Source organism: Pelmatolapia mariae, linkage group LG3_W (assembly GCF_036321145.2).
Source record: "Pelmatolapia mariae isolate MD_Pm_ZW linkage group LG3_W, Pm_UMD_F_2, whole genome shotgun sequence".
NCBI classification, from domain to species: domain Eukaryota; kingdom Metazoa; phylum Chordata; class Actinopteri; order Cichliformes; family Cichlidae; genus Pelmatolapia; species Pelmatolapia mariae.
The window spans coordinates 93710610-93826604 of NC_086229.1; the positions used below are offsets into that span (position 1 = coordinate 93710610).

A 115995-nucleotide genomic window follows, 5' to 3' on the forward strand; every position below is an offset into this window, starting at 1 on the left:
TGGGGCTCGCTCGGGCCACTTCGGGGGTGGGGTGCCCTCGGCCTCTCGGCCTGGGGCTCGGTCACTCAGGCACAGCTGGCTGCCGGCGGAGCTCACGGGCACGTCACTGCAACCCCCCCTGGCTTCTGCTCCGCGGCTGCTGAGTGATCCCTCATCTGGGACTCTCCTCAGCTCTTTCTGGGACAGTGGCGCGGCTGCCCCTCTGTTGGTCTTCCTTGGTCTCTTGTGTTCTGGGGGCCTCTGGATGTCTGGAGTTTTGATCTCCTCCATACCTGCTTCATGCCCTGGAGGATGGGACTGTGGCCCCCCACACCCTCTAGCAGATCATTACATTAAGGAACCTTTTAAATACAAGCGCGCTCATGCTCACAGGTGTACACACAGGTGATCACACACACAAACTACACCCTTTTTGGCTCCTACCTCAAAGCACACTGTGCGCTGTCGATCTTACGTGCTGCACAATAATGTTTAATATTAAGTATGTAGTGTTATATTCCCATATATCATTGTGATGTTGTTTATTCTATTACTCTCGTTTTCTTCTGCTTGTTTTCTTTTTTCTTTCTCAACAGGTGATCCAGGTGATCGATATATGTATTTTTTGTCTGCTTATTTTGTTGGTTTTTGTTTTTTGCCCTTTATCCCCGTCCCTCTTCTCCGCTGTTTTTTTTTTTTGTTTTGTTTTGTTTTTCCCCCCCTCTTTCTTTCTCCCTTTTCTTTTCTCCTGTCCCGTATCTAGCAAGTAAAAAAAATAAAATAAAATAAAATAAAATAAACAATAAAAGGTAAATCAAATGGACCATTACGGCAAGGCTGGGATGGTCCATTTGGTAAAGTAAATCCGTTGGGCATCTTTCTTCGCCTTTAGACAATAATTCTGATGGCAAAAGAACCAAACGGGACAGGTTTAAAAAAAAAAAAAAAAAAAAAACATTCACCCTCTGTCTTCTTAGTCCCTGTTATTACATGACAAACAAATCGATTTACTCTGCCTTACAGAAACCTGGTTACAGCAGGATGATTGTGTTAGTTTAAATGAATCAACACCCCCGAGTCACTCTAACTACCAGAATCCTCGAAGCGCAGGACGAGGAGGGGGTGTGGCAGCTCCCACTTCAGCTTATCAATCAACCAGAGACTCAGAAACACTAATCCTCGTCCACCCCAGCTGTGAAACTCAGAAACCAGTCTTACTTGTTATCATCTATTGTCCACCTGGGCCTTACACACAGTTTCTCAGACTTTTTATCTGATTTAGTGCTCAGCTCAGATAAAATAATTATTGTGGGTGATTTTAACATCCATGTAGATGCTAAAAATGACAGCCTCAACATGGCATTTAATCTGTTATTAGACTCAATTGGCTTCTCTCAAAATGTAAAAGAACCCACCCACCACTTTAATCACACTCTAGATCTTGTTTTAACATAGCAAAACCTGTTAGGAGAGGCGGCATCCACCCCACTTTGAATGGAGCAGCTCTCATTTCTAGAAATTTGGACACGTTTATGAACTGTATGCATCTTTCAGGTGGAAACAAATAATTTGTTTTGTCACTGTTACTGTCATCCAGCGAAGGACCGACTTTATTTTGAAGTTGTTTTGCTTTGCATGTTTGCTGTGTTTTACTGTGTTTTAACGTGGAGTGTTTTATTCTTATGGTTTTATTGCATGTTTTATTGTATATATTAACTTGTCCCGGAGAGAACCGCCCACTTCTAATCACAAATCAGATACACCTGGAAGGGCACAGAGGTGAATAAGAGGGCCTGGCAGACCAGAGAACAGGCAGGAGAGACAGAGATGGCGGAGTGAATGGGGTCAGGCGGCGGCGCCTGCAAGCCCGCAGACGGGCTGGTGTAGGTTGGCGTGCAGGACGTGGGAGAGCATACGACGCCAGCGAGCAGAGAAGCGGAGGGAGCTGTTCTGCTGCTGGAATCACAACGAGGCCAGATCACGCTACGGTGGGGAATCAGTGGCAGCGGGACAGCGCCCTACCTCCCACGGCGAGACGGGCTGGTGCCGATTGGCGTGCTACAGGAAAGCGGCGGGCAGAGTTAAGAGCTCTGCCCATCCGGGAACGCCGGAGCGGAAACACTGATAGGACGGCGAGGACGCCGCCGGGGTTCCCCTTCTGCTCCGATTGGCTGGATTTTTAACTTTTAGGGACTTTTATACCGTGACAGACGCCACTGAACTTTTAATGTTTATGTTTTATTGATTTTTTTATTGTGTTTTTCCCTGGCCAGGGCTGTTTTAATTCCCTTTGATATTTTTAACTGTTTTTGTATAATAAATTATATTTTATGAAACAGTTCTTAACTCAGTCTATCCCCTTGGCTGCTCCACTGCTCCGTCCGTTTTTGAGGAGGGTTTCCCTTCTAGAATAACACCTGTGTTAAATCACAATCACATCACACCCGTTACATTACCAGCAAAGAGGCTAATGATGCAACTGAAACTTAGTTTGACTTTACAAAGCTCTGTTATGCAGCGGTGCAATAACTGGTTCATCCCTGGAGTAAGGAGCTTTTTGAGGCTTGAATGAATTCTTAGTCAATGTTATGCGGCCAAGTAAACAAACCAGATTCCTCAGGAAATTGTCGGGTAGAAGGTCTAAACTGAAAAGTGGGAGAAAAGCAGCCAAAGGAAAAAGATTTTTAAAAGAAAAGTTTGACTCCTTGGAAAATGGAAAGAAACGAGGGGAGGCCACTACCTTTACACGGTATTTGAACTTTTCATCAAATTGCATTAAAAAAAAGAAACAATTATTGTAGTCATCAAGGGTCACTACTGGTTCGCCTTCTACAGGCTAATATTTACATCAAGCTTTCTCTTTATTCCTATTGGACATCTGTCACGTCCTCTTTAGTTTTTAGTTCTTTATTTTTTCCTTTAAATGTTACATCGACTAATTCCTTGGATTCAATTATTTTATCTTATATATGGAGAGGTAAACGCCCTCGACTGAACAAGGTTCAACTCCAAAAACCCAAGAGTCGTGGAGGCCTGGCACCGCCTAACTTTCGATATTACTATTGGGCAGCAAATATGCACTAGATTATATCTTGAATCTATTTCCAAAACAAAGGTAACTGCCCGTCCTGGGTGCTGATGGAGTTGAACCACAGGCTCTTCTGTCCTGGCCCTGATTGGATCTTCACTCCCCCTTCCCCCGAACAAGACAATCCAGTTGTCTGGCACATGGTGAGAGTGTGGGCTCAGACGATGAAGCATTTTGGCTCAACAGGCTTCTCCCTTCTGAGTCCAATTTTCCCTCTTTTCAGCCATCACTAGCCGATCCTATACTTCGAGATTGGCATGACAGGGGCATTACATGTTTCAAGGATCTGATTTTTGACAATAACTTTGCATCTTTTGCTCATCTTTCTGAAAAGTTTAATCTCCCACATACACATCTTTTCAGATATGTGCAGATCAGACATTTCCTTCAATCTCAGATACCAAACCTCCCGGTAGCTCCAGCTGCAAGCCCAGGGGATATGCTCCTTACTCTAGTTCCAACACGTAAATGGTTATCTCTCTTATCTATGACAGGCTGGTGAGCATGAATGGTTCTTCGATGGATCGAATTAAAACAGCCTGGGAACAAGATTTAAATGAGTCATTGTCTATGGATACATGAGACTTAATACTCAAGTTAGTTAACTCCACTGTCTTCTACAGTTTAAGGTTGTGCATAGGTTCCATCTCTCCAAAGTCAACCTATCTTGTATGTATCCGAATGTGGACCCCACTTGTGATAAGTGTGGGAGTGGGAGGCTTCCCTTATCCATATGTTCTGCCCTAGCCTTGATGGATTCTGGAGAGATATATTAAACCTTGTCCCTAATTCTTGGACACCATATGGATACTAATCCATTAGTTGCGCTTTTTGGCTCCACTGGAGAGGCTGATGCACGGCTGACCTCGTCACAGCGTTGCACGCTCTCCTTTGCCTCCCTTGTAGCTAGACGTAATACTTACATAATACTTTTCCATCAGTAAATCCTCCCCCTTTTTTTCTTTTTTTAGTTATTTGTGTGTTTTTTAAAGTTTGTTCTGCTTTGTCCTGTTTGTATTTGCGATGGGTTTTTTTTTCTACCTGGGCTGAGGGATGGGGCTAAGTGGGTTGGGTAGGGGGTAAGCTGATAAAAGCAATTACAAGATATGCGAGTGTGTCATTAATCTGCATTCTGTTATTTCAGTTCAAACAATCATTGTGAAACTTACTTGTCTGTTGTGTAACAATTCTGTATCTGTTTTTCGTTTTTGCTTCAATAAAAATATCTTTGAGAAAAAATGTTACATCGACTAATAATCACTCTCCTTTGATTGTTTCTGCCATTTTACTGCATTTGATATATTTGACACAAACTGTTCTGTGGGGTGTCTTAAATGTTCACTAGACTGCACTGAGCCACAATGAACCAGAAACAGTGAACATCCATTTATAGTAATCCTCTTTATGTTTGGGACCATCTACATATGTAGTATGTTATATTACCAGGTTTCCACTGAGGTACGTACATCTGAGATTGTTTCTTTGAAGTCAAGAGTTTTTATTAACCCTCTCAGGCTCAAATTAAGTTTTTGTTTGCTAATGCACAACCGAGTCCTGCAGTGGTACTTCTGAGTAAAAAAACTCATAAAATATGTATGTGGGGTAATCAGGTTGTTAGCTTTTAACTGTTGCAAATCTGCAACGCCTGCCTGGAGAGGGTTAAAAAAGGAGGGGGCGTTCCCCCGTGACCGTGGGTACTCACTCTTGTGCACTTGCTTAGGTTCAGTTTGAAATTTGTTTTTCAGTTGCGTGAGAACATGCATGTAGGCAGTGTGGGAAGTATGACTCAGTGTGCGCTGGCAGCTCTAACAACAATATATGAATCAGTGAGAGTTTTATCATCACACTGCGGCCGAGCCCATCCCCACTTTGGTCATCGACCCTGCAGCAGCTGCGTCTCCGCCTCGTGTCTTCCTCATTTAAACAACTTGCTCACTGTTGAAGTGCTCCACGGAATATTTCCACGGAGCGGCCTTTAAGGTGTCGCGGATAAATACAACAAAATAAAATGATACGACCAAGAGAACAACAATACAATAATAAAAACGCGAATTGACTGTGTAACTAACTTTATTAGCAGCGTCCTCCGGAAATGCGCAAACATTGAGAGTAGCATCCTAATGCTCCCTGGTCGCTATGGTAACGCGTAAATAGTTCTTTCAAAATAAGACACCAAACGGGAAAAGACCCCGGGAAACCATAAATTTCACATCCGAGCCTGAACTCTCGCGGTCCGGTACCAAACGGCTCTGGCCCGGGGGGACCGCTGCTGTAGCAGATCAACCTGCAACGTGCTGGAGTCCTGCGGGTTGCTGAATGCAGTTGATTGGCTCAGTCAGCTCTTAAAATGACAGCAGATGGGTCAGACGGGGATCCCTTAGCCTTGCGGACCTCCAAGGCAGGCAGAGATGCCCACACCTCGCTCTCCTTCACCCCAGATGGATCCCTTCAACGTGGAGGAGCAGCACCTCTTACATGTACAGCAAATCAGTCCCATAGCAATGATTAATGCAAGTAGACGTCACACAAAAAACCCAAAAAGAACCCAAACAAAAGAAAAACATGTAATGGAAGTACATTATTTTATTTTTTTAACAAAGCATGACATTGATGCCAAACCATGAGAGCAAAAAAGATGCATACAAACAGAAGTAAAACTGCAAACTAGCTGGAAGATACTTGTGCTGTAAAGAACAACAAAGTCATCAGGTTAACACATTTCACGGAGCTTTGCCTCCTTGCTGGGAGGACACCGGGTGGACCATAGAAAAGAGTTCTCTTACACCTGACAGCCAATTATAACCCGGGGATGTAACGGTCAAGTCGGACCAGCCAGAAATGGTCCCGATGGTTAAAAGACTGAACGCCATATTAAACTGCTGTGACACGTGATGTAAAGCATGATGTTTGAGGTAACTAAACTTTGGGAATGTGACTAACGATACATGTTTTGCCAGATTCTGCTCACAGAAGCCGGAGATCAGTGTTAATGTCAGTTCAGGTTGGCAAATATTTATGAGGCTTTTGATCCAGAAGCACCGTCTTCATCATCAGGTGGACACGCCACAAAATCGGCCAACATTGACGCCATGGCTTCATCGTCCATCTGAAAGAGAGCGACGCCACACAGTTTAAAGCACACACATTCATACAGTCAGGTCATCACCCTGACAAACAGTAGCTACATCTGCATCTTAACGAGGGATTAAAAGCAATACCTTTTTCTTCTCCGGGCTTTGCCCCACCTCTTCTTTTCCATGTCCTTCCTCCCTCTTCCTCTTCACTCCTTTTCCCTCCTCTCCGTTACTCTCCTCCCCTCCTCCTGCTCCCGTCTCCGGCTGCTCTGCTTCCTTTTCAGAGCTCTTCTCAGTGTCTGCTTCCTGTTTCTCTGTCACATTTTGTTCTGTTGCGTTTTCAGAGTCTGCCACTGCTGTCGAGTCTCCTGCTTGAACAGCGTCGAGCTGTTCGTCCTCACAGCTGGGTAGCTGGTTGTCGCTCACGCTGGCTTCCTCTGCAGGCTCAGCTGCTGATTCCTGCTGATACAGACAGAAAGCTTTAGGTGGTTAACTTCAGTTTCCTTGTAATACTCTCTTTATTTATCAAATATTGGAGTAAAACACATTTCTAACAGAGCACTGTGTAGTAATACTTCATGTGCATTTGTACAAATATATGACTGAGCTGCTGAGATAATCTGGAGCTCAGACTGTGACAATCACATTAGAAAATAAGGCTTTTTGTGTATATTGCATATAAGGCCACTGCAGCATAATCAGGGTCACCTGATCCAGCCCCAGCTGTATACTTTATGAAGGGAAAGTTTGAAGCCTAATCTTCCCAGCAGAGTCTGTCTTTCTACTCTGGCCTACTTTCTCAACAGGACGCTGCTGAAAGCAACAACTTTGTTCCCATGAAGCGTGTCATGGATATCAGTGGCCTTGATTACACTGATAAACCTTTTTATTCTTCATGCTGCACCACCTGCTGTTGTTCTTCATGACATCATTTCCTGTTTCCATTTTTTCCCTCTTTCCTTAAATCTGCTGGTCCTGTGAAAGGCCCACTTACACTCTGAGTTACTTGTACTGTAAAGCCTCATTACATTGTCTAATGTATTCAGCACGCTGAGCTGTGTAATGCTGTCATTCAACAGTGTGATTCACAAAGCTGCAGGATCTACCTGTTGACTCTGACTGGCCGGTTGTTCGGACTCAGCTGCTTGCGGCTCGTCCTCCTTGGCTCCCTGCTCCCACGAACACTCCTCCTCTTTCTGCAGCTCTGCTCCGGCTTGCTCCCTCTCCTCCTCGACCTCCTCCCGCTCCTCCAACGCTCCTCCGGTGACGCACAGGATCTGTGGCATGGTGGGGTCATCCATCCTTTCGTTGTCCTCCTCTTCTACTTCGCCCTCCCGAGCCGCTTCGAGGACTCCGATGCTCTCCACCTCCTGCACCTTCATCTTGTCCTCTCCGAACAGCGCCCTGTTAGTTTGGATCTCCTCTATCCCTCCTTCTGTGCGTTCCTCCACATTAAATGCAGAAATCCGCCCCTCATCCAGCTTCCCCTCCTGTATCCCCGACCCTCCGTCTTTGTCTTCGACTCCCTCCAGAGGCGGTATGTCGCCATCCTCTTCCTCTTCTTCCTCCTCTTCTTCCTCCTCCAATTCTTCACCGTCTTCTTCATCCAGCTCCTCATATTCCTCCCCATCAAAAAACTCATCAGCTAACTCACTTACATCCTCCTCTTCATCCTCCTCATCTATCCCCTCCTCCTCTTCATCCTCCTCCAGCTCTTCATCTTCATCTATGTCCTCATCATCTTCCTCTTCATCATCAGTACTGTTAATATTGATGACAGCAGAATCTTCACTGCCTGCAGGAGCAGCTGCTTGCTGGTGGAGGTGCCGTCCCTGCTGACTTAATTGATTCTGCAGGTGCATCTGGAGCGGTAACCCCATGGGACCAGCCTGGCTTGGCGTGGAGGGCTGCATAAGCATCTGCTGGAGCTGCGGTCTCCCAGGCAATGACTCCCCTAGACCAACAGGTGGAGCTGTAAAGGTGCTGGAGTTCAAAGGTGGAACCAGGGAGACCACCGAGGCACTGGAAGGAGGAAAGGAGTTGATGGAGGTGGTGGAAGCAGTGAGGAGGGGGGAAGAGGCAGCCAGGTCATTGGGCAGAGAGACCCCGTCTATTGTGGCTGCGGCTGCAGTAGTTGGGACCATGGTGACAGATTCTGCACCTGGGAGTGTCACACCAGTGCCACCTGGTGCAGAGGAGGGCATGCTCTGTGAGTTTGCCGCTGTGTCGTCCTGCTGAGTCTCCATGTTTAGCATACCCGGAGGAACAATGACCACGCTGTCGTCAGAGTCACTTGCCAGAGAGATCTCGACGTCTTCGGCTTCCTCTTTGTCAAAACGCACAAACACAGGTCTCTGTCCCTCCGGAGGGCCCAGGCCTGCAGGATCAGGCTGGTGGTGCGTATGTGGGGACAGAATCATGTCTCCTGCAGCCGGGCCCTGGCCTGGAAGTCCCGGAACCAGAGACAGATGGTTTTCAAAAGAGCTCAGAAGGGAAGCAGGGCCCAGGTTGAGAGAGTGACGGGTGGGAAAAGGAGGACCAGGGGCAGGACCTCCAAGCAGGGTTGGCAAGGTTAATCCAGGGGCAGGTCCCTGGGAAGAGGAGAGGACCGGAGTGGTGGAGGAAGGTTTCATGGTGAGAGGTGGCAAAGGAAGGGCGATGGAGGGAAAGCGTGGATGAAGGATCAAGTTACAGATGGTCAGGGCCTCCGCGCAAAATGAAGACACCTGAGAAAGTGGACGGGGGGGGGGGTCAAGAGAAATGTTGATCCATCCACCCACTACACGTTGCTACATTTTTAAAAAACTTTTTGCAGTGTTTCAGGTCCTTAGGGCTTACCTTAACATTCCTGTCGGTGCGCCCGTTACTGAGGATTGACACAGCACAGGTCAGAGGTGGAGGCCAACAGGGTGAGGGGACCAGGACCAGGGCCAGCAATAACCTTCAAATTCATACAAGTGAAACAGCTCCTTCAGTCCATCATGAAGCTAAAGTGAACTTTTGCATCTACAGAACAGACAGACCAGTTAGGGGCCCACAGTGGTGCTGGTGCTAGGGTGGTGTCAGACTGGGTCCAGTCTGAATAAAGCACTGTGTGGATATTCCTTCAGTCAACAGTGGTCGGAAAATTTAAACAACCTGAACAAAAAGCAGGAGGAGCACCGTAACACTATTGAAACACTAATGTGTGGCTCATCGTTAACATGAACATATTTCTAGAAATATGGACCAATTTATTAAACCCCCCAAAATATGACTATCCAGAGTTGGGACCAGAAAGCAGAGTTGCAGTCTTACACACCTCTCTGCAGCTTCTCTCCTCCTGCTACACCCCCAAAAACCCATCTCCATTGAGACTGTGTCAGCTCCCAAAAAGACAAAAACAAACTAAAAACCAGCAATAAACAATTTAAACGTAAACAATCACAAAGAAACAGTATCCACATCTGAACCAAAGAGTAAAACAGTGAAATGTGGATTATTAAATATTAGGTCTCTCTCCTCCAAGTCTCTGTTAGTACATGACTTAATAATTGATCAAATCGATTTACTCTGCCTTACAGAAACCTGGTTACAGCAGGATGATTATGTTAGTTTAAATGAATCAACACCCCCGAGTCATTCTAACTACCAGAAACCTCGAAGCACAGGCCGAGGGGGCGGTGTGGCAGCAATTTTTCACACCAGCCTATTAATTAACGAAAGACCCAGACAGAGTTTTAATTCATTTGAAAGCCTGATGCTTAGCCTCGTCCAACCCAGCTGTAAAACTCAGAAACCAGTCTTACTTGTTATCATCTATCGTCCACCTGGGCCTTACACAGAGTTTCTCTCTGATTTCTCAGACTTTTTATCTGATTTAGTGCTCAGCTCAGATAAAATAATTATTGTGGGTGATTTTAACATCCATGTAGATGCTAAAAATGACAGCCTCAACATTGCATTTAATCTGTTATTAGACTCAATTGGCTTCTCTCAAAATGTAAAAGAACCCACCCACCACTTTAATCACACTCTAGATCTTGTTTTAACATATGGCATAGAAACTGAACATTTAACAGTGTTCCCTGAAAACCCTCTGCTGTCTGATCATTTCCTGATAACATTTACATTTACAATAATTGATTACACAGCAGTGGAGAGTAGACTTTATCAAAGTAGATGTCTTTCTGAAAGTGCTGTAACTAAGTTTAAGAATATAATCCACCCACTGTTATCATCTTCAATGCCCTGTACCAACATAGAGCAGAGCAGCTATCTGAACGCTACTCCAACAGAGGTCGATCATCTTGTTAATAATTTTACCTCCTCACTACGTACGACTCTGGATACTGTAGCTCCTGTGAAAACTAAGGCCTCAAATCCGAAGTACCTGACTCCGTGGTATAATTCTCAAACACGTAGCCTAAAGCAGATAACTCGTAAGCTGGAGAGGAAATGGCGTGTCACAAATTTAGAGGATCATCATTTAGCCTGGAGAAATAGTTTGCTGCTTTATAAGAAAGCCCTCCGCAAAGCCAGAACATCTTACTATTCGTCACTGATTGAAGAAAATAAGAACAACCCCAGGTTTCTCTTCAGCACTGTAGCCAGGCTGACAAAAAGTCAGAGCTCTACTGAGCCAACCATCCCTTTAACGTTAACTAGTAATGACTTCATGAACTTCTTCACAAATAAAATTTTTATCATTAGAGAAAAAAATACCAATAATCTCACAGATGTAATATTATCTACAGCTACTTTTAGTACCACTGATGTTAAGTTAGACTCTTTTTCTCCAATTGATCTTTCTGAGTTAACTTCAATAATTAATTCCTCCAAACCATCAACGTGTCTTTTAGACCCCATTCCTACAAAACTGCTCAAAGAAGTCCTGCCATTAATTAATTCTTCAATCTTAAATATGATCAACCTATCTCTAATAATCAGCTATGTACCACAGGCCTTCAAGCTGGCTGTAGTTAAACCTTTACTTAAAAAGCATCTCTAGACCCAGCTGTCTTAGCTAATTATAGGCCAATCTCCAACCTTCCTTTCATATCAAACATCCTTGAAAGAGTAGTTGTCAAACAGCTAACAGATCATCTGCAGAGGAATGGCTTATTTGAAGAGTTTCAGTCAGGTTTCAGAGCTCATCACAGCACAGAAACAGCTTTAGTGAAGGTTACAAATGATCTTCTTATGGCCTCTGACAGTGGACTCATCTCTGTGCTTGTCCTGCTAGACCTTAGTGCAGCGTTCGATACTGTCGACCATAATATCCTATTAGAGCGATTAGAACATGCTGTAGGTATTACAGGTACTGCACTGCAGTGGTTTGTATCATATCTATCTAATAGACTCCAGTTTGTTCATGTAAATGGAGAGTCCTCTTCACCCACTAAGGTCAATTATGGTGTTCCACAGGGTTCGGTGCTAGGACCAATTCTATTGACATTATACATGCTTCCCCTAGGCAGCATCATTAGAAGACATAGCATAAATTTTCACTGCTATGCAGATGACACACAGCTCTATCTATCCATGAAGCCAGGTAACACACACCAATGAGTTAAACTGCAGGAATGTCTTAAAGACATAAAGACCTGGATGGCCGCTAACTTTCTGCTTCTGAATTCAGACCAAACTGAGGTTATTGTACTCGGCCCTGAAAATCTTAGAAATATGGTATCTAACCAGATTCTTACTCTGGATGGCATTACCTTGGCCTCCAGTAATGCTGTGAGGAACCTTGGAGTCATTTTTGACCAGGACATGTCCTTCAGTGCACATATTAAACAAATATGTAAGACTGCTTTCTTCCATTTGTGCAACATCTCTAAAATTAGAAATATCCTGTCTCAGAGTGACGCTGAAAAACTAGTTCATGCATTTATTACTTAAAGGCTGGACGACTGTAATTCACTATTATCAGGATGTCCTAAAAACTCGCTGAAAAGTCTTCAGCTAATCCAAAATGCTGCAGCAAGAGTCCTGACAGGGACTAGAAAGAGAGCATATTTCTCCTGTATTGGCTTCCCTTCATTGGCTTCCTGTTAAATCCAGAATTGAATTCAAAATCCTGCTCCTCACATACAAGGTCTTAAATAATCAGGCCCCATCTTACCTTAATGACCTTGTAGTACCATATCACCCTATTAGAGCACTTCGCTCTCGCACTGCAGGCTTACTTGTTGTTCCTAGAGTATTTAAAAGTAGAATGGGAGGCAGAGCCTTCAGTTTTCAGGCCCCTCTTCTGTGGAACCAGCTTCCAGTTTGGATTCGGGAGACAGACACTATCTCTACTTTCAAGATTAGGCTTAAAACTGTCCTTTTTGCTAAAGCATATAGTTAGGGCTGGACCAGGTGACCCTGAATCCTCCCTTAGTTATGCTGCAATAGACGTAGGCTGCCGGGGATTCCCATGATGCATTGAGTTTTTCCTTTCCAGTCACCTTTCTCACTCACTATGTGTTAATAGACCTCTCTGCATCGAATCATATCTGTTATTAATCTCTGTCTCTCTTCCACAGCATGTCTTTATCCTGTTTTCCTTCTCTCACCCCAACCGGTCGCAGCAGATGGCCCCGCCCCTCCCTGAGCCTGGTTCTGCCGGAGGTTTCTTTCTGTTAAAAGGGAGTTTTTCCTTCCCACTGTCGCCAAAGTGCTTGCTCATAGGGGGTCATATGATTGTTGGGTTTTTCTCTGTATTTATTATTGTGCGATCTACTGTACAATATAAAGCGCCTTGAGGCGACTTTTGTTGTGATTTGGTGCTATATAAATAAAATTGAATTGAATTGAATTGAAGATCGTACCTGTACAGTTCTCGTCGAGTAAGAGCACTGCTGTACTGCCCACTCGCACTCCCTGCAGATTCACATGCATTGCTGCTGCAAGACTGCTGCTGCTGCAGGCGCACACACAGTGGCAGAACCACCTCATGGAGCCGCTTGAAGGAATCGACAGGACACAACAGTGTAATCGTTCGTTATTAAAAACAATAAAATGAAGTGTCTCTCCTGCAGTACACCAAAAATGCTAAATGATGGAAAAAACAAACAAAAGCTTTTTACTTTACAATACAGCTGCAGATCATCACAAGATGGGAAACGTGTCTTACTACATCATAACTTATAATCAGTATCCCATTTTAACCCTACGCCACAACTCTAACCTGACGTGGACCTGCTGAGACATGTAACTACACGTCCACGCTAACCACACCACTTACAGTTACAGTCGAGTAATATTACACTGAAATTGATGTAATTGGATAATAATGGTCCAAAAACCAGAGTTAATGATGTGCTAACTGCAGGGTAACAAGCCAGAAACAAGAATGCAATAATGTGCTAATTTCTATGTTATTACTACTCTATTACCTGTGGTAGGTTCTGTATAATAAGCAGGAAAACTGCCTGTTTCTATTTAATAACATTAATAACCATGTTAATAACCTTTTAAAACAAACTGCTAGTCAAGTAAAATGAGCAACAGGAAACACTCATGCATAATCTTTATAATTAAGTTTAAAACAATAACACACATCAATCCATTAGACTGTACACTGAAAAATTCAGTTTTAAAAGAAGAACAAGGTTTAAACAGATGATGTTTGGCAGCTCTTTAAGCAACAGTTTCATAGATATGGGTGTTCTCTATTTAAAAAAAGTAAAAATGCACCACTATAACTTGTGTATGAAGTTAAATAATTTCTTTTCTGGCTAAAAGAACATATTAGAACACGTTGGGATATTTCATGTTGATCATTAGAAATGCACTGTGGGTGGAGGAAATCGTTAAAGAACTGCCAAACATCACGTCTGCTTAAACACGGATCTTCTTCCAAAGCGAGCGGCTCGGTGCCACTCGCTGCAGCAGAGGCTGATCTGTGGATGCTTGGAGACGCCTGTGGAAAGTGTCTCCCTCTGCTGGGTACTCTTTTGTAGTGCTTATGTTATTTTAAATCACATTTACCTTGTGAATGTCGTCCTTCAGTAGCGTCCCACTGCTCTGTATGATCTGTCTCAGTGCTACATGGATGACAAAGATCAGTCTGGTATCAGAATATCATACGTAGTATACCAGTAAACTCCCAATAACATTAAACTTGGCTTGCATCTCACCCCTGACAGCTGCAAGGCAGGTATCTTGATTGGCTAGATGGTCTCCTTTCCTCTGCAGCGAAGGCCCGACTGTATCTGCCATCACCAAATGCTTCGTCCTACGAGGACCGGGCTTTCCTCCAGGAACAACATCAGCTGAAAGTCCTGCCCGGAGCTGGAAACAGGACACCCCACGCACAGGAGCAGGAACAGAAGAGAGCTCAGCACAGACTTCCCAACAAACCACTGGTTCCCTTTAGTTTCATAAAGGTCAGAGCTTAAATTACATTTTTAAGATTTGGTGCTCATGACTAATCTCTTAGTCGACTAACTGTGGGAAAAAACTGACTAATTGATATCTGAGTTGTTGTTGATATCTTGTTGAATTGCCAAATTGAAAACCAAACTCAGGGTGACTCGTGTGATGTAAGTAAAGTTAAATTACCCCTGTAGCTTCTCGGGCCATAGCGGGATGTTGTGGGAACATTTGGGTTTTTTTTGATGGATGGAAAAGCTGAGGCGAATGAAGCTGTCATCATGTTACCGATTTGATCCTATCATGTCAGCTGTCCTTTATATTATAATTTTTCTTTTAAATAGCACCCACCTGTTCATGTTAGGAAGTTTTCACCAGGATCTGGCTCTATCGGTCCTATCACGCACTTGAAAAATGTCTGTGTTACTAAAAAGTGGTACTCTTTTAAACGTCACTGCTCTCAACACTTTAATCTTGTTCAGATTTTGTATAAAAATGTTTTGTATGTTTCCCAGCAAACGGTCTGTTATACCCACTGTCAGTAAACGTGCTGATATCTTGATCTCTGATATCAAGTTAGATTTGATAACCCTTTTGTGGAAAACCTCCAAAACTAATAGCAAAGCATTTTAGACAATTAACTACATTCTTAGGTTCTCTGTTTGAAACTTCATGACCACGACTTCAAACTAAAACAACAGAACAGTGAATCATCCAGCGTTTTTCTTCTGCTTATCTGAAGTCAGGCTTTGGGGCAGCAGCCTCCCTCTTACCACCTCCTCCAGCTCATCTGTTGAAACGCCGAACATTTCCAAGGCCAGCTGATAGATCTGTCGACAGCCTTAGCAGTCTCCTTTAGATGTGGAGGAGTAGCGGCTCTACTCTGAGCCCCTCCCGAATGACTCGACTCCTCACCTTATCAGTAAAGGCAAAGCCTCTCTGCGATGTTTTTCTAACAGTGTTAACAAAACTATGAGGCCTAGATGATCAGATTTATGGCGTTTCTCAACACTGATGCGCCATCTGGTGGCAGTGCGTCTGATACCGACTAGTGACAGCGACTAGTCCAAATGCATCTTTCCCCTACCTTGACAGACTCTGCTCCTGGTGTGATGTCCCCGAGTAGGTGGTTAAAGAGGAGCTCTGAGTGCCCCGGGCTTCCCTGAAGGATGTTAGAAGACGCTCCGGCAACCTGGACCCACAGCTCCAAGGTTCTGTACACTGACACCCGCACTGCACTGTGGGAAGGAGGAGAAACAAGAGATGAATATACTTGATAACGCATTATTAAATCTTCCCCAGTGCAACAGCTCAGACTGTCCCCAGTTTCCCAAAATGTTACTAAAATACGCTCCTCGATCCCCACACGGTGTTTTCATTTCATCTTCTTTGTGTTGCAACAGATCAGTTAAGACTTTCTTTTCTCGGTACTAAAAACCTCTAAATGCTCATCATTCACTCATTTACACGCTGGTCTGTGAGCAGACACAGCGTGCTGTCTAAGGACACTTCAGGCAGCGATGAGAACAGTGATCTTACATTATGCATCAGCCTCTCTGAGGAAACCTTTCTAAAGATTTTGTTACTATACTTCCAGTTGTTACAGTACTTGGTGGTTGTCTTGGTAACCACTGGCTCTGCTCCACAAGCATACTTCATATTTTCTTTGTTTATTAACAGGAACACACAGCGAACAGTTAATGCATGTACTGTAGGTTGTAGCTACACACACACTGCACACACATAATGAAATATAATGCACTAGCTGATATTAGGTGTGTAAGAGGTTTCCAACTGCAGGCTGAACTCGCGGCTTCAGTCAGGAATAATCCAAACAGGAGCTGTGAGTCACCTGTAGGCCCTCTGCTGTCCCACACTGGTCTCAGGTAGGGGGGTCCAAGCAGAGAGTGTTTGAGAAAACAGCCTCTGTATTACTGCAGCGTACTGAACCATGCCGACCCGTACTCTGTAACACAGCACAAATCCAAGAGTCAGGCTTGTAGGAAATCAAAATGTGGCCTCCTGTGTGTGTGTAAGTACTCACGCAGTGATCAGACTTGACAGGACTTCCAGGGTGTTGCTGTGTATGATGGGGAGGACCAGCAGCCTCACACTTCCATCTCCTGTTAAATTCTGACACACAAAGTCAAACATGCATTAAGATCAGTGCTGGTTTTGACACAGTGTCTGTTCATTAAATCTTATTGTGTGTGTGCTCACTATGCTCTTGGAGCTGACAGCAAGGGCTCGGCACACCAAGTTGAGTATCGGCCTGACGGGCAAACGCACAGCTGAGGCGGGATCTACTCTGATGGAAGGAAACAACAAAGGAATGCAACGAGTACCAGAAACAATGAAGCCCTTTACCGCTCGTACAGGTTTTTAACACAGTTTTTATTAAACAAAGGGGCCTTTGAGTGTATTTGTGTAAATGTTACAACTATGCTAAAAAGCTGGGGTTAAGAAATAAGAGGTGCGACTGATTCAATTTGGTGTTTTCCAGATAGTGTATAATTTGTTTTTGTTTTCTGTATCCCAGTTATCCCAATACCAGTACTTTATTTTTATCTAGCTTGGTCAATGTTTGTTTCTATGTGCTCAATAATGCTGCATTCCAGTTTCTTCAGAAGTCTGGTGTCAGAGCTCTGACACGACTTCACTCCTAAACTGAGCACGTCGCAGTAGTAAAGTCTAAAAAACTGCTTTGCTTCTTAGTAAGGCAAAGCAATCTGTGCATCACTATCGATACAGAAAATACTCCAACCACAGCTGCAGCATGTTCATGGAGACAGCCTGAGCACAGACTGGTTTAATAGGGTCACAAATACACGACAGTGGCAGCAGATTAAAGGTTGTGCAGGAGGGTCAAACCCAAGTTGAGGGGCATTCCAGATGAAACTTCCGAGTGGGAAACAAGAAATTCAGACTGACTTCACCTGGAACGCTCTAGAAGTACCGCTTTTATTAAAACTATAGCGCACAATGGTACTACCGTTCCAAATACGAACACAGAACATGGCAACCAGTGATATGACTGGTACTGAAAACTCCATCTCAGGCTGTCCTAATATGCAAATTCCTGAGAAGTCAGTGAATGAAAACGATCCAAATGGCTCGAGAGCCAACCTATGCAGAACACAAACCTTTGCTTTTGCAATTCAAGTGAACTTGAAAGGTGTGTGTGCTTGTCTGCATGTGTTGTACCTCAGTGTGTGTTTGAGTGCGAGGCACACAGCAGTGTATCTGTGCTGGAGCTGCAAAAGCAGCAGGGGATCGGTTTGGTCGAGGCGAGGAAAGGCCAGCTCCACCCCGGGACCTTGATACTGCATCGCTCCATCTGTGACCGCAAGAAGCAATCGAGTGTGAGTAACCTCAGTAACAGTAAACAGATACAGTCACACCATCATGTCACAGCACCTCCAACACTGACAGCTGTTCACTGCACGGTTCACTGACTGATTTACTTGGTAAAGATGCATTTTATCTATAAAAGTGAGGAGTGAATACACAGTGACGCGTTGTAAGACAAAACAACATAACTGCACCATTTTAAACAAAATGTGTGGCCAGCAGGAGAAGTTTGCTTTGACATTATCGAGTTAATCGAGGTGCATCGACACCGACAACGACGTCGAGGACTGTGGACGACGAAAACAGGACTTTAACCCAAGATTCAATCAAAACTTCTGTTTTTATTACGTTTTAGTTTTAGGCTTTCATCTCACATGTAGGGCTGCAGCTCGAATAAGAAATACTTTTGTCCTATTAATGAGCAATGATAAAGAATTCAAAGAGAAACAAAGTTCTTTCAGAATAAACTGCTCATTGTTTTAATCTGTCAAGCTTATGAAAAAGCTTTTATTTTTACAGTTTTAAAAAGTGATTCATTTTAATTAACACAATGTTTCATATTAGTTGGATGGAAGGAGACAGATTTGAAGCTTATGAAAGTTAACATATGAAGAATTTCTTGTTTTCATTGTTTGTTAACTGACGTGTTTTTGTTTCTTTTCACTAAAAACGTAATTTGTAAAAACTCCAACCGTACATAACGGAGACAAACACACACCGAAGCCAAATGTCACCACTGCTCACAAAGAAAACAACACACCTGTTTCTGAACCTTGGTAGAGCTGAGCCAGCAGGCCATTGGCAGAGGCCAGTAGGCAGTGAATCTGATTGGTCCAGCCCTCAGCTCTGCCAGCCCCGACCCCTCTGTCCAGCACGCCGCCCAGGCAGGGCAGACGACCGAAGCACTGACAGGCCACCTGACAGAGTAACAGCGAAACAAAAGTTCAAACAAATCTTCAAATAATGATAATAATTTAAAAAAAAAAAGACTTGGTACTTGTTCTGTCAAACCTCTTGTGTTTTCCTGTTTGTGCTGTCCATCTTGGAAAGGAAATACGCTGCCAGCTTGTCCTTAAAAACAACAAGAAACAGGTGCAGGTTTGACACAGCTGGGTTCTAAACAGAGGCAGCAAGTAACAAAGTACAGCTTTACTTAAGTAGAATACATGAGTACAGCACAGAATACTGCTAAAGTAATACTGTAGTAACATTAACCTATATACTGGTTTAAAATATTCCAAGTATAAACTGAATGTTTTTATTTATTTTGCTGACAGATCTGTCAGAAGCGTGCAACAGCAAGGACTAATAAATAATATACAATAGATACTATATAATAATAATAATAATAATAATAATAATAAGAGGAAGAAGAAGAACAAGAGATATTTAATAGCACCACGATAACAATCCAAACAGTCTCAGGAAGGAGTGTCTCACCCTCAAGGATCCACAAGCTCTTGGATAGTAGGTCATACAGGCCGTCATTCCCTCCATGGCTGCCAGCTCACACTAACATCAAACGGGAATATAAACTGTTATAAGGCTAGTTAGAAGATCGATATCTGAGCTGAAGTTAACTGAATAATAACAGATGTAACAGAACAGATACATAAAGTGTTACATTGTAACTAAATAGAATTTAGGGCATTTAATTCACCCATCCTTATCAGGGTTGTGGGGCGGTGTCAGAGGCAGGGTCGCCAGCCTGTGGCAGGGCTAACACTCACATTCTGTGGGCACTAACTGCGTGTCAAAGTACCTGGATACACACTCCACCAGAGGGGCTCCGGGGCCCTCCTGGTGGGTCCTTCCACTCACTGCCTCGTCACCTCACCTCTGACTTGAGACCCAGCAGGGATGTCAGGATGCCCAGGATGGAGTTGAGGCCAACCTCTCGGGCCAGCTCTGCTAGCTGAGATGAGTATTGCAGCAAGTCCTTCAAAATGTTCACTGCTAGCTGCACAGTCTCAACTGGAGCCTGAGACTAGTAAAGAACAAAAACACAAAGTATTTTTTTTTTAATTTTAAAATGAAACAGAACGCGGGCATGCCATCCTTTAATTTTTAAACCTAAAGATAAAATGGAGAAAAATAGCAATATTGTAATGATAACAGCCGACATGTGACTTTATCTTACCTGTATGACCTGCTGCAGGGAGCGCAGCCAGGACAGGCAGTGTTGCTGGAATAGATCGCTGGAACTGTCTTTAACCAGCATGGAGAGCAGGCAGAGCCCCTCGAACCTGCTCACACACAGAAACATGTTCCCACCACTTTAGTCTCGCCTCAATCATATGTTAAAAACATACAGTATCAAAGTGAATCTGTTTAAACTGTGTGAAATTAAATTCACATTCATAACATGGTATCAACAGGAGATGTTGATCTAAAGGTGAGTAGATGAGGGTTTAAAAACAAAATGCTTCTGAAACTGGACATTCGCATGGAGACTCATCAATGTGTTAGAATGAACCGAGGTTAATAAAACACACATCATATCCTGTAGTATAGCTGATCATTTTGTAAAAGCACAAAGTGGATGTTGTTTTCATGTGTTAAAAATAGGAAAAACCAAAAGAGTATTGTCATTAATGCCAAATTAGCACCAAATTACAACAACAGTTGCCTCAAGGTGCTTTATACTGGAAGGTAAAGACCCAACAATCATATGTCATTAAGATAAGATGGGGCCTGATTATTTAAGACCTTGTATGTGAGGAGCAGGATTTTGAATTCTGGATTTAACAGGGAGACAATGAAGGGAAGCCAATACAGGAGAAATCTGCTCTCTCTTTCTAGTCCCTGTCAGGACTCTTGCTGCAGCATTTTGGATTAACTGAAGGCTTTTCAGAGGCCATAAGAAGATAATTTGTAACCTTCACTAAAGCTGTTTCTGTGCTGTGATGAAGGAAAACCTGGGGTTGTTCTTACTCCATTAATAAGTGATCAACAGTAAGAAGTTCTAGCTTTCTGGATGTTTTTTGTTTGGGAGAGCAGCAAACTGGCTTTTCAGGCTAAATGCAGATCTTCTAAATTGGCTAAATCTGGCTTATGAATTATCTCCTTTAAGGCGCGCATTTGAGAGTTATAGCAGAGAGTCAGGAATACGCAGTGAAGAAGTAAAAATATTAACAAGATAATCAACCTCTATGGGAGTACAGAACTGTGTTGGGCATTGAAGATGATAACAGTGGGTGGATTATATTCTTATACTTAGTTACAGCACTTTCAGAAAGACATCTACTGTGATGAAATCAACTCCCCACTGCTGTGTAATCAATTATTGTAAATGTAAATGTTATCAGGAAATGATCAGACAGCAGAGGGTTTTCAGGAAACACTGTTAAATGTTCAGTTTCTATGCCATATGTTAAAACAAGATCTAGAGTGTGATTAAAGTGGTGGGTGGGTTCTTTTACATTTTGACAGAAGCCAGTTGAGTCTAATAACAGATTAAATGCGATGTTGAGGCTGTCATTTTTAGCATCTACATGGATGTTAAAATCACCCACAATAATTATTTTATCTGAGCTGAGCACTAAATCAGATAAAAAGTCTGAGAAATCAGACAGAAACTGTGTGTAAGGCCCAGGTGGACGATAGATGATAACAAGTAAGACTGGTTTCTGAGTTTCACAGCTGGGGTGGACGAGGATTAGTGTTTCTGAGTCTCTGGTTGATTGATAAGCTGAAGTGGGAGCTGCCACACCCCCTCCTCGTCCTGCGCTTCGAGGATTCTGGTAGTTAGAGTGACTCGGGGATGTTGATTCATTTAAACTAACACAATCATCCTGCTGTAACCAGGTTTCTGTAAGGCAGAGTAAATCGATTTGTTTGTCATGTAATAACAGGGACTAAGAAGACAGAGGGTGAATGTTTGATAATCCACACTTCACTGTTTCACTTTACGGCACAGTTGTGGATACTTTTGGTTCTTTTTTTTTTCTTTAAATCATTTTTTGCTGATTGTTTGTTGCTTTAGGAGACACAGGGGACGGGGATGGGGTTTGGGGGATAACAGGAGGAGAGGAGCTGCAGAGAGGCTTGGAAGACTGCAAGCCTTCTTCCTGGTCCCAACTCTGGATAGTCAGGTTTTGGGGGGTTTAATAAATTTGGAAGATTTCTAGAAATGAGAGCTGCGGGGTGGACACAGTGTTCTCCTAACAAGTCCAGGTTTTCCCCTTATCCATAAAGCCCACATCACTTTTGGACACCACTCAGACAGCAAATTTAAGGACAAGATGCGGCTAAACACCTCCCCCTGGTCCCGGCAGTGCTCAGGTGCTGGTATACATCGTAAAAATAAAGACTTAACATTAAAACCTGTAGTATGATCAGTCTATGACAACAGCTGATTGAGGTACTCCTTTCTCACCTGGTCTTGCTCGAGCCCAGTTTGGCATTGCTAAAACCCACGAGACCCCCAACGGCGCACGCGCTCTGCAAAGACAAGGACGGTTTTAAAGAACAGTGAAATCAAAACGTTTAAGAAACACGGAACCAGCTCGGCTCCTGCTACACATGGTCCTGCCATACTTCCAGATGTCAGCCTACTGAACAACAAAGCCTGTCGCGGCTGCCGCACAGCGAGAGCAGGCTAACGCTGAAGCAGCTTCCAGCCGCGCTGCTCGCTCGGGCCGGGCCCTACCTGTGTCTGGAACACGCCGTGCTCCCTGTAGCCTGCTAGCAGCGCGGGTAGATGCTCCGGACGCTGCTCTTTCAGAACAGACACCAAGCCCTCAGTTAGTCGCATAGCAGATGGGCCATGCAGCCAAGCCGAAGTAGCCATCTTTCCTCTCCGCCAAGCGAACGTCACTACTGTGCGACTCTGATGACATCATATTTCGTTGACGTCAGTTTTTAGCTCTTTGTTGTTACCCTGCCCTCAACCATAATGCGTTAGTGTCGTAAAGTTGCAGGGACTGCAGTAGTTGTAAGTTTTCTTCCGTTTAAACTCGATTAAGTGGGTTTGAGTCACACTGTGGATCACTGTGCAGTGGAGCTGGTGCTCGGAGAGCGGCTGCTTCCCGCCTGCTGATGGCTAATGACAGGCTCAGAGCGCTGGAGGATGTGGAGAAGGAGATAGCGATGGTGCTGCAGTGTGCCGGTGAGAGAGTGTCTTCTTGCGGCTGTTACATCAAAACGTGCATCGCTGATTATTTTTGATTGATTTTCTGATGCTCTTCATCCGACAATAGGACAAGTACCCGAGGGATCCTGTAAATCCCACTTAGCTGTTTCCAACAGATCGTTGCCTGATCATTATTCTCTGTACACATTAGCCGCTGTAAAGATTTGGTTTATCGCAGAGGGGGAAAATGTATTCCTGTGCAAAAGTCTCGACTCAGCCCCTCGTTTCTCTCGCAGTTTCCAGGCTTTCTGAAAGTTTTTCTTTCGACATTTGAGGATTTTTCACTCAGTTTCAAATCAGTCCTCAGACCTGTTACATTTAAAAATGGTTTTGGCTTAATAAGCCATACACATAACAGGAAACTTAGCAAAGAACCAATTTTCAGTATCCAAACAACACAATTTGTTTCCATTTGTTTGGCTGACTCTACAACAACAAACAATCCTCAGCATAGCACAGTCCTTTACTAAAACAAAGAATCAAGTTTTAAATTAACTCTCTGTCTTTGTGTCTAATCAAGTCTTTTTAAGTCATGTTTCTATGTTTACTCTTGACCTTGCAGGTAATATTGTTCTTGAACTCTCCAAAGATAAACACAATGCCAGCTTCCTGGACAGACAGCTCATCCAGTTCCAGAACTCAGTCAGCCGAGTGGAGAACGAACTAAGTGCCCAGATCCGCTACCTTACACAGGTTAAATCCACAGCTAGAGACCACAGCTGCACATCTATCTATCTACAGTGGCTTGCAAAAGTATTCGGCCCCCTTGAACTTTTCCACATTTTGTCACATTACAGCCACAAACATGAATCGATTTTATTGGAATTCCACATGAAAGACCAATACAAAGTGGTGTACACGTGAGAAGTGGAATGAAAATCATACATGATTCCAAACATTTTTTACAAATAAATAACTGAAAAGTGGGGTGTGCGTAATTATTCAGCCCCCTGAGTCAATACTTTGTAGAACCACCTTTTGCTGCAATTACAGCTGTCAGTCTTTTAGGGTATGTCTCTACCAGCTTTGCACATCTACAGACTGAAATCCTTGCCCATTCTTCTTTGCAAAACAGCTCCAGCTCAGTCAGATTAGATGGACAGCGTTTGTGAACAGCAGTTTTCAGATCTTGCCACAGATTCTGGATTGGATTTAGATCTGGACTTTGACTGGGCCATTCTAACACATGGATATGTTTTGTTTTAAACCATTCCATTGTTGCCCTGGCTTTATTTTTAGGGTCGTTGTCCTGCTGGAAGGTGAACCTCCACCCCAGTCTCAAGTCTTTTGCAGACTCCAAGAGGTTTTCTTCCAAGATTGCCCTGTATTTGACTCCATCCATCTTCCCATCAACTCTGACCAGCTTCCCTGTCCCTGCTGAAGAGAAGCACCCCCAGAGCATGATGCTGCCACCACCATATTTGACAGTGGGGATGGTGTGTTCAGAGTGATGTGCAGTGTTAGTTTTCCGCCACACATAGCGTTTTGTATTTTGGCCAAAAAGTTCCATTTTGGTCTCATCTGACCAGAGCACCTTCTTCCACATGTTTGCTGTGTCCCCCACATGGCTTGTGGCAAACTGCAAACGGGACTTCTTATGGTTTTCTGTTAACAATGGCTTTCTTCTTGCCACTCTTCCATAAAGGCCAACTTTGTGCAGTGCACGACTAATAGTTGTCCTATGGACAGATTCCCCCACCTGAGCTGTAGATCTCTGCAGCTCGTCCAGAGTCACCATGGACCTCTTGGCTGCATTTCTGATCAGCACTCTCCTTGTTCGGCCTGTGAGTTTAGGTGGACGGCCTTGTCTTGGTAGGTTTACAGTTGTGCCATACTCCTTCCATTTCTGAATGATCACTTGAACAGTGCTCCGTGGGATGTTCAAGGCTTGGGAAATCTTTTTGTAGCCTAAGCCTGCTTTAAATTTCTCAATAACTTTATCCCTGACCTGTCTGGTGTCTAAATCCAATCGAGAATCTGTGGCAGATCTGAAAACTGCTGTTCACAAACGCTGTCCATCTAATCTGACTGAGCTGGAGCTGTTTTGCAAAGAAGAATGGGCAAGGATTTCAGTCTGTAGATGTGCAAAGCTGGTAGAGACATACCCTAAAAGACTGACAGCTGTAATTGCAGCAAAAGGTGGTTCTACAAAGTATTGACTCAGGGGGCTGAATAATTACGCACACCCCACTTTTCAGTTATTTATTTGTAAAAAATGTTTGGAATCATGTATGATTTTCGTTCCACTTCTCACGTGTACACCACTTTGTGTTGGTCTTTCACGTGGAATTCCAATAAAATTGATTCATGTTTGTGGCTGTAATGTGACAAAATGTGGAAAAGTTCAAGGGGGCCAAATACTTTTGCAAGCCTCTGTCTGTCTGTCTGTCTGTCTGTCTGTCTAGGTTGATGATGATAGATAGAGCTATAGTATCTATTTAGCTTTATAGCTTATGAAACATCTGCTTACATTTTGCAGATCTCATATTTATCACACTGATTTCTAATTCTTTTCTCCATGGCAAATTTCTCCCACCTACTAAATCTCTGTTAAATCCAGAAATTAATTTAAAGTCTTCATTTACAAGGTCTCAAAATATCAGGCTTCATCATATCTTCAAGATGTTATAGTACCATATTATCCTAACAGAGTATTACTCGCTGAGACTGCAGGCTTACTTGTGGTTCCTGGAGCTCCTAATAGTAGAATGGGAGACAGAGCCCTTAGCTGTCTGCTCCAGCTCCCAGTTTGGGTTCAGAGGACAGAGGCCCACTCTACTTTTAAGACTGGGCTTAATACTTTCCTTTTTAATAAGTTTCAGTTTATAGATAGGGCTGCATCATGTGACCCTGAATTCAGTTCAATTCAATTTATTTATATAGCACCAAATCACAACAACAGTCGTGTGCTTTCTATTGTAAGGTAAAAACTCTACAGTATGTTAAGGTCAAAGTGCTTGGGGTCGTCTGATTGTTGGGGTTTTTCTCTGTACTACTGTAAAACTGAAGAGAAAATGTTTTTAATTAAGAGTTATGTAGGAAATCTTTAAAATCATAAATCTAATAGATAGATGAGGTTCACAAATACAAACTGATGCAGTTTTTCTTTAAATTATTATTATTTATTTTTATAAATGAAGAACTTACCTCCATGATAGAAATATTGTGAGCAATAGATTCAAGTTTTTTTTCTCCTTTTTCTCTCTCCAGGTAGCGACTGGTCAGCCACATGAAGGTTCTACCTATTCAGCCAGGAAGGACTGTCAGATGGCACTGAACCGAGCTGAGTATGCCAAGGTCAAACTGGGAGAACTGGGACGCACCTGTGAAGTCATGCTGGAGCAGCAGCAGCAGCAGACATGAGAGTCAGCTGGTTGCTGGGATTGAGATCATTGTGCTTGGACTGGCACAGCACTTTCAGATACCTAATGCAACAGCACTTCTCCGTATTCCCCACGTGTGTCACCACCGCTCGAGTTTTCACAGCCCTTCTCACTTTTATTAAAATGCTGACGTGTCTCAACAAATATAAACAAAAACTCAAGGAAAGAAAAAAGTGTTTTTTACTGGGGTCTGTGTATGTTGTGTTTCTGATTTTGTTATCAGTTTAAGGAGCAGGTCATATGTAGAAACTGTCGATACTTCTAATAAAACAACGAATCATCTTTTGGGGAAAAACCTTTGTTGTGGTTGTGATAGAGAACCTCATACATTAATCTGAAGGTCCACGGTTCAGTCTGTGGCTCCTCCAGTCTTTGAGAAAGATGCCAAACAGTGTCCTCATGAGTGTGGTCAGTAATGTGCTCTGTGCATAGGATTAAATGCCATATTTTATAAAAGTGAACTAAAGACAGGTATAGGCATATAAAGTGTTACCAATGACAAATATAGTTTAGTATCTTTTTGTAAATTCTGATGGAGCACAGCAGGAAGCAACTCATCACATGTAACAGATGTTTTTTCAGCTTTACTACAGTAAATGACAAATGCACAGGTATTTATATTGTGCTTTTCTAGTCTTACTGCCCACCTTAAAGTACTTATAATATGAGGCCCGTCTACTAACATTTATACAAGTATTAAGCAAGTATTCTATAAATGTCAGTTTCATGTATAGAAGCTTAATATAGCAAATATTTATTCATAGTAGTAATATAATATGGCCAGAAAAACATGGAAGATCCCAAGTACTCAGCTGAGACACTGTAGAGTGCTCTCATTGTAACCACCATGTGGATAGTTTTGTTCATTGGTTATTGGTTGGGACACTTATTATCGGATGAATAACAACAAGAAATTAATAGACTAATATATTTAACCTAATTTTGTAACAATGTTTCCATTACATAGTTTAGCAACCAGGTTATATATAAAATGTATCATTTTAAAAATTTCACTTAAAAAAACAAAGCGTCAGTTTCAAGATATTTGACTTAGACTGACATCAGAGAGATACACTGCTTTTCAAAAGATCAGCATGGAGGAGAGGAAGGCACTCACATCACTTAGTAATGACAACAACATTATCATCCTTCTGGCAGACAAACGTAGGTGCACAGCTCTGCTAAACCAGAAAGACTATCATGGGAAAATATTGTCACTGCTCAGTGATGAAAATACTTATGAGCCCCTGAAACGAGACCCAGGAAGTGGCTACAGGAAGAGGGTGATAGACTGTCTGAACCAGTTAGAACAGGACAATGCTATTGACCGGACCTCATACCACAGGCTATACCCAGGGGAGTCTACACCAAGTCTGTATGGTTTACCAAAGATACATAAACAGGGTGCACCTTTAAGACCGACTGTGTCAGGGCTCTGTGTGTGGGCAGGCGGAGGTGAGGATCCAAATGCAGGACTCGGAGACTGAATGCAACTCAAAAACCACAGCTTTATTGCTGGCAGAAAACAAAACAGAAACCAAACCGGGAAAAACACAAACTGAAACACACAGGTAAAATCTGATGGTACGACACAACGCTGAACACACACTATAAATACACAGGCAGGAACATGAGGGAAGGAGGAACAGGTGGGCACACAGCCGGGAGAAATTAGACTTAATGAGACAGAGGAAGCGAAGCTAGAAACACTGACATGAAACATAAATCTTCGAAATAAAACAGGAAGCAATTCACAAAGATGCAGACTTAACACAGGGCAAAAGCTATACTAAACACAAGGGTCCAAGAACAAAACCCTTAACTGAAACAGACTAAGAACAATAATAATAATAAACAACAAGACACAACCAGAGATTAAGAATAACCCAGAATACAACAACAAACCAACACATAAGAAACTCAAAATGCTGGGTCGAAACGACCCAGGACCATGACAGATTGTCTGTGTGATCAACTCGGTCAGCCCGAGTTTCTGGCTTCGATCCTCAACCCGCTGGTGGGCAGCTCTGAACACCACATCCAGAACACCCTGGATTTTGTTGAGAAGGTGAGAGATGTCGTTATGGAGGCAGATGAAACCATGGTCTCGTACGACGTTACATCTCTCTTCACTTGCATCCCAGTCACGGAAGCGTTGGAGGTGGTCCGTAAGAGATCACAGGATGACCCCAACCTCAGCAACAGGACCACTCTCAGCATCGACCAAGTGTGTTTGAACTAGGGCTGCTCAATTAATCGAATTTTAATCTCGATTACGATCTGGGTTTTCAACGATCATTAAAAATGACTGAACCGATTATTAGCACCTCCCTCGTGCTTTACTCTCGCGCTGCTCCGTGTGGCAAATCGAGCGCGCACCTCTGCGTTTCGAACACGCGTCACAACAATTAAGAGGACCCGAGGGAAGCTCGGAAAGCTAAGCAGAAGTTATTTGGAGAGGAGAGGATAATGGCTGCTGAAGAAAGAATGCTGTTGGTTGAAAAGAGAGGTAAAACGACTTCAGTGGTGTGGAAACCAATATTCCCTCTAAGCTGTGCGCGTGCGCAATTGCGCACTGCTGGCACGGTCTCTGCGCACAGAAAATCTGCGTTGCGCACAAAAAAAATCTAACCTGAATTGAAATTAAAATTAAAACTTTAACAATTCTGTTTTGCAGTGTTAGTCAGTAAGTGACTGGCTGCTCCCGTATGGGATTAGAACGATGCCACCTTATCCCATAGTCCAGCCAATAATGCGATTCACATTCGTATATACGCAGCTAATCAACGTCGTCGACAGGCTATGGCAGCGTCCTTATGTGCCGACACCGGAGTTTTAGCTAGCAAAGCGGCGTGGCTGATGTGGAGTGAAGCCACATTAATGACATCGTGTACAACCATTGGAGATGTGAGCAGGACAGACGGAACAACTGAAAAAGGGAAACGTGTGGACTTTATACCAGTTTTTAAATTGTGTTGATAGGCCACGTAAAACCAGAGTTATGATAAAAATATCTGCAATGTTTGTTTTTCTTCCTGAATACTATCGTTGTTTATATTTACTGCGGGAAGAAACGGTAAAAACGGCGTTTTATAAGGAAAACGCTCGAAAGCCTGTGAGCAAAACCAAACCCCCTCCCCTTTCCTATTGGGCGAAAAAAGTACCGTGTCGACCAATCAAAAAATGATATGTCAACGTGGCATCTAGTTGTTAAGAAACGGGGGGAAGTTTTAGGAGTGACGGCGGTTGTTTTGAGATGTGAGAGATTTGAGACGTTTAGCGCAAATCTTGTGTAGTTAGTGTGTAGTTAGTGTGTAGTTAGTGTGTAGTTAGTGTGTAGTGTAGTCAATAGTTTTGTTGTGTGTGTCAGAACAATGAGGCGACTGCTGAATGTTACAGGTGTTACAGGAGTGATACATCTCCTGCTGTCAGGCCTGCAGGTATCAGGCTGTTGTTCTCCTTTATCTCATAGTGGACAGAAATTATTTTTTGGAGTGGCACAAATAATTTGTGTGGCATCAAATTTGATGCAGAACAGCTGATTGTTCTGTAAATAGTTTGAAATGTTTATTTAAAAATGCATTGGCTGCATTAAAAAAAATAAATAGCTGCAAAAAACTTTGTTGTTTGCCAAACTGAGTTACTTTTTTGAAGTAGTAACTATATAATTCAGGGGTGTCCAAACTTTTTTCGCTGAGGGCCACATACATAAAAATATAGGAGGGGCTGGGCCACTTACTAGAAATTAGGTATATAACCTTAACTTTACTGTATTAAAAATCACTTAAAAGTGGTCAAATGTGTTATATTGTTGAATATAATTAAAGACAAAACTGCCTTCATCACAGCTTTCCATAAATGGATCTTTATTGATTTATTCAGAAAAAGCTTTGGTAGCTCATTCTCAGAACAGCAGCCTCAGATTTCTTCTTAGACAGAAGATTTACAGTACAGAGAAAAAACAAAGGGGAAAATGGGACAGGTACATTTCAAGTTTGTTATTTAAGTTATTAGGCTTAGCAACACACCTATTAACGTTCGTTTGAAACGATTATCACCATTAACAGACTGAACTGGACTTAATAACAGGAGTGCATATAATTTTAGTGAATTATTCTGGTGAGTATCAGCTGCGCTGGGTATGTAAATCGGGCCATCCAGCTGCGGTGCTGATCGCCACTCGTGCCAAAAATCCGGACAAATGCCACTTGATCAAGGAGCAAATCTGCATCAGTTGAGATCAGCTGACTTTGCGTGTGCGTGCGCTGTGCACAGCGGTGTGTACTCTGTGTGTTAACAAGAAAAACGCATATAAGAAAGCGGTGCGCAAAAGCAGGGTAGTGACAGAATTGATGCGCATTATTGATATTTGAAGCACGTGTACCTGCACATTAACACACGGGTACTGTGGAATACATTTTTTTACTCACCTAAAGCGCTCGTGCTCTCGTCCACTCCCCGCAAAGAAATTAGCAGCTGTGCGGTGTCTGTGGCATCGGTGCTCTCATCGCATGCGATGGAGTAAAAATCAAAAGCACAGCTTTATCAGACAGCTGCAGTTTAATGTTGGCTGATGAGTCTTCAATGCGTCGCACAACTGGATTTCTGGACATGCTGACGTTGTTGAAGTCCTGCACTTTTTCCGGGCACATTATTTCGGTGACTTTAACGAGGCCGTGTTTTATGAGGTCTCCATCTGAAAAAGGCTCGCCATGTCTTGCGATGAGTTGGGCGACCTCATAGCTGCTATTGGAGCCTTTTCCTGGACAATTTGAGCACGAAAAAAATACTGTTGCTGACCCTGCAGGACAGCTAGCATTTGCTTTACTTTCTGCTCTCGCTCAGCACCAGTGTAGGATGCATAGGCCTGATGTTTGGTTTCATAATAACTCTTTCATAACTGCCACAGTTTCAGTGCAAATCAAACAGACACACTTACCCTTGAATTCTTTGAAGAAATATTCACTCTCCCACCTTGTCTGAAATTTTCTGCATTCACTTTCTACCTTTCGCTTCTTTGGTTCTGCCATGTTTAGTAACTTGCGGGTACACTTCTTCTGTGATTGTCCTTTTTGGTGGAGCAACTGCCTTGATCAACAGCAGCTCCCCCTGGTGTTAAAACCAAGAAGTGCAATACACTCAAGCAAAAGTTGAAGTGCGGGCCATATTCTATTCAATTTATAAAATTACTTGCGGGCCAATTAAAACTGGCCGGACTTTGGACATGCCTGATATAATTAATTGCCCAACATTGGTCATTATATACTGTATTTGGCAGACAGAGAGTTACAGGACTCTCTCCCAGACCACAGACTCACACTCATAATACAAGTTAGAGCTTTATGAAAAAAAAAGAAGAAGAAAGAAAGTTGTGTTTTCAAAATTGGAGTTCAAGTTATTTTTACTTCCAATAGTGTTAACATACTGCACAGGTCATGAACAAAATTTTTTAAATTTTCATTGTAAGTGGGCTAAAGCAGTTAATTAAAAGTAGTCTAACATAAATGTAAATGCTGTAATTTGATTATTTTAATAAACCATGTAACTTGGATGGATTAGATGCTGGCGTGACCACAGTGCACACGTCTGCTGTTGCTCACAGTGGTCCAAGGGACCGCTCAGGGAGTTTGTGTGTTCGCTCAGACACATGAAAAATTAGAGGGAACATTGGTGGAAACATTATGGGTTCGCGGAGTCAGACGTGGATCAAATATTGTGCAGTATTTTGAAGTTCACTAAACATAGATGTTTACATTTTTCATTTATTTTTTATATTGCAAACATTTGCACTGTAATCAGTATTTGCACACTATTTTATATTATTTTTTGACAATCTTTAAAGCCATTATTCAATACATTGTTATTGTTAAATGAATATCGTCAAATAATCGAGATCTCAATTTCAGTGAAAATAATCGTGATTATCATTTTTGCCATAATCGAGCAGCCCTAGTTTGAACTGTGTCTCAATTCCACCTACTTCACATACAAGGGTCAGTTCTACAGGCAGAAACATGGGTGTGCCATGGGCTCCCCAGTTTCACCCATCGTGGCCAATTTGTACATGGAAGAAGTGGAAAAGAGGGCTTTGCTATCCTACCCTGGAACACCACCAAGCCATTGGTTCAGATATGTCCAGGTATCAAATCTCAGGACGTTCCACATTTCACGGATCACATTAACTCAGTGGACCAACACATCAAACTCACCAGGGAGGATATGAAAAGTGGCAGGTTAGCCTTCTTAGACTGTGAGATTTCCATCAGTAATGGGGGACATCTAAAAGCTGATGTGTACCGTAAACCTACACATACGGATCAGTATTTAAGGTTTGACTCTCATCATCCACTGGAGCACAAACTGGGTGTCATCAGGACGCTACAACACAGAGCGAACACCATCCCCAAAGACACAGCGGCCAGGGAAGCAGAAGAACAGCACATCAAGAAGGCTCTGAGTAATAATAATAATGGATTGCATTTATATAGCGCTTTTTGAGACCCTCAAAGCGCTTTACAATTCCACTATTCATTCACTCTCACATTCACAAGGCAAGCTACAGTTGTAGCCACAGCTGCCCTGGGGCAGACTGACAGAAGCAATACTGACATATCGCGCCATCGGCCCCTCTGGCCATCACCAGTAGGTGAAGTGTCTTGCCCAAGGACACAACGACCAAGACAGACAAAGCTGGGGATCAAACTGGCAACCTTCTGGTTACAAGATGAGCTTCCCAACCCCCTGAACCATGGTCGCCCCAAATGTGGTAAATGTGGTTATCCCAGCTGGACTTTTGTCAAAGCTGGGAAGGCACCTAAAGAAAACTCCAGCCGATGGGCCCCTAGACTGAGGCTCTCTTTATTGCAGCAGTTTACCTCTAATGGAGGTCTTTCCCTACCAAAGTTTTTAATGTACTACTGGTCTTCACATATTCATAAGCTGAGCTACTGGCTAAATTCACCTAACCTGATTTGGTGTAAACTTGAAATTCAATCAATTTCTCCATATTTTTCACCTGCCTCCCTTATCTACTCATCACTGCCTATTAAAACATCTTCTGTTGCTTCAAATCCCGTGGTGCTCTCTACAGTTTTCCCTCACTCTCTCGTCATCGTGTGACGGATTGTTTTCATCTTCGTCTAAACTAAGTGCTGGTAGACTATTTTCATCCTCTCTCTCGGTTTGCTCTGGTTCAAACTGGAAAGGTTGAACAGAAGCCATTTCCAGTGCGCTGCTAACTGTGAACTGGATGCGGTGCGACCGTGTGACGTCACTACCCAGAGTGCATTGAGAAGTAAATAACAATGGCGGCCTACTGGTAAATCGGTTTTATATAAAATGTGCTTAAAAGGAAAACATTTGGCGTATTTTAATACCACATACATGTTATTGAAAGCACAGTATTTTAGCACAAACAAGTCTCAATGGCCGGGGTTCCCTTTAAGCACAGACAGCAAAGAAGCCCCGATGGCACCTCTGGCCCATCTTCTGGTTCTGCTGGAGGTTTCTTCCTGTTAAAAGGGAGTTTTTCCTTCCTACTGTCACCACCCACTGTGCTGCTCATAGGGGGTCATATGATTGTTGGGTTTCTCTCTGTATGTATTATTGTAGGGTCTACTTAACAATATAAAGCAGCTTGAGGCGACTGTTGTGATTTGGTGCTGTATAAATAAAATTGAATTGAATTGAGTCTTTTATAGGGACCAGTCACCCCTCCTGTCATGGTCTGGGTGAGTCACAGTAATTTTTCCACAGTGCCTGCTCTCCTCCTCAGGGTGAAGCCTTCGCTGCTCCTCCCAGGATCACCACCTGAGACTGAGCCAGCAGTATTTAAAACCAGCGTTGTCAACCAGCCTTCGCCAGAACGTCTGCTACCCCACATGATTGTTCGTCGCTTTGAAACTTACCTCTGAACTCCTGTCTTCACAGTTGCCTCCTAAACCAACCATCAACCTTGCAATAGCCACACTCCCTGGAAACGTTGATCTCTCTGGTAACCATTCAGTCTGTCTCCTCTGTCACGCCTGCGTGCCTCCCTGCCCTTTTTTTTGGAACCTCACTCACTCCTCACTCACTTGACTCCACCTGCAAGACACTAACACTGTTTCTGATCACCGTTCTGGATGTTTCCCTGCCACAATCTCAGACCGCCCTGACTCTGTTCTCCCTGTGTTGCAGTCCATCTCCACCACCGACTCTCACACCACTGCTCCCCTCGCCAAGCCTCGCCACTCATAGCGCACGTTCCTGGACATTCTAGTTTGATAATTTCCCCACAGTTCATGTTTCACAGTCAGCTCACAGTGCTTCATAGGCTACCTTCATAGTGTTTCATTGTCCATGTTCATAGTGCCTTTTTATAAATAAACTTTGTCCACGTCCTTCAGTGCCTCTGTCTTGAATCTGCTTTTGGGTCCACATCATGCTTGACTTCATCCGTGACACCTCCTCCTGCTGCTGGGTACATTTCCATTTGTCCTCCAGCCAAAAACAGCAGCTGCAGGGTCAGGTACAGGCCAAGGACTGGCCAGAGTAATGGAGTTACATACAATTTAAATATATATATATACACACATATATATATATATATATATTCACTATTTAATTTGCAGTGTTACTGTTTTTTAAGCCTTGTTTTGCTGCATGAAAACCATTGAGTGTGTACTGTTATTGTACTCAATAAACCATGGTGCCTAAGAGTCTACGTTACAGTATATATGTTCAGTGCAGATAGATATATAGTGTATAGAATCATACATGTCATCCAAAAATCCACAACAACAGAATCAAATAATAACAATTACAAAATAATAATCAGATCATATGAAATAAATCTTATCTAATTAACTTACTCTGAGCTAGAATAGAATAGCCCTTCATTGTCATTGTACATGAACAATGAAATCATGGGTGCTCCACGCCAACTCTGCAGGGGTAAAAACATGATAAATAATAAACAGAAGAGATATATACAATCTAGAGGAATATGTGTGTATGTATGTACAAAAACAATAGAAAGGCACATAATGGAAAGTGCTTGGAGGTGGTGCAAACAAAATACTTGGTCTGAATCGAGTCCTTATGTAAGTGGCCTCAGATTGGTGAGGTGAGTGGGTAGATGTGGGGTCTGGGGTCTGGGGGGGATAGTGTTTGTTAACAGTCCGAATGGCCCAGAGGAAGAGGGTGTTTGTGAGTCTGGAGGTGTGAGATCTGATTGACCTGAGGCGCTGACCAGAGGTCTCGGGTCAAACAGGTGGTGGGCAAGGGGTCGCCTGTGATGTCAGATTTGAGGAATAATGAGGATGGTGAAGAATTCGCTTCTATGTATCTTTTGTCTTTGTTCTCTTTCTTTGTGGGCATAGTTTACATTTGTTGATTTGTTGTCAGTCAGTCACTTAGTTCTTATTTTACTGTTTAGCTTTTGTTTTCATTGCCTGTTTGTCCAGCAAACTCTGTGATTTTGAGTTTTTTGAGATTACATAATTTAATTTAATTTAATTTAATTTAGCTCCACAACAACAGTTGCCTCAAGGTGCTTTATATCGCAAGGTAAAGACTTACGTAGAGGAGTTGAGTTGCTGCCCCAAGTGGAGGAGTTTATGTATCTCTGGGCTTCAAGTGAAGGGAGCGGGGAGCAAGCGTTTGATAGATGAATTGGCTGCAGTGATGTAGACGCTGTCATAATGAAGAGAGAACTGAACGTAAAAGCGAAGTTCTGAATTTACCAGTCAGTCTATGTCCTTACTCTCACCTACGATCACTACCCAGAGCTTGTGACCAAAAGAACAACACTGTAGGTACAATCAGCAGAAATGGGCCTTCTTCAAAAGGTGGCTGGCCTCTCCCTCAGAAATAGGGTGAGGAGTTCACCCATCCGGGAGGGGCTCAGAGTAGAGGCTCTACTGTGGAGTGGAGGAGTAGTGGAGAGCCAGTGGAGTTAGTTCAGGCATTACGCAAGGATACCTCCTAGGTGTCTCCTGAGCATGTCCCACCAGAAAGAGACTGCAGAGCAGATCCAGGACACACTGGAGAGATTATCTTGGCTGGAAATCTTTACGGGTTCCCCCAGATAAGATGAAGGCTTCTCTTCTGGTTAGGCTGAATGAATGGATGGATGGATGCATGGATGGATGGATGAATGATGGATGGATGGATGGATAGTTAGGGACAGTCAGCACTATTTAACACATCCAGTGTAAACATTGTAAAACAGGTTCAGCAAAATGAATTTAATAGCACACCAGGTGATAGATAACAACTTTTTTTTTTACAAAGCAATTAAAGCCACTGGACAAGGCCAAAAGATTCACGTGCAGCTCGACAGATTAAGGATAGAAACTCCTAGAACAAATGATGTCTATATCTAATAATATCACTTTATCTCAGTGCATTCAGGAAATACTGACTTTAAAAGGATAAAACTGTGGACCATATAAACAGATAACCTGAAGATACAGTGCCACTAACCTCAGCTGTCACCAATATGAAGGTGCATTTGTACCAAGTGGTAAAGTTCTGTAAGTTGTTGGTTTGAATTGATAATAACTGAAATAATGTAAGACTAACTGTTACTAGTCTTACTAGATACCTGATATCTTTACTTTCTTGACAGTATTGATGGAGTTGTTGGTGACGTGGACACTGACACTGACTAATGTCTGTCACCCACTCAAACCTGTTACCTCTTTATCCTGGGATACCTCTAGGGCACAGGTGTTGAACTCCAGGCCTTGAAAGCTGCTGTTTTCACAGCAATAAACAGGAAACATACTCAACCACAGAGAGAGAACACAGAGACGACTCAAACACATGGGCATGACCAGGGTGATAGAGGGGTAAACAACAGGGAGATGGGACTGACTTCACAAGGAAACAAAAAGGATGAAGCAAAGGGAAGCAACAAATGTAATAGCAAGGAAAATAACTAAATGGAGAAAATATTCATGACCCTTGTCCAGTGTACTTGCGCTAATGACGAGATAAACAATGCAACATCTCTCTAACGAAGAGAGGACTTTTGTTTTAAAAGGAACCGGAAGTGGCGCAGAGTGGGCGTGTCTCAGCTAGCCGTGGGGAACGCCCTGGATGCGGCTTTCGGACACGCTGAGTGCCAACAGGCCCGCTGATCGCTCGTTGTTTCTTCACCTCGTCACGGCTCGTGTGGACTTGTAGCCATGGCTCACCGCTCTCTGTGCGCTCTGTGTGTGCTGCTGCCGCTGCTGCTGCCGCTCCAAGGTAAGGCTTTGTCCCGCACACCTCACCCCGTCGGCTCTCCTTTTGTGCCGCACTTTGGTTTAAGGCCGAATAACGGTCCATCGGCCTGGAAACGTATCGTACGGTTACTGCAAACCTACTGCAAACCTTTACTGCTTATAGTTCAGCAGCTGGAGTGACTTGTTTTGGTCCCTGTAGTTCTGGGTGCAGATACACGGAAAAGATCAAAGGGAAAACACCCCGTCACCTCTGCGCGTGTGGGTCGCAGCTGCACGTGCACTGCTGGAAATGGTTCTCGTGCTCGGTGATGGAGGATGATGTGACCGGTTTTCAGATGAAGGCAAATCACTGAAAACACGACGATTTAATTTAGTCCTGAGTTGATTTGTTTTATGAAAACCGGAAGATTTAAATGAGCAAAATGTGACTGAATGGTAGAGTGACAAGTACTGCATGGCACACGCTTTAATCATGATGCTGTTTAACAATGGGTAACTTAAGGTCAATATAGTTGGCTGTGGTTGGTAAAAGTTGTAGTGTAAGTGAGGTTTGGATAATGGAAATGTTGTATACCCCCAATACATTTTAAGTCCATGCACACCACTGTTTGTATGCGGAGCTTACTGGAACCAGCTGAAATTTGAGTTACTGTATTTAGGATTAGTTGCATGAAGCTGAACAAGGTCAATAATGGCCTTTAGACTAATGTCACATGTTAGCTTCTCTTATAGGACATGTAGGAAAGATGAAGTTTTAGAGCAGATTTTTGGAGCTTCTTATCTGCAGCTGCAGCTTCCATCATCATCAACTAATATACCCTATATATATGTGTGTGTGTGTGTGTGTGTGTATATATATATATATATATATATATATGTATATATATGTATGTGTATGTATGTATGTATGTATGTGTATATATATATATATATATATATATATATATATATATATATATATATATATATATATATATATATATATATATATTGCACAGTAGAGAAATATAAAAGTTTCTCTACTCATGTTAATTTATTTGGAATACCAGACAAAGCAGACAAAGATTACCACAGCACAGTGAGCTCACAGATGACCTGGCAATACCTGTGAAAAAATTCTTGTCATTCTTCAGTATTTGTTGTCGGGCTCTTTTTTGTGGCAGGAATTTCACAGCGTGTACAGTGGGGCACAAAGCAAAATGGCAGACAATGGGAGAGAATGGAGGGATGACACTATCCTGAAAACTACCAGGGCTTGGATGGATGATGGGCACAGGAAGCCTTAACCGCGGCCCAGTTTCCTTTAATGTTTTTGATCAATGCATTTACGCTAATAAACTTTAAACCAGTGCATCAACTGGTGCTTATAGGAGGCAGACAGCCTGGTGCAGTGAAAACAACGTGCAGCTTATTGCTGCCAAATACGGGTGCTGATCATAGAATTAGAATATCATCAGAAAGTTGATTTTTGTCACCAATTCCATTCAAAAAGGGAAAGTTGTATAATGTTTACATTCATTCCACACAGACTGTTTATGTCTTTTAATTCTGATGATTGTAACTGACAACTAATGAAAACCCCAAATTAGATGTCAGGGTTATAGCTTTGGATTGTCATTTATGCTTAGAAACATATAATCATATAATGCTTAGAGGTATATAATCATGATAGGATGTCTGATCCTTAGTAGTCTGCAAAGACTCCAGAGTGTTCTGGCACACCACACATGTCCTTAGGTCATGAGAGAGGTCGTATAGTAGTATGGGAGGACACCTACTCTGTATCTGTTTAGGTATAAGTGCCTTTTGTTTAGGTGAACTGCTGGACTTCCAGGCATCATCTTTGGGAGTTGTTCACAGGGTCATATTTTGACCCACACACACACACACACCTACACTACACACAGACTGGTACTCTTTGTTCACATACATGCCTGTTAAAGATGGTGCATGAAAACGTGCAGCTCTCGATACTTAGTTGGGCTCCTTTGGCCTGAATTACTGCAGCAATGTGGCGTGGCATGGATTCGATCAATCTGTGGCACTGCTCCGGTGTGATGAGAGCCCAGGCTGCTCTGATAGTGGCCTTCAGCTCTTCTTCATTGTTAGATCTGGCATATTACATCTTCCTCTTCACTATGGGCTTAAGGTCAGGCGAGTTTAGTGGCCAGTTAAGATCAAGGTCCTTAACCTCCTAGGACCTGGCGTCCACATATGTGGACATCACATTTTGGGTTAATGTGGAAATAAAGAAATAATTTTACTGCTACAATATATTCTTTATCATTAACATTGCATTAAACTGTTTATTACATCTACGGGTATCAGATTAACATTTTTATTACAGGTGCAGCCATAATCATTGTATACACACATTGCATGTTGTGCTCATAAGAGTTGATGCTCAGTCTATTGAAGGTTTCAAGCTTTGTGAAGCGTGATGTCTTCACAATCTATTGTAGGTGACTTGGAGCAACAGGAGGTTAAAACAACATACACGCTTACAAACATATGATTTAAACATTTAAACAATTCATTTAGCTTCTAACTGCAGTTGAGCTTGCCTAGTAACAAGTGACAGAAGAAGTGTCAAGAAAGTGTAAAGTGCCCAGGGGCTATTCGGAGAATGAGTTTAATTATCATGTATGGAAGAAAGTACTGGAAAGAGGAACATCTCTGTCTATCTTAGCTATTTTTAAGTGATTATTTACTGTAACTGATGCATATTATGTTCATTTGTGAAGCAGAAGGGGTTGAACCCTGACATGAATAAAACCATTCTGAATTGAGTTGTTCGGAGAAGATCTATGCTGATGTGTTGCAGTATACATCTTCCCACGCCTGTACTCAATAAATCATCGTTTGACTGAACTCTTCTGGGCCAGTGTTGGTTTGTTCCTTTCCTCAGTATCTTAGAATCGGGACATTATTTAGACCAAAATACTCAATTTTGCTCTACAAGGGCCTGACATCCACTGACGAGGACATTATACTGCTACTGTTCTATCAAAATTTGTTTAAAATATCCTCATATGTACCTCTTATTTTTCTTAAAAACAAAAATAAAGTAAAAAAAATCTGGTAACGCTTTGTTTTTACATTCATTGGGCCCCAATCAGCCCAAATATCAAAGAGAAATTGAAAATGCATGCTGTGGAAGAGTTTGGGTCTTAGGAGGTTAAACCAGGTGCTGGTAGCTTTGGCACTGTGTGCAGGTGCCAAGTCCTGTTGGAGAATGAAATCTGCAGTTCCATAAAGTAGGTCAGCAGCAGGAAGCAAGTGCTTCCTGCTGCTAACTTCCTGGTTTATGGCTGTGTTAACCTCTGACCTCAGAAAACACAGTGGATTAACACCAGCAGATGACTTGGCACCCCAAACCATCACTGACTGTGGAAACTTTACACTCCTGTCTTTCTGCTGACTCTGGGAAACACATTTCCCAAGGAAATGCAGAATTTACTTTGATCACAGAACATCACTTTGGACCGCTCAGCAGCCGTCCAGTCCTTTTTGTCTTTAGCTCAGGCGAGACGCTTCTGATGCTGTCTGTTGTCCGAGAGTGGCCTGACACAAGCAGTGCAACAGTTGTGTGTAGTGGTTCTCGAAGCACTGACTCCAGCTGCAGTCCACTCTTTGTGGATCTCCCCCACATTTCTGAATGGATTATGTTTCACAATCCTCTCCAGTGTGGTTATTCCTATTATCACTTTTTTCAACCACATCTTTTGCTTCCCTTCGCCTCTATTAACATGCTCAGCCTCTTTTGCAACGACCTTTTGTGTCTTGCCCTCCTTGTGCAGGTGTCAGTGGTCGTCTTTCGGACAGCTGTCAGGTCAGTAGTCTTCCCCATGATTGTGTAGCCTCCAGAACTACACTGAGAGACCATTTAAAGGCATTTGCAGGTGTTGTGAATTAATTAGCTGATTCAATATTGAACCTTTTCACAATATTCAAATTTTCTGAGATATCTAATTTGGGGTTTTCATAGTTGTCAGTTACAATCACCAAAAGTAAAAGAAATAAACAGTCTGTGTGGACTGAGTGTATACATTATACATCTTTTTCTTTTTGAATGGAATTAGTGACATAAATCATCTTTTTGATGATATTCTAATTCTATGATTTCTATGATGAGTGGGAGTGGGAGCAACACATCGGCTTCAAGGAGCTTTATGTGTCATTCGCATCACATGTTAACATGAGGTGGAACGAAATCATGTTCACACGGTCCGGAGTGAAAAGAAACAAAAATAATGAAGAAACAGAATTTTTTTAATTTTTTTAAGTAATAAATAAATAGTTGTTTTTTTTTGTTTTTTAACAAACAGAAATGAGACAATACAATAAATAATACTATAAGTAGAGTGCAACAACCTGAGTACCAGTGTGGGTATAAATATAGGTGTAAATAAATACTTCAGCAGCAAAGGGCATGATGACCAGCACTGATAAAGTGACGGTGTCAGTAAGTGTCAGCAGTGATTAAGGTGCTACAATATCAGTTCTTGTCCATTATGCACTGAGAAGTCTCACAGCTTCTGGAGTGAAGCTGTTTCTCAGTCTGCTGGTTTTGCATTTAATGCTCCTCAGCCTCCTCACAAAGAGTGAGTGTGCTGGGTGAGTGGGGTCCTGCATGATACAGGTGTCCCTCTTCCTGCATCTGGAGGTGTATATGTCTGTGACGGTTGGGAGGCTGCCTCCGACCACTCTCTGAGCAGCCTTCACCACCCTCTGTAGAGCTGTCCTCTCTGCCACAGTGCAGTTTCTGTGGCACACGTTGATGCCAGAGCACAGAACACTCTCCACCGCACATCTGTAGAAGGAGATGAGGACTGAGCTCTCCGTTCCTGCACGCTTCAACCTCCTCAGGGAGTAGAGCCTCTGGTGAGCCTTCCTGATCAGGCTGGAAGTGTTGTTTTTCCAGGTGAGGTTGCCATCCAGGTACGTACCCAGGTACTTGTAGCTGGGTACTACTTCGACTGCAGATCCTCCAACGTGCAGGGGTGTGTGTGTGTCTTCCCCTCAGGAACACAGCAGTGTTGTGATTCTGGGTCTTTGACCCCGGTGTCTTTGTGTTTCTACACAGAGACACCAATCTCTGTGTTTTAGACTGTTTACTTGTTGTTGTGGTGATCTATGGCTCCTAGCCTCAGTTTGGTGTGCTTATGAGTTTTCTGTTTATGTCTCTGGGGGATGTAGATGACTCTAGGTCATGTAGTTTCCTTTAGGCGTTCCCCTCTGATAGCTCTGTTTAGGCACAAACCTATTGCTGGAACAGTCGAGACAGTTCTACTGCAGCTGGCAAAGCGTGGGACAGCAGGCAGAACTCTTTGTGTGATCTTGTGCACGAGGGACATGACTGAGACGAACGCCGTTCCTGCTGCTCGAACCCCAGTCACACTCAGTCAGCTCCCCCGTAGCACTGCTCTTTATTGAGGTACATGAATATTCATAGGTTCATTAACATATGACATCTCAAACAGGCATGTATGTGAACAAAGAGTACCGTGTGTGTGTGAAGATGTGACCCTGTGAATGACCCCCAGATCTGCTGGCACCTGTTGGAGTCCAACAGTTCACCTAAACAAAGGCACTTTTACCTAAACAGATACAGATGTGTTTACCATTTATCAGAAAGAGAAGGTACGACCTCTCTCGTGACCTCTCTCTCTCTCTTTGTGAGTGTCTCTCTCTCTTTGTGAGTGTCAGACTGAGTGGTTTTCTGTTTTCGAGTCCTTTTTTCACTCTTTACTATCAAGTGTAATAGTTTTGTCCACACACGGTTGTTGTTTGTTTGTTTGTTTGTTTGTTTGTTTGTTTGTTTGTTTGTTGCTGGCTGCTTTGGCTCTGTGCCTGCTGTTGAGGGGCTGCAGAGTCTGAGAGGCTGACGCTGTCGTACCCACTGTGAACCGTTCGCTGTAGGAGAGGTGGTGGGTTTTGACAGCCTGAAATCTACCTCTCATATGGTGTGATTGTTCTTTCTTGATAAGGTAACTAAAGTTGATGATTTGGTGGAGGGAGGTGTCATTTTCACCCCCATTCTCCTGTCGGTTAGCCCTGCTAAAGAGGTTACCATCTCAAATGCACCTCCTTCTATTAAAAATAAACTTTAGCCAAGGAGCTGTCACGGTGTGGCCAACCAGTCTGGCCCATAAAGATGGTCTCTGTGGGGTGCAAGTCTGTGCTCCTTGTTGTGGCAGGTTTTTATGATCCTCAAAGACACCGCCGGTGAGCTAAGAACTAAGCACAGACCTTCTGTGGATGTCGGCTTCTTCACATGCTCCTGTCTGTAATCCCAGACACACTTGATGATGTTGACATCAGGGACCATCACTTCAGTACTTCTTGTTCTTCTTTACGCTGAAGATAGTTCTTCATGACTTTGGCTGTTTGGGGTCCTGCTGCAGAATTCATTGTTCTTGCACCATGACATCAAGAGAAATTCCTTGTTTGTGTACAAACTTACTAACAAAGTGATTGTGAAACACGTAAATGCACTGATGCATTCCTCTCTCTCTCACCTGCCCTGCAGTTCTGCCTCAGGACTTCAACCTGGAGGATGCTCTGGGTGATGAAGACAATAAACCACGTAAGCACAGTGAAACACCACTCACCTGTTTCTGCTTTAAAATCCTCACCATAACATAACGAGGTGCACGTTTGACACAAGTCCGGGTGACCAGCTGTTCATCTGTGTGTGGGCGTTTCCCTCGTTCAACATGGCCCCCAGTTTAAAGGCATCAGTGGATGCAAGATTAGCAGCCAGAGCTGCACCTGAACCAACAGCTACTGTGATGGAGAAACTGAGTACACAAGGATACAGAGACTATCACATGATGTAATAAAAGCACATTTTCCTTTCTGGTTATTGTATGAACTTAGCAATGGATTTTAGAAAGTTTCATTTGAATGAAATTTGCTGTATTTGTCATAAGATTTGTGTCAAACCTGCAGCCTACAGAGTTTGTTTTTTTTAGTTATATAGATACAAATTTGAGGCTGCCTCTCAGTGTTAGTGATATTACTGTATATATGATCCACAAGCATAAAGTAAGATATGTGTGTAGCCTTTAAGAGCTCCAATCCAAACACAAACCAATGCCAACACAGCTGAAAGGGAATCTGAATAAAAACAGATCATATATGCACAAGTTTAAAGTTCAGCTTCACAGATCGTATCATTTCCTCTTTCAGAAAGCTTCCCGTGTGGACAAATGCCACCGTTACATTTGCCAGTGTGCTCTTTTCTCTTGGGATCACAAACAAATGACTAAAATCTTACCATACAAATGTTTTAAATGTCTACAGTTTTGATTGAGATGTTGAGATGTAGTCTGCAAAGCTGGGTTTATCCAGCAGCAGAGCGCATTCAGTGCCTTTGTTTTCCTCAATATGGAGCTTGTTTCACCATTTTGGACGCCAGACATAGAGGAGCACTCTGTGAGCACCCAGCAGCACCAGTGAACCTGCTGGTAATGGATGAGATGCACCCAGAATGATCCCCAAGAGGCCCCACAAGGAACTGGTCCCATCCACCCACAGGCCAGTAACCTGGACTGGCTCCATACTGAGCAGAGTCGGTGTCAGTCCTGTACTGCTGGATGAAACCCAGCTTCAGACTACATCAGCTCCATCACTTATAGATGTTTAAACATTTTCACAAATGAGTACTGTAAGATTTTACTAACTTGTTTGTGATTTTAAGAAAGAAACACGCAGCCAGTTAGAACGCTATCTAGTGTGACTGAATAAACTGTGATTATCTGCTATCATCTCATGAGTGATGGCAGTAAACATATTGACCATTATATATTATTCTGACTTGTATAACAGTGACACCAGCACCTACAAAAAAGCAAACAGCACCATCAGGAGGAGGAGGCGGAGGTGAGAACTTTACAGCATCTTTGCACAGAGTCTGAATAAATGTGGGACAAGAAAATCTGTGTGCTACAACAAATCTGATTGTAACTCTGTGTTGTTGTTTTTTTCTCTTCAGACCTGAATCTGGAGGATTTCTTTAATGATGTCACCACCACCACCACCAAAGCCCCACCCAAGGTTTTCCCCAGGGTCCCTGCAGGCACCAAGGCCCCAGCGAAGCCCAAACCCAAGCCAGGTGAAAGAAAGCAGGGGCCTGTGGGTTAGCTGCAGAGAGAACGAGCTTTGTTACCTGAAATCTTAAGAGCTAGAGCCAGTTCAGTGTTTACATCTCTGAATAAATCAGTGAACAGCAGCCAAGCCCACTTCTGATTAATCAGACCTTTTAAACCATTCGGCACGTCGAGGTTTTCCCCAGGGTCCCTGCAGGCAGAAAACATGAGAATTTTGTCACTCTCAAATATTGACTTATTTTGAATTTGCAACACATATTAGGAGATAAAAGAAGAATATTTTTATCTAGATAGTCTCGGCACATGTATCCAGTCATCCTTCCTTCCATTGTATAAAGCGTGCCAGCACGTTCCCAACTCCAGAGTTTCAAAGGTTTGTCTGAATGATGTTCAGCAAACTTTAAACACGCTTCTTTTTCCAGTGGAGTCGTTGATGGGACGGGTGCATACAGGTCATGGCAGCTGAGGCTGTTACTTCTTTGAAAACATTCCTAGACTGACCATGATACCTGGTTTCCTTAATTAGGAACGCCTGGTGGAGTCTGTGTACGGACTGTCAGCTTGTTTCCTCTTGGTAGTAGCTGGTTGTAAAATGCAGACTGATTTATTTACCAGAGAACGTACTGCTGTTAGTACGTTCATTTAGTTTTTAGTTTCTATTAGTTCATCACTGCTTTAATTATTATAATGGGGAGGGTGCCAGGAGCAATATTTAGGAAATAAAAGTATCAATTCTAGAAATCATAACACTGTGTGATGGCAGAGCGAATTCAGTTCAATTCAGTTTTATTTATGTAGCTCTGAGGCTCCCCTCACTGCGCTTTATATTGTAAGGTAAAACAGATCAGAGTGTCAGTCATGGAAACATCAGAGCCTTTTTACACTGGCTGTCTCCACCAAACTCACAAAAATGACTCATGTCTCTCTGCGTCAGCTCTGCGACACTGGTGACCTGTCCGGGGTTACAACAGCTCCCCCTGAGGCAGCTGGGAAAGAATCCAGGCTGCCTGTCTAAGAGAAGCTTTCAGTTTAATGCTGAATATTTCACTTATTATTTATTTTATTTAACCAGGAAGATCCAATTGAGATTAAAAACCTGTTTTTCAAAGGAGACCCGACCAAGAAGCAGAAAGTGTCTCACAGTTAAAGAAATTACTCAAACACAGGCAGCGACAACACACATGCAAAAATAAAATAAAAATAAAATAAAGATGAAATTCAATAAAATGCAAATAGAAATGTCAAAAATTCAGTTCAAATGACAATCACTGAATAGAAACAGTTGCATGTTATGGACTTGGCCTCAAGGATTCGTAGTTTAGATTTCAAAGCACTTAATGAAATGAAGTCGTTTTCCAGTCGTTCTGCAGTTCGTTCCAAGCTGAGGGGCCTAAATGGACAAAAGCTCTTTTGGAAAGGTTCATTTTGGGCTGACGAAGAGAATAATGACCAGCATGTTTCACTGCAACATATACAGGAAGGCAGCAATCCAGCTATTGCTTTACATATAAAACTGTATAAATGAGCGTTCTTCCGAGTGGCCAAGCAGCCCATCCTACCTGAGAGTATAACTCACAGTGGTGAGTGTGAGATTTACAGTGAGTGATGAACCTCAGAGAAGCACGATACACAGCACGAAGCATTCACATATAGAATATCTCCATAATCGCCTTTTACCTGCTGCAACAGGTAAAAATGTTGCAGCACTTTCCTGTTCAACATCCAGCCATACTCGTGCTCAGCTGTTGATGCACCGTGATGGTAGATGGGCTGATTCTTAGACTGCTCTACTTGAGCATTCAGATCGCTTTATACAACATAAAGATCCATGATGTGGACACACGCATCCACAGTCCAGTGCAGTAAACAGGCCAATGACACACAGTAACCAAAGCATAAGGGAAATGTAGTTACTTGGTTTAATTAGAGTGTAATTAGTTGTTTTTTTTTCTTTCTTTTAACAGTATTGTTTATTTGATCCCTGCTTCCTTTATTTTGCTCTAACACTGATGATTGATCTTTTTACCCCTGCAGCCAGTGATGACTTTAACCTGGCTGATGCCTTAGACCCCAGCAATGACATTAATGGCAAGGATAAGAACGTGGGGAAGGGAGGTGGGTGATGGTGTCCTGCATAAGATCAACATGACTCCTAAATCATCCGATTTCACTAAATGAAGAGATTTCTCATTTCAAATGAGAACATGTCATTTATCTGTGATGTCCTGTTTGTCTGTGTTTCTGCAGTTTTGTGTTAGCCTAAGCTTCCTTAGCTTCCTTTTGACTGTCGAAAGTCAGTTTGGTGCATGGTGTGAAAACTGCTGTTCTTAAAGTTGGAGCCATGAGTGGCACCAAAACGTGGCCTGATTCTTAAAATGCACGAGGCCTCAGTGCTCGTCCTTGGCACCGTGTCAGTCTAAAGGAGTTATCTGTCCGTCCACTCATCTCCATCTCACTTCTCTTTTTCTTTCTGCCATCTCATTTCTTAATTTTTACTGCTTAGCTGTGTCTCCACTGCATCTGTTCCAAACGTAGACTAAGAGGGCCAACTTTGAATTTGTTGCATGTAATTATTTAATGCTAATCAGCCTCTTGTTTGGTGTTTTTGTCACTGGATTGAAAACTCTTTAGTTACACCCTGCCTAATGTCCCAGCTGAGGTGCATAATGACACTGGATCAATGGTCAAATGAAATGATTTTGTTTTTGAATGAGAGAACAGAGGAAACGGGTCAAAAGTGCAGTTCAAGAATTTGTTAGTGTCTGTAAAGTTTCTATAGAAACTTTCAAAGCCATCATTAAAACCTGACAATCTCATCACTCTGTGTTTGTGATTCATTCAGTTCTTTTGTGTTTGAACTGAATTAATGGACTCTTCCAAGCCACTGATAGCCTCTCTCTGACACAGAGCGCTCATTGTTGTCCTCCTCTGCTCCCACGTCTCCTCCTCCCACTGACACACTGCTCTCTGCTTCAGTGTTTAAATGCTGAACACCAAAATAGAGTTTGACAGATCAAATGCACTCATGTTTCATGTTTCAGTTCACATCCAGCTGCGTCTTCACTGTGTTTCCTCCCAGGTCTGTTCTCTGACGACGATTTGTTCGGTTTGAGCACAGATGACACCTACAAGCCTGACAACAGCAACGGCAAAAGCAAAGGTAAGACTTCATGTTACATATTCAACATTTCACTACACCAAAGATGTAAACACTCTTTCCACACGAGGGAATGCGGTGGCAGGTTCCTGTGTCTGCTGTGCTCCTATAACTGAGCTCTGTGTGTGTGTGTGTGTGTGTGTGTGTGTGTGTGTGTGTGTGTGTGTGTGTGTGTGTGTGTGTGTGTGTGTGTGTGTGTGTGTGTGTGTGTGTGTGTGTGTGTGTGTGTGTGTGTGTGTTTCCAGAGAACACAGCAGAAGTGGGCACCATCGCAGGGTTTGCAAGTGTAGTTGCCATGGCGCTGGTGGGTGCAGTCAGCAGCTACATTTCCTACCAGAAGAAGAAGCTGTGCTTCAGTATTCAGCGTAAGCTCTTTACACTGCACAGGTGGTTCAGCGGGGGCGGGCCCTCACTGCTACACTGCTATAAAATGAAAAGCGAGCCGCTGTTAGCTTCAAGTATTTGATCCTTGTTGAATTTGTGGGTTTGCTAACTTATACACAAATAAACAGTTTGTAATTCTTATGGTAGATTAATCTAAATGTGCTTTTTCGGGATTATTGCAGGACTTAAGAGATACAAGCAGCCACTCCTTATGTCTCTAACTATGAATATATTTTATTATCATTACGTCTGGATTAATATACTCACTATTTTTAATTCACTGATGACTTGGTTGGAAATGTTAAAAATTCCCATTTAAACTTCATAGAGCTGTCGTTACTTTTAGGCAAGGCAAGTTTATTTATATAGCACAATTCAACAACAAGGTGATTCAAAGTGCTTTACAGAGACATTAAAAACAAAAACAAATAAAAAGCATGATTTAAAAAACAAAAACAAAACAAACAAACAAAAACAGTATATAAAATCAGAACAGTCGATAAAATAAGTAGTTAAAATGTAAGTTTTGAAATTTAAGCTTAAAAGTGTGGATTTGGTGTTTTTATTCAAATGCGACTGAGAACAGGTGAGTCTTCAACTTGGATTTAAATAAACTGAGTGTTTCAGCTGATCTGAGGCTTTCTGGGAGTTTGTTCCAGATATAACGAGCATTTACAATATTTCAAGAGTTTTCAGCAAAAACAGGACATACGATGGTGTCATCATTTCCATTTCCTTTGAAAAATCAATAATTGATTATCAAAACAGTCACTGTTTATTTATTTATTTTTCTTGATGGAATAATCAATTATTCAGCTCCATCACACCAAGTATGAAATGCAAATGCTAATATTGAAGCTCTACTGATGATGCTTTTCTACCACATGTTGTGAACACAGAGTTGACTGAATTAACTGTGAGCAGTGGTCGAATCATGTTAAACGCTTTTGAGAAATCAAGTAGCAAAAATGTCTTTGTTAATAGGAAAATGTGGTGCAACATGTCAGTTTGGTAAAGACAACTTTGGATGATGTGGTGGAAATTCTTTTATTTATTTACTTCTGCAATGTAAAATAGAAATTTAAGACCAGATCCTGATGGATCAAGTAAAAAAGCCTCTACAAGAAGCAGCTGGTCCATCAGGTTACTTCAGTCTCCAGGAGATAACAGATCACCTCTAACAGGATCACCTCTAACAGGATCATCTCTAACAGATCCTCTCTAACAGATCCTCTCTAACAGGATCCTCTCTAACAGATCATCTCTAACAGATCACCTCTAACAGGATAATCTCTAACAGATCATCTCTAACAGATCACCTCTAACAGGATCATCTCTAACAGATACTCTCTAACAGATCCTCTCTAACAGGATCCTCTCTAACAGATCATCTCTAACAGATCACCTCTAACAGGATAATCTCTAACAGATCATCTCTAACAGATCACCTCTAACAGGATAATCTCTAACAGATCGTCTCTAACAGATCACCTCTAACAGGATAATCTCTAACAGATCACCTCTAACAGGATAATCTCTAACAGATCACCTCTAACAGGATAATCTCTAACAGATCACCTCTAACAGGATAATCTCTAACAGATCGTCTCTAACAGGATACTCTCTAACAGATCACCTCTAACAGGATAATCTCTAACAGATCACCTCTAACAGGATAATCTCTAACAGATCGTCTCTAACAGGATACTCTCTAACAGATCACCTCTAACAGGATAATCTCTAACAGATCGTCTCTAACAGATCACCTCTAACAGGATAATCTCTAACAGATCACCTCTAACAGGATAATCTCTAACAGATCGTCTCTAACAGGATACTCTCTAACAGATCGTCTCTAACAGGATAATCTCTAACAGATCACCTCTAACAGGATAATCTCTAACAGATCGTCTCTAACAGGATAATCTCTAACAGATCGTCTCTAACAGGATACTCTCTAACAGATCGTCTCTAACAGGATACTCTCTAACAGATCACCTCTAACAGATCACCTCTAACAGATCGTCTCTAACATATCACCTCTAACAGATCGTCTCTAACATATCACCTCTAACAGATCGTCTCTAACATATCACCTCTAACATATCATCTCTAACATATCATCTCTAACATATCATCTCTAACAGATCGTCTCTAACAGATCACCTCTAACAGATCACCTCTAACAGATCGTCTCTAACAGATCACCTCTAACAGATCACCTCTAACAGATCGTCTCTAACATATCACCTCTAACATATCACCTCTAACATATCACCTCTAACATATCACCTCTAACAGATCGTCTCTAACATATCACCTCTAACATATCATCTCTAACATATCATCTCTAACATATCATCTCTAACAGATCATCTCTAACAGATCACCTCTAACATATCATCTCTAACATATCATCTCTAACATATCATCTCTAACAGATCACCTCTAACAGATCGTTCTCCTTGTAGTTACATTTCTAGTCTAATTGGCTGGTCATGAATAGAGGTGGCAAAAGTACAGACTTTCTGTACTTAAGTAAAAGTAAAAATACTGGTGTTTAAAAATACTCTTTCTTTAGCTCTGTGTCGTCTCTCCCTGTGAAATCCAGCAACACACTGTGTGACAAACAGTTTGTGTGTTTGCTGATGTTTGTTGAGCTGATTGAAACCTTGTAGAAACATTTTTCTCTTAATGCTGGTTGGGCTGGCTACATGTTGACTAAACAGACGGACACTTCAACCCCCGAGTATAAACGCTGTAGATGATACAGCTGATGCTTTAATAACAAGCCTGTTTAGAAACTGTAAAGAGTAGAAAGGACAGATATTTGTTTAAAAATGTAGGAAGTAAAAATCAAAAAGTGGTTCGAAAGATACAAATACCTGAAAATTGTACTGAAGTACAGTAACGAAGTATTTATAGTGAACTGTTTGTTATGTGTTGGCAGAGAGTCTGAACACTGACATGCTTAAAGCCGAGAACCCTGAAGCGGTGGTGGCCACAGAACCACAAGGTAACCCCCCCCCCCCCCCCCGTTATATAAATGCATATAAACGTACAGTGGTCCCTCGCTATAACGCGGTTCACCTTTCACGGCTTTGCTGTTTCACTGATTTTTTTTTTTTTTTTTTGTGTGGCAATTTTGCTTTTTTACAGCGCATTGTGTTCTGTGTCCTGATTGGCTGTAGACCATTGTCAATCAATCTCGTGCCGTGTCTCCTGTCCAGTACAGAACTTTGAGCCTGTATGAGAAAAGTGTATAAAATGTGTAGTGAGGGTTTTTACTTTAAAACATCTATAATAACTTTAAAAAATAAAGTTGGCTACTTCGCAGATTTCACCTATCACGGGTTATTTTTAGAACGTAACTCCCGCGATAAACGAGGGACCGCTGAAGTTGTTTCATTGTTTTCAGAACGTGTTGTCACAGATCTGTTAGAATAATGTCTGACAGGAGTGTTTTTGTATCTCTGCAGTGCAGCAGACTCTGCTGGAGCCGCCCAATGCTGAACCTCAGACTGAAGAGAACGCTGTGTAAAAAAGAGCCAATCACCGGACTCCCCAACAAACCCTTCACATAACCCCCCCTACACACACACACACACACACACACACACACACACACACACACACACACACACGCTGAACAGGCAGAGGTCACAGGTTGTCTCTGTGTAGCATTATTGCTGCAGAACCTGGATCTGTAATCCTGGTTTGTCAAATCTCATGTTTTTAATTCTCTGTAACGCACACAGCTCACACCGTGTGGGTTTTACCCCACTAACCACTCACAATGTTTTTTACTGTTATTTATTTGCCAGCATGTACTCTGTGGTGCTTTGCTGGCACAGATTGAAGAATACCTGAAATGAGAAGCTAGCTCACAGACTCAGTCAGTATCCACTGAGCTGGTTTTGGGCACATTTCACTTTATTGATGACATTTTGGTAAACTGATGAGTCAGTAACCTGCTGCATGTTTTTAAAGCAGCATAAAAGAGCATTTGAGGAAGCTGAACTCCAAAGTTAACCAGATTGCTGTGAATCTCAACCAGTGACTTTTATATTGTTTATATTTTGTTTTTATTCTTTGTATTGTGAGTCGTATTTAGGGATAACAGATCATGAAATTCAGTGTCCCTCGCTGAAGCCTAACTAATCTTGTCTTGTAAATCAAAGCTATTGTTTTTGTTGATGCACAAATCTGACCTGAAATATTTATTTGGTCTCTGCTCTCCACACGCCTGTGGAGGACATTCAGCTCGTTGCACTGTTACTACTCTAACCATGTTACTATTAACGCAGCTTTGGCTTTAATCTTTCTTAACCAAGTACATTAGTGAGTGACTAAAAAATGAAATCCCAACACCTGTAAGTATTACAGTGTAAATAGCCTTATAGAAAAACTCGTTTCTAGTTTGTTTCAACCATTAATGTAAATGATGCTGAAACATCTGAGCGGTTAATAAAACACCTTATAGTCAATGACAAGTTCAAGCCTAGAATGGGAACTCCTCAGATGGGAAACAGCGCCCACTCTGTGCGCCCACTCTGTGCGCCCACTCTGCACGCCCACTCTGCCATATTGTCTTCTTTAAGGGGGAATAGGGATTATTGATTGGAGGGTCTTTACCTTACACTATGAAGAACTGGAAGTTGTTTCCCACGTGTAAAGCTTGTGAGAGTAAGAGGACGAGTATTGTGCCAAATATGAAAAGTCAGATAAGCAGTAAATGCACTTGATGTGAGTGAGGATGGTGAAGTCTGTTCCACATCAGTTTCAGCTTAAAACTGCGTCCCGTGAGCTGCTGCTTCTCTCTGAATCCTAAACTCCAGCATTTTGTTCCCGGGGAAAAAAAGCTGACAAGTCTAACATGAGTAGTTAGTAATACTGGTGACTGAGTTCTTGTGTTGGGTTTGTGGAGCTCTGAGGTGACTTTGACTTTACGTTTGTGAATTTTTCTAGAAGAAACAACGTCACATGAAAACAGGTGAATTCATTCAAAACAACTGTAAAGTGAGTAGTTATATTAGTTAAGATTGTTGTCAAACAGTTATCCCATAACAAACATAAATATTTAAACAGGGCTGTTTAGCCATTAGCTTGGAGGCTAATCCATGTCAGGTCCAGCTTATGGTTCCTTCTTGTGTCTCGTGGTATAGCTCTCCTCTCGTACTCGGAAAGATTCAGTGTAATATTTATTTGCATTTAGTTCCACAGCCCAGCTGTATGCTACACAAGGGGTTTGCCTACTTTTCAGATTTTTCAACAGAACAGTGGAACTTTTAGTAGATGTGTAACCTTCATTCATGGTATCCTAATAAAACACATTAGTTTTTCTGAATTGTTAAAACACATTTCCTAAAATCTCATCTCTTTGTGTCAAAACACAAACTGCAAAATTCAAGCTACACTCACAAAACCTTCAACTTGCCTTGCAAAACCAAACATTTGACCCAAAACTATTTTAACTTTACTCAAAATCAAGCTCTACTGTCAAAAACCACTCAAAACCAGCCAATGTGCAAACACAACTTAGCAACGATTACACCCTACAGACAAAAATTCAAATTTTGCCTCAGCATCAAGGCTCTGTGCTGGGTCAGGCCACAGGACTTCATCCACATCACATGTTATGGTCTCCCTTGCAAGGCAACCAGGAAAGAATCCTTTAGGATGCCAAATCAGCCCTGGCAAGATTCCAGTCCTATCTCACCACATGCTCCATTCATTGCTTGAAGTAGATTTTCCCGTGTAAGGGTTTTGGTCGTATACTTTCCATCTCCATGCTTAGAAAAACTCCTCAGTAGTGTTCAAAAAGGGAGAGTATGGTGGAAGAAACACATTCATAAAATGCTGCTCATTGTGAAACCAGTTGCATGTTCTTGGACCACAGTGAAAGCTCACATTGTCCTAAATGATATGGGATGCTCTGCCTACTCGCGATCTCTCTGCTCAAGCAAAGCATCCTGTAGACCATCCAGGAATGTTGCTAGAAGTTCGTTTTTGTACAGCCCAACAGTAACGTGACTGTGGAGAACCCCATAGCTGCTGATGGCAGCGCAGATAGTTACGTTTCCACCACGCTGACCAGGCAGTTCAATAGTGGCACTTTGACCTATGATGCGACCTCCTCTTCTCCTTTTTGCTAGATTGAATCCAGCTTCATCCACAAAGACGTGTCCATGAGGCCTAACCATTGAGTCAAGCTCAAAGATTCTCTGTACACAGTGACAACAAAGTATATTTAGTTCTGTAAATGACACAGTATGATGTCTGCATGTGCTGCATCACAGACAGCACATTATACTTTCTAGTATTGAGTTTACTGTAAAAGTTTACTTACTTGCACACATTGACATCGTTGCTCTTTCACTCTCTCACAGTTTCTCTCAAATGGTCCCGATAAACTTGTTTCATTCTTGTCTTGTTGCGTTGCAGGACACGGTCAATTGTTGACAGACTCACACGATTTATTCCCCCAAAAAGTGTGCTGTCTTCTATAATCTGCTGCTGCATTTCACGCAGTCGAATTGCTTTATTCTGACGGACCATATCCACAATAAGTGTCTCCTGGTGTTTTGAGAACATGCGTGTTCTTCCACCCTCATGTGGCCGTCTTTCAATTCTAAACAAAACACCATTTGGATATAAGTACACACACACTCATGTTTTCAGGTTTTCACACGGTAACATGGAGAAATTATTTTTCATTGTCTTCTTACTGAGACAGTAAACTTTTTACCTGTTTTCTTCTCTGAAAGTCCGGGTTATAGTAGCCACTGAGGACCTGCTGAGGTTTGGTTGCACACGTTGCCCTGCCTCCCTCACTGCCATGCACCAGAACATGATCTGTGACAGTTGCTCGAATGTCGTTTGAAATTACAGCTCTTCTTCTTGGTCTTCGTCCTTGCCCAACACCTCTGACACGGACTCCTCTTCCTCTTCTATTGTATTGCTCCATTGTTGGATCCACTCATGCCATTTGCATTTCATAAGACTTATATACTGTTTAGTAATTGGGTTCACTGATTGGACACGTGTGTTTTCAATTTTAAGTGGCATGGTGTAAATGATGACAACAGTGTGTTAGTTGTGTTTAACTTCTGTAGCCTGTTTGCACCATTCTGGGTACAAGTGCACCACACTGCTAAATGTGTCTTGTGTTTGAGAATGTGTTTAGAGTTTTGATAAATAGGAGATTCAGATTTGCAAATGGTGTCCTAACCAGATGAATAGTGTTTAAGATTTTGACAACTGTGAGATTGATTTGATGAAAGTGTTTTGGTAGTTGACAGTTTACAATGGGCTTTAGTGTTTTAGCAATTCAGAAAAACTCTATGAAACCTATTTCTCTGCAGAGTTACTGAGCAAAGATCATATCAATCTGATGGATGTGGAAATGAAATTCAGCATCCCTCTTTGAAGAATAACTAATTATCTGTTGCACATCTAAGCAACCAGTGAAACCAGTAAATGTTTACCTTATATCAGTAACAGAACTTAGACGTAAAGACAAGAAGATTGTGTATAAATAAATAACCTTCAGCATCCGCGCAGACAGATTCCCGAGGCCATAATCAGTCCAGGTGACATCGTCTCTGACAGCATCTGTCTCGGACCTGGCCGCTGCCATTTGGGCTGATTTGGGGTTTTACTGATATTCCAAATCTCACTACGTCCCAAACAAACTAGTTTAACTGTTGATCCAGGAATAACGAAGACAAACCACTGGCCGACTCCCTCATTACTCTATTAAAAAAGACATTTCAGTTTCTGCTGGACTAAAATGGGTGCGATAGGAACATTAGGGACCGAGTGGAAGGAGTTTGGAGCTGGCACCGCTGCACAGAACCTTCGGGTTGAGTTGGTCTGTGTTTGAAAAGGTTCAGCCGTGTCGACGATGTTAGCAGCCGTAGTTAGTTTAAGGGTTTAGATAGTGCCCTGAGGAATGCTTTCTGAAACTGAGCAGTTCTGTTTGTACTAGTGTGGTAGCATATATTCCTGCTCCATTTAGACTATAGACTTGTGTGTGTTTGCACTGTTAGCTTGCTTTTTTATACTTTGTACTTGGACTTTTCCTAATAACTTAACTTTTGAGGATAGTTGATGCTTCCTGGTGAGTGAAAGTTTTTCCAGCTTTCCATTGAGTCTTGGATGTTCCAAAGCAAGAAAGCTCTCATTAACGTTCCTGCGCTGTGTCTGAAACGGTTTCCTTTAATGTCTGATATATTAACCTTTTTGTAGCACAAACCTGGAATGAGGGGATTTGATTTATTCCACACACAGCATAGATCTAGTAAATAAGCTCATGTTCATTCATGTGTGGAACAAAGTGTTGTAATAAGAAAGTCAATTAGTTACATTGTATATATCGTATGATTGTTTTACTGTCTTCAGTTTGTCACTTTGGTGATTGCCATCTTTTGTTGTTGTTGTTGTTGGGAGGTTAGAATGTGTGAGCGAAGGATCAAGTACAGAAAATGCACAAGTAACCATATCGAACATGAACATGCAGTAAGAACCACCACTGTGCGTGTGTCCTGTGAGCTGTAATAGAGTGACAGTACAGTCATCCAGCTGTGCTCGCAGCCTAAAGAAAGGAAGTGTTACAGTCAGGATGCAGCACCCTGGTCCTGTCTGTGCTGCCTTCAGACAGCAGCCTGTTCCCTGGTGTTACTCTGGTAATAACACACATCTATCAGCAGCTTCTCACAGCTTTACTGTGCTCACTGCGTTTCACTTTGAAAACAGTTCGACTGGAAAGGCAGGAAGGAAAAGTGCTGCAACTGGAAGGTGGGATCAGATTAACAGGTTCATGTCTGGAAAGGGTCTTTTTTTGTATATTTGAGAGTTTCGTGATGATTTCACTTCATGTACATGTCTTTGAGGTTGGTCATTAAAGTAGGATGTATGTGAACATGTATAACCAATATTCTATGGCTAGATAAATCTTTGTGCGTGTGTGAGAGATGAACGGTTAATGCTAAAAAGAGAAAAATAACCCAGTTTGTGGCCACAGTAGCCATTAGCATCCTTAGCTTTGTCTTATTTTCTTAAACTGATCCGACTGATTCCTGCGCTGGGTTGTGTTTTTTAGGCCGTGTGTTGTGTTTGCAGGTGTGGTCTCTGTGTAGTTGGCGGTGCTGTTTAAGACTCTGCATACCTGTAAGCTGTAATCCAAATGACGCTTCTCTTTTAGCCTTATACCCTGCAAAGTCCCACAGGAGCGCACCGCAATATTCATGTAACACAGCACAGCTGCACCCGAGCGACACCGCAGTCGCCCCCTGTTGGCGACAGGTGGGGGCTGTTTCATCAGGCTCGGGCTGCTGTAAGCTTCACTCAAATCAAACAAAATAACAAACCTTTCAGTTGGCTGAATGTATTTAAATCTTCATGTTTGAATGCACAAATATTTGGTCTGTAGCAAAAATATGTATTTACCAAAGACAAAGTGCTGATTGAGCCTGCCATGGCCTCTGTGCAGAGTTACTGGATAATCTGTTGTTAGAAAATAATAATAAAAAACTGTTGATTATATGCTTGAATCTGAATGTAACAGAGATGTCCTCGCCTAATGTGAAGCATTTGAATTAGTCTGAGTGTGTATGAGAACATGACTGTTTTATATCAATGAAAAGAAAAAGATACGTCTGATGTCTTAAAATAATGTGTGCTACCCTGTGCAATGCTTGCATTCAGCCACAGTGCATTATTATTGGCACTGTTCTGCTTTGGGGTTTAGTGTGGAATATATGGCACGCTGCAGTTTGGATCTGGGCCCCATGTGATGACCACCGGTACCAGTAGACCTGCTACAGCCCAGCAGCAAACAGTACAATGTTTGATTAAATGTGACTGTGTAACGATTCCAGCTTAGATGGAATGAAACCAGTAGAATGTTTGTCATCAATAAACAGAAGATGTGGCGATCAGCCTTCGTGGCCTGTTGAACAGCAGTGATGTTGGTTGGTAGTAGACTCGTTTCCGCTGTATAAGATCTGCACTGTCTAGAAAAGAGCTTCATCTTTAGCCAGCACCTGTGATGCTGTCACTCAGCCTGGCGTCTGTCCTTGCAGCTGATGATTGCGTCACGCAATGCCAACCAAAATCCTGCAGCCTTACATTTTTATTCAGGAGAACAAGGCGAGATATCTGGTTTCTGTTACAGAAGCCAGCAGCTGATCTGCTGCGTGAGGGTTTTTAACCCTGACTGCCACACACAGGACGCACTTCGTCATCGTACCACACTAACACACATACAAACTTTGATGCATGCTTTTCTCTACACACTGTTTTACTTGTGACTTCCGAGTGTTGCGCTGTCTTTTGACAGTTGAATGTTGCACACAGCTTGAAGTGTAATAGTAAACTGCTTTCTCACTTATTCTTCTGTAGCTTTCTTGCAGTTTGTTACAGCTATTGTTACAATTATTAACCAATAAAGCTTTTTCAAAAGAACAAGGAAAAGACTGGACATCTGAATTGTTTCTTTATTTTTAAACGGCATGTGAGAAGTGAGTATGGCTCCTTGAGGATCTTGTTTCATTTAAAATATAACAAAACTCACTTTTACCATCCATGTTTGTCTCCTTCCTGATTCTATTTTTTTGTATGTTTGTCACTGAAATGTTTAAGATCAACTAATTTAAATGTTAGACAAAGATTTATTGCTGAATTGTTGTAATTCAGCCACATTGGAGGGTTTCAGCACCTTTTTAAGGTCACGCCGCAGCATCTCAATCGGATTCAGGTCAGGAATCCGACTGACTAGCACACACTACACCACTAAAAACTAGTTTGTTTATTGTTCCTTTTGGCTGTGTGTCAGCTTCTTTTTTTTCTGTTGAGTTTGTTCTGAACCTTTGATTCACTTCTTTGGATTTAACGTTTAATGTTTTTCTTCAAACTCTATTAAAATTCAGTTCAGTATTTCACTAGTGTTTCTGAGTTTGTTGTATATAGTTCTTTGTTAATTATGTTATTTCATTTTTTTTTTTGTGTCCAGTTTACTCTAGTCTTGTCTCCGTATTTCTTTACCTTCTAACTCCCCAGCCTGCCTGGTATCTCCATGTCCTGTCCATGGTTGTCTGGTTTCCCTGGCTTGTAAAGTTTTTCATCTTTATTTTTGGGGTGAACTAAAGATGAAAGCTTCCGGGGTGGCTGGAGCTCAGGAGGTAGAGCAGGTCAGCTACTAACTGGAAGGTTAGTGGTTCGATCCCTGGCTCCACCGGTCTGCATGCCAAATATCCTTGGGCAAGATGCTAACCCCAACTTGCTCTCTGATGCATCCATCAGAATATGAATGACAGTTAGAAAGTACAGATAATGGTATGGGTGAGTCCCTTGTAGTTTTTCAGTCTTTGTCTTATTCTTCAGAGGACAAATGTGTCTGTCTTATAGATTTCTTCATAACATAGTCTTAGACTTGTGTGTCTTTAATGCCAAAGAGTGTCTTATCTGTGATTGTCATCTTGACAATCGAGTGCGGGCAGGTTACAGAAACTTCAGCAGGTCCAAGTTCAATTATCACTCCTTCCAAGAAATACATGACACCAGGATTTTCCAGTTACTGATTAATTTAATTGCTACCTGGCACTTTAACATCACTGTCATCAGATTCACCATCAAACTGTGCAAAATGCACCATATTGTACAAACAAGCATGCATCACATCATACAGACGGCACAAATTAAACTATAAATGTGTGCCATGCAGAATAAACAAATAAACAAACATATCTTGCTGCACACAACAAAGAGGGAATGAGTCAATTTGCATAGCAAAGCTCTTCTTGACAAAAGATCTGCGATCCATGTTCCCTTAAGCATAATTCATTTTTTTGTGGACTGTAAACTCCTCCCGCACTTAATGTTGATTCCTGGCAGGAATGGCAGTGCGACACTAAAACGTGCCCCCAGGCAACACAAAATGTAAACATATTTACACTTTCTCATGTAGTGTTAACACAAATAAATTATTATTTATAAAAATAGGCTTACTTAAAATTGTATTTAAACAAAACACACATGCAATAATGACGTAATAATTATGGCAGTTAAAAATGATGGAGTGGACTCAAGAGCAGACCTTGTGACAAAGTTCAGTGCATTTCCCCCAGTGCTTCAACAGGATATCTACAAAACCGCTGGGGGAAATGGGGCGAGGTAAAAGGAGGCAATCCAGGAAAGGTCTGAACACAGGAAGCAACAAAGAAAGTTCCTTTAAGGCAAAAATACAAGCTAAGGTGCCAAATAATGTCTACCTGGAATGAGTGTCACTCAGGAGTTAGTGCTGGATGATGAACCTTGGTAAAACTGCCCCTCATCATTTGCTGTTGACTCACCTCTACAAATTAATTCATTTTTATACTACCAAATTAACAACAGCAGCAGCAACAGAATCACCATCATTTGTTGATGAACAGAATATAGATATATAACAATATAGATAACAGACTCCGATGGCCCGTCTCAGCAGAACGGAGCTCCAGCTGTGAAAGGGATTAGAGCAGTTTCCCCCCGAGCCTAGATGCTGGTGGTGGAGATGAATGTGGCTTGAATGGAGCTTGAGTGATGAGAGGTGGAGATGAGGTGGGTTGGACAAAATGCGTCTGCAAAAGACAGATGCACAGTACGATCTCAAGAACACAGCATGAATGCTGATTGGCCTGGAGAAGGTGATTAGCCTAGACACACAAACAGCTTGACACTGTGGGAAAGTCAATGCAAGAAACCTTAGATTTATCCAGCAGCACCTGAGAGCGGACAGATGTAGGCCATAGATCTTCCTAATTGAATTTACACATAAGCTTCATATATATTTGTCATACTTTTGGGGACAAGCCATCCAAAAGGCACTTAGAGCAGCCTTCACGTCACCAGCGGCCTGGATGTCAGTCTTCCAGTGGCATCAGTTTCCTCACGTGACAGTGCATGGGGTGATGAACAGCTTGACAGCCTCACAAATATGGATAAAATATCACAATTGCCCTCTAGTGGCTTGCTGCAGTACAGGTATGATCTTTTTAACACTGACAAAGGCTGAGACATAACTTAAATTTGGAAGGATGCAATCAAGAACGGGAGCAAAGCACCTTCATGCTTAACAAGAAGGAAACCAACATCAGTGTGATGAAATGAGTGAATGGAGTCCTAAAACATAAAAGTATAATCATGATATTGATTGATTGAAGCCCATTTATAAGTTAAACAATATAGCCCAGCCAGAGGAGGAGCACACAAAGGCACAAGAAGAAAGCTGTACATTAGTTAGAAATGCTTAAGGAATGTAAACAGACAAACTTTTTTTATCCATGTAGTGGCTTCTGGTTCTTTAGTGTAGTGGCTATCACATCCGCTTTAATCCCCAGCAGTATCACAGCTATTACCTTAACAAATGAGAGGCCAGCCACCCTTTGTAGCAGGGGTCTCTAACTCTTTTAAAAGTACTTTTATTGCACCATGTTCATTCACTCATGAGCTGCTGTAACATGAATCAAAGGGCTGAACTGCCACTTCAGCATGCAGTCAAGTTTTATACTCTTGCTAATGACCTACGGCAATAATTTTATTCAGGTGTGTTGCAACAGGGACACATGGAAAAGTTGCAGGACAGCGGCCCCGAGGCCCTCGAGTTTGAGACCCCTGCTTTAGAGGAAGCCCATTTCCGCTGCTTGTATCTGTGATCTGATTGTTTCGGTCACTACCCACAGTTCGTGACCATAAGTGACTGTAGGGACGTAAATCGAGAGCGTCGCTTTTACACTCAGCTCTCTCTTCACCACGACAGACCAGTACAGCATTTGCATCACTGCTGCTGTAGCCCCCCTCCGACTGTCGATCTCCCACTCCCCTCTCCCGTCACTTGTGAAGAAGACCCCGAGATACTTAAACTCCTCCACTTGGGGCAGGAACTCGTCCCTGACTTAGTGGGCACTCCACCCTTTTCAGGCTGAGGACCATGGCCTCAGATTTGGCTTTATTCCTACCGCTTCACACTCAGCTGCGAACCGTTCCAAAGTGAGCAGGAGGCCATCACGCGATGAAGCCAACAGAACCACATCATCCATGAAAGCAGAGAAGAGATTCTGAGACCTGGACGTTGACATTTGTTTCTCCTTTTTAATTACACCATAATCATTACATCTCACGACATATCACTATAAACACAGGACCTAAGGGGCAGAGGCACTACCCAAAGGTAAGTGGGCAGGGCTGCTAAGGCAGTCCCAATCCAACACATGCACCCAACAGCCCATTTTTGACATGGAAAAGGGGAGGGGAGCAGACTGGTCTTCTTACACCCTACGTCCTGGGATCGCTGCCTGCTATGTCTGTCCGTCCACACTTCAGAGGGTGGGGTAGACTCAGTGAGATTATGGAGGTCCTCACAGTATTCCTTCCACCTCCTGACTATATTCTCAGTTGAAGTCAGCAGCGCTCCACCCGCACTATGCACTGTGTGAGCAGAGCACCACTTTCCATCCCTGAGTTGCCTGACGTTAAGGCAGTCTGAACTTTTTCCTTGGCCTCACCAAACTCCTCCCACACCTGGTTTTTGCTTCAGCCGCTGCCTGAACCGCATTCTGCTAAGCTGCCAGTACCCATCAGCTACCACCTGTAGGCTAACCGAGCCTGATTCAACGCTCTCCTCAGCTTGATGGCTCCCTTCTCTGGTGTCCACCACCTGGTTCAGGGGTTACCACTGTGACAGGAGCTGAGTGTAGCAGTCTCAGCAATGGAGGTGCTGAATATAGTCCGTTCAGTGTCCCCAGCCTCCATAAAAATACCACCAAAGCTCTTCAGGCCTCTGCCAGGCGTTCCCAGCAGAGGCCTGCAATAAGTTTGGACGTGCCACGTCTGTCCAGCGTCCTCCCTGCCACCCGATCCAACTCACCACCAGGTGGTGATCAGTTGACAGCTCCGCCCCTCTCTTCACCCAAATGTCCACGACATATGACAGCAGATCTGATCATATGATGCCACCCTTATTTTCAAACATGGTGTTCATTATGGACAAACTATAGTTTCCACAATAACTGAGTGTGAAAGACGCACGACAGACACGACCACTTGCTCATGCTTTTCAGCATACTTTTATAAACCACGGTTGCTGTTACACACTACTACACACGGCTATATCTCTGCAGCTCACCGGACACGTACCAACAACAACCACAACAGTCAGTCAGCACAGACTTTAAGCCGGCGAGGTGTGATTGCAGATGCCGTTTCTACTGTAAAGCACTTTGTTGTACCGCCGGGTTTTTAAATGTGCTATATAAATAAAGTTGTATTGTATTGTATTGTATGCCGTGCAGGTGAGTCTGCCTCCCCTGCAGTGGCACCGCAGACCATGCCCTGCACACAGAGCACTGCTCCAGTTCAGATCAGGTCAGCCATTCCTCCCAGTCACGCCCCTCCAGGTCTGATCCGATGCTGAGAGGAGAGAGGTTGGGGAGAGAATGGGCTTTGGCCACGACACAGTTATCTCTGTTCCTTGTAGATACACTGAAATAGGAAAGGAGGCAAATCCTTGGAAGTTGTAATCCAGTAGAAAACTCCTTTGAGGTTATACGCCAACATGGCAACAATGAGCAGAGACAGATATAAAACTACTGTGTGAGTCTCCCTCCTCCCCTCTTTCTCTCTGAAAGTCACATCTCCTGAGATGACAATCACCCAATGTTCAGACACACCCTATTATCCTCTCTCTCTGACTTTTCACCACTTTAACTACAGCAGAGGTTACTTCATTAAAATCATCTTATTAAACTGGTTCCTTTTATTCATTTTAACATGATTTCTTTTTAACTCAGTTACATAGGAATGCTTTTCCTCACCATCACTCTGTTTGTCAGTCATAGTATACTCAACTTATTTTTTAAAATCATGTTAAAAGTCAGAGATTCTTACATCTTTCTGTCTTTTACAATCGCTGTCTCTAACACACACACACACACACACACACACACACACACACACACACACACACACACACACACACCATATCTACCATGCTCCCAAACACACACAGAGACAGGGACACATCGTTGCCATAACAATGCCAATTTTCTTTCTCATCATATTTATTCGTTTATTTTTTCTTGATAATACTTTGATCAGATTTGAGCATGATTAACTGTTAGCAAGATCACATGCAGATAGATGTTATAGCGCTCTATCACCTGGATGTTAAGTCCTGTTGTCTCTCTCTCAGATGTAATGAGAGATTAGCCGGGAGGACTCACTCAGCATACCCCATGGTCATTGCCCGGACACTTTTTTGACTTACCTTTTGTTCTTTGCATATATTTAGCGCCCCTTCCACTCTTCTAGGTTACTCCACTCTTGCTTGTTGTGTCCTGTATAAATAGCATTGTTGTAGATAGCTCTGGGTTAGTGTATCTACTCAGATCCACCCTCTGTGTGTTGGTATACCCACTACATGCCAGCATACTTTAATAAACACATCACCAGTTAGGTTCTAAGACTTCTGATATGCAAAGTTTTTGTCCAAAGCTGTAGAAATCCCTTTGCAGATATAAAAATACAATGTTATATCCATCAAACCTTTTTATCTTTGGTATTTTCTGTAGATTTGACTAAAGAAGGGGGAAAATATGTGTTTTTGTAACAAGCTGCTTATAAGAAAGTGCCTAAAGGCACAATTTAATATGAGTACTTTGCTAAGTATGAGCTGTTGATATTGACAGGTGTTTTGGATTGATAGGTCAACAAAACCCTTCTGGAAATAGTCCGGACTGAAAATTAGAAAACACAAACAAAAAGCAGCAAATGACCATCAGAAAGCTTTTCCGTTTATAGATGTACTTGATGTTTGTAGCCTTAAAATAAAGCCAGCTAAGTTGTGTTTTAATTTAAACTCCACTCTCAAACGAGTGCTGTCACCTCACTCTCTAAAGACAGGAAATAACGCGACTCCTTCAAATGTGGAACTATTTCTTAACAGATATCAGCTATTAGCTAATCCTCAGAGTACTTAAAAACATGTTAGACAGAAAGAGAAAAATAATGTCAAAGAAAACACAGACTCGTTACTTGCCTTTACTTAAAATACAACAAATGAGAAAGGTTTGTTCATGTCATTCTAGAGGTCCCAGGCCTTATCATTCAAGACATGTTTAAGCAAGCAATATAAATGAAGCACAGGGAAGGCTGAAAAGTACACATAGTCAAGATTTGCATCACTGAACACATGAAAAGAAAAGGATTTTTGAAGACTACACATTGTTGCATCACAATTGCTAATCTAACTTCTTAAAAATGTATCTTATTTCTATTTTGCATGTAACATTATTAGTTTTCAAGGTTTCTAATGACAACACAGCTGTTAATGTACGGGAGTAAAAAGAATAATATTTTCCTCTGAAATGAAAACTTATTGGGTTTCACAAAATGGAATCACACACACATAAAGTAGCTACAACACTAAATGTACGGGTATATTTTGTTATCTCCTGGTTTTATAATAAACCCAAACCTGCATCATAGTTTCAGCACACGTTAAACAATGTTTGTTCTGTTAATCTGTTAGTCTGTTTAGAGAATAAAATATATGATTTCATTTTTATGTGTAACTGCTCTAAATGTCTTCTGTGACGTGGTTCACGTTCGAAGGAACAGACTGACAGAGTTTTGACGTTTTACATTATGACGCTGTATCATTGTTTTTGCACATGTGTGACAAGAACGTGAGGTTGAGACTGCTTTACATATGATGGGAGCTTAGCTATTATTGCCAAAGACAATTAAAGTGCATGTTGCTTACCCACTAACTTAATGGCATATACAGTAATTCATAAAACATACATTAATATAATACTTTGCCCTATAATGCCTTTGTCTTTGTTTATTTACTTGTATACTAAGTAAACAATCCTCACATCTTTAAGACAAAGTGATATAACTAACCTCAAATTAAATAGGTTATTATAGGTTATTTAACAAAACAGGCAAAGTTTAAATGAATTTTCAAACAAGTCTTGCATTGAAAACAACAACAACAACAACAAAAATTGCTGCTCTTTCATAAATTCATTCAGATAACCAGTTCAGCATGAAATTTGGCACTTCTTCCAGCTTTCCTGTCATGAGCACGAAATCGAACATATTCTATGTTTTTGGGTGGTATTTACTGCGTAAATGAGTCTAAGCAAAGGAAAGGCATGAAAACTATGAAAACCTGTCTGATCTATGACTTTAATATACTGTCCCTAATTAATATCTTCAGGCTTGAAAGCAGCACAGGTGCTGAAGCCAATCTTAAGCTGATTGAATTGATATTAAAATATTTTGTTCCTATTGTCCGAACAATTAAATATGTCATTTGATTTGTGCTTCCTGGTGATTTGTGCCAGTGTCAGCTGTAAAGTGTCGTAATTCTTAAACTGACAAACGGCTTTTTAAATATCTAATTGTCCAAAAGTAGCAATGAACCACTGGAACATGGACAATAAAAATCCCTTAGGTTGGTGTGTATGTTTCTGTATTTTTCTAACCTCCAAGCACAGGATCCTTGTGCAAATAACTAAACACAAAATCGTATGTATTGACTGTGCAACCACTGTCTTTTACAGGCCAAAGTAACAGAAGCCAGCATACGGAAGAATCATGGTTGTTTTCTCAACAGCAACCAAATTGCTGTGATTATGTCAATTTATTCTAAGGAAATAAGTTTTAGGTGGAGATCTGCAATCTTTGCCTAACACTACGCAGCTTTTTGTGTAAGTTTAAATTAACTATAAAGCATTGATAAAACTGCTTCATTTGCATTTCCTATATGTGCAGTTTGAAGTTATGTGTGAGGACCACAAAATGGAAATGGAAAACATGTTAATGTTATGCCCAAATCTGTACAAGTATCAATGAATTAACACCCCAAAACTTTTGCATTTAAACAAATTGTGAGTTTGAGTGTATAACAAATTTATTAGACCACCACCAAATGTCACGTTTATACCAAAGTCCACCAGTATGCACAAGCTGTGTAATCAAAATTATATTTAAGTGTTAAAATATAATTAATGTTGTTACCCATGGGTTTTCAAATTTACTGGTTAACACAAAAACAAAATAATAATAATGATGGTAATAATTGTTATGCACTTTTTTTATTTAGTTGCCAAATTACATTTTTTTCTTGCATTTCTGAACAGAAGTTTTACTGGTTGAATATTATGATTCATTCATTTTAGACTTTTTAGAAAAGTCCAATGTGCCGGATTAATTTTGGGTAAAAAAAAAAGTTAATTTAGTTTATTATTATAAATAACAATATGATTTTATTTGTAAACAGGTTTCGACAGATTTGTAAAATATTTGTGTTTTGTTCTTATTCTGACAGGAGGTCTAATAAACTTGTTAACCAACGTAGAGAGGAACATGTTGCACAGTTTGCTAATGAATGTGGTCCCATTCTCTACAGTCGCTTTCCAATAAATACACGATCAAGTTTTTTTCAGAGCCAAACACCTTGTTTTTATATGTATATATATTATATTTTTATGACAAAAAAGTAACTAAGCATGATCCATTTATTTGCCTAAGCTAGCCCTAGTTGCTGTTAAAAGATACATTTAAGCTTATCAAAATGTTTATTTGATTGTGATTAAAATACGTAGCAACTTATTTAATATATTCTTCAAAGGTTTGAATGTCTCAGTGTGTATTTAGGACTATAAAATGAACTTATTGTTGTTTTTTTCAGTTGTTCCCTGCAATGACTTCTTGTGATTACAAAAATCAACCTAACAAACTGACTTCTCATTACACAACAGCAGTAGAAAGTTATGGTACATTATGAAAACTAGTGGTTGGTTGAGTCACAGCTGGGAGACAAATTTCAGTTATTTTGATTGAAAAGTGGAGGAAATATGGAATACGGGATTAACCGGCAGTCAGCAGTCACATCGTAACAAAGTATTTTGTTCGCCAGTAAACAACAAAGTGTTTTGTTTATGAGTAAGAATGAGAAGCAGCGGAAGAGGCAGAAGTTTATAGGGTTGGCCAGGCTGACAGCATTGCTTACAGCAGTGTGGGACAGAGGGATACTGTCAGGGTTTGTTCTAGGATGAAAATAGTCAACGTTGCTCTCTTCTGGCACACTGGCTTAGCTGAGGATATACTTTCTTTGGTTACAACCTATAGAGTGAAAAGCTGACTGCCTATATTGTTAGAAATGTGCTGAGGATGTGACGACTCAAAAAGCAGGATGAATTCTACTGTGTAAAACTAAAGATTTATCTTTCTTAAAAAACAGACACAGTCATCCTTTCACGTATATTTGCATACCAGAAGAAGAAGGTAGTCAGAGTCAAGATTAAAGCTTGCCAAGGCAAGGAAACTAGTTTTTACAAATGAAAGTGTATTTCTAAAAAGATACACACTATTTAACTTGTCTCACTCTCTCTCTGTATTTGGTCATTTAAATAGAGAAATAGAGATATAATACGTGGAGATGCAGATGTAATTTCAATTCTATTCAGTGAAGAATTATAAAGAACAGTTAGGCCATAAAGCTTCCTAGTAACAATTAAATATGCTGTAGATAAAGCACTAATGCACTACAGACAGGTGAGACTGTACCAAATGTAACACATTTGTGCTGGAATTTGGTGGTAAAGTAACGTTTTAGACAAAATAGACCAAAAAAGCTTTATATGATGATGGCGCTGATTTCAAAAGCCAAAGATTTTTCCTTGGAACACTTTTCAGGACAATCATGCAAACACATCCAGCAGAGCACACTTAAATAGCCTATAAAAGTAACACTAAAGCTGTTTCTCATTGCGGATCGAAACATTTTGCATTAAAAAGCAGTCGGGTTTGTGTTTGAAGTGTTGTGATTTTATTGGGCGAGGTCTAGTTGTACACAAACTAATATTATCTTTGAAAAAAATCCTTGAAGGCTACTTGACATTAAAAATGTAACAATATACTAAATAATTTGTTAACGCAAACTTTCATAACGTTCCTCTCTGTTTTATACAAAGCCAGTAAGCTGCACAGTCATCAGCGAAGTATTTTTGAAACATTAGCATTTTTGTTTGGCATTGTTGTAAGAAAGTACTCAAGTAAGCCTAAATTTCTCTTACCTTTTAAGAAGTTAATAATGGTATTGCAGCAATTACATATGAACTCAGTAACATGTGTTTAAAAGAAAAAGCATAAACCTGCCCATATTTGACCTGTCCATTCCTGCTGTTGACATTCCTAAGGTAATGCTGGTTAAAGATGATGTTACCCAAAATTAGTAAATTACTAAAGCGCCCTTCATAATGTTTGGGACAAAGTTTTGCTTTTGTGCATCTCCACAGTGGATTGTAAATTTAAAAAAAACTATCTGTGACTGACAGTCAGCTCTAATTTAAAGGGTTTAACAAATAAATTCAATGAGTTGTTTTGCAAAGCCCCATTTTCGGAGGTTCAAAATTTCTGGGATACTTTAATTTACGTCTTAACATCAATTTTAAGACACTTTAAAAAACGCAGGACAGCATTTTTCAACCAATGTCTGCTTGAAGTCTAGAAACAATGGACATCACCAAATGTTGTTTCCTTTGAGTTGCTCGGCTCAATCTTTACTCAAGACAAAAATAGATTTCCCTCTATGTGCTGATATACCACTTTGGATGTAATCCTTAGTTATTATGAAACTGTGGCCCTCTTCCACAGTGTGTCCTTAGCTCTCTCTCTCTCCTCACCCCCTGCTGGTTGCGACAGATGGCTGTCAGTCCCTGAGCCTTGTTCTCCTCGTCGGCTGACTGTTGGGGCTTTCTCTCTATATTTTAGGGTCTTTACCTTAACACTTAAAGCTCCTTAAGGTGGCTGTTGTGATTTGGTGCTTGCTGGGTTGAGATCATGTGACAGACTTGGGCATGGAAGAATGTCCCGTTTCTTTACCTTGAGAAACTGTTGGGTTGCTTTTTCAGTATGATCTGGGTCATAATCTGTTTGCACTGTTAGTGCTGTCTGATCATTTTCCGTCTGAGCATCATTTGGTTAGGTCTGAGCAGAGAATAAAGCGCTGCGCACTTCATAATGAATTCTGCTGCTTCTATCAGCAGTCACATTGTCCGTGACCCAGTTTCACTGGCATGATGCTGGCTCCACCATGTTAGGCAGATGCTGTGTGTAACAGTCACAATTGTGTGGTGTCTCTTTAAGACAACTTAAGTTAATGTTAATGATGTCACAAGTGTGCGCCACTGCTCTCTGTAGAGTGTGGGAGGAGTGTGCTTGCACGTGGACGTATGGACGGCGATGGACCTCATATCTTTATCTCCTAACTTAAAGTACAAAGTTACAGGTTGTATGAACACAACTCGCCTTGTAAGGTTGGTGAAGAGTGTGTTTATTAAAGGATGAGCACTGTGGAAATCCCAGTACCAGTGTGGTCGTGAGTTTTTGAGTGTCCTGCTGAGTGTTTCTACCTTCTCCTCTCAACTACTGAATACAACCCATGTTACATGTGGCATCATCAGCTGTTTCTCTCCTTATCTATACTTTTCTTTCCTCGTCTTTATGGTTCAATCTTGGTTTTTCTTCATTTGTTTTTACACCGTGTCTTTTGTCCTGTCTTATTCCCCTAACCCCAACCAAGGCAGATGGCCTCCTGAGCCTGCTTCTGCTGGAGGTTTCTTCCTGTTAAAAGGGAGTTTTTCCTTCCCACTGTTGCCAAAGTGCTTGCTCATAGGGGGTCATATGATTGTTTCTCTGTATGTATTATTATAGGGTCTATATTACAATATAAAGCACCTTGAGGTGACTGTACGCTGTGCAAATCAAACTGAATTGAATTGAACTGTCTGAATAGACTGCAGAGTCCTGGCCTGACAATTTAGCTCTTCTGTGTTGTGCCATCCGCTTAGCCAGAGGTTGTTTGGTTTCCCCGATGTATAAATCCTGGCAATCCTCCTGGCATTTAACAGCGTACACTATGTTACTCTGTTTGTGTCGGGGGACCCGATCCTTGGGGTGGACCAATTTTTGGCGCAGCGTGTTTTGGGGTTTAAAAGCCACAGAGACCCGGTGTTTAGAAAAAATGTGTCTCAACTGCTCCGATACTCCTGACACATATGGGATCACTACAGGTTTTCTCTTAGGCAGCGGTTGTCCTTCTCTCCTGGATTGGCTGGAGCTTTCCAGCCAATTTCCTGCTGTTTATAAGACTGGGGAAACCTGCAGTCAGCTGAGACTGAAGAAGTCACCTGGATGAGTGACGAAACTTTTCTCCCACTGAAAACGTCCAGATGAACAGAATCAACCTTTGGTAATGTCGACCTTCCTCACTTGCAAAATTTCGTTTTAAAATTACATTAAATTTACAGTGAAACACTTTGAATTATGATTAACCTTCAAATATTATGTCTGCTTTCTTTTTCACTAAATAACAATGAAGCAGGCCTCACCTGGCCACAAAAGCATTTGTTCCATTCATTTTTGAACATCTGAAGGTAGGGGGACTACGCCTTTTTATACTATACAGCTCAGGCATAATTTTTGTAAAACCCCTTAAATTAAACCTGAAAGCTTGCACTTCAGTAACATATTGATTTATAGATTGATTTCCACCGTGGTGCTGTTCAAAGGCAAAACTGCAAATATGTGCTGTCTTTGCCCCAAACATTCTGAATGGCGCTATATTTGATCCCAAACGATTGATTCTCGTTATAATGTAGACACAACCTTCAAGGGTAGTTTTAATAAAGTGCCTTTAGAAATGTGCAGATTTGACAACCCAATTCAGCATTACACATATTTAGAATTTCCATATTTACACAGAGAACAGAATTGAAAATGAGCTCTTGCATGTTGTTTGCACATTTTACTTTACGACAGTGTGTGGGAAAAGTATCCTCACATTCATCACTTTTTAAATTTTTTTTACATCTTTGTAGCTCAACTGCAATAGGGTCCGCTCAAGACTTATAGCAATGACAAAAACAGTTTGTTTTTTCAGTGAAATTAAAGAACTTTTCTAACTTCTGATTGACTTCACGACCTCTCGTCAGGACCAATAATCCTCACATCCTATGTGACTCTATTGGACTCTATCAGATTTGATCATTCTTTGAAAATCATTTAAAAAACAACAGGGTGTTTTAGTGCTTTTCCACAAGTCCATTTTAGATCCATGGAAAGAGGTATTTGTGTTATTTTGTTCCTTCTCTTGTTTTTTGAGGAAACAACATGTTAAATACACCTCAGTAGCAAAATCAACGCGTCCAGTGTACCAGTTAATTATTATAAACTTTATAAATTCGGCATTAATCATAGACCTATTGTAGTTGATTACATGATGTAGATGATTTTAAGTTCCCATCATGTGCCTGCGTATTGTTAATTCTTCAAGGTTTTGTTTTGTATCTAAAACTACATTTTGTTTACTTGATTTTCCTCCTCAGTACAGAGTGTTGTGTTTATTTGTATTTGTAACTGATTTGTGTTACTTCCTTGTTGTTTAAACCCTTGTCTTCCTTCCTGTCATGCCTCGACAACTTCTCCTTATTTCCATCCACCTTCTGCAACTAGATGACATCACACTCCACCACGCATTGCTCAGTATACTCTTTCACCAGCTCCACACTCAGGGTGTTGTGGCAGAATTCAGCCATGGCCTTCCAAAGCGGTGGGTCTAGGAACATCTGGCACATCACATGACCCTTCAAGGTGGCGGTATGGCGCTGCAAGTGGTACAAGAACTGCTGTCGAGCCAGGGCGAGGTCTTTACCAAACACGTCAATGTTCAGGTAATACCTGGTTAAAGAAAACATCATGGCTGTGTGAAAACAGTTTCCCATTCTTAGTAGTAAGGATGATTGTAAATGTAATGACCATATTATAGAAACAACACGATCTCATCCCAAAACGTAACATTCCACGCCATGTGACAAATCGTCGGTATGTTACGCGGTCGGAAACATGAGAACCATTTGGAATGAAACATGTAAATTTATTTTGCTTTCTCATCATTAATCGCTTTGGAAACACTATCTAATACAATTAAGACTGTGGTTAAGGTTAGGGTTAGGGCTGGAATACACGGCCGGAATGTGTGTTATTGCCGGGAGTGTCATTCCATCCACAATCCAGTGCATATCATAGGTTACCTTTTGTGTTGCTATGGGACGCCTCAGGATGTGACAAATCGTCAGTATGTTACGCGTTGGGAATAAGAGCGGTCTCCATAGAAACTATCTGTACCATGTAGAAAAAAGTGAATTTCTTGTGCTCCCTAGTGATACTATTAAAAGTTGCTGTTATAGACAATGGTTCGTGTTACTGTGCAGTACACTTGCTTCAGCAACATCCATTTAGTCTTATCAATAAATGAAGAAGGAACATTTACCAGTCATCTCCAATTGGGACCCTGAAAGGGAAGGTACAGAGGCTGGCCACAGTAGGATTGGACATATCATCCACCATCCAGTCAATCTCCTTCTTTAGTAGGATTGCCATGTTACTGGGCAAAAGCTTGAATGGCTGCCAGTCTTGAATGATGGTTGCGTTAGGGAGGACCCCGTGCATCAGGTCACTGTTTAAGTAGAGCTGCTGGATTGCTGTGTGGTCCAGACGCACTGGAGGAGGACTGGAGCAAAAGGCGGACAAAGTGGATTCATTGTCTCCTTCTAGACCAAATTCAGAGAGATGCAGTTTGAGGTCTTCAGCTCTAAAGCGCATCAGCAGGATTCCCTGCAGAGAGAAAAGGCAGCATTGAAAGCATGCAAACAGCCCAAAAAGGCTCATGATGACTAACAAGCCATTTAACATCGGGACAGATCAAAACATTTATTTACTCTACCTGCTTAGTTATGATGCGGTACTTTTCAAAGTCCTTTGGTCCAAGCTGATCATCACGGGTCAAGCGGCATACTTTGACCTCTGGATACCTAGATTTAACCAGCTCAGAACAAAAGCGTAGCAGAACACCTGCCACGCCCTTGCCCCTTTCCTGGGGGGCAACACGGAGACCTTCCACCAGCATGGTCTCCCCATCATCGATGACACAGACAGACTCCAGAGCAATCTACCAAGCAATCAAACAAAGGAAGATAACAGACAAAAAAGCCATCACGCTGACATGGATACTTTTAATTATTTATTTATCTAAGGGGCTAACTCTGCTAGTTTGTGAGGAAGTCATATCTAGTTGCAGGGTGTTTTACTCAAGCTCATAGTAGTAAGTTTGGCAGTCTGTTAATAGGAGAGATAATTTACTGAATTATGTGCTCAAATCAACAAACAGCATTCAGATATATGTTTTGTTATGTTTTATATGTATAGTAGATCTGCTGAGGTTTCAGGCTGGCTGGGTCATTTATCAGGGTGATGCTTTACAGCCATTAATCCTATGAACTGAACTTTTACTACTGAGTGAACTTACCACTTTTCCATGTTTGCGTGCCAGAATAACTGTGCGGTTGGTATCCTGCAGCCAGCTAGTGTATCTAGTAGGTAGATAGTCAAGGCCTCCATAGATGTCCTGGCTCATAGCCATGATTTCATCAAAGTCCTCCTCAGTTGCCACAGTAAACTGAAGGCCTGCCTGGGACAGGGCCTCTGGGAGCTGGGGCATATTCAGGCTGGTATCAATCTTCATCTTGGAACAACTGATAAGATAAAAATGGAAGAGATGTTATTGTGGACTATATTAAATCGTATTTTGTGCTTCAGAGCGGGATGTCATTCTCGCGTAATCAAAAATAATTAGCCACAGATAAATAAATCATTTTACCATTTTCTGAAAGCAGAATATAACAGACCTCAAGGTGTATGGCTGGTGAACCAAGTTCACTGATTCCATCCTTAGCAAAGGGGACAAAACATTAACCACTTTAGTATTAACCACACCAAGAGGCACACATTCATTATGCAAAGGCACTAACCAACAGGGAATCAAACATACATGAGAAGAAGAATTAAGAGCTGATTGCTTCTGCAAATTGGATTGCAGATTTTTGCATTAGTGGAGAGGCCGTGCATCTAAAATAAGAGGTTGTATCTGGGACAGCAGCCAGAAGAGTCCTTGTTCATTAACCAAATTATTTAACAGCACATGTTTTCTTTCTCACAACACTGTGGGAAAGCCCCCAGTTTGGACTGGGTCTATCTTTGGTTCCATTCAAATACATCAGTGCTCAAATGCTTTATGGATCATGTCTCTGATGTAAAGTAACACATTTTTCAATTCAATCCAGTTTTACTTATATTGCAATCGTTCACAAAAACAGCCACTATAGGTACTTTATATTAGAGAGAGAACCCCAGAAATCAGCTGAGCAAGATTTTGGTATCGATCGGGAGAAAGAACTCCATTCGAAGAAAAGTTCAAGGAAGAGCCTGCATAGCATCAAATTATTATAAAGAAACCTAAAAAGTGCAGATTTGGGAATGAAAGGTTTTGGCCATTGCAGCACAAAATCCAAGATGAACATGTCCTACTACGCATAGTAGAAAAAATTCACCTTAAAGACAATAAAGCCTTTCTCTTCAAATTACAGCCCCACTTCAAAGACTGAAATATCTCTCTTTACCTTACATCAACCTAACATCAACCACCTCGGTAGACATACCATTGCATGTCAATTTGTGTAGCAGTGGGTGGCAAATACAAGACTGTGGCAACAGCAAACCACAAGGCCTCAAACACCGAACCACAAAGGGAAAAAGAGGGATTTTGCCGTATGTTCAGAAGACATAGATTGTGCAACCTCTGAAAGAACATGATTGGAGCAACTTGGTTATCATTTGCCAGCGGTTGCCATGAAAAAAGTGTTAACGGGGTTTTAGAGTTTACTTTTAGCTGGAAAAAATTATTCACAGTAAAAAATTACAATAACATACTAGATGCAGAGTAAAGCCCAAGGCATAGACTGCACATCAAACCACTAGCAACTACACTGAAGAAAATGAAAACATCGTTGCCACAGAGTTATGACCCCAACTACAGACACAGAAGTAGTGAAATCCTGTGGTTCTGAAAACTCAACTCAGAAGAGTCCAATTCAACCACAGTTGTAGCTTTGTGGCTGAATTGCAGAAGGGCAAGCAGAGAAGATGGCTCATTTTTAATACTGTTTAATGTCCAGCATCATATTCTAAACATCATAAGTTTGTAGTGGCTGTCCTGTGCGGACCACATTACTACAAAGCTTCATCTTATCTGCATCACACATGTTGGCTAAGGACACTCATCTGTTATGATTCTAAATTAGTGAAGATCATTTACTGGCTAATGCTCTCTGTGTTTCCATCTGAAGCATAGATCCTAACTGACCTCAGAGCAGTGAAAGCAGATTCAGCGGCAGCTTGCCAGGCATGCCATCATGTGCAAGCCACCAGGAAAAAAGCTGCTGGCCTCTCAGCTTGCACAGCTCCAGTCACTGTTAACAGGAGATGGACAAAACCGTCAAAACACAGAGAGCTGCAGTTTTCTATGAGATTGAAAGAAGCACAGTTTTCAGTGGCAACAACCAACTGTGGCCACAACATGGCAGTAATGTTAACTGACAGGTTAATATTACTGCCAGCGCTGTCTGAGATGAAAGGAGATAGATCGCTTTACTTTGGTATGTTTTAATTTATGTCTATTTTTAAACATTAGACTTTTGTATGACAGAGAATTAGGGTCACGTTAAGAAAAAAATATTATTGATCATTCTGAGAATAAAGTCAAAATGTGGAGATTATACAGTTTTTTCGACAGTTGCTATACGCTCTGAGTTTGTGAAATTGTACTTCAGAATCGGTTTTAGTAACAAAGAAGGACGTCATTTCTCTTTTAGCACATAAACACAGGGAGCTGAAAAGTATGAAGATGTTGAAAAGATGGTGGAGAAAGCTACATGTGGTCAGACGGAGAAACCACACAAACTTGGTCGAGTGGCTGATTTGCTTCACTGACTCATGTAAACAAGTCATTTTGTATAACGACTGTGACGGTCTGTGTTGAAACAACAACTGTAATCTGCATGTTTCAACTTTTTTTTTCAAAATAAAGCATTTTGAATAAATTTCGACTTTATTCTCAAAATGATCAATAACATGTTTTTTCTTAATGTGGCCCTAAAACTCTGTTGTACTGTTGTCTTGCAGTATCACAAATTCTGAAATGTACAGTTTACAAATGAAGAACAGTTGCAAACTTTGCATAACAACCCATTGTAGACTACAATTTTTCCACAGTAAGTTTTAACCTCAACCTCAAAGTGACAAAATCACACACAAAAAGAAAAAAAAATGACATTTGATTCAATATCTACCATTACAAAAATAGATATTTATTGTTCAATGTGAATACATAAGAATGCCATAGGGGCACTAAGGAGAAGCAACAACCTGTCCACATATTTCAGCAATCTGCCAAACACAAAGCTGCTATTTTAAGCAATACATTTGTCTTCAGCCTCCACACACCTGCAGTACATAAGTCTGCACTACTAGAATTGCTCACACTGAACTCTTGTAATTATAAAATGTCAAAAATGTACAACAATGGCCCAAGAGAATCAGATAAACTTTGATGAAAATTTAAAGAAAAGTAAAATATATGGATGAAATGTATAAAGACATAACTCTGAGGGAATCCTGGAAAGTGAAGGAATGCTTAATTTGTACGCTAACAATAAACAGTGCCTGTAGTAAAACGTTGCACCATCATTAGGTCGTATTTCTGTGTAACAACTGGATGTTTGTTTGTGGTGCCGTGGTTAGCACACAGGATTAATGTTCTAGATTTGAACCCTTCAGAACTTTGTGTACTCTGGTTTCTTCCATTAATCCAAACACAGTCGTGTTGTTGGTGATATTTTTAATTAAGGTTGATGCAAAATAATTATGTCTTTAATGGAAGGCAGACTAGAGAGACTGAGACTAGTAAAGCATGATATACATATCAAGCCATATTAACCATTGTAACCTTTAAAACCCAATTTATTGTTTTGGTTATTTTGGCTGAACTGGGTTATTATAAGTCTGTTTGTCTGGGTTTGTGATGTGCTGAAGCACTGGAGTGTGGACAGTTCATTGGGGGATTGCAGGCTAACACAGAAATGCTAAACGTGTTCCTACAATCTATTAATCGGCCATGTGAGCTGCAAGGGCATTTGCAGTGAAAACACTGTCTGGTCACAACAGATTGAAATGTACACATTGGGGACGCTGGTATTTTTCCACCATGCCTTTGAAGCTGTGAGATGAGCTGCCATGCTTGGCTGAGTATCCTGGTCCTACCAGTGAGAGGAATGCTATTTTATTTTTGTCTTTCTGTCTCTCAAACACTTCTCTCGTGTTCCTAATGGTTCTCTCTCAATGGCTGGCAGTGTTCTCCAGACAAAATGGAATTGGGCAACACTGACTGACCATCTAACGTGCAACTATCAGTCACTATCAGTGTGGACCTACGTCTAGTTTTTGTCCGAGCTGCCCAAGGGAGCTGGTGGTATGAAAACACAGCGGGAAAAAATGTAACCAAAAGATTCACAAAAACAAGGACCAGACCATGATGTGACTTTATTGGTGAGTCATGAAGCACACGCATTATTGTCAGTAAATTCAGAAAAAAAAGCCTGCTGTTGGAAAATGTAGGCAGTGTGCCTTTCACTCACAGAGCAGTAGTAGTGGTTATATTAAACATACACAGCATTTTAACACAAGAAGTTGAAAAGACTATTCCTGGTATTAAATTTCTTACACTGGTCATCTTTGGTGTGAACCATAATGTGAACAAACTTTATGCTTTTATGCATCGATAATGCTTAACAGTGAAGTGTGTACAGCTGCAGCTGTACTGAGGTTTACCCACTGTTGGGAGTCTCTATGTGGAGAATTTTAAAGCATGTATAGGCTGTCACATGCACAGGTGGCAAGAGCTGGAAAATGCTGAAAGCTGAAATGCCACCGAAGCGCATCGCCCTCCATAAAGGCAAGGACAGCAATAGCTATCATTCAGTTTTATTAGTGCTGTCAGTGCTAATCTCGTTAGAATGACGTCAACGCCATAACCGCATTAACGCGCCAAATCTTCGTTAGCGAGTTACCATGGATCGCCCCGTGCGTGGGGCTGCACGGCGTCAACGCGTTAGCGCAGTTAGCTCGTTGTACATTTCACAAATGATGAACAGTTTCAAACTGCGGTCATGGTGTTAAAGTCATTTTAACGAGATTAACGCTGACAGCACAAAATTTATACATAACGAGCCATGTGCTCAGCACATGTTGTTGTTGTTGTTATATGAAGTGTGTAAACATGCAGCCTCCTCATTGCACTCAACTGAAAAAGTACACTGACATTCTTTAACAACCTATGACAAATGTTAGCTCTCCATTCATGGTCAGTACACTCTGGTGATCAAAGTCACATGTCACATACATTCATAATGAACATACCATCTTTTTTCTCAGCTAAGAAGCAAAAAAAATATTTGGAATATGTTTCCAGCTTTCTTTTTTGTTTTTTGCACCAGTTAAACACATCATTGTTTGGGCCATCACACTGAAAAGAACCTCAAATAGTACAAAACTCAAAGGAACACACCATGGATTCAGTAGGTTGGTCAAGTGATGACAACATGGACACCAAAATGATTCATGTCTCCTGGGTGCATCTGTGGCTCCAGTGCTTCATGCCAGTAGCCTCCATGTTGATGCAAAGACATTAGCATATCACTCTGTTGCATGATAGCAGGATCCGTTTCTCCCACGCAGCCCCGCCTATACATGAAACACACCATTGACACAAAGGCACCAGAAAATCATTAGTTTGTAAATCTGTCAATAATCACTCTGTGCTTGTTGTGATGACATTAAGACAACTGTGTCCTGCACTCAAACTACGTCACCTACGCTGGCTGGTTCTGTGTAGGATTAATAACAGTTCAAGTAAATGTATAAAGTAACTGCACATTTCTATGAATCATACCCACAGTTAAACTGATGTTGTTGTCTAACTGTGGAGAGCCTCGTAATCTTTCTATTTGTAATTTCTAAAGATTACAGAGATTAATGTATTTTAATAAAAGTTATTAACAAAGGCAGTTGCATATTGACGCTGAAGTTCCTGTCCCTCAACAGACAAATGACTAGCGCTCTCATTTTTGTGGTTGTGGGGTGACTATATGAAGAAAAAACATTCCAACAGCACAGCCAGTGACCAAGCAGTCTCAAAGATCAATGGTGATTTCTATCGTAAAACTATGAGATGTGATGACCTGAAACTTCACCATCACAAATTATATTAAATGCAACATTTTTCTAAATAAAGATGAAATGATCAAAAACCTTGTGACCCAAACTGAATTCAAAAATGTATCTAAGAGCCTTCTGGGGGCAGCTATACAGCTCTTTAGGATAAATGAATTACAGTGCAATAAAGATGGATCCATACGTGGGATTATGGAAACTCTTAGATTTTTATTTTTATTTTTTTGGGAGATGAAACAGTCTTTGTAAAAGTCTCAGCATTTTTCACTAACTATTAATTATGTTATTTGTGTATTGAAGGCATGAAAACTTTTGCTTTTTCTTACAGTGAGCTGTTTGAAAGTGTTTGGATATTTAGTAGAATTCCTGGTGATGAAGAGAAGTCTGATGAACTTACCCACTAAGTAGGTGGTAAGTTGGTGAGGTAGAAGTAGACAGAAAATCCCCTCTGCTATATTTAAGAGCATACCTTGTCTACTAATTAATGTTTAATTTTTATTTAGATATTTAATATAATATAATATATTGGGTTCATTCTTTCCAGAACTATAAGAGCTTTGAAAGATAAAAAACTGTGATGCTCTTCCTGGTAAATTTTACACACACACACATATGTGTTTGTATGTGCGTGTGTGTGTGTTTCTTTAGAATTGTCGCTGAAGGCATCAAAACTATGAATAAACACATGAAATTCTGTAATAACAAAAAAGTGTGAAATGACTCAAAACATGTTTGATATTTCAGATTCTTCCAAACAGCCTTTGCTTTGATTCCTGCTTTGCTCACTCTTGGCCTTCTCTCCATGAGCTTCATGAGGTCGTCACCTGAAATGGTTTCCAACAGTCTTGAAGGAGTTCCCAGAGATGCTGAGCACTTGTTGGTCCTTTGCCTTCACTCTGAGCTCCATCTCATCCCAAACCATCTCCACTGGGTTTAGGTCAGGTGACTGTGGAGGCCAGACCATCTGGTCAGCACTCCATCACTCTGCTTCTTGGTCAAACAGCCCTGACACAGCCTGGAGGTGTGTTTGGGGTCATTGTGCTGTTGGAAAATAAATGATGGTCCAACTAAACACAAACTGGATGGGATGCATGATGCTGTGGTAGCCATGATGGTGCAGTGCGCCTTCAATTTTGAATAAATCTCCAACAGTGTCACCAGCAAAGACCCCCCCCCCCCACCACCACCCCACCCCCACACACACACCATCACACTTCCTCCTCCATGCTTCACAGTGGGAACCATGCATGTAGAGACCATCGTTCACCTTTTCTCTGTCACACAAAGACACGGCAGGTGGAACCAAAGATCTCAGACTTGGACCCATCAGACCAAAGCACAGATGTCCTCTGGTCTAATGTCCACTCCTTGTGTTTCTCAGACCAAACAAATCTCTTCTTGTTGCTTTTCCTTAGTCGTGTTTCTCAGCAGCTGTTTGACCATAAAGGCCTGATTCACACAGTCTCCTCTGAACATGTAGAGATGCTACTGGAGCTCTGTGTGGCATCTATTTGGGCTCTAATCTGAGCTGCTGTTGAGGCTGGTGACTCGGATGAATGTATCCTCAGCAGCAGAGGGGACTCTTGGTCTTCCTTTCCTGGGGCGTCCTCATGTGAGACAGTTTCATCGTAGCGCTTGATGGTTTTTGTGACTGCACTTGGGGACACATTCAAAGTTTTACCAGTTTTACAGCCTGACTGACCTTCAGTTCTTAAAGTTATGATGGACTGTTGTTTCTCTTTACTTAGCTGATTGGTTCTTCCATAATATGAATTCTAACAGTTGTCAAATAGAGCTGTCAGCTGTGCACCAACCTGACTGCTGCACAACACAACTGATGGTCCCAACCTCATTAAGAAGGCAAGAAACTCCACAAATGAACCCTGACAGGCACATCTGTGAGGGGAAACATGTCAGGTGACGACATCATGAAGCTCACTGAGAGAAGGCCGAGGGTTTGCAGGCTGCCAACAAAGCAAAGGGTGGAATCTAAAATATAAAACATATTTATCAATTTTGTCTTTGCTACATAATTCCATATATCTTGCTTCATATATTTGATGTCTTCAGTTTGTATCTACATGTGGCACATGGGGGGGGTGTGATCTCTGGCTCTGTTGCTGCTGTTGCACAGAGGATCACCTGGCCACTCAGTCAGAGTGAGCGGGGGCCCAGCGGAACGGACCATGGCGGACCACTAACCCACTTCTGTCCTATATGCCTTCTCAGGATCCAGAAACAGCCGGCACTGTTCCTGAGCCACAGAGCACATCACAGATGCTGGGGCAGGAGTGCTAGAAGTGTGGGCGGCGAGGACACCTGAGGCCTGACTGTCCACTGATGGAAGTGGGATAGGTGTTCTGCATCGCTGGGGCTCCGGCACCCTCCCCCGGTCCCAGACAGACTACCGCATTCTGGTAAGGTGTCAAGTGGGTATAGGCCAGGCTTTGGTAGACACAGGCTCCACGCAGACTCTGGTCAACCAAACCCTGGTTCGCCCGGGGGTATTGTTAGAGGCTGAGTGGGTGGAGGTTAGGTGTGTGCATGGGGACGTCCACAAATATCTCATGGTGTCGCTGCTGATTAAATTTAAGGGCAGAATGCAGTTATATCACATCCCTGATTTTGGGAATCTTTTGTGGGTATGTGGGTATGTGATCACGACCATTAGTACCGTGTAGTGTGATGCGGGGTTGCTCGACCCTGCTTCTGGAGTCAGGATCGGGCTGAGCTCAGGGTTCAGGGCTTTCCAGGGTCTATGATTCACCCCACGGGAGATTTCCCACTGGAGCAGTCATGTGACCAGTGTTGAAAATAGTAATTAGTTACTCATTACTTCTCCAAGAAAGTAATCCTGTAATCCCATTCTTCATATTCCAGCATATAAAATAAAATGGAGGTCCCATTTGAGCGCATTGGCATAGACCTCATTGGGCCATTTCACCAGAGTGTACGTGGCTATCGCTTTGTACTAGTTCTGGTGGATTATGCAATCCAATACCCAGAAGCAGTGCCGCTGTGCACCTTTTCTGCAAAGAGTGTGGTGCAGGCCTTGTTTCAGGTATCCCAAAAGAGATACTGACAGACCAGCGCACGTCGTTCATGTTTCGCACACTAAAAGAGCTGGACGAATGATTGGGTGTTAAATCAGCATCTACCATCATCAGACTGATGGGCTGATGAAGCGGCTGAATAAGACTTGAACAAGACCCTGATTCAGTTCGGATGCTGCATTGCAACAGCATTTTGCAGAAGTGTTCTCCGCCTTTACGACGCTCATAGAGCACCATTTTGAAACGCAGCCTGGCGTCACCGTGAGTTCACGGACCCTCAGGTTGCCTGAACATAAGCAACAAATTGTTCAGAAAGAATTGGCTGAAATGCTGAAAATGGGAGTGATAGAAGAGTCACACAGCACTTAGTGTAGCCCCATAGTTCTGGTCATGAAGAAAGAGGGGTCTGTACGGTTCTGTGTCACTACCACAGGGTGAAAAAAGTGTCACGGTTTGATGCCTACCCCATGCCCTGGGTCGATGAGCTCCTGGACCGATTAGGCACTGCTTGATTTTTCACGACACTTGATTTAACCAACCAGAGTCGAAGGAAAACACTGTCCTCTCCACTCCGTACAGTTTGTTCCAATTTGTCACACTTCCGTTCGGCTTGTTCGGAGCCCTGGCCAGTTTCCAGTGCCTCATGGAGCAGGTGGGTCTCAATGCCCGGTGGTATCTAGTTGTAAAGCCAGACACCCCCGGGTTCAGCTCAATGTAGCTCTGACGTCAGTCGGCAGTGGGGGGGTGTGTTCTCTGGCTCTGCTGCAGTGGTGCAGCGGGCTGCAGTGCCAAGGAGGCTGAGGACCAGGTAAGGGGATTCAATTAATTAATGCTCCTCTTTTTGTAGTGACACTGAGGACCACTGTGTGTGTGCAGAGACAGAGCAGTCAAGGTGCCGACCAGGAGAGAGAGAGATGGTCAGAAGTTTACATGCAGTTATCATTGGCATGAATATCATAGCATTAGATCTGTTAATTATTTATTTGAACTGTCCTTTTTGTTTGGATAGAATGGTACACCTACTAATATTTGGTTAAATGTCCCTTAGCTCAACCAGATGTTTTTGTAGTCATCAAGAAGCTTCTGGCATAATTCTGGATGGATATTTGATGACTCTTCATGGGAGAATTGGAAGAGTTTGTTTCAGTTTATTTCAGTGGACTAGCTCATGAAGTTTGTTGGTTGGTTTCCTAGCACTGGTTTGGCTTTTAAGAATGTCCCACAAATTTTCAACAGGGCTGAGCTCAGGGCTTTCCAGGTATTCCATAAGCTTAATGTTAGTCTGTTTTATCCATTCATTGTCCTGTTTGAACTCTCAGCTGTGTCTGAGTTCCCACCAGCTAGCTGTTGATTAATGCTGATGCTCCCTCCCTTTCGTGCTGCAGATCGATCCCTCGAGCACCTGGGCTGGGGGACATTTTCTCCCAGCAGGTGAGGTGGGTTTCACCCAGAAACTGTCATAATGGGAAACACAGTACAGTCACAGACAATCCAGTGGACAGTTGACTTCCCTTGCTATTAACTCCTCGGACGCTCACTCATCACGCCCACACTGGCGATGGGGTTTGTGGCAAGGTGTGGTGGTGCAGGTCATTCCAAGGCAGTGCCAGGGGAGACTGGTTGACACAGCTGGTAAAAATTGACCAATCATGTGCCAGTGGCACACTGGGACTTGGCAGCAGAGAAGGAAACTAAATTGGAGCAGTGTGATGGAGCAGGCTGGCCAGCAGAGAGGAAAACGTGGATATTGCAGTCTGAAGTAGCTGGCACCGTGTAAAAAAGCAAACTGTGTGTGTCGTGCTGGGTCCCATAGTAACTAGAAAGCCTAACATGTACGTAAGTTGGTACAGTGTCATTAGATTTGAAAACCTCAGCTTTACTCCAGCAAGTAAATTTATTGTGGTATTTGACCAGTTAGCTCACTATTTGTCTAGTCTGATGAAAAAACTGTTCCCCAGAAGTCATCTATCTCTACTTTTAAGATTAGGCTTCAAACTTTCCTTTATGCTAAAGCATATAGTTAGGGCTGGATCAGGTGACCCTGAATCCTCCCTTAGTTATGCTGCAATAGACGTAGGCTGCCGGGGGATTCCCATGATGCACTGGGTGTTTCTTCTTCACTCACTATGTGTTAATAGACCTCTCTGCACTGACTCATATCTGTTATTAATCTCTGTCTCTCTTCCACAGCATGCCTTTATCCTGTCTTCCTTCTCTCACCCCAACCAATCAGAGCAGATGGCCCCGCCCCTCCCTGAGCCTGGTTCTGCCGGAGGTTTCTTCCTGTTAAAAGGGAGTTTTTCCTTCCCACTGTCGCCAAAGTGCTTGCTCATAGGGGATCATTTGATTGTTGGGATTTTCTCTGTATCTATGAAGCGACTTGAGGAGACTTTTGTTGTGATTTTGCGCTGTGTAAATAAAATTGAATTGAATTGAATTGAATTGAATTGAATTGAATTGAATTTGGCTTGTCCATATGGGCAGCTTCAAATTTTAATCAAGCTAGAAGGTGTCGATGTCTTTTGGAGCAGGATCTTCTTCCTTGGTTGGCACCCTCTCAGTCTCTGGGAATCTAAAACCTGCTTCCCTACACAATGACACTGGTGGTCCAGCAGCTTCCAGTTAATAGCAGTGTTGAGCCCTGTTTTTTTCCTGGATTGTTCCTAACCATCCAAACACTTCTTCACATCTTATGGTGGCAGTCTGGGTCTTCATCCAGACCCAGCAAAGTGGTGACACACCTGAATAACTACTACAGTTTTTTATTTTAATTTTGGAATTATGATCTTGGAATCTCCAGTTGTTTAGAAATGGCTCCAAGAGATCTTCTTAGCTTGTGTAAATCTACAATTGTGCTTCTTACATCTTTACTGAATTATTTGGAGTTTCCCTTTGATCTGAGCATTAGTCAACCAGTAAGTACTGTCAAAAAAATCCTTTTTTATGTTGGCAAAGAGAAGCAGTAGTTAATCTACCAGTAGTGGTTAATCATGATCACTAATGAGAAGTTAACTGGCCTTGTCTAGTTCAAAGAAAGTTGCAGCACGGTGGCACGGTGGTTAGCACTGTTGCTTCACAGCACTGTTGCCCTGGACAGGGCCTTTCTGTGTGGAGTTTGTGTGTTCTCCATGTTGTTTGCATGTTCTCCCAATGTTTGTGTGGGTTCTCTCCGGGTATTCCGGCTTCCTCCCACAGTCCAAAGACATGCAATTAGTGGGGTTGGGGGGTTGGGTTAACTGGTAATTCTAAAAAACCCTGTCCAAGGTGCACCTGGACAGGGTTTTTTCTCTCGCCCTATAGTAGCTGGGATAGGCTCGAGCCTAACAATTGTATGTAAAATTCACAACTGTATATAATGCACAAATTAAGTACACTGAAATATATCGCTCTGTTGACATACCAGTATATGGACAAATTGTAATTAACCAGAATGTGCTGAGTGTCTTTTTTTTAATATAGTTCTCTTGATTAAACAAGTCCTCACACTGCCTGTGACTTTGTTCATGTTAACCACACAGAGGTTGAACTTAAGCAACTGTAACAAGAAAAAAAAAGTTTACTCCAATCCTAAAAAAATGTCTTTTTAATTTGGAAATTTCCTCAAATAACTAACTATATGAACATAATATCAAAACCAAATTGCAGTTCTTACACTTACCCAATACATTATTCTTTTGAAAAGATTGCATCTGATGAATGTAAGCTATTTGTTCCAATAAAATTTGGAGAGTTTAAAAACCATATGTCGGTCATGCAGGCTCTGTAGGCTTGACTGTAAACAAGCCCCAAATTTGCAAAACGTATTTAAATATTCAGCAACCTCATGCAAAAGGATCGGGAAAACAGTTTGATATGAACACATGCAAAAACTTTGAGCATTCTTCGTCCTTCAGTCTGCTCAGTTATGTCTGTGTGTGTTCCATGTCACAAGCATCGCTGAAGCACTCTTTCCATGCAGTGGTTTGGAGTTACACAAACTAGCCACAATATTAAAACCACTGAGAGGTAAAGTAAAAAATAGTTGAACATCTCACCGTAATGTTGTTATGTTCTGCTAAAAAACCTTGGTTTCTGGCAGTGTTGTGGATGTGACTTTGACATGTACAATGCACCTTAAGACTATTGCAGATCAAGCACACCTCCACATAGCAACAGTGCCCCCTGATGGCAGCTGTCTCATTCAGCTTATTCACGATGCACCTCCGCTGGAAGAAAATGCAACAAAGACTCCCCAGATCCTGATCTAATCAAGGATGTGCAGGCTACAGCAGAAGACGTTCCAGACAGAACAAACCCCCCCAAGATCTGTTGCACCCATGCTCTGACTGCTTTGACAACACAAGCAGGTCTGTGCAATTTTAAGCAGGTGGTTTTAATGTTGTGGCTGAAGATCATTATTAAAATTGATTATTCATAGGCTCTAATACAATTCATGACACATAAATGCAATTAATTATCTGCTTTTAGTCCTTCCTAACAAGTTTTTTATCTGCTAATAAGCAGACTCTTAGTTTAGCAAACTTAATTTGTTTGCTGATGTGACAAAAGTTAGGGCTTCACCTCCAGCTGGGTAACTTGTTTTAATGTTTATGTGGAAATATATCACTAATGGTCAGTGGTAAGAACAAATAGACACATCTTTTGCTCTTTCTTCCTCACCCAACTGGTTCAGGCAGATGGCCCCGCCCCTCCCTGAGCCTGGTTCTGCCGGAGGTTTCTTCCTGTTAAAAGAGAGTTTTTCCTTCCCACTGTTGCCAAGTGTTTGCTCATAGGGGGTCATATGATTGTTAATATTTGTCCATATTATTGTAGGGTCTACCTTACAATATATAATATACCTTGAGGCGACTTTTATTGTGATTTTTTATAAATAAAACAGAATTGAAAAGAAACCTCAAAAATGTTAAAATAAATGTAATTTTTTCTAACAGATTCAATCTGGTCTGCAAGCAAATTTAATAAACTGTTGCTTTAACTGGAAACAAACATATTTTGCCACGTTGTTTAAAATGCTGGTGGACTACACCTTGGAGTTCCAGTGGCAGTAGTTCCTTACACTATCACAGGACCATAGCTTGGCGCCTGTTAGCAGAAAGAGGGCAAATTACAATGTAGTAGTTGACTCACATTTATTCCTTTAAAATCAGAGTAATTGACTCTGAGGGCTCCTGGCTATGAATGAAATGTTGAATGAATGTTATGTATGCTTTTTGAATTGTTTAAATAAATGTAAGAAAAATATAAAAGACTCCAAAACATTTTGTGTTTAAAAGGTTTTTTTTTAATTGATTTTGGTAACAGAAAATAGAACAGCAGCTTTTATTATGTGTAAGGTTTCAGGGGCTCATTAACAATGCATTCGTGCTGTCACTGTCATCTGGATCCATGCTTGAATGGAAAAGCAGCTGCCCCTGTTTTTTCCTGGAAATATAGAAACACATATTATGCTACAAATTTTGACTTTTGTGATCAATTAGTTACCACATATAAAAGTAAAACATGCACTTTACTGATTGTTCACTTACCTGGGCAAGGACTGTAGAAGCTTTTAACCAGCATCAGAGAAAACACCATTCCTCTAAGCATTCACTGAATCCATCTAGCATGTGCGATTAATGGTTTAAGCCCACTACCTGTACAACAAAGCACTGGTTATGAATAATGGGATATTTAAGACGGCATCTATAATTCAGAAAAGGTTTTCTTGGGCTCTACAACCTGATTAGTTTAGATGAAACATCTAAACTAACTTATTTTTCTGAGTTACAAAACACAACAGTAAAGAATATTTTTCTACTTCTTGTTTCTGTGCTTCATAACTACACTTTTATTAAATGATTTGTTCAAGTGCTGATAAATTGACAATTGGTGTTCTAGTGTTAACTAATTTAATTAGACCAGAATATGTAGGGTTTTACTTTTTTTTTTTATCTCTCATCAAACAGAAAAAATAGAATTGAATAGATTAACTTTATTATTCACATCAGTGGAAAATTGTCTTCAGTTCATGAAGCCATAAACAAATCAAGCAAATAACTTCACATCAACCTGCATTCACACTTTCACACAAGCACACATACACAACTTCAATACAACAACAATAAAAACACATCACAGCATCTCATTATTCAGTTGCTGTTTGCACAATTGACCCCTATAAGGTCATCCTGAGGGCGCTAATTCAAAGTCAGAATAAAGAGGGTGTTCACAGTCAGCAACAATAGACCGAGCTTTCCTGAAAACAGCCTTATGATACAGCTTATCCAGCGAAGTTTGTTGTCCACCAGCAATTTTTCCAGCAGTTCAGACAATCCTGTTTAGTTCTTACTTGCTACAGTTGGGTTACCATACCAGACTGAAACACTGAACATAAGGATGCTTCTAATCTAGCTCACTTAAACTCTTTCCAACACGTTGTGGTTCCAAAGCCTCCATCCTAATAAGAAAGAATCTCTGATTAGCTTTCTTGTAATAAATTGTGTCAGAGATCGGTTAATGTGATCGCCACGTGCCAAAAATGAGAGGATTCATCATGACAAGAATACCAAATAATCTTCAAATTTGTATAAAACAAACAAACAAAAAAAAAAACAGTGCATAATAAACACACAATTAAACCTGCATAATAAAAGATAAGACACGCTATGGTGAACACTGTGTCAGCAGCATATAGCCACGCCCCCCCCCATTACATGTCCCATTTTGTGAATGCAAAACTCTCCAAAACTGCAGCTCTTGTGGGATGTTCCTGGTTTGGAATCCAAAGTAGTCCAAAGAAGGACAGTGATGAACTATTAAAAGTGTAGTGGGTGCCTACGGCTTAATTATTCACGTGGGGAACAAAGGCTGGCCTGCGTCGTCCATTTCAACAGATGTGCTGCTGTGGTTCAAATTCCTGAAAAATGTAATGCTGTTTCTGACAGAAAGGTATCAGAAAGCAGAGTAACCCCGGGACATGTTGGAGAGATTACATCTCAGGAGTAGGTGGTGAGAGGGAGGCCTGAGCTTCTCTGCTGCTGCCCCCGTGACCTGACTTGGCTGCATGACTTTTTGTTTTGCTATTTTAAATTTTAACTTTTATTGAAGTGGTTATGAATTTTCAAACAGCGGCATCCTTCATAATGCACAGCAGAATGTACTACACTGTTTATTGCTTTCAAATTATATTTAACACGATGCGAGGTGCCACGCAATTAATTGTAAAGATTCATTTCTGAAGAATGTGACGAATGGGATAAAATGCCTTTGTTATTAGTTTTAGACATTTTCCATTTAATTGTTCTTAAATTTAACCGAATATCTGAGTGTTTCTTAGCTTTAGATTAGTCAGTTAGTCTAATTGTTTTCCTCAATAAGTCGGCCAAGAAATTAGTCACCGGGAACATCCGTAGTCAATAGTACAGAGCGCTGCACTGAGGTCTAGCAGGACAAGCACAGAGATGAGTCCACTGTCAGAGGTCAACATCATTTGTAACCTTCACTAAAGCTGTTTCTGTGCTGTGATGGGCTTTACGGAGGCCTTTTTTATAGGGCAACAAACTATTTTTCCGGGCTAAATGATCCACCCTTCCATCCACTTTCTTCCTCTTATCCAGCACTGGGTCACACGGGTAGCAGCCTAAGCAGAGGAGCCCAGACCTCCCTCTCCCTGGCTACCTCCTCTAGCTTGTTTGGGGAAATGCCAAGGCAAGCCAACAGATATAATCTTTCCAGCCTGTCTGCCCCAGGGCTTCCACCCAGTGGGACATGCCTACAACACCTCACCCAGGAGCCATTTCTGTCAGATGCCTGGACCACCTCAATCGGTCTATCAAAACCTGTATGGTTACTACAGCTGAGAACCTGTAAATACAGCAGTGTTTTATCAACATGTTTGATTTTATAAACGGATTTATTGCAAATGGTCTGATTCTTATATAGCGCTTTTCTCCCGGAGTACTCAAAGCGCTGTATTCAGCATGCCTCATTTACCCAATCACACCCATTCTCACAAGCACTTTCTCTCTACGTTGTGCTTTCTAATTACATTCACACACATTCATAAAATGCGCCAAGCACATTCTAAAGACTAATGGAGAAGTGTGAAGGATATGCATTTGAAAGAGGTGCTAGTTTTTTCTCAACAAATTGATTGTGTTCTCTAAAACCCTGGTAGACCATGAAGCAAGATTGTTGGAGTTCAGATTAAAGTTATCACCTGAAAAATGTGTGTTTCTCCAGACCTCAGTGCGGGAACCGCTGGCCATTAGCTTGCCAGCAGGCATTTGAGTTGCCAGAATGGCCTATGATGTAGAGAGGAAAATAAAGACCTGTGGTAGATGTGTGCGCAGAAAGGCGTTCCCCGACAAAGTCACACCGTTAGGCAACATCAGGCCACTTGAACTCTCTGTATGGATTTCATCTCTCTCAAACCAGACGAAAGTGGAACCAAAGACATCCTTTTAATCGCTGATCATTTTACTAAGTATGCAACTGCCATAGCGACATGCAATCAAAGACCCAGCACATACAATTCCACCAAGACTGAAATGACTGGGTTTGCAAACTTATCTTTAGTTGTTAGCTTCCACTCCACTCCTCGGACTGCATCAGGACTACTCCCCTGAGGCTATCTATCCACAGAGAGTAGTGACAAGCCTGTGAGGCAGACACAAGGACTTAGGCCAGCAACACGTCTCAGACTCTGCAGACTCTGATCAATTCTCAGAGGCTGAGGATGAGATTTTCCCCAATTACTGGTTTAGAGACACTTCCAGCTTTGAGACACGGCCAAGAAATGCAACCTGGTTTACCCGTGTCTTCTGGGGTAGATGCTAAACATGCCAGAATTTTGTCCTCCTGTTAAAGGTTCTATTTCTAATATCCAGACCAAATCTCCAGCACCACTCATGTAACTTCCATGTTGACAGTCCAGATTCAGTAACTCTTCCGGTGTCTCACAGCCATCGTCATGACACAGAAATCGTGATTACAGACCAAAATCCACCAGCAGAGCTGCAGACTGAAAGAGTTGCATCTTAAAGTGATTGTCATGGCTTGAATTCTGATTTATCTTCTGCTGCTCCAAACCTGTCTACGGATGTTGAAGGGACAGATTGAACCGAAATGGGGTTGTCAAATGAGTCCCCAACAGATGAATCTCCTGATGAAACTTTAGTAGACCGGACACGGACCAGGGGTATCCAACTCCAGGCTTCGAGGCCCGGTGTCTTGCAGGTTTTAGATGTGTCCTTGATCCAACACAGCTGATTTAAATAGGTAAATTACCTCCTCATGTGATTCAGGTGTGTTGACCCAGGATGAGATCTAAAACCTGCAGCCGGCCCTTGAGGCCTGGAGTTGGACACCCCTGTGCTAGACGTTCAACTAGGGATTGAGAACAGCCGAAACGCGTTCAGTATGAGAAACCTGGGCACCCACTAATAGCTGTGGTACAGTCTCTGTTTCAGGGTTTAACCACAGTTTTTACATATATTTTGGATGAAGGTTATCATTCATTTGATTGGCCTGTTCAGTCCCATCAGATAGTAATTACCCAACCATTGCCCTGCAACGTGGCATGCATGAGTTCAATGGTGGAGGTTGTAGCCCAGCTAGAAAAAAAGAAAAATAATTTAGTCATGTTAGTCATTATTTTCTTTGAGCTCTTCATAATGTGCACGTCCAGTGAGCTACAGCGAGTTGCCAAATGCAGCTAAGTGTTAAATCTAGGAGTTATTTTTTCGTCATCGTCAGGTCTTCAAGTTGATAGAATTATAGCTCACATAGAAGGATATGATGCTGCAGTGATTTATTTTGTTGTACAACAGAGCTAGAATTAAGATAAAGGTTACACGGATACTGATTGTTCACTCTGAATGTTCTGAGTACGTGAGACTGTGTCACAACTGTATATGTGACTATATGGATCCTGTGACCTGTTTATAGGTCAGGTTTTTTTCCATCTGGTAAAACGATGACTCAACGGATGAAGCAGTCTGAAGCAGGCCTCCATTGAAGAGTAGTGATTCCATACGTCCAGTTAACTGCATGGCAAGCCACTCCAAGAGTGGATAAGATTGCCAGAGCTTTGTTTCCATCACATGGTGGGACAGATGCCTGCAAGACTTTAAACTTTCCTTTTTCATTGGAGTGTGGTAGGACGAACAATTAAACAAACACAGACCGGGCCCTAACAATCCGTCAGTTATGAGACATTCATTCATACATTTGACTCAGAGACTCTGCTCTGCCCCCTCTTAACACCACCCAAGGCTGCTACACACTTTCCCCCTCTCCCTGTGACCAATCACACCACCCCACCCCCTCCCTGAACACTCCACTCCATATGTCACTTCTACACCTAGTCACTCACCACTTTACTCCCCCACCAATAGCACCCCACCCCCTCCTTGAGTGCTGACCAGGTGAGGAAGAAACTTAAGAAGATCAGAACCAGAAAGGCAACAGGGCCCGACGGTACTGAGCCTTATTCTGGAGAAGGTCCCAGTCCTGTGGAAGCAATCCTGTGTGGCCCCAGACTGTATGCCCCAGGGAGTCTAACCACTTCAGACCTGTGGTCTTAACTTCCCACCTGATGAAGACCCTGGAGAGGATTGTTCAAAATCACATCCAACCTCTGGTGCGCATGCTGCTGGACCACCTGCAGTTTGTTTCATGTAGATGATGCAGTCATCTTCCTCCTGCACAGACCACTTTTACACTTGGATTATTAGATGCACTGTGAGGGCCACGATTTTGGACTTCTTCAGTGCCTTTAATACAATCCAACCAGCACTGTTGAGGGAGAAGCTGGAAGGAGCAGGGGTCGACTGTCAAATGACAGCATGGACATTTGACAGTCCATGCTGTCTGCCACTTGGTATACAGCACAACCTGGAGTATAGGAAGGTCACCACCGACCTCGTCATCTGGTATGAACTCAGCCACCTGCACATAAACACCAATAAAACAAAGGAGATGGTGATTAACTGAAAACTAGCCCCCATCGCACTGATGACCATCCATGGTTTTGGGGTGTGAAGAACACTACTGAGGACCTTTAATGCCACTTCGATTACTTCTGCTATCTTTTATGTGGTTGTCTGTTAGGGAGGTGGTAGCACGAAGAGGGGCAGGAAACAGCTTAATAGACTGATAAAGAGGAGCAGCTCTGTCCTGGACAGTCCCCTAGACTCCATAGAGAAGGTGGGTGAGAGGAGGATGCTAGCCAAGCTAATGCCCGTTATGGACAACAACATTCAACCTCTGCATGAGACCGTGGAGGCCCTGAGACGCTCCTACAGCAGTAAACCGTTACAGCCCCACTGTAGGACTGAGCGCTACCGTAGATCCTTCATTCCACAGCAATCAAGCTGTATAATACACACACAGGATACTACTATTATTATGTTTATTGTTTTTCTAATATATCTCTAATTCACCATTTCCTCCTGTCCCTTGTGCTGCTGTAAAGGGTAAAATTTCCCCAGTGTGGGATTAAATAAAGTCTGTCTATGTCATCTTTCTGTGGGTCACCTTCAACAACACCAGCCTAATGCCAAATCGCCAGAAGATGCCCCTGCTGCCCTCTTTGGCACCCAGAAGTGTTCTGTCTCTGTACCTCAGTACCAATGACAACAATCAAGCTCGGAAAGAAAAGCGTCTGGACTTCTTTAAGTTTCCTTGAAGACGTTTCGATCAGCCAAGGTTTTGGGTGAGCCCACTGTGAAACTTAACCTCACCCTATCATGTGATTTCCTGAGGTCAAATAGCCCAGGGTGTGAGCGGGCGTTAAGGCGTCTGGGAAGGATCTCAGCACTGGATTATAGATGGCAGACAGTTGGTGTCGTAAGCCCCGCCCTCTGTTCAAAGATGGTCGCTCACAGTGGACACTCCTCTTTCAAACCATCTGTCTTCTCTGTCCAAAATGTGGACAATGGCATCCTTGAAAGAGTGACCTTTGACCTCTAGATGCAGATGAACAGCTGAGTGTTGCCGTCACACACTGAGGTTAATTATGGCGTTCCAGTGCTGACACCCATTCTATTTACATTATATACATCTTGATGAATGTTTAGTCATCCAGGTAAGGAAATCCCAGAAATGTTCATCTGGACATTTTCAGTGGAAGAAACATTTTATGACTCATGACTCAAATGAATCAAATGTAATAGAAGGAGAGGATATTTGCCCATATTGACCTCTCTTCTCTGCTACCTGCACCCCAATAGAGCACGTGGCTCTCAGACTGCTTATTTGTGGTTTCCAGGATATTTAAAAGTAGAATAAGAGGAAGACCAGCTCTCTTCTGTAGAACCAGTTTCCAGTTTCGATTTGGGAGACAGACAGACTCTCTGCTTTTAAGATTAGGTTTAAAACCTTCACTGTTCAACTCTGGCTCTCTTCCACAGTGTAACTTTTGTCCTATATTCCTCTGCTTTCTTCTTCTCACCTCACCCCTAACTAACCCCTTCAGTTTATTACATGCCTGCAGAATCAGCCAGCGACAGAATCCACTCATGAACAATTTTATAAAATGAGAATGTTTTTTGGCACAACACCTGCATCACCATTAATGATGATAAGCTATTACACAGAGTCACAGTAATTAGCTACATTTGAATTATTTTCTTTTTTCTGAAGCATGCATGGATATTTTGGCATGGAGGAAACCACCACCCATATTGCTAACAAATGTATTACGCTTTCCTTAGTGGATTATATGTCTGATGTACACACAGCACTAAGCAAATCCCTCTGTCACTTCCTACTCTTTTTATTGAGGATGATCATAACCTCTTCATAACCTCACATTAGGAAAACCTTCAAAGCAATCAGAAAACCTCGTGAACAAAACGAATCCTTTTGACTAATAATGAATAACTGCCTGTCTATGAAATGAATGAGGGTCAAGGGGAGGCAGCGATTGGTGTGGGGGGGATGGGCTTGGATTATCTGTGTCATTACTGCCGCAGCTTTCAGTGGGTGTTATAAATACGATGAAACACTAGAAGGTGAGAAAACTGCAGGAATGACAGCTTTGTGTTTTGTATTTTTGGTCTGCTCTGTCCATTTTCAGATGAGAGTAAAGCCGTGAGTTAAGCAGTTTGCTCAGTTACACACAGTTTTAATAAGCACTGTTTCACAGTAGCACATCTCGACTGAGGGCTATCTGCAAGCAATGAAAAACTCTTTTCTTTCTGTTTATGTCTTAATGCTTATCTGAAGTTCATACTCTGTCAAACCTCAGCCTTCCCTGAACCATCTGTTTAGCTTCTTTAAAAAAACCTCCACTCCTCTTCCTTCTTGCAATCCTACCCCCCCCTCTCTTTTTTTACTTCTCTCCTCTTTCACCCCCTCTCGTCTTTCCTCTCTGTTTGACCAAGCTGCACTGCAGCACATGTGCAGTCATTAATTTCCAAGGACAACGCTGCGTGCGCGTGAATGCGTGTGCGATGGCCCTGACAGGTATAGTAGGGAACAGGCAGCTAAGAAATAGTATGCACAGGTATACACAGGGGAGGCTGAGGAGAACGGGGAAAAAAGAACCACAGAAACAAGGTCAGAAAACAGGGAAAAGGTAGGTATAAGTACACATAAGATAATGCAGGAAGAGGAAACAGGTGGGAGCACAGCTGGAACACTATAGACATAATGAAGTGGAGGGAAGTAACAACACAAGACGCAGAAAACAACAGTTACAACAATAAAACAGGAAGAAACAACTGAACAGGAAAAATACCTAACTTAGGGATGAGAATCGAGAACTGGTTCTTGTAGAAAGCTGGTTCGTGGTAGTCCAATTCCTTGGAATTATGAGTCTGCCTGTCTATCAATCCCGCTTATCGTGTCAGAGGAGGAAAATAGCGACGCAGTCTAGAGCATGGATATGTACATTTATTTTTATCCATCCATCCATTCACTTCCGCTTATCCTTTTCAGGGTCGCAGGGGGTGCTGGAGCCTATCCCAGCTGTCTCAGGGTGAGGGCAGGGTGCACCCTGGACAGGTCCCCAGGCTGTCGCAGGGCATTTATTTTTATTCCATAAAAAAATGAGATACATGGTAACGTGGAAAACTGCATCCAGGGCAGAAACAGCTGCATTATGTTCCTAACACAACTTTGGTTCTTTGCAAGCATCTGCCAAGACAGCATGCTAACGCTAAGCTAGCCAAGAACCCAGAGTGAAAGCTGAGTGAAAGCTGACCCCAGCAGCAAGGTCCTTACCCAGTCAGGCTGCAGCCTCCCTTTCTACCTGTTCACCTTTCTAAAGCAGAATCACCGTGGTGACAGCTTTTATCTTTGCTTTGTGCGGTCAGCTTTGTATTGTACTAAGAGAAATATCTTAGAGTCCTCATTAGGGATTTGTGTTGTTGTGTGGGGTTGTAGCCTCAGGTTTATATTGTTAAATGGTGATTATGAGACAGCGTCTGTAAGTAACTGAGTAAAGTACTGCATTACATTTAAGGAATGTGTTCTGTGTAATACGTGTAATAATTCTGAGTAATGACTCCAACAGTGATCACAACAATCGTGCACAACACTTTGACCCACAGCATGCATTTAATTTGCATGAATGTAATGTCTTTATTGCTCATTAGCGACGGTGGTGACAAGAGAATCGATAAGGAATCAGAATCACTAAATTCGAATCAATTCCCGCCGACGGGTGAAACAAAAGGTGTAAAACAGCCAACAGGTCAGGAAAAAAAACACAAATCTAAAATCAACTCAAACAGTTTTGCAAACACAAATATCTACACTAATATCTAAGCTACCTCATAGGCTCTGCATAGCTTATGACTCTAGACAGAAATGTGTTGATTTCTTGTCACCTCTTCACCGTACCTTCTTCCGCCTTCATCCAGCTGTTCGACTGTTCTAAACCTGCCAAAGAGGTGTAGCCTTATGCAATTGTCCAAGTGGCTACTTTTGTGTCTTTTGCAGTTTTCTGTCCCGTACACCTGTAGTGGTCCAAAACAATTTGGCACCAGGACAAATCAACAGCAGACACATAATGCAAAAGGAGGCATTGCTCACACCACATCCAGCTAACTGGAGCACTTGAAGTCGCCATCCTCAGGCAAGCAGTAGTGAATGAGTGAGTGCCCGTCCTTCTTCTTCAAGTGCCTCTGCTGTGACGATGTGTGAATAACACTGAATATTCCAATCAAATTCTTGAACAAGATAGGCAGTCCATGCCAACTGGTCAGGGATGCACAAAATTGCAGCCCGAGGGACAAATTTAAAGCTCCAACAGACACTCAGGCTCAGACCCCCATGACTGGAAAAAACTGCCGTCTGTCCACAGACTCCCATTTGGCTGTTACATAATCATATTATTTGCAAGAACTGAATGTAATCATGTTTGGCCAATAGGGCAGGCAACATGACGTACGAGCAAACTCATTCATTGCAAATTTATTTTTATAGTTGTTAGTAATGGATTTTTTTCTCGCGATATTTTTATGGGAGTGGCGTCCTAGCGCCCTCTATTGACGAGCCAACATTGCTAGACAGGGGAACATTGAAAAACAATAGACAAACGCAGAAAAGACGAGGACATCAAGCAACACAAAGGGAGCTAATGAAGAGAGCCAACAGAACACAGCAGCTAAAATACAACAGTCAGACGTCGTGTGATGTTCCAACATCTCTCCCAAAGTGTAACATTTACATACGAGGTGACAAATCGTTGATATCTTACGCTTCTGGGTACCCAACACGTCCCTCGATTACGAGATGGAAAAACAAGGAAACATGAGAACTGTTTGGAATGAATCTAAATATGTACGTTCATTTTACTTAAACGTCTTGGGAAAACACTGTCTAACATCATTAAAGTGCTGGTTAAGGTTAGGGTTTGGGCTGGAATACATGGCTGGAATTTGTTTTACCGCGGGAGCGTCAGTCAACTGGATTTCATCCATAATCCGGCGCGTAGCATAAGAACATCGAAGGTCACCTTTCACGTTTCTCAGGAACGCCTCGGGACGTGATAAATCATCGGGATGTTACACCTCGGGAGTGAGAACAGGCTGGATGTTCTGTGCTGGGTTTTTGTTTGTTTATTTGTTTGTTTTCCTGGGCTGTCTTTCTGCTTAAACACCTGCAGCAGGACAATGATCCAAAACCCAACAGTAAGTCTACTCAAAACCACTGAAAAGAAAAAAAAAACAAAGGGACAAAGGTTTGGGAGAGTCCTAGTCGAACCTGAAACCCAGAAAAATCTGATTGAGATGTTTTGACATCACCTTACGCAGGATGTAGAATCCACTGCAGCTGGATTAAAATAACTGGTAACTATAGTGGGACAAAATTATTCAGACACGTGAAATATCAATTGCCAGTTATAGCAACTGCTTGACTGCCAAGAGCAATGCAACCAGTTTATAGGTTTATTTTATGACTTTTCACAGTTCAGTTTTTAGCTTTTTCCATTAATAAACTGCAGTTTGTATTTCCTCTGGTTATCTTTGTCTAAAATTACAAATTATTTGATGATCTGAAAAATGCAAGTGAGGGGGGAAATACTTTTTCACAGCACTGTATAGTGCAGCCTCCACCTGCACTTTTTAGTTGCATCTTTGTGAGTTACTCAGCTCAGTATAGACATGACCTTAAACTCTAAAGACTCCAAACATCAATAATGTGTAAACACTGTTAAGCATGAGGTCTCTGTTGGCTAATTGATATTATAGAGGTCTCACAGTCCTTTAAAACAAGCACAAATCCACTTAGCCCACTTCTGCAAGAGCCATGTAAATAGTCACATGATTAGTTATGAAACATACAACAAGCACACAATCAGACACTAGATTGGAATCACTGGTGATGAGTTGGTGAGGAAGCAGCACAAGCACGAAGTATAAAGCCTATCGCTGTAACGAGCTGTGCACACTGACTTAATCACTTTAACCTGTTAGGCTCACGCATGATGACACGCTCAACAAACTGAACCCAGGGTAGCAGACTATGAGCAGATCTCTGTGCACATAACCGTCCTGTGTTGACGTCCACTGCCTTTGTCAGAGAAACAGAGTGTTAAAAAGAGTGTTGACAAAAGTGGACAGAAAAGGATGTCCATGTTGTGTTTTCTCTCACTTGCATGATTAATACAATAATGCCTCCTCTCTTTCAACTCCAAATACCAAACTGTCAAAAGAGATCAGCTCATATCAGAACCTCTCTCTCTATTTAAATCAGCTGGAGGCGCCGTGTTGTCACTGATCCTTTTATTCTGCATGTGTTAAGTGGAACATGTCATCGCTGATGGTGTGTTTTATATGTACGAGTGTTGAGCCATACTTTACTAAAACCACTGAATGACATGCAGAAAATGTGTTTTTATAGATGTTTCTAACCTTCTGTCTCTTTGACGCTTGTGCAGCCTCTAGAGCACAGAACACACACCGTTAATTTTTAAAAGCATGCATTTTAAAGTTAAAGTAGAGCCTCCCTCATTCGAAATAAACAGCAACACTGATAGCGCATGCAACATTAAAATAATTAATTTAATTGAAATATTTATTTCACAGCTCGTGCTAGTAAACGATTTTCTGCAGCATTAATCTCATGTGCAGCAGTTTTGCACTTTACCATTTTATTTTTAATGTTTTTGAATAGTTATTACCATTTTATTATTATCATCTGTGACTGAAGTGGGGAGCATTAGCATTAGTGATCATGGACGTTTTAGCATTAATTTAATACCATGTAAATTCAGGGTCAATATACTGATGACGATACCAATACTTTCAACTTGTTAAGCCATCTTATGCGGCGTGTCATGATATAGGAGATGAATCATCATCAAGTATGAACCTGTTTTAATGACCATTGTGTGATTTTTACTGTCCAGAATAATAATAATTACTTAAGACAATAAAATATACCTTTCAGCTAGCTTGTATTTTTGGAGACCTGGAATGTATTCAGTTCAATTTAATTCAATTCTCTTTATATAGCAACAAATCACAACAACAGTCATCTCAAGACACTTTCTATTGTAATGTGACGACCCTACAATAATGCAGAGAAAACCAACAATACAGGACTTGGCAACAGTGGGAAGGAAAAACTCCCTTTTTAACTGGAAGAAATCTTTGGTGGACAAACTGCAGAAGCCAAAGATGATTATACGATGGTGATTAAACACTAATGATTAAATGCAGAATGGTTTGTAAGCACACAGAGAGTCAACAGGGTCATGAAAGCTGAAAACTCAGAAGCAAGGAGCCACAAGTAAGCCTGCAGTCTTAGAGCAACCTAGCTCCACTAGGGTGATCCAAACACGACTCCAGGATTCTTCAGTGTTATTGGCCACAATAAGTATCTGGTCAGACACAATAACCTCAGTTTATCTAAATGTAGAAGCAGGAAATTACAGGTCATCGAGTTCTTTGTCTTTAAGACATTTCTGCAGTTTAACTCATTGTTGTGTATCCTCTGCCTTTCATTGTCTTCTAATGCCGCTTCCTAAGGGACCCATGCATCATGTAATCAGAACTGGTCCCATCACAGGATCCTGTGGAATTCAGATTAGTGTGTGACTTTACTTGGAAAAATTAAAAGGAGTCTATTACATATGATTCAAACCACTGCACCTTTACTTCCTATGGCATGCTCTACTTTATATACTAGCATACTTTGGTCGACAGTATCGAACGCTACACTGAAGTCTAGCAGGACAAGCACAGAGATGGGTCCACTGTCAGAGGCCCAGATCATTTGTAACCTTCACTGAAGATGAATCCTGATGAAACTCTTCAGATAAGCCGTTCCTCTGCAGACGATCTGTTAGCTGTTTAACAATTCTTTGGAGAATTTTTTGGATAAAAGGAAGGTTGGAGATTGGCCTATAACAGGCTGAGAATGCTGGATGACGTGATGACTGTTTGTACTAGTCTCTGAATGTTTTTCATGTTAACTCAAGAATTTCAACTCATTTATAGTTAAGCATTAGAAAATTGTTTGACTACCAAGACAGTCAATGAATGGTAAACGTACCATTCTTAACAATGTGCTAGATTAAAAAGAAAAAAAAATGATATGACCTGTCACCGGGTAAGTTTGATGATGAATTTAATTAAGGTAGGTTTATCAACCTGCTGATTTTGAGGGCCACATGGAACAGTGGAGCTGTGTTGCTTTGATGGATCTCTACACACTCGGTCATTTTTATTTTATTTATTTTTTAAGGGTTATTTGACTCAGTATGCAAAATGAAAAATGAGTTGCTTTTGTTTTCTGCTTTTTTTTGTACGGAAAATGTTTTTAAAATCCTTTAAATATTTAATGAGGAAAAATGAATGTTTCTTAAATGTATACTTTGGTGGTTTGGTTTGCTGTTATCACATCAACAGCTACTCTTCCTTTACTCCTGGAAGAATAGAAAAAGCAAGAAAACAAACCTTTTGAAAGATGACCAAAACCTGGTGACAAATCAATACTACGTAACTGAGTCATGAAGTAACTGTGCTGCTATATATTACTCAGTAATGAAAGGCCACACCTTTTCAGTGGAAGCCTTAATTTGAGTAAGAGAAAAACCCCATCCCCAAAAACTAGGCATAGATCCCCCTCTGAGATGTGTGACGGTAGATGAGGTGGGTTGAAAATATACCTGCAGACTGAACCCTCAACCTGCTGTTTACTAAGGTCCTTCTGTTATAATTATTAAAACTTCCCCTCCTTTTGACTTCTCTCTTTAGGAGTTCCCAGAGCAGATCATCTGCATCTCCATCTCATCCTATTCCTACCATCCTCTTCTGTCGCACCAGCCCTCTGCATATTCTCTTTCACTGCATCTATGAATCACGAACTTCTCTTTCTTCTGCCTGGCAGCGCCATCTTCAGCATCCTACATGTCCACTACGTCTCTGCACATGTCCGAACCACCTCAGCCTTGCTTCTCCAAAATGCTTGACCTGAGTTGTCTCTCTGATATACTCATTTCTAATCCTGTCCATTCTGGTCATTCCCATTGGTCATACCCCTGACAGCTCCAGTTCAGCCTCCAGTTTATGTTAGTCCCACCATCTCTAAAAACCATCATAGTCCACAGAGAGTCCAGCCTGACCTCTTCTGTATCACCAGTGCGAACTAGAAGGGGCTCAGAGCAGATCCTTGATGTAATCCCACCTCCGCCTTGAACCCTACTGTCCCTTCTACATACACCTCATCACTCTCTCCTTGTCCTCATATACGTGTCCTGCACCAGCCAGACATGTTTCTCTGCCACTCCTCGTTCCCACATACCTCTCTTGGGATGATTTCTCTAGAGCCACAAAGACACCGTGCAACTCCTTCTGACCATCTCAACACTTCAACACTCAAAGCAATTATCACATTTCCGGGGCTCTGTCTGGGCATAAAGCCACACTGCTAATTACTGCTCATCACCTCTCTTCTTAACATAGCTTCAACAACTTTTTCCTCGATGCGATGAGTCATAAGCTTTATCCCACGGTACATCATCCTTGTTTTGAAAATGGGTACCAGTAAAGGTATTCTCCATTCCTCAGGCATCTAGTCCCTCTCTAAGACTATGTTTAACAATGTGGTCAAAAGGTCCACTGCCCACTCTCCTGGGCATCACGATCTGGATCAACCACCTTTCCACCCTTCATCCTTTTCATAGGATGAAGGGTGGAAAGGCTTTCACCTTTTATGAATGTTGAACTGATTCAGTTTAAATCAATCATCTATTAAACCACAGAAGAATTAGACTAAACTAGACCTTAATGAGCTGGCAGGTAATAAAACAAAAAATGTTAAAGAATATTAGCAAGAAAAGCCCAAAAAGTCTACATGAAGTCACTCATTGTCATTTTTTAGGACGCAGATTGTGTTACTGTCAGAACGTCTCTGTTCCTCGCTGTGAAAAACTTGAATAGGCCATCTAAAAGATGTGACTAGAGATAGCAGGTTGACACTAACGAAGTCCTAAAGCTCATTTTATGTTTGAAATGTGGCAATTTCTCAAAATCAGATGAATTTTCTAAAATTAACTAAGGGCTTTTATTTTGAAATGTTCAGCGCGTTACAGCATAATACATTTTTCTGCTTATGTGACGCTGTGGATTAATAAGTATACCCTGGCCTTAGATTATGCGGACAAATTGTTACGAAATTCCAAAAGAGAAAAACGTAATCACAGTAATAACAATGCTATTACCGATACGGTATAACGGGAGGCCATATGCGTCGAGGGACAACAATAACAATAATAATAATAATATTAATAATAATAACGCAGAACACGATACAGTTGTCTGTTTTCCAACAATACTACCAAAAATAGAATACTGCAATACTGCCCATTAAAATAACTCGCATCCATCAAAACGTCATCATGAAGCGAGGCGGCCTGCTGAGCACCGCGCGCCCTGCAGCCCGTATAGGATGGTAGTATAAGCTGGTAATTTTCCTTTAGACAACATATAGGACAGCGCTGAGCCAGCATCTGCTGCCGAGCCTCCAGCCCTACGCTGTTCGGGTCTTACCACAGAGGATGGCCAGGAGTAGCGTCCTTAGAGTCGGTGTTCGGAGGAGTCAGGATGGCTGATGGTGGAACGGCTAATTTAGGAGCTGAATAATTCCACCGATGAATGAACGACACAGACCAGCCGGTGTCGGTGATCCCCGGAGATTCAATACGAACCCCAAGCTCCGCCCATCCCAGTTTCCTACGTCAGCATCCATACTGGGTTCACTGGAGCGGCTCAGCATCCCCCTCCCCCTCCGCTATTTCTGTGTGTCCGTTTGCGTGAGTTTGACACCATCAGGGACGTGCAGAGAATTCCAAGCAGGAGCAGCAGTGAGCCATTTTGCATCAGTGTAGCGGACATTTTTGTCCTTTGGTGGCTCAAAAATGAACTCAAGTCAAGATGCACTACAGATAATCAGGTGCGAGCTGTGGTTTCTCTTCTCACGCTGCACAAAGGTTCGCATTCCCCAGTGTGTGACAATTAGAGGATTTTTTAACAGTATATCACTACAGATCCCCTTAAATGTTTAAGTCTGTTAGTGTTTCAGACCTTTCACGGTCTGAAGGGTCCTCACTAAGAAAAGTGACCCGGAAGGATCCGGTTGGCGGCCATAAGAACTGTTTAGTTTCTCGGACAGGACATCCAGTCATGTTTGCCTCCTGTAGCGTGGAATAAAACACCGTTTCAGAATTCATTCGTTCAATTTATGAAAACAGTCAAATGATCATTAAAGTCACACAGATGATGTAAATGTTAACAAATGCAATTCGATTTTCCGTTTCAGTTTTTATAACTTGCTGATTTTTTTTGAGTTTTTATTTTTCTGGAGTTTCATTCACTATAAAAAAATCATTGTGGTTATTTAACAATTAATGATACTTTTTTTTTTTTACTAATTAGTATTCTTAGCATTTTTTGTAATTTTGAATAATGACTGTATTAAAAACACTATATGAACAAAACTAAAAGAATATCTTTTTATTTCTAACAGAACATTCAGTGTATTACCGAAATGTGTTATTGAAAAACAAAAATAAACAAACAGACAATAAAAACAAGTAAAAACAGAAGTTATATCCTTGAGAACATTAATACTGGCGCAGGCCAGGTTTTGCTTAGGCGAAAGACAAGTGCGTTTATTTACAGTGAACAAAAAACACCAAGTGGATATATACAATGGAAAGGGGGGTCCGGGTCTCCAAGGTCCGTGGGGAAACGGGTCGGGAAGAGGTGCTCCACACCTCTCCACTGCCTCTCCTCTCGTAGTCCGTAACCAGGTTTCAGGAAAGATCTACACACACAAAAGGTCTGATTAGCAGGATAGTCACAACGCTCACAGGTTCAGGTTCAGGTTTGCAGCTTCGCAGGTTGACTGACGCTGATAGCTTAATGATCCAGCAAAGACTAGCGTAGATCTATGGGCTCAAATTGTGGTCATAAATATTTTGTACTTGTAAATCAGGATTTGTATGTGTAAAAAGAATTTGTGTGTGCGTAAAATATTTATGACCACAATTTGAGCCCATATAGATAGTAGACCCGCCATCTTAAAAAGCACTGCAATCAGCTGGGCTCAGCGGCCGGTGTGGTGATGAGAGCAGGTGTGTGGGCCAGCAGCGGGAGCGACAGGGGGAGAGGGAGGAGGGACAGAGCGAAAAACAAACATGTTCCTAACAGAGAGTCGACCAGCGAGGCACGAGGACCATGACAACTGTCTTCAATTTTGTTTTCTAAATAAAAATGAGAAAATGCAGCAGCTCTGTTCTGAGCCACTACTCCTCCACATCGAAAGGAGCCTTTTGAGGCAGTTCCCTGGAGAATTCCCTGTTGTGAGTGGAAAGCTGAGAGAGAGTGGAATATGTCGGAAACTGTGGAGAGCCTCTGTGGAGTCTGGGATCGTCACAACTGTTGAGATCATGTTTAAACCGTTATTATTCACTGTGAATAAATGCACTGTAATTTGACTTGGAGCCCTGTGTGTGAGTCTGTGATGGTCTGTCTGTGTGTGAGTCTGTGATGGTCTGTGTGTGAGTCTTCCTGTAGGCCCAGCCTGTGACTGTAATGAACTTTGTGCTTCAGCAAAAATCCTCCATCTGTTTCATTCACATTCACAAGACCGTTTCACTTCCTCACAACACATTTATTTATAAATTAGAACGACTGCTGTGTTATTAGTAGTAATTAATCACTGTTTCTGCTGTTTTTGTAATATGATTTCTGAGGAAATAACAAAAAAAAGGTAACATAAAGGAAAAAAAACATGTTAAAAACTTGTTAAGAATCATATTGTTGGTAATTACTGGATGTAATTTTCTAGCTTTTATTTTTACAGTATAAATATATTCTATATGGCAGAGCTGTGGATGGATGAATAAGGACGAAGTCACTTTGTGCAGCAAATAACGTTTTCTCTTGAAAATAGAAAACTCAGCTAAACTAAAGAGCAAACAGTGTCAGAGCTGAAACATCTGCCCTCTTAGTTTGAATTGATATATTTTAATGCAGCACAGTGCACCTCTCTCTCTCTCTGTGCTGATATGAATGAATGGAGCTCTGTCTCTTTTTCTCATCTACATCTAAGTAATTAAAATAATATATTTATAGAATTTATAGAATATTTATTCAATTTAACTTTGAATTCCAGTGTTTAATGATGGTTCCTCGCTATAAGATAAGGTATTGATTTCTTTTACACATGCACATGTATTATATATAGAAGTGCTACTATCAGAAATAACATAAATACAAATGACCCAGGTTCATAAAAATGTGGTTCCCGTTGCCTCGCCCTAACCCTAGAAGCAGCATCTGAACCACTTCAAACTTGTTTCTTGGCAAAATGTTAAATAAACTCTGCTCCTTCCTTACTGAATCTTAAATAGCCAGTTATGGCCACTGAACATGAGATTAGCTGAGTTCAAACAACTAATTTGATTTGAGAACTACTTTGAGAACTAATGACCATTGGTAAAGTTTAATGAAAACCAAATTTGGATTTACATTATAAAGATGACCGTGGTGTTGTCCACTGTTCAGCAGACTAGTGTCGGGTCATTCAAATACTTTTTTCCTACTGATGCTCGTTTCCTAAGTCCTCTTTTTCTTCATTCAGTTCTCCTACCCAACTTTCATTGACCTTAATGGTCAAGGAAGAAAAACAGAAAGAAAGGACTAAATATGATATATCCCTATGAGCTCTGAGGTTACGTTGTATAAAATCTCACCATTAGATCACTTTGAGTAGATTTTTATTTTTGTTATTTCATTTAATCTTTATTTAACCAGGAACAAAATATCCATTGAGATTATAAAATCTCTTTTACATGGATGTTCTGATGAGGAGCAGCACAGAATCAAACCAAACAAACTGGGTGTGTTTAGCTAAGTAGCTTTTAATCCAACTAGTCTGATCTGTACTAAAACCAAGCTTTTGTATAATACTGATAATATAACAGTGATCCATGGTGTCAAACACCTTTGTTAGGTGTTCAAGTGCTACGGAGAATCAGAAGGACAAACAGAATAACACTGTTATCACCCATGTAGCAGGTTTATCAGAGAAACATCCCAGTGTACTTCAGACCCAGCAACACACTCAGACACAAACTGGTTCATCCCAAAGACAAAACTCCTAAACACAAACCTAACAATGCGGTGTATGCTGTACAGTGTAGAGGAATGCTCAGACCAAACAGCCACTTCATAAACGCACAACATAGAAGAGCCACCTCCACAGGACAAGACTCAGCTGTTCAGCTGCATCTAAAGGTCAAAGGTCACTCTTTGAGGATGCCAATGTTCACATTTTGTACAGAGAGGACAGATGGTTTGAAAAAGGAGTGAAAGAAGCCATCTATGTCCACTGTGAACGGCCATCTTTGAACAGGGGGCGGGGCTTACGACACCAACTGTCTGCCATCTATAATCCATGTTTTGAGACACTTCCCAGACGCCTTAACGCCCGCTCACAATCTTGGTCATTTGTTCTCAGTAAGTCACATGATAGGGTGGGGCTCGGTCTCACAGTGGGTTCACCCGAATGCTTTGCTGATTGGGACCCACACCTGTTTTCACACCTTGGCTCATGTGATTAGGCAGAGGATCAACAGGGGTCCATGACCCTCTTTATTTCTGTGTAATAGAGCCATGTTTGCCTTGTTCAAGTGCTGGTGGGTTGTTCAGGTGTGACTTTACAAACCTAAGCCATGTGACCACGCTCTTCTTGGAGAGAAAAGGCTTTCTTTGATAGCCCTTGAAGCCATACTTTTTCAGCCATTTTCTAACTGTACTGTCATTAATTTTCACAATTAATATGCTTCATGAGGCCTGTAATGTCTGAGCTTTAACTCTTGGGAGTCTTTTTTCTGAGTCTAATTGACTGGGGCATTGTGTCAACACACAACAGAATAATTCAGAACAACAAACTGCCACAACCTATTTTTATAGATGTGGTCTCGCGCAACACTTGCAGATGTTCAGATAATGAAGTGCATTTCATTAACAACACCTGGAGTTCCCTGTAGTGATGATCACTGTTGTTTACATTCCTCTAATGCTAACTCGGGCCTTAGACACCTGTGCAGTAGCATTAGCAACCAGCAGAACCACTATCCTGACGCTGTGCTCATCATTGCAGGTGACTTTAATGACGCAAGAATTAAAAGCAGCGTTTCCTAAACTTCACCAGCACGCCAAGTACGCTAACAGAGGAGCTAACACACCGGATCAGGTCTATTCAAGCATCAAGCTGGCATACAGAGCTAAACAGCTAGCGCTGGGTACTGATTTCAGTTTCTATAACCAATTTGATTCAATTTCTGATTCAAAAGCTCCCGGTTCAATTCAATTCAGTTTGTACTCAGTCAGTCAGAAACATTATTATTATGATCATTTATCAGTACATATCCATATTTTTATATCTAGCCTGTGTATAAAAACAAAGTAACTGAGGATAATGTTGGGTTCATTTTATGAGAGAGGAAAGACAAATATGCTCAATTCATTTTCTTACATTTATTAATCAGTTGAAGGCTCAAGTTTAAAAAAAAAGTGTCTCTGCTCACTGAGGAGACCCAAACAAACAAAAGAGCTCACACCCAGACAATAAGTGCTTTTTATTATGTGCGATAAACAGTACGCAGGTGATTGGTCAAAACAGTTTAGAGTGACCTCAAGTCTGATGTCAGCTCAGGTTTCTTCTTCTCCAGCTTTCTGGCCACTTCACCATGGCAACCACCTCTGACCCTCCTCAGACCTGCATAAAGGGTGCATTCCATAAGAGCAGATTTATGACCGAGGCCCCATTCCTGTGAAGGCTCTCAGTCGTGTGTCTGTTGGTGTCAGAGTAACAGTCCACTTCCAAAACCTCTCTACAATACAGTGTGTGCAGTAAAACATAAAACACACTTTGTGCTTTGTGTTTACATTTTTATCTTATCTTGTCACCATCTTGCAATGCTGTGATTGCAGCCATCCCCCAGCTCTCTGTGAATGGTACTCAAGGCCATTGATCAGTGGTCTTTGATCAATGGTTGTTGATCAATGCTCAAGACAATTTGCATATTAATGACCAAGGAACTGACCTACCAACCCACTGTTCATTCAATGGGCTGGTTTCAGTAATTATGCAAATGCACTGATGTACTGATTGTGGTTGAACATACGTGAAAAGAATCCAAGTGGGTTGTGATCAGTGTACAGGACAATAGGCAAAATACTGGACCCCAGGTAAACGTGGAAGTGCTGAAGAGCCAACAACAAAGCCAGAGTTCCTTTTCAATAGTGGAATAATTGAGCTGATTCTTGTGGAAGAAATGGCAAATGGGATGGTCCAAACCCTGCAAGTCTTCCTGCAACAGCACTGCTCCAGCCCCAACAGCACTGGCATCAACCTCCAATTTGAACGGTCGAGTCAAAATAGGTGCAGCTAGCACGGGGGTGTAGCAAAGGAGAGATCTGACACCTTCAAAAGCACCGTGACACTCATCTGAACAAAAAAAATCAATCTAAACAGATTAGTTAATGGTTGGACTACGTAGGAGAAATTTCTGTAGAAGTTCTTGTAGTGACCCACCATTCCCAGAAACCTATGCAGCTCATGCCTTGTTTTAGGTTTGGGATACTCATTAATCATCACAATTTTATCATTAATGGGCCGTGCTTGACCATGTCTCACTTCCCAGCCCAAGTATGTCACAGTGGTCTTGGCAAATTCACACTTTGCCAGGTTGAGAGTCAGAGTGGCTTCGGCCAAACGGTGAAATACTTGGTGCAGGGTCTGCAAGTGATCTTGCCAAGTTCCAGTATAAACCGCCAGATCATCCAAATAAGCACTGCAGTTGGAGAGGCCACTCAGAACTTTATTGATCAGCCTCTGAAAGGTAGCAGGAGCATTACACATACCAAATGCAATGACAGTATACTGTAAAAAGTCATGTGGTGTCACAAAGGGTGAAATGTTGGGGACTGGCCAGTAACCTTTTAGAAGGTCCAACCTGGTTACATACCTTGCAGCCACATTGTGTCCACACAATCTTCAATTGTTGGGAGAGGATAGGAGTCAGTGATAAAGCGAGGCGAACCATCCGACTGGGTTTCTAACAAACAAGGTGAGCTCCAGGGACTGTGACTGGGCTTAGCTAAACCAAAGCAGGTATTCAGCTTCCTGTTTCATCAGTGAGCGCTTTATGAGATTAGCACGATAAGGATGCTGCTTGATGGGCTCTGCGTTTTGGACATTTATATCATGTTCCAGCACCATAGTGCGAGTTGGTACATCACCAAATAAGCAGGTGTACTCATTAATTAGAACAGTTATTTCCTCTTGGTGTTCTGGGGACAAATAGCCAAGCTGACTCTGCACTGACTTTAACATCTCCGAGTTTGCAAGACTAGGCTAGAAAAGAGATAATTCATTCTTAATTCATCAGTATCACCTATACTCTCCACCTCTAGTCGACTTGAAGCTGCGATGGGAGCAGACACTCCATTCGGTTCTAGTGCAGGTCAAGAGCGGTACAAGCATGGTTATGTAGCAGACATGCAACTTGCGTCTACAATTAGGGGTACAGATTACATGATCATTTTCTCCTATTTTATTACAGACCTCAAAAGGCCCATCATACTCTGCAGACAAGGCTGAGCCTGGAACAGGAGCAAGCACCTGCTCTCCTACTTGAAAAGCTCTCTTAATAGAAGAGAAATAACTGTGTTTTATGTTCCACTGTGAAACAGCCAGATGCTTTTTAGCTAGAGTGTTGGCCTAACTCAAACCTTCACGAAAGTTTTGCACACTTGTCTTGGAGCTCTCTTCAGGAATAAAAAGATTCTCTTTCAGAGCTTTGAGTTGCCCACGAGGCGTGTGGCCAGTTACCAGTTTAGCTGGACTAAAACTGAGTGACTTCTGAAAGGCTCCACGAGCAGCAAATAACACAAATGTGATCCCCTGATCCAAACTCCTTTAAGCCTCGAGGCAGTACTTGCCTACCATTGCGTTTAGGGTCTGATGCCATCGTTCCAGTGCACCTTGGGACTCTGGATGGTAAGCAGAGGACACAACATGTTTAATATTCAGGGATTTAGCTACTTGTTTGAACAACTTTTACTGGAAGTTTGTATGACCTTCAGCAGGCCAAACGCAGAAAACAACTTTGTCAACGCTGTAACAGCCGCCTTTGCTGTAATCTTATGTAACGAATGGCCACAGGGAAATGTGTAGCAGCACACATGATGGTGAGCAGATATTGATTTCCCGACTTTATTCTCGGTGGTGGTGCAACACTCTACTATGACATGATCAAACGGCTGATCCACTACGGGAATAGGACACAAAGGGGCAGTGGGTACCACCTGGTTTACCAGCAATCTGGACACATGACTGCAACAGAACCTAGAAACATCACGCTTCATACCGGGCCACATAAATGCTTTAACAAAAGCTGGTATCCTTTTTTTGACCATTAGTGTCCAGACCACTGGCTCTCATGAGCTAGAGACAGGACCTTAGATCTATATATGGTTGGCATAATTATGTGAATGCCTCACAGGGATTCACACTATTGAGTTCCTGTTTCTCTTTATTCTTTATACTTTATTCTAGTTGCTCCATTTTTCTTCGCCGTGGAACTACTTCCGCAGTTTTTATCTGATTTTTGTCGTTCAAATCTTAAAAAATTCTGCTATTTCTGCTAATACCGGCTATGACTTTTGGTGCTCATAACGTCTATACTTTTTGAGATATTGAATATTTTTTGCAATATTTTTGCCCATTGAAGTGAATGAAACACATTATCAGTGTGGTCACTAATTTCCCTTGCCAGGTTGAGGCTCAGTGAGATGAGCAGTTGCTCTCAGAGCGGGAGGCCGGGGTTCAAATCCCGCATATGGCAAAAAAAAATTCAGTTAACAGTTAAACTTTTTTAAGTTGTGTCAACACAAATTTCTGCTTTCAGCCCTTTTCAGCAGAATCTTCAGTTTTTCACCCCTTTTCAGCACAAATCCCAGCTTTTTCAGCTGTTTTCAGCAGAAACCTCTTTTCAGCAGAAATTCTGCTGATTCACCTCTTTTCAGCTGTTTTCTGCTTCTTTGCCCCTTTTCTGAAGAAATTCTGCTGATTCAACTCCTTTCAGCAGAATTTTCAGCCTTTTCACCTCTTATCAGCACAAATCTCAGCATCGTCTGCTCATTTAAGCAGAATTGTCAGTTTTTCAGCGTTTTTGACCAGAGAACCAGTTTGCCTCAGTAAGATGAGTAACCGCCTTAAGACCAGGAGCCCTGGGTTCAAACCCAGCTCATAGCAACATTTTCTTTCAGGAGAAAGTTAAAAATGTTCACCTATTTTCAGTATAAATTTCAGGTTCTTCACCTCTTTTCAGCAGAATTGTTGTTTTTTTCACTTCTTTTCAGCAAGAAATTCTGCTTCTTCAACTGTTTTCAGCAGAATTTTCAGTTTATTCACCTCCTTTCAGCACATAGTTTTACCTTTTCTGCTGTTTTCAGCAGATTCCACTACAAGGCATTCACATAGCATTTTGGCAGGAAATGCAACTTTTTCTAGTAATCTGATTAGCTTTACTCCAGTCCTCACTTTTCGAACCTGATGAAGACCACTGACGCAATAAAGCATCCTGTTCTACTATAGACTTGTTGTTCTTTACTGGCTTGATCAGCACTTACCACACGGTGGAAAGAATTTCATAATGTTTCGTCAGCTTGTTGGGCTGAAGTGTTTTCCTGGTCAGGGGAAGCGTTCTTCAAAAATGGGTCTGGCTGCTCTGGCTCCACAGAGTGTGGGGGTAACAGAATATTGTTTTCATCAGTTTGTACATTTCCCTCCTCAGAAAATGGGGACATCAGCACAGAATCAGAGAGTGAAACTTCAGCATCTTCACCTGATTGTGCACGGGTAACCACACAGGCCGGATAAAGCGCAGGGGTCACAGAAAAGTCTGGGGACCTCTGCTTTAGGGGATTGTCTAAAACCTCCAGACTTGGAAGCACTAAACCTCCAGCAATATCCCCATTAACATGTACACACCATCTATTGGTAAGGCAGGGCAAACAGCGACAGGGAAAAGTCCTGTAACAAGCTCTGATTTTATGTAAACCCAGTGAGCTGGCCTGTGAGCGTAACCCAACTCTATCCCAGGCAGAACAGAGGTGAAACCGTAGGTATTCTGAGTTGAGAAAGGTAAGACGCTAAAGAGGGTGACAGTCTGGGAGCCTCCAGCGTCCCTCAAAATACGTACTGGTTTCAGACCAGAGGGACCAGAGGGATCAGCTGTCAGCGATTGTTACCAAGCCATAAAAAATGACAGGTTCAAAACAACAACAAGTCACAGACCCTGGATCAGCCAACAGCCCCAGACCATCACACTTCCTCCTCCATGTTTGACAGTCGATGCCACACACTGTGGAACCATCCCTTTGCCTACCCAACGGTGCACAAAGATCCCAAGTGATGAACCGAAGATTTCAAATCTTGATTAATCAATCATAATACCTTCTTTGTCTTATTCT

The 115995-nt window shown here is 41.8% G+C and overlaps 4 protein-coding genes across 7 annotated transcripts; 2 read left to right on the forward strand and 2 right to left on the reverse strand.

The window, feature by feature from the left end:
* Positions 1-5660: 5660 nt before the first annotated feature.
* pelp1 (proline, glutamate and leucine rich protein 1) lies at positions 5661-22676 on the reverse strand. Of its 2 annotated transcripts, none has more exons than XM_063470291.1 (19): positions 22487-22676; positions 22214-22278; positions 19976-20081; positions 19673-19822; positions 19276-19347; positions 18847-18906; positions 18596-18752; positions 17689-17821; positions 16705-16792; positions 16529-16617; positions 16337-16450; positions 15572-15722; positions 14250-14403; positions 14101-14156; positions 12939-13072; positions 8980-9082; positions 7248-8867; positions 6286-6600; positions 5661-6173 (listed from the first exon to the last, which is right to left on the reverse strand). In XM_063470291.1, the coding sequence occupies exons 1-19, from the start codon at positions 22625-22627 to the stop codon at positions 6081-6083; spliced, it is 3801 nt and encodes a 1266-aa protein (XP_063326361.1). In that variant the 5' UTR covers positions 22628-22676; the 3' UTR covers positions 5661-6080. The 2 variants fall into 2 exon arrangements, with proteins under 2 accessions (XP_063326361.1, XP_063326360.1); XM_063470290.1 differs by having other exon boundaries at positions 6286-6603.
* Positions 22677-22842: 166 nt separating this feature from the next.
* Positions 22843-26659, forward strand: med11 (mediator complex subunit 11). Its single transcript, XM_063470293.2, has 3 exons — positions 22843-22945; positions 23532-23662; positions 26180-26659. The coding sequence occupies exons 1-3, from the start codon at positions 22876-22878 to the stop codon at positions 26330-26332; spliced, it is 354 nt and encodes a 117-aa protein (XP_063326363.1). The 5' UTR covers positions 22843-22875; the 3' UTR covers positions 26333-26659.
* A 10720-nt stretch (positions 26660-37379) lies between these two features.
* cd99l2 (CD99 molecule-like 2) lies at positions 37380-60093 on the forward strand. 2 transcript variants are annotated; one of them, XM_063470391.1, is made up of 9 exons: positions 37383-37587; positions 44098-44154; positions 45399-45452; positions 45565-45684; positions 47714-47794; positions 48759-48839; positions 49082-49201; positions 52171-52236; positions 52700-60093. In XM_063470391.1, the coding sequence occupies exons 1-9, from the start codon at positions 37527-37529 to the stop codon at positions 52759-52761; spliced, it is 702 nt and encodes a 233-aa protein (XP_063326461.1). In that variant the 5' UTR covers positions 37383-37526; the 3' UTR covers positions 52762-60093. The 2 variants fall into 2 exon arrangements, with proteins under 2 accessions (XP_063326463.1, XP_063326461.1); XM_063470393.1 differs by lacking the exon at positions 47714-47794 and having other exon boundaries at positions 37380-37587.
* Positions 60094-66280: 6187 nt separating this feature from the next.
* nat16 (N-acetyltransferase 16) lies at positions 66281-106347 on the reverse strand. Of its 2 annotated transcripts, XM_063470295.1 has the most exons (6): positions 105994-106347; positions 80788-80963; positions 75637-75862; positions 75055-75279; positions 74602-74945; positions 66281-74009 (listed from the first exon to the last, which is right to left on the reverse strand). In XM_063470295.1, exons 3-6 carry the CDS (start codon positions 75850-75852, stop codon positions 73781-73783), a joined length of 1014 nt encoding a protein of 337 aa, XP_063326365.1. In that variant the 5' UTR covers positions 75853-75862; positions 80788-80963; positions 105994-106347; the 3' UTR covers positions 66281-73780. The 2 variants fall into 2 exon arrangements, with proteins under 2 accessions (XP_063326365.1, XP_063326364.1); XM_063470294.1 differs by lacking the exon at positions 80788-80963 and having other exon boundaries at positions 105994-106343.
* Positions 106348-115995: the final 9648 nt, after the last annotated feature.

What these genes read in the sequence shown, in the direction of transcription:
- med11 (XM_063470293.2), top strand. Translation starts at nt 22,876, where the DNA reads ATGGCTAATGACAGGCTCAGAGCGCTGGAGGATGTGGAGAAGGAGATA. An exon ending in GATGGTGCTGCAGTGTGCCG is followed by an intron (nt 22,946 to 23,531) that starts GTGAGAGAGTGT and finishes TTGACCTTGCAG; the next exon opens with GTAATATTGTTCTTGAACTC. An exon ending in AGATCCGCTACCTTACACAG is followed by an intron (nt 23,663 to 26,179) that starts GTTAAATCCACA and finishes TTCTCTCTCCAG; the next exon opens with GTAGCGACTGGTCAGCCACA.
- nat16 (XM_063470295.1), bottom strand. Translation starts at nt 75,852, where the DNA reads ATGAAGATTGATACCAGCCTGAATATGCCCCAGCTCCCAGAGGCCCTG. An exon ending in ACCGCATCATAACTAAGCAG is followed by an intron (nt 74,946 to 75,054) that starts GTAGAGTAAATA and finishes TTCTCTCTGCAG; the next exon opens with GGAATCCTGCTGATGCGCTT. An exon ending in GTCCCAATTGGAGATGACTG is followed by an intron (nt 74,010 to 74,601) that starts GTAAATGTTCCT and finishes TTCTTTAACCAG; the next exon opens with GTATTACCTGAACATTGACG.
- cd99l2 (XM_063470391.1), top strand. Translation starts at nt 37,527, where the DNA reads ATGGCTCACCGCTCTCTGTGCGCTCTGTGTGTGCTGCTGCCGCTGCTG. An exon ending in GCTGCTGCTGCCGCTCCAAG is followed by an intron (nt 37,588 to 44,097) that starts GTAAGGCTTTGT and finishes CCTGCCCTGCAG; the next exon opens with TTCTGCCTCAGGACTTCAAC. An exon ending in GGTGGCCACAGAACCACAAG is followed by an intron (nt 52,237 to 52,699) that starts GTAACCCCCCCC and finishes GTATCTCTGCAG; the next exon opens with TGCAGCAGACTCTGCTGGAG.
- pelp1 (XM_063470290.1), bottom strand. Translation starts at nt 22,627, where the DNA reads ATGGCTACTTCGGCTTGGCTGCATGGCCCATCTGCTATGCGACTAACT. An exon ending in GCACTCAAACACACACTGAG is followed by an intron (nt 16,793 to 17,688) that starts GTACAACACATG and finishes TCCTTCCATCAG; the next exon opens with AGTAGATCCCGCCTCAGCTG. An exon ending in TGAAGGACGACATTCACAAG is followed by an intron (nt 13,073 to 14,100) that starts GTAAATGTGATT and finishes GATTCCTTCAAG; the next exon opens with CGGCTCCATGAGGTGGTTCT.